This window comes from Conger conger, chromosome 5 (assembly GCF_963514075.1).
Source record: "Conger conger chromosome 5, fConCon1.1, whole genome shotgun sequence".
In the NCBI taxonomy this organism is placed as follows: Eukaryota; Metazoa; Chordata; class Actinopteri; order Anguilliformes; family Congridae; genus Conger; species Conger conger.
Window position 1 is genome coordinate 56,407,733 of NC_083764.1, and position 140,098 is coordinate 56,547,830.

The 140,098-nt window shown below is 49.5% G+C and overlaps 6 protein-coding genes, 1 long non-coding RNA gene and 6 other non-coding genes across 15 annotated transcripts; 4 read left to right on the forward strand and 9 right to left on the reverse strand.

The window, feature by feature from the left end:
- The first annotated feature begins 2,323 nt into the window (after window positions 1-2,323).
- On the forward strand, window positions 2,324-9,023 carry si:ch211-106k21.5 (leucine-rich repeat-containing protein 55). Its single transcript, XM_061243470.1, has 2 exons — window positions 2,324-2,539; window positions 5,857-9,023. Exons 1-2 carry the CDS (start codon window positions 2,434-2,436, stop codon window positions 7,104-7,106), a joined length of 1,356 nt encoding a protein of 451 aa, XP_061099454.1. The 5' UTR covers window positions 2,324-2,433; the 3' UTR covers window positions 7,107-9,023.
- A 4,285-nt stretch (window positions 9,024-13,308) lies between these two features.
- On the forward strand, window positions 13,309-17,659 carry best4 (bestrophin 4). Its single transcript, XM_061242730.1, has 9 exons — window positions 13,309-13,460; window positions 13,588-13,682; window positions 13,825-14,058; window positions 14,610-14,764; window positions 15,072-15,149; window positions 15,544-15,696; window positions 15,952-16,032; window positions 16,210-16,418; window positions 17,419-17,659. The coding sequence occupies exons 1-9, from the start codon at window positions 13,309-13,311 to the stop codon at window positions 17,657-17,659; spliced, it is 1,398 nt and encodes a 465-aa protein (XP_061098714.1).
- A 566-nt stretch (window positions 17,660-18,225) lies between these two features.
- On the reverse strand, window positions 18,226-18,353 carry LOC133129888 (small nucleolar RNA SNORA47). The gene has a single exon (XR_009708888.1). It is a non-coding gene; the product is annotated as a small nucleolar RNA SNORA47 (small nucleolar RNA).
- Window positions 18,354-18,821: 468 nt separating this feature from the next.
- Window positions 18,822-18,952, reverse strand: LOC133129883 (small nucleolar RNA SNORA35). The gene has a single exon (XR_009708884.1). It is a non-coding gene; the product is annotated as a small nucleolar RNA SNORA35 (small nucleolar RNA).
- Window positions 18,953-19,011: 59 nt separating this feature from the next.
- On the reverse strand, window positions 19,012-22,456 carry LOC133128166 (small ribosomal subunit protein eS8). Its single transcript, XM_061241494.1, has 6 exons — window positions 22,368-22,456; window positions 21,389-21,495; window positions 20,848-20,947; window positions 20,264-20,439; window positions 19,862-19,991; window positions 19,012-19,176 (listed from the first exon to the last, which is right to left on the reverse strand). The coding sequence occupies exons 1-6, from the start codon at window positions 22,369-22,371 to the stop codon at window positions 19,067-19,069; spliced, it is 627 nt and encodes a 208-aa protein (XP_061097478.1). The 5' UTR covers window positions 22,372-22,456; the 3' UTR covers window positions 19,012-19,066.
- LOC133129867 (small nucleolar RNA SNORD38) lies at window positions 19,523-19,595 on the reverse strand. The gene has a single exon (XR_009708868.1). It is a non-coding gene; the product is annotated as a small nucleolar RNA SNORD38 (small nucleolar RNA).
- Window positions 20,138-20,205, reverse strand: LOC133129866 (small nucleolar RNA SNORD38). The gene has a single exon (XR_009708867.1). It is a non-coding gene; the product is annotated as a small nucleolar RNA SNORD38 (small nucleolar RNA).
- On the reverse strand, window positions 20,641-20,710 carry LOC133129865 (small nucleolar RNA SNORD38). The gene has a single exon (XR_009708866.1). It is a non-coding gene; the product is annotated as a small nucleolar RNA SNORD38 (small nucleolar RNA).
- On the reverse strand, window positions 21,204-21,311 carry LOC133129868 (small nucleolar RNA SNORD46). Its single transcript, XR_009708869.1, has one exon. It is a non-coding gene; the product is annotated as a small nucleolar RNA SNORD46 (small nucleolar RNA).
- A 729-nt stretch (window positions 22,457-23,185) lies between the features above and the next one.
- LOC133128168 (uncharacterized) lies at window positions 23,186-26,153 on the forward strand. The gene is made up of 3 exons (XR_009708737.1): window positions 23,186-23,365; window positions 23,565-23,672; window positions 25,678-26,153. It is a non-coding gene; the product is annotated as an uncharacterized LOC133128168 (long non-coding RNA).
- hectd3 (HECT domain containing 3) lies at window positions 23,809-39,745 on the reverse strand. 3 transcript variants are annotated; one of them, XM_061241492.1, is made up of 21 exons: window positions 38,964-39,744; window positions 37,270-37,430; window positions 36,584-36,676; window positions 36,097-36,232; window positions 34,953-35,071; window positions 33,621-33,734; window positions 32,466-32,548; window positions 31,813-31,978; window positions 30,590-30,671; window positions 29,914-30,096; window positions 28,879-28,931; window positions 28,727-28,791; window positions 28,233-28,336; window positions 27,820-27,933; window positions 27,329-27,418; window positions 25,891-26,097; window positions 25,620-25,749; window positions 24,962-25,036; window positions 24,785-24,866; window positions 24,582-24,653; window positions 23,809-24,038 (listed from the first exon to the last, which is right to left on the reverse strand). In XM_061241492.1, exons 1-21 carry the CDS (start codon window positions 39,312-39,314, stop codon window positions 23,954-23,956), a joined length of 2,565 nt encoding a protein of 854 aa, XP_061097476.1. In that variant the 5' UTR covers window positions 39,315-39,744; the 3' UTR covers window positions 23,809-23,953. The 3 variants fall into 3 exon arrangements, with proteins under 3 accessions (XP_061097476.1, XP_061097475.1, XP_061097477.1); XM_061241491.1 differs by having other exon boundaries at window positions 34,953-35,074; window positions 38,964-39,742; XM_061241493.1 differs by lacking the exon at window positions 23,809-24,038 and having other exon boundaries at window positions 24,611-24,707; window positions 24,759-24,866; window positions 34,953-35,074; window positions 38,964-39,745.
- Window positions 39,746-40,867: 1,122 nt separating this feature from the next.
- Window positions 40,868-50,252, forward strand: urod (uroporphyrinogen decarboxylase). Its single transcript, XM_061241044.1, has 10 exons — window positions 40,868-41,067; window positions 41,741-41,853; window positions 42,304-42,383; window positions 42,484-42,546; window positions 42,758-42,955; window positions 43,381-43,542; window positions 44,932-45,069; window positions 47,321-47,421; window positions 47,756-47,822; window positions 49,648-50,252. Exons 1-10 carry the CDS (start codon window positions 41,051-41,053, stop codon window positions 49,804-49,806), a joined length of 1,098 nt encoding a protein of 365 aa, XP_061097028.1. The 5' UTR covers window positions 40,868-41,050; the 3' UTR covers window positions 49,807-50,252.
- Window positions 50,253-56,456: 6,204 nt separating this feature from the next.
- zswim5 (zinc finger, SWIM-type containing 5) lies at window positions 56,457-113,506 on the reverse strand. The gene is made up of 14 exons (XM_061243146.1): window positions 112,999-113,506; window positions 72,496-72,852; window positions 68,625-68,773; window positions 68,055-68,205; window positions 66,817-66,993; window positions 65,396-65,572; window positions 64,723-64,869; window positions 63,582-63,719; window positions 61,112-61,369; window positions 60,558-60,693; window positions 59,517-59,674; window positions 58,779-58,942; window positions 58,166-58,247; window positions 56,457-57,467 (listed from the first exon to the last, which is right to left on the reverse strand). The coding sequence occupies exons 1-14, from the start codon at window positions 113,495-113,497 to the stop codon at window positions 56,605-56,607; spliced, it is 3,456 nt and encodes a 1,151-aa protein (XP_061099130.1). The 5' UTR covers window positions 113,498-113,506; the 3' UTR covers window positions 56,457-56,604.
- Window positions 113,507-140,098: the final 26,592 nt, after the last annotated feature.

Sequence of the window (140,098 nt, forward strand, 5' to 3'; positions counted from 1 at the left end):
CAAATCCATTTTTACAAGAAAATATGTACTATTTCCTCAAAAAATGAGGACCACCAAATCGATCTGAAAAAAAAAAAAGATGTGAAGAAATCCACAGGTGTTTCTATCAATCCTTCCAATGTGAGAAGATACCTTGGTGCTAACCCTTTCCAAACACAGCCCGAATCTTGCCCTAACCCTAATCCTAATCCTAATCTAACCCTAATTCGAACGATAAACGCTGATTCTCGCCTTCGGAACGGTCTTAAATCGCTGGTTTTTCCATCAAAGTTGATGAAAAACAACTTATCAACTCAGTCCAATAAAAGAAAAACAAAGAAATGCGTTGACATCATTTATATGGGGAAATGTATTTCACAAAAGGGTACAATATTCATGAAACTGTAGACTAAAGACTAAAGACTAAACTTTGCCCTCACCCTTTCCCAAGATCATAATTTTATTTAATAATTCCATAAGCCTTTCCCTAACCCCGAGGAGTAGTGCAAGTTTGGGCCCTTGAGCAAGGCCCTTAACCCTGCATTGCTCCAGGGGGGACTGTCTCCCGCTTAGTCTAATCAGCTGTACGTCGCTCTGGATAAGAGCGTCTGCCAAATGCCACTAATGTAATGTAACTGCCATATAGGATTGTGGGGCTGGACTCTACATTAACATTTATTAACATCAAAATATTAACACTTTGTTACATGCACTATAGCACCACCAACTGGCCAGTGTGCTACATTACATTTTAACTGAAGCAAGAGGGAGTTAAGCCATTCCAACAAGTCCGCCAAATTCGGTAAGCCTCCAGTGTAATCCAGCTGAGCGATTTGAGGTCACATCCAAGACAAATATAATGAATATTAATTTCTGAAATTATTTAAATATCATATGCCTCAGTCACACAACAGCACAACCCTGGAAAGTTCAGTATGTGATGAATATATGCTGGGTTGGAGTTAATTTGAGGCTCTCCCTGTAGCACATTACATTGCATTACAATAACTTGGCAGACGGTTTTATCCAGAGCAGCGGATGGCTCTGCAGTAGTACAGAAGTGGAGAACATCAAATGTAACTCTCAGGAACACAGAACTGTAAAAAATCACCAAGAAGACGCAGAGGCCCATTCCTAATCAATGAGAGTGATGTCAGCTTAACAATAAACCATTTGTATTGTAAGAAAAGAAGGCACCACCTGACAGAAAACATATATCCTACAGCATATAGCACTGTCCATGTATGTATGCCAATAGCATTGTCCAGAAGGAAATCCAGACAACGCAAGAGAAAATGAAAGCACTTTGAAAGGGGTTAGGATGCAATATGAAGTGGCGAGTCTGGGGAAATGGGCAGGTTTGTGCTGTTCTGACTGCAGTGGGAAGCTCATTGCACAGAGCCCTGAAACAGACAGGCGACATAACCTGCACGTGAGCAGCCAGAGGTCTGGTGATCTCCTGAAGATATAACAGAGCTTTCCTCCTGGCTGCCCGACTGGCCAGCCCAAAGATTCTGAAGCTGCAGAATACGAAATATCCACTAGAGGGGGCTGTAATAAAACGTAAATTCCAGCCGGATTTCAGAGCCATAGAGTATATCGGCCGATTTCACCTTATGATTGACATTTTTATATGGATGAAGCGTGCATGGAGTGAAGGACCGTTACTATAAGGAAAAACTGGTATATAGCTACAGAAATAGCAATGGCTATGTTTGTCAATTGTCTATTGTCAATATTTCATTGCATAATTACATAAGCTATTTATTTATTAAATGAAATGTGACAAATATGAAATTATGATAAATACATTCACAATGCATTTATCAAATCATAATAATCATAACACTACAATTATTATTATTAATAATAATAATAATAATAATAATAATAATAATACATTTCTAAAACTCATTTCAAAGTTATGTCCAATAGACGAGTATAAGCAGGAAGCAGACAGGTGTATTTGTACATTGACATTGTAGCCTACATATGTATCTGGATATACCACTTCAAAATACTTTATTACACTTCACATATGAGAAGTGTGCTGCGAAAATATAATTTGAGAATAACTTTCGTAATATGGGTCATGTACATATAGCTATGTTTTAAATATATGTTTTCAATTCTCGATAATGTCCAGTTATTTTAATTTGATATAGCCCACGTGAAATATCTGTGTTTATTTTGACAACATCCAATTTTGTTTTTGACTGAGCATCTACCAACACTACGGTGTTTATTATAGTGATTTACCTATGATCCGCTCGTTTCCGGCTTATCATGTCTTTAATCCCTCTATAGGCCTAATTGCACACAGGTATTGTTTGAGGTGGGACGCTCGCGCCAACACAAACGCCGCAAACGAGGAAGTGGAAGGTCCACATTCCAAACGTTTGTAGCGGAGGGGAGACACGCCCATGGCGTGGGACTGTAGGGTAGTTTGACGTTATGGGGCTTGGGCTACTCGCCTCGCTGACAACGGTTCCAGCGAATCGGATCCCACACGGCTGCTGCCAGAGAAAGCGGCAACAGGTTACAGCCATGTTATCTGAAGGTAAGCCTATCAATAAATCATTTCACCCGTCTAATTTATAATGTTAGGTAGATAGACTATGCGCTTTACAACTTTGAGCATGAAAAAAGTTGTATTGTGAATGTACAAACTAGTAGCTATCTGGATTGTGTTACTTTTGCGCGTTATATTTTCTGTTTTGTCTCGGTCTTCCCATGTAAGATAACACAAGTGATTTGATTAATACGGTTGACAGCACTACAGTGTGCGTAAGAACACACCACGTTGTGAGATTTATTTCTACCTTGATTTACTAACGAAATACTGAGATTAAAAATAGAATATACAGAATTTTGGCTGTTTAAATCTATGCTTAAGTTAGTCAACCTGGTAGGCTACTTGTTTGGTGTATTTGACCGTTGTGAAGGTGAGGCCGTGCATGTGTACCAGCATCACAGGTGTGGAGTAGCCTACGTGTACCCTATCCTCGGAAAATGATTTTGAGCTCATGGATAAAGTTAACACTTCGGCTATCTCTGAGGGGAAAACAGACTCAGGATAGGGTGTATAACTGTTCACATTGTTCCATAATGAGATCATCCCTGTCTGCAGCTACTTGGAAAAGGTCGAGCAAATTCCACTGGCAAGGAGGTTCATTTTCGACCTCCAGACGGTGCCTTTGAGTGTTTTAGCTAAGCCTTTGCAAAATGTTACTAAAACGAATAAGTTGATTAATTCCGTAATTAGATGGCTCCGATGCGCGCTCCTTATACCTCTATGAAACTTCCATAATGACAGGTCAGGATGTTCAGGCAGTTGCGTTTCCTGAAACTGAAGTCACCCTCAAACTTTGACACTAGCGGGTAGGCGTGAAGGCTGTGAATACACAGTGAATCATATAAGCATTCGACTTCGTTTGTTGCCATAGGAGACTGCCCTAAGCTCTGATTTATAGTTCAATCAAAGCCCCGTAGTTAGCGGCTTATCTCTCGAAACCAAACACCGCATGTATTCCCTTTTTTATTTCACAAGCCGCTCGTTTATTTTAAGTATCGAGTCGTATTTTAAACCCACTAAAATCGTTATTTGCGGCCAAAGGACAAAGTTGCGCGCTTGACTCCATCAGCCCATTTTTAACAAAGTAGAAAACATCCTATTGTGTCAGCTCCTGAAATCCATCCCTAAAATATTCATATTTCACAAGCCTGAAAAATAATGTTTTGTCTGTTGCATAAAGGATTTTGCTGGAGTGAAGAGATGTATTTCTTCAAACATGTATTTATTGCTCAGAAGCCCCCACCCCCACCTCCCCACTGTCCATCCACCTAATCAGGCACCCTGTGTCAGCTGATCCTGATAAACCATCAAACAGAGAGTCAGCTTAAACGACAGGGAAGTATCTGTCCCGGCTCGTGTGTGTGTGTGTGTGTGTGTATGTGTGTGTGTGTTTCCTGTGGCTGGGCGATGCAGTTTGGGGGTATAAGCACATTCCATCCCCTCTGTTTACTCGTCGATCATTGTAATCGCGGAGGAAGGGAGACCATGGAGGAAAGGGAGTGTGTCGCTCCAGCCTGGCTTAAACAAAGACATTTTAATCGCAGGCTATTCTCAACCAACGCACTTTAAAGCTGATGGACAGCACTCTCTTTTATAAAAGCATCACTCTTCACTGGGAAGAAGTTATTCATGTACACGTTGAAGGGCCTCCTTTGTTGCCCATGGTTTTGCTCTTTGTCATGTCATGTCAAAGTCTGAGAAAATAGCCACGAATATGTCTTTGAGCTATGGATTTTGAGATTGCTAGAACAGGGTAGTTTTGTAACACACTCTCCATCGATCATGCAAACAACAGGGCTATGTGGAGATAACCAGAACCACTTTGACTTTCAGTCACCACACCGTATGTACAACGTACATGTTAAATGTGAGATCAACTCTTACCTATTGGACTCCTATGTACTCTGTTACAGATGACTTCACCCTGAACATTTAGCTGATGATATGCAGTTATATATGGCATTCATTACACTGTAGGGTGATACAACATAAGGCCAGTGGCTACATATGTGATCACTGTGAATTGGATAATCATCATTGCATGGACTTCCAACCACTTCCTCCAGAACAGGGGAAATTATGTGCTGTTGTCTGTGTGTGTTGATTAGGGGTGGGACCGTTTACAAGAGTAAACAAATATTCTCAGGCAGCTTCTTAAATCTAGCCTAGGGTGGAGAAAACACTCAGCTATTCTTGGACTGCTTCTATAAAACAGCCTTTAGAATTAAATTAAAAAGAGTGCTCGAGTTAATGCAAGGATGAATCGGCTTGTAATTGTTTGGAGGAGACCGTAAAATGTGTCGCTGTTGAGGTAAGACCTTGCTCAGTCTTGTCTGTAAGCCCTTGTGTTGAGTCGATGTGCGATTACTTCGATCTGAGCCACCCATGGCCACAAAGAAGCCATTTCTGCCACAGAGTCACAGGAAATTTCCCACCTGACACACCTGTCCTACGGGCACTGTTGCTGTTCGGCTGACGCTTCCCAGCTAGCCACCTACATTTCTGGGTGTAGTCAAGAACACAGGTGGTCTGCCTGCTCCTGTCCCCAGTCTCATGACGTTTCCATGGCGATGGGCTGGGCGAGGCACAACGGCACGGGGGCCTGCGAGCGGTTGCCAGGCAGCGGTGGCTTGTTTACACCTGCACTGGGACCGGTACGGTAATTACAGTTGCCCAGGGGCCAAGCCTGGGGAAGCTTTGTACGGTCTGAAGGAACAGCAGAACAGAGAGGGTCAACAGCCTCAGTAAACATCACTATCACAAGGCCATTTGTAAATGAAACCACAGTGCTAGTCTCTTCCACTTGGCTTTGTGAGTAGCATAAGTGGTCATTTTTATTGGCTTGGGAACTTTTTATAGCCAAAGCCTGATGTTCATTTTTTATTTGATTTTGATTCACTGTTTTCTATACTGTTTGTGACTTACCTGTTCGTCTGTCAGCTTGGGAAATCTTTTTTTTAAACATTCACCTGAAAACAGTGCCAGCATTGTGCTGCTTTTTTCTTTGAGCATGCCATGGTATTCACCCTGAAATTACTCTCTCAAGTGCTTTGTCAGTGCTGCATTGTGAAACACAATACATGTTATGCTAAGACTTAAAACCAGCATTTCAGTTGCTGTGCACTCAAATGGCCAAGACATTAATAACCGTTTGAAGGGTAGATTTTTCTGAAAGTGTTTTCCAGAACTCCATTGCTTTGAGTCACCAGTTGTGATTGTTACATCAGCATGAGAATGTTCAGCCAAGGGTTAATGATGAACAGTAATGGCTGAAGTTGTATCTCTCTTTCTCCACTGTTCAGGGCTTGTGCTTCTCTGGTGTTTGCTGCTGTGTGCGATGGATGGAGGAGTGAGAGGGTGTGAGTGCCCAAGGGCGACCATTTTGGCTCAGTTTCCCAGCAGGCTACCTGCGGAAGCCTGCTGCCTGAACTACTCTGGCTCGACCTTCGGCAGTGTGACGTGGGCCTTGTTCTCTGAGGTGAGGAACCTGGAAGTCCTCGACCTGTCGGACTGTAACGTCACACACATCCCGGATGCCGCCGGTCTGCCAGCCGGGCTGAGGGAGGCGTATCTGGGCCGCAACGCGCTGAGAACGCTTCCCGAGGGCTTCCTGGCGAACGCCACCCAGCTCAGAGTGCTGGACCTGGGGGGGAACTTCCTGGAGAGGCTCCCGGACGACTTCCTGCAGGGCTCCAGCCATCTCCGGGAGCTGCGGCTCGACTCCAACCAGCTGTCCGTCCTTCCGCCCGGCGTGTTCCTGCCCGGCCTGCAGCGGCTGGAACTTTCCGGAAACTCCTGGGACTGCTCCTGCTCCCTGGTGGAGGAGCTGCAGGGGGGTCGCCGGGGCAACGAGAGCAGCTGGCAGGGCGTGGTGGGGAACCTCACCTGCGCCTCCCCCAACAGGCTCTCCGGCCAGAGCGTGTGGTCGGTGCGGTCGTCCGACGTGTGCCACATCCCCAGCCTCACCCTGCTCTTCATCCTGGTGCCGCTCGCCCTCCTCCTCGCCCTGGGGCTGTGCTGGTGCTGCGGGCGGAAGAAGAAGAGGAAGGAGGCCACCTTCCGGCCGGCCAAGTGGACCCCCGAGCCCACCGCCGTCACGGTAACCGGCCCCGCCGCGCCGCACCGGAACGGCTCGGAACACGAGCGGCGCCGGGGGCGACCCAAGACCCCCGAGGGAGCGGGGAAGATCGGGAGGGACGTGCTCCTGAGGAACCAGCTCATGTTCCGGCCCTCCTCCGACCTGCTCAGCAGCAGCAGGGACCTCTACGAGGAGGTGGAGGTCAAGCTGGGCTCCGTCGACTCCCTGGACCCGCCCACCTCCGAGGACCTCCCCCCGGCCCCCAGCCTGGAGTCCCAGGAGCGGCCGGAGAGCCAGGCGGAGGGCGACAGGACCGACCCGGAGACGGTGAGCGTCACTGAGGTCATGAAGGACTCGGCGGACCGGGAGAAGGCCTACCTGGCCCAGTCCACGGAGTACTACAGCCTGGTCCCCGGCATGGACCTGGAGGACTCTGACCACTGCGAGTACGAGAGTGTGGACCTGTCCTCGTGACCGGCCCCGGGCAGGGGCTCCGCCCACAGCTCCTCTCGGACCTTTACCGGACCGCTCCGGCCTCACGGCCGCGCCTGAACAACGCGTCCGTCACTGCGAGCTGTCCGTATTCTTCCCGGATTACAGACCGGGGTGGGTTTTTTAACGTGAAGTCTGGTTACGTGACGCTGAGTACCCACGTAGCAACTGGGGAAATCCAGGACTGAAATGTATATTGTTTGTCAATAAACTATTATTTTTGTTTAACTAATTTGTGAATTTGCTTCTCAAAATGTTTGACAAGTTTTATAACATTTTAATAGAATGCAGTTTGCGTGATGTCCTCTTACTATTAATCTATAGTTATGCTTGTTGCTCAAAAGCTATAAATATTAGATTTTCCAACAGTGAGATTCCCATTCTTGTTTGACTTGTTTGATTCTTGTTACTATGACAATGTTCTGTTTGTTGTCCATGTATTTATTTTGAACGAACTCACTTGCGTTTAAATACAATTGAAGTCAATCAGACTTATAAACTAAAACATCTTTCCGTATGAGTGAATGACATCAACTTTATGAGAATGTTATTTATTAAATATAATTGAAGGGAAATTTTTATAATTTTTATTGATATAAGAAAGTACAAAAATACACCAATATGAGGAATTGTTTTCTGTACTTTCTGACAATGATGTTATATTTGAGTTGATGTTTTTGATAATTTTATATAAAAAAAGAACATTAATATACAGCAATATTGTTGTCCACTACCCAACAATGACATAATTATTTCCCAGAATAGAAATAATCCAGTGATGTAGTGTTTTTACTTTTATTTTGACACAAAACCCCCTGAAACCCCTACGCTGAAATCCCCTCATTCATTGAAACTGTCAGGGCGTACCCCCTGCAGATATCATCTCCCTCCCAGATCAGACTAGCTCAGCTGCAGGAGACCAATGGAGAATGCTAATGGAGACAAGCTGCCATCCGTGCAGAGATCTGGGAGTGCACGGATTTCTGCTTAACGGCATGAAGCAACAAACCCACCAGTATCTTTCTACACCTGTATTGCCCCCCAAACCATACCCACACACGCACACAACCGCAGTGACCTCCGGAAAGCCCATGGCTGACCACACTCTTGCTCTACATTCTTCCGTACAGTGCCTTTGGGTTGAGATTTACAGAGAACTGTAAGCAGTGTTCGGGCAAACTTGTTAGCTAATTTGACTCTGAGGAAGAGGTGTGGAAGTTCCTGTAATTTAAAAATAACCCGGCTGCATTGTTGCGCACAGGAGTCCATTGTGGTCATCATTCTTTGCTTTCCATAGACACTCTTGCTCTGAATGTTGCGTATTTGCATCTTGGCAGACTCCTGAATGAAAGTTTTAATATGAAGTAAAAGAAACTGTAAAATGATACTTTTAAAAATAAATTGTGGTGTGTAGACGCTGAAGAACTGTAGTGTACTGTAGACATGGCTGACCCATGTGTGACCCATATTTCCATATGGCTCCAAAGTCAAACCTCTCAGTTTATACATCAACACATATTCTGCAAACCTCATCTAAACCTCTCCTTAATAAAATAATATTCTCATTAACTGTGCCTTTCCACAGCAGTGTTATAACAAGATAAGGGTCAACATCGTCACCTGTCGCATTAAAAAGCTATTAAAGAAAAAGCTATTAAACTATTAAAATTCTGTTGTTGTTTGTCGCTAATGAGTGAAGGTTATTTGCACCAGGGATTATACAGAGTTTAAAGACTGTTGAAGTACATGACAAACTTATGTGACTGACTACTATTTGCTGAAGGAACTGAACATTTTTTTATTTTACAGAGATTTTTTCATGTTACATCTTTGGAATGAGCAGTTATATGTACAGGTTTGTAAAGATATAGGGCAATAAATAAATATCTGTTTACTGCATTTTGAGTTTGCTTTAATTAAACTGGGTTGTGAAGTGATTTCAATATGATTATTATTGATGTGAATAATAACAATCATCAGTCATATACTGTCAATGCCCGTCTGGTATTCAATGTTCCCAGGCATTCACATGTCACCCCCCTGCTCAGCAACCTCCTCTGGCTGCCTGTTATGGCTCGCATCGTTGTGGTATGCAACTTTGGAAGTTGATGTATTCTTCAAGGGTTCCGATTATATCTGTATGGTTACACTAGGACTCGGAACTGTACTGTCCTCTCAGGTCCTCTTCGCACTTGTACTTGTGTTTGATCTGCACTTTGTTGTACGTCACTCTGGATAAGAGCGTCTGCTAAATGCCATGTAATGTAATAATGTAATGATGATATACATATATTTCAATATGGTGAACAGGAGTTGTGGCTGTGAAACGGAGAAAAGACTATTCACAGAGAGTCTGCTTCAATAGCTGTCCTGTAGGCATGTTCCCTGTGAACAAGCTGTACAGGCCTTGAGAGGACGGGGAGGTAAAGGCTCTTATTTCACCCCGGGTGAAAGTTTATAATTATGGCATTGGTTTACCTTCACTGGAACTGGTTCTCTCAGCTTGCTGTGGAACTGTGGAAGCTGATATCGGTGAGGCTACAGAGACACTGAACTTGGACGCTGAAAGTGTACTCACAATGAAGTGGTTGACTTGTACTTATACATTTTTGGGGGTCAGATATTACTCACCACTTTCCCCCTTCGTCTCTGCGTACCCCACTTTGGGAACCTCTAAGTTAACCAGTTTGGGAAGCACTAGGTTAAGCGATTCAACACTGCCTGTTAAAACAACCACTTAATCAAGTCTGAAGGGCAGCAGCCAGCATACTCCACGTTATGGCCCCTGGACTCTGCATTGTTGTACAGTGAGAGGGGGAAGGGGACCTGCCAGCATTAGATCTGGATTATCTGACTGGAGCTGTGCCGTCGACCCTGGGCCCTGCCCTTTTTCAGCAGGTACCGGGCCCACTGGCACTGAGAACTCCCATGAAGACCTGCCATTGTTCCCCTGTAACCGTGATCTGGGGGCTCCGCAGCCTCTCGCTCTATGCCACCTCTGTGTTCTCATAAAGAGCCTCTATCAGAGCGCACTTTCCCATCGCTACGCACAGGCTAAGTCTGGCCACGAGCATCCACCCGCCGAAATGCCAAAGGGCGACCAGAGGACTTTACCTGGTCTGAGGCGCGACTTTCGAAGAGAAAGGAATTATGGGAGTTTGACAGTAGATAATGGAGGCAGCTGCAGTATGCCACTTCTGTGTATTATCCTGCAGGAGAAGGCTGTGAATCGGCCTGTGTTATCACATAATTCGTTTTAGTTTCGTGTTAGGATATATGTTAGGATGTTATTATGCTAGTTAGAAACATGACAGTTACTGCATAATATTACTGTATTGTTAATGGCACAACATTGCAGAGGCAGGAAAGCATTGTTCACTCAGTGTCACAATCTTCCACGCACAATTTCAAAATAAACAGCTGTTTGTGAAGCCTGCACTTAAGATTACACAAACAGATACAAGTACTTGAAAGCAATACATATGATAAAGGGCATTTTAATTTTGTCAACACTTGGGATAAAGGAGCACTTGTTTGCACTCTTGCGATTGGCAGCACTGCAGTCGAGCCCAGAGAAACAATGCTCCCATGTTGTAAGCGCGGTAGCAAAACATGACCAGGACCTGTCCCCGAAATGAGCGGAACTGGGCAGCGAGTCAAAGTTTCCTGTAAGTTTCTTATAAGGGGTTAGAGAGGACACCGAAAGCCAAGTTTGCGCTTTAGAGCCCCCTGGTGTTCATGGAGTGCAACAACACAGACGCAAATTAATTCCTGTTAAATAAGGGGAAGATAGGTTGTGATGGAGATAGCGCACGCCTGATTTACGTGTCTTCTAAAGTGAACTAGCATACAACTTCTATAATTTGTTCCATTTAGTGACTGTAAAAAGAGATGGTAAAGCTTCTCCATTCCTGCTGTTCCAGGACTCCGTTAATGGTTGAGATTGCTGTGAGTTACAACTATTTATTTTTATTTAAGAGACAATAAATACCTTTTTGAATTCCATGAAAAGTGACAGTTTGATAGATAGCAGCCGTAACAGTCTGGTACTTCCTCAAACCTAAAGTAGGCCTACAATCAACATCGCATAGTTTTCTGTCAGTTAATAGTTGTCAGATTTAAAAGAAAACCTGCCATGATGGAATCCAATATCTGACAATGAGTATACACCATTATGTAACATAAACCTAATGCACTATGCCTAAATATGAAACCAAAATAGCTGTTATCACTCAGAAATTTGATACTTTTGAATCAGTGAATATATGTATATTGCACGCATTGCAAAATATGTATCTCATCCTTCTCAAAATATGTTTTTTATCTCAAATTTCTGAAGTAGTAGTATCTTCAGCTGCTTAAAGTGCCATACTTCATTTACACGCTGAGCGACATGAAACACAAAGCCAGGTATGACATCGCACTATTGTGTGTTGTTGTCACTTTTTTGGGCTTCTTTTGTTAGATTTTTTTAAGATATACTGACTTTTTATCAACTCAAACAGTCAATCAAAATGTATTTTGCCTGAACTCTTGCTATTAATGGGGAAAACGAGTGACGCACAATCAAGCACTCTGCATCATCAGAAAATAGCTTAATCACGTGTGCGAACACGTGACAAATGCTGGCAGAGACATAATGGAGTCACAGCGCAGGGTTATACAACCCAGGATCAATACATCATGCCTTTAAGCAAAGCCAGAATTAGCCTGGGCCGGGTGAGAAAGCTGACAGGTACACACAGTAAACCTGGGCTCCAACAAAAGAGGAAGTGTTCCCACAGGAATTCAAACTTCACACAGTTACTGCAACAATAGCCCTATTCTCACTTACTCCCAGGTTTTCCAAGTTTGTGTTCCTGTATTTATTTACAGTGGCTTCAGAATGTATTCAGACTTTCTTTCACACTTTAAATGGATAGGATTTTTGCCCACCAATCTAAACTCAATAACCCATAATGACTCCAATCAAGTCCTAGACACAGCTCAAGGATAATTAAAGAAAACAGGATGCACCTGACCAAAATTTGGAGTGCTGCAGCAAAGGGTCTGAATACTAATGTTAATGAGAGATTCAAGTTTGGGATTTTTCATTAATTTGTAAAACAATTCTAAATATATTAATGGCATTTGGCAGATGTTCTTATCCAGAGCAATGTACAGTTGAATAGACTAAGCAGGAGACAATCCTCCCCTGGAGCAATGTGGGGTTAAGGGCCTTGCTCAAAGGCCCAACAGTTGTGCAGATCTTATAGTGGCTACACCAGGGATTGAACCACCGACCTTGTGGGTCCCAGTCATTTACCTTAACCACTATGCTACAGGCAGCCCCGAAATGCTTTCATTTTGTCATTATGGGTTTAGAAGTAGCTTTTCCAAATGGGAAGAAAAGGGCCAAATACAGGGATTATAGATATCTTATAATAAGAAAATAGTAAAAATAATTAATTAATTCATTAAAATTTAAAAAGATTTAAAAATATTTACATCTGTAATTAAGTATTCTTATTTTCTCAAGTCTTCTGTAAGTCGGCAATGTTCCAGAAAGATGATAGACTCCAACTTCTATGGCTGAAATTGTGATGCAAGCATTTTCAGCCAACACCAACATGCCCTTCACTGAGGTTTCACAAACCCACTAGATATTGACAGTGGAGGAACATTTTTTACAACACCTGAGGGTTCCAAGCCCATAAATTAGAGCGATTGAGGACAGAGGCTGCGAGAGAGAGGGAAATAAAAAGGGGAGAGATAAAAGGAGAAGTGAAGAAAGAGCTCCCTTTCTCAGGCCCGAGAAGCGGAGCGGACGCAGAGGTGGACGGCCGCCTGGCAGGTAAGAGAGATGACATCACAGGGGCTACATCTGGGAACCATCACGCCTCTCTCGCCCCAAATACGAGGTGTGGTATCCGTGGCGATCAGCCAGCCGCCACTCAAATAGGAGGAATAATGCTGTGCTGACGCTATCATGCTTTCATCTGAGAGCCAAAAGGCAGAGGTGCAAATTAAATGGATCGAGCACTTAATAGTCACGGCACCATCGACATGTCTTCTGTAATTTATAAAGACAACTGTACTCAATGAGCAGATTGTGTACATGGACTCTCAATAAGTTTTTTGTTTTTTTTCACTCTTATTGGCAGCCATTTTGTGCTCCTGTACACTGCACTTGCTGACGTGAGCCATGACCGTCTCCTACACTCTTGAGGTGGCGAATGCCAAGTTTGGGGGCTTCTCCAAGCTGCTGTTCAGGTGGAAGGGAAGCATCTACAAGCTGCTGTACAAGGAGTTCCTGCTCTTCAGTGGGCTGTACTGCATCTTCAGTGTTATGTACAGGTAAGATGGGGTTATATTACCTAACTGGATCCATGTGTGGTCCTGTGACATTATTTAATTTTATTCACAAAGAACAAGAAGATACATAAGAATTACTTTTTGTTTTTTTTTCCTGTGAATTCTGCAGATTCTTTCTGACCCCAAAGCAGCAGGAATTGTTTGAGCTGACAGCCATTTACTGCGACCAGGTCAATAATCTTATCCCCATGTCATTTGTATTAGGTAAGGCAAAGCTAAAACAATCCTTGATTGTTGATTGCTGCAACTATTATACTATAAGTATGCAACTATTCTGGAAAATGATTTTGCTGCATCTATCCACGTTATTATACAAGAGATAATAATACAATACAATGAATTTCAGGATTCTACGTGTCCCTGGCCTTTAACCGTTGGTGGGGTCAGTACACCAGCTTCCCGTTGCCGGACAACCTCATGATGGCGGTGTCGGGGAACGTCCACGGGACGGACGAACGGGGGCGCTTGCTGCGACGTACGCTGATGAGATACGCCAACCTGTCCTCGGTCCTCATCCTCCGCTCCATCAGCACGCGCGTGCGCAGACGCTTCCAGAGCCTGGACGACGTCGTGGAAGCGGGTGATAACACGTGGATTAGTTTGAAGAACGCCTTTTCATGAACGCAATAGAATATATGCAATGATGTTTATACGGAATTGCTAGGCAGGGTGAATTCGGTGGCGTGGTTAGGGAATTGGACCTTTGGCTTGACACGTTTCCTGAACTCTTTCTGCAAATATGCTATAATTGCTTTTTACATGGAAGATAGACTGTAGCCCTGGATAAAGGATTTGCTAAGCAAACAGATAACTAACCAACACATTCAAATAGGTATACAATATAGGCTAGTAGAATTGTTTTTTAAGCGGGCTGCACCTTAATAAACGAAAATAGGCTTACTACAAATTGTGTAATTAAAACGTCTGGCTAGTCTGTATTATTTATTTGTCCATATATTAATTCATATATCTAATTAAGTTAATAGCATATTGCACAGATTGTGCTCATTCCTTGCCTCAGGAGCCTACACAGAATTTAAGTGTACACTATAATCTGGTTCCTTTCTTGCTTGTGTAGATTTTGTAAGGCTGTTGCCAGGTTACTCACACCTACCATTCTTTGACACACAGGCTTTATGACGCGAGAAGAGAAGAAGAAACTGGATAACTTGTATTCTGACTTCAACAAGTACTGGATGCCGCTGACGTGGTTTTCCAACCTGGCAGCCCAGGCACGCAAGGAGAGGAGAGTGAGGGACGACATCGCCCTGAGACTGCTCATGGACGTACGTTAACCTTCTGTATTTACTGGCCATTTTGTGTGAGCACTACATTTGAAAAATCTGATTTATACCATTTCAAATAAATATAGGTACAGCAGAGGCACATTTCTGTTATCTAAGGGGAAAAAATGTACCCTCAAATAGTACCCTAATGTTCTAAGTATTGCTGGCAATAGGTACAATTCTATGTACCTTTAGGGTACCACTCCAGTGACAAGATTTTCTACCTGCGACATTCGAAAGGAAACATTCTTTGTGACTCCCATGTATTGAACTACAGTGCTGTGTCTCCTTCCTTCTTGTCCCTCAGGAACTGAATAACTACCGAGGCAAATGCAGTATGCTCTTCCATTACGACTGGATCAGCATCCCGCTCGTGTATACGCAGGTAACAGCAGGCCTTCCACTTACCTGAAATGGGGTGGAAGCTTCACTCTTTGAAAGCGTCTGGTAATATCCAGCTCACGCCTTGGGTTACTGCTTTTGAGTTACTTTAAAAGCATACTTTGTTTGACAAATTTTCAATTTGTTTGTTATAAAGGGATACTTCAAAGTAAAGTAAGTAGAAAATGTGTTGTCCTTAGATACAGAGCTGTCAAAGACAGTTTGAGAGGGTTTGTCCCATCATGGAAAAGTGGTTGGACAGGGCAAGTTGTGCCGTCATTGTTTTGTTGCACATGATTTATGAAGTGAAAATCGTACCACTTAACATGGTTTAATCTGAAATAAACACAACCGTATCCCCCTTCTGACTCATACCCAAGTGAACATGTTGACTGCAGGTGGTCACGCTGGCCGTGTACTCATTCTTCACCTCGTGCCTGATTGGACGGCAGTTCCTGAACCCCGCTAAAGGATACAAGGGTCACAGCCTGGACATGTACATCCCTGTGTTCACTCTGCTGCAGTTCTTCTTCTATTTCGGCTGGCTCAAGGTAGGACGCACGTTATTTCACAAAGCAGGGTTACGGAGTTAGTTGGAAAATTGTGCGGAGTAAAAACCCGGAACAGCTCTTTTAACTGCAATCCATGTTCCAGGTTTGGGAGGGTTCTGGGTTTTTTCAGTGCTGTTATCCGGCTAACTCAATGTTCCTGCATTGTGAAACGCCACTGGCCTCATTTTCAGCGGAAAGCTTGTTTTGGGGTTTAATTATTTAAACAGGGAGGGCTTTGTTCAATGTCTTTAATAGGTCGGAGAACTGATCATCAATCCTTTTGGAGAGGATGACGATGATTTTGAAACAAACCAGCTGATTGACCGAAACTTCCAGGTCAGTGGTGATAATATATGTGCTTGTAAAGATTGTACGTTGGTCTGGATAGGAACGTCTGCCAAATGACTGTAATGTAAATATTTTATCTCAAAGCCATAATTCTAATGGATTCTAAGTTGTGCTTCATTACAGTACAATATTTGGTTTTTTGGTTTTTTTTCCGGGGTGGGATAGGTGTCCATGCTGGCTGTTGATGACATGTACCAGAACCTTCCACCCAGTGAGAAGGACAAGTACTGGACGGAGGAAGGCTTCACAATCCCTTATAGCCTGGCCACAGCCACCGAGACCCTAAAGCCTTTCATGGGGTCCACCTACGACATGAGGTGCAGCCAATGCCTTTTGCCTCTTACACGCTTTCTCACATCAATCACGAGATACTCGTAAAAGCAAATTATGGGTGTCTCTGTGGCGCAGCCTGTAGAGCACTGACCGCATGCTCATCGCGAGCTGCGACATCGGCGGTTCGAATCCGACCATCTGACATTTGTTGCATGTCTTTCCCTCTCTCTCGCTCCCACTCTTCCTGTCTCTCTATACTATATACTGTCCAATAAAGCTGAAAAAGGCCTAAAAGAATTTTTAAAAAGCAAGTTATGTCTTCTTCAGTCTGAATAGCTGAATGTTTACAACAAGATGTCACAGTGAATTGGTCATACTTGGGTGCAAACCAAGAATCCTTTTAAAATAACTTTGGGTAGGAGTTCATCTTTTGATCTTGAGAATGGGAATGGGTGTGTTACTAATACATGCCATTTATTCTTTAAATTACAAATATTTACGAGCCATTAGCCTTTCTGCACACTCAAGGTTTTACTTTGTTTGGGAAGTAAAATTGTGTTTACACATTGCCTGTTTCTAATATTGAAAGTCACACAAAATTGAGAATGTACATTCTGAAACTGCATAAATGAGTGTTAATGGATGCGGGGATAACGATCGTTTCTTAGAGAGCTTTTTCATGATTGACTCATTAGCAAACTCATTCCTAGTCATGGGTGAAATCCAGACCAGCATTTTAAACACCTACCAATTGATAATTGGGGAGGAGTGTTTATATTTGTTCATTAAAGCAGCAATTTGTTCACTCGAGCATTTAATGACTTTGGAAAGAGTCGTGGAGTAGCATTAATCCACTCGAGAAGCACAGCGTGCAGACATAATTAAGGGAAGAAAAAAGGAACAGTGACATTCCAGTGCCATATTGGCCACGTTGTCTCAGGAGGTAAGAGCAGTCGTTTCAAGAACAGGGTGGTGCAGCCTGGGTCTATGAAGGGCACCTACTCGATTTGCCGCCTTCCAGAACATAAAAATGCAAAGACATTTCACTTGAAAGAATCTGGTGTTCAGGTTCAGGGCTAACATGCTGTGCTGCTCAAACAGGGGGAGTGAGGTCTCCTTGCAGCTACGGACCATAGAGACACCCGTGACCCCAGTGACCCCGACGCCAAAGGACCAAACAGAGCTCCACTTCCCCGTCCCCACCTTCCCAGCAACCGGGCACCAGAACAACATCCCAGGAAGCCAGGGGCTACAGCTGCTGCGGCTCCGCGCAGAGAGCAGCACTCCCGAACGGGAAAAGTCAGAATCTATAAACGAGGAAGACGCGAAGATGTTAAGCTGAAAGAAGAAACCGGCCATCTCTGTAGAACCCAGAAAACTAAAGGCCTTGGGGTACTGCCATCTTTCTGCTGAAACCAGAGTGAAGCCTGAAGTGATCATTTATATGGGCAAATAATGTTTAATGTAACTTTCAGGTTGACAAGACTACTGTAGTAGGAACTACTGGTCTAATATATATTGATCGAAACACATGGGGCAAAACATCCAGAGGAAGTCATAGAATTTATTTAAAACAATTTTATTAATTTTAGAATTCCCCCATTTTATTTTAAATCAAAGTTAATCCAGAACTTGTAAATTACCCACATCCAAGTCAAGCATGAACTTTCAAAGGCTGTAACTCCTAGCATAGGATCTAGCAGTAAAATAGACCAAAAAACAATTGAGAATACTGTTGCAACTATCCAAAAAACAGTCACTATGATTAATTTCAAGTTTGATGTAAAGTGTTGAAAGAATTGCCATGATTAAGTGTGCTCACACTAGCATAGAAAACAAACCTATAACCTAAGTTCAAGTGTAAAGCCTCCAGCTTGGCAATGAGTTACTGTGTGGAAGACATGTACACAGATACAGCACTCAGCCCACCTGGAAGGTGGTTTGGGTTGAGCTGCTGTATCTGAGCTTTGATCTAGGAGGCTGTAACCAGTTGAGGTAGCACTGCTGACCAGCTGCCCAACCTTCTCAACCCTCCACATTTCATGTACAAATTGCCAATAAACTTGAACAATGTAAATAAAACTCGACTTTGTGCTGTACTTGGTTGGAAATTCAACAGAAGCCACATTCTAAGCATAACATACCCCAACAGTGTAAACGCAACATTTCACAGAGCAGTGGTCCTTGGGAGACTGGGTCTGCTGGCTTTTGTTACAAGAATGAATAGATGAGTCACCTCACCCGAGTCTCAATCGGGAGATTTTAAAATGAACAAAAACCAGCAGACAGTAGCTCTCCAGGACCAGGGTTGGAGACTAGTTAGAGGTTGCGATTCCTGCAACTCGACAGGTTTCCACCAGCCAACAGAACACACAAGACAAAAATTGAGATTAAAACGCTTTATTAATCCAATAGTTTGCACTACATTAAAATACTTACATTTCTTCAATCGGTCCCCGTCAACACCAACATTAGCAATGGATTCTAATACTCAATCAAGTTTAAGGTGTTCTCAGCCTTCGAAAGGGAGGAGCCAGTTGTCTAACGCAGCCCTTCTGCAAACTGAGGTTGATCTAGCACCGGAATGAGACTGATAAGCCCATGGAGAGGGCCAACCGGTCACTTAGCAGTGCGGAGCTGTTCAGCTCCGGGGTCCACAGAACCCATAACAAAAAGGAGACGGGACGCATGGAATGGGGGAGCATTTTTGTAGATTTTATTGGCGTGGTATCAAACTTCTCTATACACTTTATTTGCCTTTCTTGGCCTTGATCTTCCTCAGGTAGAACTCCAGCTCCTTGCCTTCCAGGATGTAGCCGTCAGCTCTGCCACACTGTCCGGGCCTGGAGGCGATGCAGCCTGGGGGAGGGAGACACCACGGGCGTTAATTAACCAGTCCGTCTTCACTCTTCATTTAGCAGTCACTGCAGGCCGCTCCTGAGGGCTACCTCAATGGGGGGACAGCCCCTAATACAGGGGTGCCCAACCCGGTTTCTGGAGGTCTACCATCGCGTAGGTGCACTCCAGCCCTAACAAGCACCTCATTCAGCAGTTAGATCTCGTTTATCTGTGCGTTTAGTAGAATTAAGTGCAGAAAATGTAAGGTTAAAATGAAAACCTAAAAGATAAGATTTCCAGGAACAGGGTTGAGCAGCCCTCCCCAAAACCTTCAGCGCTGGGAAACTCAACTAGGGTAAAGGTCCGTCTTCATCAGAAACATAAAAGGCTCATCGCAGAGGATTCAGTAGCAGAACTGGATAGAATTTCATCACTTGAAGATTTGGAGTTCCCAGACAAATATGCTTTTGATTTTAAGGTGACTGCTTGGATGATTCAGATGTGTTTGGGCTCAGAGAACTATGCATTTCCGACATTGAAGTTGAAGTTTTAAACATGAGACCTGTGCATTTTTAAGCAGTATTTATAATGTACTGATTACATTTTGGCTGGAATGTTTATGTACTTTGCATGAACATTCAGGACAAATTTCAGTATTTAAGGCACAAGGACTGGACAGATCTCTCGGGAGGGAGCAGGCACTCACCGAGCAGCTTTCCTTGCTGGAACTGCTCTTCCAGAAGAGTGCTGATCTTGCAGGTCTTCTTGCGCTCGTCAAATTTCTTCTGGATCTTCTTCGACCTTTTCTTATTCAGGACCTCCTCCTCTTCAGGAGTCTGAAATGAGCCACATTCAGTCAGGCCTGGGCATGATGGACATGCGTATCAGCCAACAGAATTACACTGGGACAATATCCTAGAAAAGAAATGCTAGCCATTTTATTACACACATCTTTAACACCAGGTAAATCTTAATCTTAGTCTTTCTCAGAGTCTTAATCTCATCGCTTAGATTCAGTAGCAGAACTGGACAAAGTTATCCTCACAGAAAGACTCAAGATCACTTCAATCGCTCTAAAAAGGTGAAAAACTAAAGCCTCGGGACGTACCAGCTTGGCTCCCTTCTTGCGGCCGAGAGGGGTAGCATAGTGGGCCTCATACCACTGCCTGTAGGGGGTGCTGTCGACAAGGACGATGCAGTTCTTCACCAGCGTCTTCGTTCGTACCAGCTCATTGTTGGAGGCATTGTACACCACGTCAATGACCCTGGTCTTACGAGTGCAGCCTGCAAACAAATAATCACACTTAAGTAACATATCCTGTTAATACACACACCAACCTGGCAAATGATCCTTAGCGCAACATTCCGGTACAAGGTAGCATACATAATGCATGTACTTACTACACCAAACAATATGCACACACAAAAGTAGGCCTAAAGCCACCCTTTTGCTCTGAATATTGCCATTATTCAATCTCCATTAGTCTTCCTCAGAGTCTCAAATCACATCACTTGCATTCAGTAGCAGAACTGGACAAAGTTATCGTCACAGAAAGACCAGCTGTAGAGATTTCCCCAAAAGCAAGTAGCCCTGTAGCACATGCAAGCCAAACAGGCTCGTTTTAACACCAGCAGCCAAATGGGAGGCCATGTGTCACGTAACCAAACTCACTAGCTGATGGACTCACTCACATTCTGAACCCCATGAGAAGTTGCCGACGTCGAGCCTCAGAGCACGGTATTTCTTGTTTCCACCACGGACTCTCACTGTATGGATACGGCGAGGACCAATCTGAGGAAAACGCAGACAATTAGCGTAACATGCGTTTCAGAAAAACAAGCTAAATCGGTTTGATTTAGCAGCTCTTATCCACAAGTCAACACTACTCTAGACAACTAGAAATTTAAAAGTCCTATTCCTTAACAGTTATACTGCAGAGCATATAATTCTAAATATAAAAATTGTATTGGCCAAAAACATGCTTGAGCACATTTACACCAATAACGATAACAAATTTCCAAACACAGGAGGCTTAGTACATCACGGCAATGTGTCAGTGTAACTATGACAAATCCTAGCATTGGTAGGCCAAACGCATTGACCAAAACGGTCAAAACAAAAACCTACCTAAGGTAACGTTCTCATCATCCACATTGCACGTGATAGAACACAATTAAACGCTGATCCTAGATGTAGCGTGCAAAACACGTGGTGTTACCGTCCCAACTTTACCTTGGTGTTCGCGGGAGGGCGTCCCAGTTCATACTTTCTTTTCTTATGGTAGGGCTTCCTTTTCCCACCGGTCTTGCGGCGCTTATGCCAGTTGTCCCTGGAGATACCTGGCAGAGAGTTAAACAGAATAAGTCAAACAACCGCACAACAGGGCATCCAACGCGATCTCGTCGTACGGTGTTCAGAGTGTTCAGTTCTCCAAGGTGTTTATCCGCATATTAACATCGGATTCAGCAAAAAGAGATTCATCATTTACACTCAGCTCACCATTATACAGTCACCAATTCCCTTGTTAGCTAGAGAAGCATCACCGTTTAGCCAAGTGCTGCTCCGCACGAGATGCTACATTTAACGTAAGGCTGATCTATCCCAAGTCAACATTTCAAGCTAGCTAGCTGAACCGTCATTACGATTTGTCTGACTTTTTTACTGGCAATTTGCAGTAAAACTTCGGCTCCACATCTAAGCATGGTAGTACGCAAACCCCTGCATAATTAGTTAATATTTTCCTATCTATTCAAACAATTGTTAGTTAGCCATCTCCCATTTAATTCAAGCATGGCAAACCTGCGGCCCTGACGACTAGCAGCAGTATGACTGAAATAACATAAGCTCGCGGCAGTTTCGCAAAACAAACGACAAATAAACCGGTTGGTTATACGGTTTCCATTAAACACAGAAATGTGGCTACTGATCCGTATTTACACCAAAAAGTAACCTTATCCAAATAATGTATTAAATAAATATTTTATCGCCACAGAAAACTCATGCGAGCAGCCATCTTGAGACGTAGGTAGCCCTCAAAGATTTTAGAACATCAAAACAAAATAACAATTAATAATGAAAACCCTGCAATACTGAAATAAACACGTTCATTATATTTCTATTAAACCTTTGTCCCATTTTAAATACCATATTCCCACTGTTAAGATGAAGATGAGCACAGATTGTCACACCGACGACTCCAAAAAGAACGTACCCATTCTCAGGCGCTGGCTAGAAAGAGGAAGCGCAAAGGCTCACGGGCAGGTTTCAAGCGACCGTACATCGCGAGTAATAACGAGAAGTCACTGCGTGGCAAAAATAGGACGGAAATTAGTGACAATGCGTGGCGGAAATTAAATGTGTTTGCGTGTTAAATTGAAGTACATTTATCGGACTGGATGTTGTTTTCTTTTTAGTTTTCAAACCAAGGAAACCGATACAAATTCATTCATCACATTATTCAATACAATGCATTATAGTTTTAGAATTCCATTATTCTATCGTGGTATTTTACTGAAGCGCAATGATATACAGGTGCAAAATGGCTTTGATCATCCGTTTTTGGAGTTGCGTCCACTGATAATCTAGCAAGGGACATGGAGAAAATTAAGGTGTCTGGAATTAGAATTTAGATTTCGACTGTGCTGGAGTTGCCAGCCTAATTTCATAATCCCAGTCTGATTTATACATTAAATTACTAACTATTGCATAGCCCAGCAATGCCTTCAACAATGTTTCTCAAGATCATAAATAAATGGATAGCACAGCCAAAGAATACATTTTCAACTGCCTTCTCACCACACTAGAACTAAATGGTGCTGCATATATAACATCTATAGCAGTGGTCACCAACCCTGTTTCTGGAGATTTACGATTCTATAGGTTTTAACTCCAACCCTAGGAACAGGCACCTCACTCAACAGCTTCAGATCTCATTGAGCTGCTAATTAGTAGAATCAGGTGTGCCAAATTAGGCTTGAAGTGAAAACCTTAAGGACGGTAGAGCGTAGTGGTTAAGGTAAATGACTGGGACACGCAAAGTCGGTGGTTCTAATCCTGGTGTAGCCACAATAAGATCCGCACAGCTGTTAGGCCCTTGAGCAAGGCCCTTGAGCAAGGCCCTTAACCCTACATTGGTCCAGGGGAGGATTGTCTCTCTGGATAAGAGCGTCTGCCAAATGCCAATAATGTAATGTAATCTCCAGGAACAGGGTTAGTGACCACTGGGCAACATGGCATTTGTGGAGTTACCTTGCCAGATAAAATTACTTACTACTTTCATGCTGTCACTTACACAACCAACTAAAGTTCTCAAGATGCGCGCCTGCTTATTGCGTGCTTGCTGATATTCATGTAAATCTCTGTATTTTCATTATACATCTTTTCTCAAGTTTTGTAAATTTACCGACAGATACCAGTTTGACAACTTGCAGTCTTTTCTGCAACCATGTTTGTTACTCACCATGATAACAGAAGTTGGACAATCTTAGCAACATTGAAAAGGAACGGGATGAACAAGGTAATTATCAATTGATCAAATTCAAATGGACATTTGTTGGAACCGTTCACAAATCTGCTTTCATTGGATTTAAGTCAATACTTCACATAATCATTTACCTCACTGCTGAGAGAAGACAAAGACAACCAAAACACAATTTTTCACAATTTTCTGTTTATTATGTACAGCTGTGAATGGCATTTGGGTAGATATGGTGATATGAACAGTGTTAGCAACAGCTAGTGTATATAAAATCAAGGTGAGCAGGACTGTTGCAGGGTGGAGGGAGGGTATGCGCTGTATCACTCTTCCCAGGGACTCATGTCTGTGTCGATCGCCACGCAGTTATATGCAGCATACCGCAGCTTCTCCTCACACACTTTCGCACTGCAGACACAGACACAGACACAGACACAGACAGTGGATGAGTTAGGGAGGTAGACTGTGTCTTATGCACTGCGCAGTTTACTTATTTAAATCTACAGCAGTCTACATCACTAAATACAAAATACAAAATCATTACTGCTTGTATGTTAAATACACAGCACACATAGGCTTTATTAGTCATACACTTGATGTAAAATCAACTCTGACAGCGTGCTTTTGAACTGATATAGTACATTTCATCCAGTGACTCTTCAAGTTGATTTAACCCTTTCAGTCCCAAGCCCAATGTGAAGTGGCTCCCCCAAAATCCCAAGGGGCTTTGGCTTTGGTGGAGAAAATTGAGAATATAGCTGGGTTTTAATAGGCAAAAAGTATAAACGCACTCCAGTCCCTTAGAGTATAAACCAAATGTCTCTGTGAACAGCAACATCCACTGCATGTCGACACTCTGTTGCTTGACTATAAACTTGGCCTTAAACCTAGTGAAAACCTGAAAAAGCACATTAGGATAATGTGCAACGCATGCTGGCATACTCCACTCACCTGGGATAGTTTGGTAGATAGAGGGTGCTCGAGCAGGTGGACGATTGTGGAAGTGCATCTGTTGTCTCAGATCTGGAAAGGACAAGCGCCATCAGGTTAGAGTGTGGTCTAATTCCGCACAAAATGGACAAACTCCCTGGAGAGATCCTTACCCTTGTTCTAATACCACACCAAATAGACAAACTCCCTGGAGAGATCCTTACCCTTGTTTATCTGGAAAAATATAGATGGGTGCAGGAAGACGGCTTCTCCCAGTCACAAATCTCAGGAATCTGCTGCGGTCCTCTGGTTGAGAAAGGAAATAGCCGTCAGACTGCAGTCACGTATCCAGAGGATGGAAGCTGCTACAGTATTCTGGTGCAATGCAGACGCTTACTGACCGTTAGTGAAGTTGGTCAAGGCTTCCCACAAGTATTGCACTCGAGTGTCTGTCTGCTCCAAGTCCTCATACCGCGCTGAGAAGGGAAATTCAAGCAGAATGAAGGAAAGGGAAATACAAATATGTCCATGGCAGTAAATTGTTCCAATATTTTATTTAAAAAAATAAAATAAAATAAAAACTCTAAAACAATTCCCTGACCTGCTCCCTACCATCTCCTTGCACTTTAGGCTCAGACTCTCATGGGCACCTGAGGGCAATGTTAGTATTTAGTGCAGTGTGGGAATTGTAGGCCGTACTAGTACTTCAGCATTGTGGGAGTAGTAGGCAGTGCCAGTGTTTGAGCAGTTATGAGATGCAGGCAGTATTTGCCTTTGAACTGTACTGTGCTTTATTAAAAGAAGGATCGGCTATCCCCGTGTCCGATCCAGACACCACATAATGACAACTGAAGTTCCTGAATCAGTAAACCCACATTTTCCACTACAATTTGTGTTATAGCAGTCTGGGAGTTGTAGGCAGTGTTAGTGTTAGAGCAGTCTAGGAGTTGTAGGCAGCATTAGTGATAAAGCAGTCTGGGAGTTGGAGGCAGCATTAGTGATAAAGCAGTCTGGAAGGCAGTGTTGGGCTTCACGTAGTGAGGAAGGTGTGGGACTCACTGAGGCGTTTAAGGGCTTCTACAGTGATCTCTGGGTCACCGCACACTTTCTTCTCCAGCTCCTGCCAGGTCAGGAGATCCAGGACAGCTTGAGGCACCACCTTCACCAGACCGGCCTGCATGGCTACAATCTGGAACATGGACAGAAGCCAGTTCATGCACAAGACAATGGAAGCTGGACAGCACCATCAATCCACTAGGCATTCCGTGACTACAAATAACACAAACACAGTAGTCAGAACACATGCATGAACACAAGCGCACACACACACCTGCTCCCGGCTCTCCTCCAGCCTGGCCTTCCGCACCAGTCGGAGGAACTCCTTGCGGTCCTCGTATTTGACCACGGTGCTGCCGCCGCCTGGGACCAGCTCCACCAGCTGACCGTCGCTCAGCAGGGTGGTGTAGGTCAGCTCCTGGCCAAACTTAAACTCAAATGTCTCCTCGTCCATGTTCTCCATGGCCTCCAGCAGCTTCACCTGAGGAGGAATGGCCACAGCTCCCATCAGCCCAAACACACACTATAGACTGGAATCTACACAGCCCAAACACACACTTTACACTGGAGTCTCACACAGCCCAAACATGCACTTTACACTGGAGTCTCACACAGCCCACACACACACTTTACACTGGAGTCTCACACAGCCCAAACATGCACTTTACACTGGAGTCTCACACAGCCCACACACACACTTTACACTGGAGTCCCACACAGCCCAAACACACACTTTACACTGGAGTCTCACACAGCCCAAACACACACTTTACACTGGAGTCTACACAGCCCAAACACACACTTTACACTGGAGTCTCACACAGCCCAAACACACACTTTACACTAGAGTCTCACACAGCCCAAACACACACTTTACACTGGAGTCTCACACAGCCCAAACACACACTTTACACTGGAGTCTCACACAGCCCACACACACTTTACACTGGAGTCTCACACAGCCCACACACACACTTTACACTGGAGTCTCACACAGCCCAAACACACACTTTACACTGGAGTCTCACACAGACCAAACACACACTTTACACTGGAGTCTCACACAGCCCAAACACACACTTTACACTGGAGTCTCACACAGCCCACACACAATTCCTTTAACATTGATTTGAAACACTGAGAGGTCTACCCTAGCAGGGATCAAAGGTGAAGTGATAACAGCAATTCACAGTAAGAATGCAATGTCTTGAAAACTGGCCAAACATGTTTGCACTTTGAGTGGAGGCTTGGACCTTTACAAGATTACTTTCATTAGACATTTAACAAAAATAAAAACTTCTGCAGGGCTACAGCTACAGAAGCTGTATCTGAACAATATAACTCAACAGAACTGTAAAACATTTCCACCTTAGAAACAGTGTGGGTGAAGAAAATAAATAATTCTGACAGCTCTAGATACACCTTGTGCCTGTACTTTTCCCACTGAGAACCTGATGTCCCAAACTGGAATATTCTTACATTCATATTCAAGGCACCAGCAATAAAATCCAAAATAAAATGAGAAACAGCAGAAGCTCCATCTTTCAGAAGCTCTGCATTACATAACCAAGAGCAGACACCGTGGACTGGTTGGACAACCGAACCCTATGCACAGCGAGAGTCAAGATGAGTTGATAATGGAGGGTTGAGCTCTGTTGACTCAGCGAATTTAAGGCCGATCACTGCTTCTCTGGGAGCGAAGGGAAACTCACCAGCACAGAGTCCACGGCCGGGAAGTCTTTGCTCCAGCTGAAGGCCTCTCCCGTGAGCTGCTTCCACACGATCCCAGGAAGAGCCAGGACCTGCCAGGGGAACACCAAACTTCTCAGACCAAACATCACGGGAAGCCTATCCCAATTCAGCCTTTTAACTCAATTTCACATCAAATTATTTCAAAGTTATACATTTCACCAGGTAAAAAGAACCTCCCACTGGAAAATGCACTGCATTAAAGAGTTCTTTCATCCAAAGCACTTTTAAATTGATGCTCATTCACCCATTTAAACACACACTCACACAGCAACAGTGACTGGCTGCCATGCAAGGCAGTAGCCAGCTCGTCAGGAGCAATTGGGGGTTAGGCGTCTTCCTCAGGGACACTTCAACACACCCAGGGCAGCCCTCTGACTGCTCATACCTCCTGAGCTAATGTCACATTGACACTGATAAATCAAATCTACAAGAAGGAAGTGATGTCACGTACCAGGAAGTCCTTTCCACGGAGCGCGGCACCCATGAGCTGGCCGATCCACTCAAATTTGTGGAACTCCCTGCAGGAGGGGTTAGGCACATAGCAATCCCTGGCCTCACCTGTACCCTGAGAGAAGCAACATACAACGCATAACTTCTCACATGTACACACGTATGTAATAACTAGTGGGATAAGACGTTGAGGAGAGGACTGGTTGGAGGTGTGGGTGAAGAACACTAAAGGTGTGGAATAACTAGTGGTATAAGAGGTTTGTGAAGACCGGTACCTGGTTGGAGGTGCTAAGGGTGTAGAATAACTGGGATAAGATGTTGAGGAGAGGGAGTGGTACCTGGTTGAAGGTGTGGGTGAAGAATGCTAAAGGTGGGGAATAACTGGAGATATAAGAGGTTTGTGAAGACCGGTACCTGGTTGGAGGTGCGGGTGAAGAACGGTAAAGGCACTGGACACTCGGCCGAGCTGGGGCAGAGCTCCTCAGACATGTCAGCAAGGCTGTCCCGAAACCCGCCCCCTGGAGGAGGAGCAGAGGGAGGAGCTTACGGTGAGGAACCCCAAATAGGGTGAGAGGTCCCACTCAATATTTAATAACAGCAATAATAATATTTTTAAATTTTTTTATTTGTTTTACATTTCAGGCATTGAGCAGACCCTGCAGAGCAACCAACCCAGCTGAGTCTTTGTACATATTGATTTATACAGCTGTGTATTTATAGTACATCTTGCAAGCCCAGCTCCCGAACCATTATCCTCCACTTCCACCCTATAATATACAGATACAGTACAGCAGAAAGTAGTGATACACTTTTTAATTGTCATTCTAAAAAGCTTAATCATGAAACAAAGTGCTTAAGAAAACAGCACAAAATAACAGGGGGCATTCTAGACCGTTCTTTGGAGTTACCTTGGTCAATGATTCCCTCTGCTATGAATTTACACTCCCACCACTGGTCATAGCGCGCTGGCCATCTATTGGACAAACAAACCATGGTAAGTATGTCAAGCCCCCCATCTCTGAGGAATGCAAGAGACAATTTTCACATTGAGTGGCCTTACCTGTAATCCAATGTTTTCTCAAATTTATCGGATGGCTTTAGACCTTCATACACCTTAGAAACAACAGGACAGAACACATTAGCATGCGACGCCAACATCCAATAAAAGCACCATCGCTGGGCAAGGCTTTCTCACCATCTAATATTTATGCAAGCCTGCTAGCTGAGTAATTCTGTTGAATATTATATGTCTGGGTATGACACTGGAAAAAAAAAAACTACATTATCCCTGAATATAGTTCAGAAAAGCAAATGGTTGCACATCCAATATTAAACAAATCAGACGGGATACTAATTATAGACTACTATTGATTTATATTGGTCAGCGCCTAAAAGAACGCTGACGCGTTTCGGTTAAAACTAGCAGTCATCAGAGCAAGTAAGCAATGAAGCACAGTCAGATTATATGTATAGGTTTTGCACTGCTACATAGCTGCAAACAATTACATGAATCAATCAATCAATGAACATTAGTCAATGAATCCATTCAATACACGGAAAGTATATGAATATTAACAAGCAACATTACATACAAATGATCAGAAGCATCAATCACCATTATATAACTCCGGCCAGCTATAGGTTTATCGCTGCATCTGCTGGCAACAGCTAACATAAAGCTTTGGACTTAAGTCTTAACACCAAACCTCCAAGTATCACACAAAATACAGCACTGTATACATGCAAAATACAGTACACTGTATGCAATATCTGAAAATGCGAAGGGAATTTCACACTTGTGAATGAAGTAAAATCCATCACATTCGATACAAATCCAACACGATTTGTGAATTGACTATAGGCTAAAGGTGCCTAGAACCCTTTTTATACACACGTACTCTGACTATTGTTCCAAAACCTATTAATGAAGAGTTATGGGTATGCCTTCCCAATGCACAGGCTATTCTGCCAGATAAAAACTAATAAATAAATACTGAACTAAGATAGGTGTGAGCTGTCAGGATGTGAATAAATCTAGCAGCCCTACGCCCAGGTTATATAAGGCCCTGAGCACACTGGACCACACTAGCCGCACCTGGGAGAAGACGGCGGTCTTGGAGGTGGGGTCCAGCGAGGGATTGTCTCGGTGCTCCATGGCCAGGCGGCGGTTGATGTAGAGCCGGGGCATGAGGTTGGGTTTGCTGGTCTCGGAGTCCTTCAGGCACTGGGTGATGAGGGCGGAGCGGCGCTTGGACAGCAGCAGGAACTGCTTCATGTGCTGGCGGGGAGAGCGGACAACAGGAACTACTTTTTTTTACATCCATTACATTACATCAATCTGGCACAGGCAGGGTATCTTACAAAACTGAGAACATACATACGTTCAGTAGGTTAATAACAGCATGAGTACACAGAAAAGGACTTATTAATTAAGAACAGCAAGCTTAGCAACTTCCTACACTGTCACTAAGCTAGGAACGGTGGACTAACTTATTAGTAAAGAACACCCAGCAATTTAGCAACTTGTTACACTGCCACTAAGCTAGGAACAATGGACGAACTTATAAGCGAAGAACACCAAGCAATTTAGCTAAGCAACAATGTAACAAGTACTAAATTGAGCTCTACTGAAGAGCTTAGATAGTACATTCGATAAAATGATAGAACAGATAAAGATAATTAACGCTCAGAGCCAACAATAGTTTCGTTGATCGGGAGGACCCAGCAGTGGACCTGTGTCCCAGGCAGCCAGCATCCCACCACAGACTTACTTTGATCTGGCTGAAGGTGCCCAGGCTGAAGTCCCAGGCTGGCACCAGGTGAGGCAGCAGGCTGTCCAACAGTGAGATGAACCTGCGGAGGAAGCAGAGTTAGCACAGTAGCGTTAGCGCTGGAGGCCTGGGCCCTTTGTAGGAGAACAGCACAGTGTGCTGAACCTGGCAGCAGATCTCTGCCTGGATGGCCTAAAGGCCATTAGCATCAGGCTCTCCCGCTGCCAAGAACAGGATGCAGTATGAAGTACAAATCACACGGCTAGAGTGCAGCTAAGGGTGCGATGTGGTGCAGTTCATTATCACTGTGAGAATGCAGCAAACGCACTGCAATACGAAGCACTGGCTGGTCTACAGAACAGTGTGGGTCCTGTAGGGCAGTCTTAGGAGTGTCAGTGGTGTGGAATGTGAACCTTCTGTTGGAACAGGTTGGACCCTGACTTACTGTAGTCTGATTTTTACTGCATCATGAAATACACTGCAGAAACATTACCTAAAAATAAAAATAAAACGTCAAAGATTCTCAGATTCCTTTTTGAATAAGTGATCTGAACCCACAACTGATGAATCCTCTGGTAAGTAGGGTCCCTAACTGACCTTACTGTGTCTTTTTGAAGCCATTTTATTGTTATAAAAATTTTTTTTTTTTTTTTTTTTTTTTTTTTTGCATAGCAGCTACCCAGGGTGAATTAGCTTCAATTTGCATCTGCAAATTTGCATCTATCTACTTACACTGTTGGGCATCTGCTCAATCGGTTCCAGTTAAATACGTTGCTAAGGGAACGATAACCAACTTGCCAGAACCGCAACAGAAGAGGTGTCGCCCGTAGAAGTTGGAGAAGACACATTACACAGTTGTTTTACTTACTGATTTAACAAAGCAGTTTAACGGATTTAACTAGATAACCGTAAGAGAAAACCCAGAACTCTCCCAAATCTGGAACATGGACCCATGTAAAAGAGCTGTCCCGGGTTTTACTCAATTATCCAATTGAATTATCCAGCTATCTCAGTAATCCTGCTTTGTGCAATACGCCCTGGGGTTGAGTACTATGCGAAAGGGTCTCCAGCACAGGAAAGACAGCTTCCTGCCCTGGCTCCAGCCCAGCCTGTGAGGGCTCTGTTCTGGGCACAGCGGTGTGTAGGCGCCCCTCAGCGTGTGTGTGCGTGTGTGTGTGTGTGTGTGTGTGTGCGGAGCGACTAGACGGGACGGCGGTCCACACCTCTGGATGACGAGCGCCCGGCGGTACAGCACGTCGGGCTGGGTGCCCTCCAGCCGGGGGTAGCGCACCAGGTTGGGCGACTGGAACATGTCAGCGTTCAGGCCCAGGTCCCGCTCGCAGGACGACTTGATCTTCAGCCCCCGGATCCGCACGTCGATCCCCTCGTCTGGGCAACAAGAGAGGGGGGCGGCACGTTTTTAACACGGCGTCCATTTTATAACACGGAGCGGAGGGCCGCGGTGTCCGCTGGGCTTCACCGCGTCTCGCCACCGGTGATTAACTTCAGTCACTGAAGTTGACACACACTGTGTTCTCAAGGCCTTCATTGGCTGGAAGGAGACCACAAGTGCCTGCAGACACCGCAGCCCTCCGAGACTGGAGTCAGACACCCCTGATTTATACAGCCGGATAAATCAGGTTAAGTGCCGCGCTCATGGATATAGAGGTACTTCCCTCAGCTCAGATGTAAACCAGATACCTTTGAGCAACAAGGCTAGGCCCTTACCCACTGTAATACGCTGTCCTTCACAGAGAACTAATCACGACAAGCACTCCGCAAATAATCTGGCATAATCACTGCCTGCACTCTAATGGCACTTTCAGCTCCGGCTCTGCTACAATGCGTCACCTGATATCCGCGATTGTGCTCTTACCTCGACACTCCTCTATCCGGACCTCGATGATCGGCAAGTGCGATGTCATGTCCTCCAGGACACATATCTCCCCAATCAGATTCCTGGGGTGATATGGAAAAAAACGACATCATGCTACACGGAAGAGTTCTGATACTCCATTGCAGCAGTTCGTAACTTCCATCAAGGACAGAAAACTGTTGTTGTAATAAGGATAAGGATATTAAAAGTAAAGGTCGGGGGCCAAGCAAGTTTTATCAGCATTCTTCTGCATTATGTCACAGAGCATAACCAATCACCTTCAGAATCACGCCACCATTCATTAAACTGGATAAACTGTTTTCCACAAACGCCGTTTTGGTAATCACCCAAGAGGCTTTTGAACTCATCAGCACACTTCAAACTGCACTCGTAACGGACTATCGGAATCAATAAAAGTATATCTTGCATAACATGTTTTCATGCCAACTGGAAGTGTTTACACGAAATTTGTCGTGCGTTACAAGCACGGGGGATGTTACTTGGAATGATATGCAAATTGTGCTTTGTGCTGTTTAATTGCTTGAGCATGCCAACCTGATAACAGGGGTTTCAAAAATAGGCTTGAAATACATTAAATCACTCAAAACCGTTAAATCCATCCGTCCATCCATTTTCTAAACCGCTTAATCACAGACAGGGTCAGAGTGGGGGCTGGAGCCTATCCCAGCATGCACTGGGTGAGAGGCAGTACACCTGGAAAAGTCACCAATCCATCGCTGGGCACGCGGCAATTTCAGTTCTCCAACGAACCTAACCTACATACGCTTAGACTGTGTGAGGGAACTGGAGAACCCGTGGAAAACCCGTGTGGACCCAGGGAGTACATGTGAACTCATTGCAAATGTCGCGATTCGAACTCAGTACCTTCTTCCTGTGCAATCCATTGAGCCACAGTGCTGGCCCCATTAAGGATGTCAACATACATGACTTTAGTGTCAATTATCATAAAGTGACCTTTCCACTTCAGGTCAACCCGTAATAGATAAAAATAGGAAACAACATTTGCGTCCCATGACCCATGGCTTGTCTACAGGACCAAGCAGTGCCAGTGTTTAGCCCATGGCTTGAGCAGCACTGGTCTTCATGTGTGGCTGTGTGTACACTAAACCTGCCTAAACAGGAGGAAGAACATACTCATCTATGTTGACATCACTGAGTTTCTTGAGGTTGTCTCCTTCTCCCCCGAACACCGTCACTCTTTTGGGCATGTAGTTATCGTCTGTAGAGTCCACCGTCAAAATCAGCTTCCTGGAGGGGGTGAACAAGAGCACAAACCGACAGTTCAAAGTGACATCCGTGCCCATGCATTTGAAGTGACTCTGGCTTCCCTCTATCCTGATGCCCTGTGAAAGTGTACTGTTGGGCCAGCACAGTGCAGTACAAAGCCTGAAGCCCTTACAGAGTGACCCTGGTTTTCCCCTTTCCTAACTTAGTCCCTGTGAAAGCATACTGTCGGCCAACACAGTGCTGTGTTCCCAGTCGTGTTTCCCTCTTTCCTGACTCATTCCGTGGGAAAGCGTGCTGTTGGCCAACACAGCGTCAAATAAAGCCTCAATGGAGTTACGCTGGTTTCCCTCTTCTCTGACTCATTCCCTGTGAAAGATTGTTACTGGCCAGCATGGTGCTGTATAAGGCCTGAAGGGCTGCCCTCACACAGTGAACCTGGTGTCCCTCTTTCCTGACCCTGTGAAAGCATGCTGTTGGCCAGCGCAGTGCTGTGAGCCCAGTCGTGTTTCTCACTTTCCTGACTCAGACCCTGTGAAAGCATTCTGTTGGCCAGCACAGTGCTGGATGCCCAGCTGTTTTTTCCCTTTGTTCTGACTCAGTCGCAGTGAAAGCTTACTGTTGGCCAGCGCAGCGCTGTGTGCCCAGTCGTGTTTCCCTCTTTCCTGACCCAGTCCCTGTGAAAGCATGCTGTTGGCCAGCGCAGCGCTGTGTGCCCAGTCGTGTTTTCCCTCTTTCCTGACCCAGTCCCTGTGAAAGCATGCTGTTGGCCAGCGCAGCGCTGTGTGCCCAGTCGTGTTTCCCTCTTTCCTGACCCAGTCCCTATGAAAGCTTGCTGTTGGCCAGCGCAGCGCTGTGTGCCCAGTCGTGTTTCCCTCTTTCCTGACCCAGTCCCTGTGAAAGCATGCTGTTGGCCAGCGCAGCGCTGTGTGCCCAGTCGTGTTTCCCTCTTTCCTAACCCAGTCCCTGTGAAAGCATGCTGTTGGCCAGCGCAGCGCTGTGTGCCCAGTCGTGTTTCCCTCTTTCCTGACCCAGTCCCTGTGAAAGCATGCTGTTGGCCAGCGCAGCGCTGTGTGCCCAGTCGTGTTTCCCTCTTTCCTGACCCAGTCCCTGTGAAAGCATGCTGTTGGCCAGCGCAGTGCTGTGTGCCCAGTCGTGTTTCCCCCTTTCCTGACCCAGTCCCTGTGAAAGCATGCTGTTGGCCAGCGCAGCGCTGTGTGAGGCCTGAGGCCCTGTGCTTACTTGACCACGGTGCCCTTCTTCATGTGCAGACGGATCCAGTGCTGGCCCTGCATGCCGTCGCTCTCCCAGTACGTGTCCGTGTCCCCGTCCGTCAGACAGTTGGCGCCGCTGCTGGGGTCCTCCTGCGGCCACACGCCACAGCGTATACACACTTACATGTGCAGGTATGTGCACACACACACACACATGTACGCTTACAGCACCAATCACGTAGCAGATTTATTCAGAAGTATACAAACACGCTTTTTTTGTGGAATCCTGAGCAGACACGCGTACAGGCACATGCATACACACAAGAAATAAACACTGACATTCATGTATGTACAAGCGCACAGACACTCATCCATCCATCCATCCATTATCGCAGGGGGGCTGGAGCCTATCCCAGCATACATTGGGCGAAAGGCAGGAATACACCCTGGACAGGTCGCCAGTCCATCGCAGGGCACACACACCATTCACTCACACGCTCATACCTACGGGCAATTTAGACTCTCCGATCAGCCTAACCTGCATGTCTTTGGACTGTGGGAGGAAACCGGAGTACCCGGAGGAAACCCACGCAAACACGGGGACAACATGCAAACTCCGCACAGAGAGGCCCCGGCCGACGGGGATTCGAACCCAGGACCTCCTTGCTGTGAGGTGGCAGTGCTACCCACTGCACCATCCGTGCCGCCCGCACAGACACTCAGACAGGACAAAAGAAATGTTTATGAAAGCTTCATTATCAGAGACGGAAATGGCCAAAATGGAAGTAAACCAAAGACAGTCATACGGGCAGCAAAGCTGCACAAATGAAAACACAAAATCTCATGACAGAGGACGTAACAAACACACACACACACACACACACACACACACACGTACACACGACAACCAGACTGACCAGAAATGGCGCACACACCCACTAGCCATTCCGACTCACCGAGCATCTCTCTTCAAAACCGAACCCTATGACGCACTCTGTGAGAAAAGAACAGCCTACGTCTCGCCGCGACGCGATGCTGATTCATTCCTCCAGAAGCTGAGCGCGTCTGTAACGTGCCCTCTTGAGGGGCGCTAATGGAAAGGCCTGCCATTTGAAAAAAACAACAGCCGCTGCCTGCCTTCAGAGGTCACGGGTAAAAATGCGGTCACTCACCGACCAGGACGAAACGTCGATGCTCATCACGCACTGCTTGACGCTGCCCAGGTTCTCGTCCTCCTTCCCGATGTGGTCGTAGAAGTAATGGACCAGGTCCTCGTCACACTCGAACGTCCACGTGGGGGGAACATACCTACAGGAAGCGCCAGCAATCACGTAATCCATTATCTACTGCTGAGAGGACCCAATTACATCTGCGCTCTGCTGCTGCGAAAACTCCATTACTGAATCTATTATGCACTTAAGACTTCAGAATTGTACACTTTTAGACCAATTAGACAAGCTCAGAATTTACATCGTGTACTCTTCTAGACCAATTAGACAAGTTCAACATTGTACATCTTGTACACTTTTAGACCAACAGGACTTTTAGTGGACTTGCTTAAAGTGACGTGTCGCTTGAACTTGAGAAGCAGAAGCACGATCCAATGAGCCGTCAAGCCTTAAGCCCGCCCCCGTGCTGCTGTCCACCCCATTGGCTCACCGGAGTTTCTGGACGGCAGCCTCGTCTGACAGGGCGATCTTGGGCCGGGAGCCCAGCCGGAGGGCGTACACCGCGTCCACCACCTGTTCCCACCTGAGGACAGAGCCGCGCAACGTGAGGGTCTGACGCCAAGCGCCCTGGGGCTCACACACTCCTCAAGCAGGGCCACAATGTACACGACAGCTTACCCACTAATAACATTGGCCGCGTTTCCCGAACGCGTTAAGAACTTTCTTAAGCTAAGAAAGTTCTTAAGGACCGTCAATTAGAAGGTCCTTAAGAACTTTCTTAGCTTAAGAACGTTCTTAACGCGTTCGGGAAACGCGGCCATTATCATTATTTTATTTTATATCATTTTTATTTACAGAGATGCAGCACTTTGAGCTGCCTCTCTGTATGAAAGGTACTATACAAATAACGTTGATTATCATTATTATTAGAGCACTCCCCTAATCGCAAGCGGTTTTTAAAAAGAGTAAGATACAACGCAACCATCAATTTATAAGTCAGCTTTGTGCAGGCCTGGTATGTGAGGCCCACCGATAAGAACCACGGTGGAGATGCGGAAAATGTCTGACGCACTGCAAGACCTGCTACGCATGGGCACTTAAGACTGGTAGTACTCTCCGCTGCTGGTTTAAGGGCTGTGAGTCAGCGTGCGGGTGTTTTAGGACGGACAGACGGACCTGGTGCAGGGCTTGTGGTCGTAGCCGAAGAGCTGCTGCTGCCTGCTCACGGTTTCGGGGGACTCGACGGGCACCAGGCGGTCGCCCCCCTCCGTGTGCTTGCAGACCAGGATCCAGGCCTCCTCAACCTCCAGCCCGCTCCTGTGCTCCTCCAGCTGCTCCTGCCCAGGGAAGGACCAACACGGGATCAGCGCAATTCTGCCATTTTACCTCCAACACTCCTAAAAAACCCATCTATCGCAAGAACCAGGTCTGCAGTGCCAGGTCCTTATCACCACTGCCCAACTGACCCGTTATACCTCTTACATGTTCCTCACACCAGGGACATTATAACTTCACTTGCTGATGGTTTACGTTTAGTTTATGTTTAGTTTAGGATTCGTTTATTTGTCATATGCACAGACATACACAGGGCACACAGTACAATGCAATGAGTTGATCCACAGTAATCATTTCATTGTTCCAAACTAAAACTAAACATAATGCCCAGTATGCAGATAAGGTGAATGACCTTTGACCTGTCCATTGGTATCTTGGTCTGACATGTGAAGGAAGGTTAGCTACCACTCAATGCAATCAGAATGCTCTGAGGAATTAAGAAATATTGGTTGGTTTAATCTGCCTCAGTATTCCCCGATGTTGACTTGAACTGATATAGACTTGCTGGAGATTGATGAATGGGGGGGTCCTACCAGAACCAAAATGGAGGCAAACAAATACAGATGACAATAGCCACTTGGTTAATGTAATCAGCCGGTGTATGCATGAGTGCTACCGGAGATGTAGAAGAACAAAGGGGGGTGTCAAAGTTAACCGTAGTCTATCAGAAGGGAGGTAGCAATGATCAAGTGGCTACCGGCCATCTCATTGATTCATTCTGTTCTGGGAAAGGGGTATAAACCTGGTGCTTGAACAACACTAATGTGTTTCATACTGTAAATAAATTGTTATTGACCTAAACTTTGGAACTACAAGTTTTACTTTACAAAGCGTGAATAGAAGTTAATCTGATAGACAAGCAATGCAAGTCAAAGGCAAATTATACATATTGATTTCAGAATAGGCCGACCATTTCCTAGAGCCCCCCACCAAAAGGAGACAAGTGATGTCTCATGAGCACAATTACTTCAAACAACGTTCCCACTTCCTGGTTTATTTTAAGATGAAACCTCAAAAACAGCTTTCAGTTTATGTAACTGGCTGCAATTGCTGCTGATGACTCATTGGGGAGAAGTAGCCCTGGATGACAGTATCAATTAGGAAAATAAATAGATATGGAAAAATATATATTTCTAACTGCAAGTAAAATTCTCATTTCAATTATGGGCAAAGAGGGAGGCTAACATGTCTCTCAATGTCTGAGAAGTTTCTTTGAACTTAAGGGGCCTGATCAACCCATGTGGAACTCATTACAGACCAATAAAATCGTTCCACAATGTTTGTGCAACTGACAGACTCATCTGTAGAGGAAAGAATTTAAAATCTGCCACTATTAAAGGAATAATTACTTGGGTCCGCCCAACAATACGTTAATTAATGTAATCATATTAGCCTACCTATGGGCATGGTATAAAAAAGGAATTATTTTGTAATTCCTGAGAGAAGACATCGATGTCTGATGACATTCTATAAATCAAGTAACATGACGTCACCTACCAGGAAGTAAAGTATTTTCGATTCACTTTGGAACTTACCTTATTTATTTTGACCCAAAGGCCATAACTGTTGCAATATTCTTCCCCTGTAGTCCGGATACATGTCCCCTTCTTTGGTTCGATGTTAAATTTGCATAGTTTCTTACTCTGCTGTGCTTGAGAGGGGCTCTCCCAAACCGAAATCAGAGTCTTCCCAACTGATGAGTTACCAGATGACGAAGATGAGACATTCGAGTTGGACGACGAGTCTTTGCAGATTTTGTAGCATACTTCCCTCGGAACGAAGCAAAGCGACTCGGGGAGGGGTTCGCTGTTCCTGAAGCTGTCAATGCACTCGTTCAGAAACCGAATCCTCCCCAGTAGAACGTGAGGATTGTCGCCTGCTGACATCTCTCAAAGTGACTAGTTTAGCAGTGTATGGATCCGAGTCGAGCCACCGTCACCTGACATTAGACTTTGGGCTTTGTTTCCCTTTGTTTTTCCTTGCCAGTAAGCTCCTTTTCACTATTTAACAAACAAGAAAAAAACACCTATCGATAGCTAGCAAAACGTTTCAAGCTAGAACATTCTCCTGTGTTTGTAACCACGGCACAAGGCAGCTCGTTACCACAGTTTCACTACGTATGGTAGATCCGCCTCTGTGTACCTTCTGCTGATGTGTTTTCCTTTTTAGGTTTCCGACCGTGTTGCTTGGCATTGCTACACTCAACGGGTAGTTGAGCTTCCGCCCCACTGAGCAAAGGTTGCTAGCTAGTAAGCTAGCTAGCATTAGCTGTGCTAATGCACTGCACTCCTCAAGATGATTGCCGTAGTTACAGTAATCTTTTCACACTTTCACAGTCTCAAATGCACATGTTTCCAAGCTAACTTTATGATTTTATAGTCCAAATTCCTATTTAAGCAAACTCACTACTTTGCTGCCCACCAGCAAGTTTTTACCTTAGTAATTAGTATTATTATCCGTTTTTACGAGTCATTATAAATCGTCCATGTATATGCATTTTCCTGTATAATGGTTATGTACTATTGACATAATATGTTTTTGTTCTCGGACTACAGTATTTACGGTATCCCATACGTTACAAGACGGAAAACCTTCAATACGTCACTACGCACGCTTCCGGTTTCTATATACATTGCTGATCTGTGACTTCCAGCAATATAATCGTATTATGTCTTCAGATAGGCGACGATGTTGACAATTCATCCTTAGATATAATATTTTTCCTAGCCACGTATCTGCTAGTGTCTTTCAGGCAGCTAAAAGACATCTCGGAGGGCCTAATGGCTGTCATATGACATGACAAAATTGGAAAACGTGAAGGACACAACAGATAAAACCACGTGGGCATCCTCGAAATATAAAGATTCGTGAATGAAGAATAAAATGCGATAGATGTTACCGAGGAGATATAATTATGGTGATCTAGCTCAATATTATAAGATTTTATATTAGATTTTTAATTTGTCAAATTTCTGCTGTTGATTTCATACAACACGTTCCACGTGGTGAATCAATATTAGAGCAGACGGTGTTGAATGAAAGGTTACATAAACAAAATTGATTAAATGTAGATATGCAGTGACTGCGTTAAAACATGTATCCTGAAATGAGTCTGGCTATGCTTTTGCACAAGCTTCATTTCAGTTACAGATATGTTGCTGGTGACAAACTGAGCGCTTAGGTTTGCTTAGAATCATTCCTCCATATGCTGCTTCAGTGGATGATTTAGCCTGTTGTGGTTTCAGAAGTTATGTATTTTATTGAGAAGCGGGTTTTTTTCTTTATTTTCGGGGAGTTGAGATTAAAATGGGGGGAATACGGTTCTCATAAGATTATTGCAAGAGTAATTGATTTCGGAAAGGGCAAGCTATATGCGTGCCTTAAATTACGTGATATAAGAACAAACCACGCCCTCTTCTCTTACCACGTGGTGTCACCGGGGTTGTCCTCCAGTCTCAGGGAAAATGTCAGCGCTCTGAAGACACTACAGTTCGGTGGTGGATGTATATCTATGGGCGTGACCGTGGAATGACTCCGATCAAGTTCGCTGGTTAGCAGACGTCTGCTCCTGGCAGTCCATGTGACCAAGTTACATTGTACATACAGTTGGCTCTTTGCCATCATGGATAACATAATTTGGTAAGAATATAGTCTACATTTCAAGTAACTATGTGCTAGTAAGGTCGCAGACCATGCATTGCACTGTCAATGACTGGGAACATTAGTGTCAAAAACTTGGCTATCTTATGTAACTTGGGACTTTTTGTCTCCCTGCCATCAAACGTTGCATATGAGGAAGCAATGGCAAATTGAGACGTTATGAAAGATAATGGTAACTAGCTAGCTAGCTAGTAGACGACAAGGCTAGTTGGCTAACATTACGAGTATGTTCGAATTTAGCTTGCTAGCTGACTACCGTTAGTGTGTGTGTATGCATCTGACTCTAGCGTGCAACAACACAGTTTGAATGAATGAGCGGTTATTTTGCTGGTTTAGTGGAGGCTTATCTTTTGTAAACGCCTTCTTCTTTCTTTGTATTCTCTGGGTTTGTATTTGGAGATAGCAGCACGGAAGGGATGGGCAGTTTGATAACAGAACGACATGAATTGTTGTGATAGTTCACGTAGGACTGGTAACAACTAGCCTATATCACTGGACCAACCTCCCTTCATTTGTCAGTAGCCAATTATTTGTGCATATTGAGAGCACAATTGTAATACAGTTGTCTGTATCTGGCTAGTTAGCCACCCGTATCGTTTTCGTATCAGTTTAAGCAGAAGACCTGACTGTATTTGGACATTATGGTTTTCAGTCCAAAGGATTTCCCAGAGCTGAAAAATGATACTTTCCTGCGAGCAGCCCGTGGCGAGGAAACGCAGCAAGTACCGGTGTGGTGTATGAGACAGGCCGGCCGCTACTTGCCAGGTGAACCCCATTTTTAACCGCGCAGTAACACCTTTTATTTGGTCATACACTCAGTTGCAGTTACACCAAAAACAGGACCTTACAGAGTGGGACATTATCATTAAGACCGGAATAACCTGGTGTAAAACCAGCTATGATTATCTTGAAATGACCAGCTACGAGCTGTTACTTGAGGTGTGTTTTAACAGGGTATATTATCATTGTTAATTCGGCTTGGTCTGTAACTCGGTCCAGTTGCTTATTTAGCGGGATATTTCCAACCAAAATGCTGTAACTTGCATATTTAATTAAATGCACTTTGGAGTTCCAACAATTAATCAAGTAATATTAAGATATTTATGCCCCACTATCAATATTATAAGTTGTGAATGTTGTGTAAATATGACGTGCTCTGCTGTAACTGGCTTTGGCTGTTTTCGGCCTCTGAATTGAAGCGCTTCGCGTTTACAGAGTTCCGTGAGCTCAGAGCTGGGAAGGATTTCTTTGACACGTGCCGGTCTCCGGAGGCCTGTTGCGAGCTCACTCTGCAGGTGAGTCCAGCGCAGACCATTGTTCCTCTCCGTGCGGTAGATTTCGTCCCAGGGTAAAAGGAGCGAATGCTTATGCAGGTGTTTTATTTATTTATTTCAGCCTTTGAGGCGGTTCCCCTTTGATGCTGCCATCATCTTCTGCGACATCCTGGTGGTTCCACAGGTGAGAGTCCAACAGACCGCCCGAGGCTCATTTCCCCCCCCTTCACCCCTTGAGCAGTTGAGTGGAGAAAGAGGACCTTCATACACGCTGTGAGGTCAGACCTCTGTAGAGAGATGCCTGTGTTGAGGAGATGGCTGAGGGCTTATGAAGAAGACAGAGGCTCCATGGCTGTAATGTGGACTGATGATGAAAATGCTGTCTGTGTCTCCAGGCCCTGGGTATGGACGTCCAGATGGTTCCAGGAAAGGGCCCCTCGTTCCCCGAGCCCCTGAAAGGGCCGGAGGACCTGCAGAGGCTGCGTACCAAAGTGGACGTGCCGGCTGAGCTGGGCTACGTCTTCAGCGCCATCACCCTCACCCGTCACAAGCTGGAGGGCAAGGTCCCGCTCATCGGCTTCACCGGGGCCCCGGTGAGACGTCTAACCGCAGGGCGACCTGTGTTTGAAGGGCATGGGGTCAAATATGTTTCACTTTGTTCCTGGAGATCTATCGTCCTGTAGGTTCTCATTTCAACCCAAATTTTCTGCGCCCGTTTCGGCTGATTAGCAGCTCTGAGCTCTCTAGTGCCATTCCCGAATCTGTGCACTTGCCTACTATCGAGTATATAGGTTGTATACTTGTATAATGAATAGCAGGCAAGTGTGCTGATTCGACATGGCCTAGCTGTTGAATGAGATGTGCTTTGTTAGGGTTGGAGTGAACCTACAGGAACAGGGTTGGGAACCACTGTTCTAGGCTCTTAAAGATACATGTTTTTTGGGGTTTTTTTTTTTTTAATCCAGTGGTTAAGATGTTGTCTGAGGTCTGTGGTGGTTTGCCCCGTTTCTTTCCACAGTGGACTCTTATGGCTTACATGATTGAGGGGGGTGGCTCCACCACCTACTCCAAGGCCAAGCGCTGGCTCTACACCCACCCTGAGGCCAGCCACCAGCTGTTGGGCCAGCTCACCAGCGTCATCGTGGACTACCTGCTGGGGCAGGTGGCAGCAGGGGCCCAGGTGAACCAGGTTCAGGGGGGCAGTTGTAACACTTGATTTGTTTTAACTAAAACGTGCATGTATCACGCCTGTATGACAATAGATACAACGGTGGTTGCACAATATAGGGACAGTATTTTGGAAGGTCCACTTTGATTGAACCTTGTCATGAGAAAGTTTGTTTTGGGAGCATCAGTGGTATGCGACATGGGCGACATGGCTCAGGCAGTAAGAGCAGTCGTCTGGCAGTCGGAGGGTTGCCGGTTCGATCCCCCGCCCGGAGCTGTGTCGAAGTGTCCCTGAGCAAGACACCTAACCCCCAAATGCTCCTGACGAGCTGGTCGGTGCCTTGCATGGCAGCCAATCGCCGTTGGGGTGTGTGTGTGTGTGTGTGTGTGTGTGTGTGTGTGTGTGTGTGTGAATGGGTGAATGGGTGAATGAGAAGCATCAATTGTACAGCGCTTTGGATAAAGGCGCTATATAAATTCCAACCATTTACCATTTACCATGCATGCTATTCTCTACATTTAACCATTTGTTTTTGGTGGGTTTGTTTGCTTTCTGGAGACAAATTGATTTATTTGATGAAAATTATGGTGCGAGCTGTCTACCTCCCTGTGATCAGTTTTGTAACAGCTTTATAATTGTACTTTGGGCAAACTCTCCAGCAGGCTATGGAGTTCTTATAGACTAAGCATGTAGTACTTCTGTCTCATCTGTTATTACAAAGCGGAATATGCATTACACTATATGACAAAGTAGAATATGCTGTCTACTCTGACTGTAGCAAGTAGAAGATCCTCTGTACTCTTGACTGGAGGGAAGTAGAATATGCTCTCTACTCTGACTGTGACACACTGTATTCTCCTCTGTACTCTGTGAGTGTATTCTCCTCTGTACTCTGTGACACACTGTATTCTCCTCTGTACTCTGACAGTGTATTCTCCTCTGTACTCTGTGACACACTGTATTCTCTGTACTCTGTGACACACTGTATTCTCCTCTGTACTCTGTTACAGTGTATTCTCCTCTGTACTCTGTGACACAGTGTGTTCTCCTCTGTACTCTGCGACAGTGTGTTCTCCTCTGTACTCTGTGACACAGTGTGTTCTCCTCTGTACTCTGCGACAGTGTGTTCTCCTCTGTACTCTGTGACACAGTGTGTTCTCCTCTGTACTCTGCGACAGTGTGTTCTCCTCTGTACTCTGTGACACAGTGTGTTCTCCTCTGTACTCTGCGACAGTGTGTTCTCCTCTGTACTCTGTGACACAGTGTGTTCTCCTCTGTACTCTGCGACAGTGTGTTCTCCTCTGTACTCTGTGACACAGTGTGTTCTCCTCTGTACTCTGTGACACAGTGTATTCTCCTCTGTACTCTGTGACAGTGTGTTCTCCTCTCCTGGCGCTGCAGGCCCTGCAGGTGTTTGAGTCCCACGCTGGGGTCTTGGGTCCCGTGGAGTTTAAGGAGTTCTGCTTGCCGTACCTGCGGGACATTGCGCGACGGGTCAAAGAGCAGCTGAAGGAGTCGGGCCAGGACAGTGTGCCTATGGTGAGTCCCTCAGTCCCATTACAAACCTCCACTCCTGCCTGGAGTAACTCTGTCCCGCTACATACCTTCTTTTTTTTTACATTACGTGGCATTTAGCAGATGCTCTTATCCAGAGCGACGTACAACAAAGTGCAAATCAATCACAAGAACAAGTGCAAAAGTAGACCTGAGAGGACAGTACAGTTCCGAGTCCTAGTGTAAACATATTCAGAACCCTTGAAGAGTACAATCAACATTCACACTAGCATACCACTGTTGGCAGCTAGAATACAACAACAGCCAATAAAAACAACAATACCTATACAAGTAACGATATCTATACATAAGTGCCATTACGGTCTAAGGCTAATCACAGTGATTGTGAGTTGGGGAGGGAAAACCTCCAGTCCTTCACAGAGCAGCTCAGTCCCACTCCAAACCTCCACTCCTGCCCGGAGTAACTCAGTCCCACTCCAAACCTCCACTCCTGCCCGGAGTAACTCAGTCCCACTACAAACATCCACTCCTGCCCTGAGTAGCTCAGTCCCACTCCAAAACTCTACATTTTCCGAAGAGCAACTCAACTTTAAAAGTAGCACTGCCCAGAGTAGCTGTCACATTCCAAACCTCCACTCCTTCCCAAGAGTGAAACTGTCCCATTCCAACCGCCCACTCCACAGTTATGTTCCTAATACAGCAAACACACAGGAACCTGTAATATCAGTAGAGCTTAGTCCCCACAGGCATTGTGTAATTTCTGACCTTGTAAAAATGGGTGCCTTGTTCTGCACTGTTTATTGGTGACAGTGCCGTATTAGGACGTTTGTCTTCTAAATGTGGACGTGTCTTCCCAAAAAAATTAATAAAAACATCTTCAGCAGAGGGATGTTAAAAGATGTATGCACAATAAACCAACTTAGTCTGCCGATGCTTTAATTTCATTAGTAAGTAAAGCACACCAAATCCAAAGAAATTTAGATTTCATGACAGAGCAACAGCAACCGTAGATGTTGCAGTTTCGCTTTTCACCACTAGATGGCCAGAGATTTTTTGCAACTGGAGTTAAAAGTAGAATCTCCTCTCACTTGTTATCAGGGAATATGTTTCAGTGGAGAGTGCCCATGAATTAATGACCGGGTAAAAATAAGGATGACTACATTTTAAATGGTCTTTATAGTGCTTTTGAAGTATCTTGAATACTTTATGGTGGAGGAGAGTTGGGGTACTCACCTTTTGCTGATGTTTTGTGCCCTGTGATTTTAGTCGGTTGATGCCTAGCAGCCATTTTGCTCCATAATACTCCCAGCGCATTAATTTTAGCGAGGCAGCAAGGACATCCTGGGCCAATTAAACAGAGGCACGATTCAGTGACCAGATGGGAGTCAGATTGGGAATTTGGCTTCAGCTCAGTGGACCTGAGGGAACGTGCCCCAAAACTTTGTGATAATTGCTGTGGGATCTTTAATGACCACAGTGTGTCAGGACCTGAGAAGTAGGACTTTTCTAAAGGGAATATCGCCCTCTGCTGGGTGCAGGCAGGTTTTCCCTAGAGGCTGCACTTAGAACTTCCTGCTAAACCTGGGAGGAGAGCTCTGGTCCTGGGGTGGCAGTAATCTTTCTGTTTTTTTTTTTTTCTGTCTTGAGTTTTACCGCAAGAGTTTGATGGATTATCGAGAAGAGCCTGACTGGGGAAAACAGCTAAACCTCCAGCACGTTACCTACTGTACTTTCTTTAAGCCTAATACTTAATCTGATTATGTAGTTAGAGGTTCAGATGAAGCAAAAAAACAAGAACATCTGTGGCACTTTAGAACCTGGGTCACCTACCCCTGAACTAAACTCCCACGATCCATCTGTTACATTAAACTCCATTTACACTGCAAAAACCAGCAAATAAGTATTTTAGTCTTATATTGAGATTGTCTTATTTGTTTTACTTTTTTGCTAAATAAGAGGAAAAAAATTGCCAATGAGTTAAGAGTAGACCTTTTGCCAATGAAATTAGAAAAGTTCACTCATCAAGCAAACAATAACTTAAAACAAGCTAATATTTTCTTTAAAAAATAAAAAAAGATCTTAAGTCTTATTACAAGACTTGTTACATCACTTGTTATGACAGCCACTTTTTGCAGTGTAGGCTCTTGTCCAAAGAGACTTATGCATCCATTAAGGTTTAGGCCAGGAGTAGGGATAATAAGTCTTCAGCATCGTGTCTGATAGTATTAGTTGTGCTGTTAGTGGTGAATGTGTTTGGTCTTCCTGTCTGTCCCAGATTGTGTTTGCCAAGGACGGCCACTATGCCCTGGAGGACCTCGCTCAGTCACACTATGAAGTCGTTGGCTTGGATTGGACCATCGACCCACGATCTGCACGGTGAGTGCCCCCCTGTTCCCCTCTCCCCAGCCCTGCCCCATCCTGGCCCCAGCCCTGCCCCATCCTGGCCCCAGCCCTGCCCCATCCTGGCCCCAGCCCTGCCCCATCCTGGCCCCAGCCTTGCCCCATCCTGGCCCCATCCTGGCCCATTCCTGCCCCCATCCTGCCCCTCTCCCCCGCCAGGCACCATCCTGTTGTGAATTGTCTTAATTGGCAAATCCAGGTGGTTGGAACAAAATACTGGGGTGGACTTTTACCTTCTGAACCTGGATTTTCCACCTCCTGGATGAGCTGTAGAAAGCAGTGGTTTGAGTCCCGTGTTGACCTCTTTCAGGGTGAGGACGGGAGGGAAGGTGGCCCTGCAGGGGAACATGGACCCCTGCGCCCTGTACGCTCCCAAGGTGAGACCCCACCCTCAGCCCACACCACACCTCTATCACACCACCCTCAGCCCACACCACACCTCTATCACACCACCCTCAGCCCACACCACACCTCTATCACACCACCCCTCAGCCCACACCACACCTCTATCACACCACCCCCCAGCCCACTCCACACCTCTATCACACCACCCCTCAGCCCACACCTCTATCACACCACCCCTCAGCCCACTCCACACCTCTATCACACCACCCCTCAGCCCACACCACCCCTCAGCCCACACCACCCCTCAGCCCACACCACACCTCTATCACACCACCCCTCAGCCCACACCACACCTCTATCACACCACCCCTCAGCCCACACCACACCTCTATCACACCACCCCTCAGCCCACACCTCTATCACACCACCCCTCAGCCCACACCACACCTCTATCACACCACCCCTCAGCCCATACCTCTATCACACCACCCCTCAGCCCACACCTCTATCACACCACCCCTCAGCCCACACCTCAGCCCACACCACACCTCTATCACACCACCCCTCAGCCCATACCTCTATCACACCACCCCTCAGCCCACACCTCTATCACACCACCCCTCAGCCCACACCACACCTCTATCACACCACCCCTCAGCCCATACCTCTATCACACCACCCCTCAGCCCACACCTCTATCACACATCCCTCAGCCCACACCACACGTCTATAACACCACCCCTCAGCCCACACCACACCTCTATCACACCACCCCTCAGCCCACACCACACCTCTATCACACCACTTTTATTGGAGATTTAAACTATTTATTAATCACAGTAAAATTAAAATTAAAATTACAATTTGATTATAATAAAATATGAATCTGCCAGTGACCTGAGCTATGACGTCCGTTTCATAGTGTCCTATAGGCAATGCCCTGCTTCAACCTTGTTTGTGTATGTTTATGTGTTGTCCTTGCATATGCTGCACCCAGAAGAATAGTCCAAGTGTTTTTTAAATGGTTTCTAAATGCAGAAATGAGGAGGCAAATTGTGTTTTGAAGTGGAGAGTAAATCCTTTCAATTTGTCCAAACAAGTTGGTGACTGACAGCTCATTGTAGCTCCTCCAATTATGGGGTTTGTGAAACCTCACTCCGACTTCAGCGGGATTCACACACGCTGCACTGGTGAAGCGCTTTCACTGGAGATAGTCAGAGAAACCTCTCCACCGTACTGCACCCTGCTGCTGGTTTCACTCCATATAAACCACAGCAGCCTCTAGAGCTGGGCGATATATATATCATGATATTGTACATACTACAGTCATGTACAAACAAGTACAGTCACCTTTTCATACTGTCGTGTGGTGTTAGGTGACTATTTGGTTTAAAAACACACACATACAATTAGTGAACTGAAATATACTGCAACTGTCAAAAATTATGTTGTGTGTAAGGTTGCATCGCGTGGAATTTTGCAAGTTTCATTCAAAATTGACAATTGGCCTTTAAGTTCATTTCCCAACTTCTTTGTCATCCTATTGCAGTTTATAATTTGCTACATTTATTGGATGAAAAAGAATTAAATTCTATTGCATAAATTCACACCAGTATGCCAATAAATAAGGTATACTGCCCAGCCCTAGTGACTTTTGTGGCTGGGGTACTTGGAGGGTAGGGATGTGTGGGTTTTATTAAATAATGTGAAATATTTTTAGAGAGGATAAAGTTTGAGTACCTTTATATTGCAATTTTAGGTCTTTTGGCAGTTGGTTTCTGTTCAAAATTAATTCATTCTTCCAGACGAATAATTTTTACTGCGTAGTAAAGAGCAGGATTTTGTGGAATGTTGCAGGAGACGATAGCGGAGATCGTTAAGAAGATGCTGGACGGCTTCGGCCCCAGGGGGTACATCGCTAATCTGGGGCACGGACTGTACCCCGACATGGACCCGGAGCACGTGGGAGCCTTCGTGGAGGCGGTCCACTCCCACTCCCGACAGCTCCTAAAATAACCGCCCCATTCCACCAGAGAGAAGGACACATACGGGGGACGGGACCACGGCTGTGACTGCGCTACACTGTTCACTCGGGACAACTGATCGCTGTGTTATTAGCCAGGCTAATGCTAGGCCGTAAAAGCGCCATTTATGTTATTTCAGTGCTAGTACCATCTTAACCCGCCCATTCCTCCTGAGGTTGCCTGTGGGTAGCTGGAAACGAGTTTTCCAAAACGGCCATTTCCGTGTCGGTAAATCTGCGGAAGTGGGGCCCTACTTTTTGCCATGATCTAGTCCATTTAGTTAATCATGTTTGCGCCAGTAAAATAAATCCAAGTTCTGAATGGTGGTTTGAATGTACCAAGTGAATAGTCCTGTTCATTTGTAATATTGTAAGCTATCCCGAAGTAAGGAGTGGACTTCATGAAAATTTTGATGAATAAAAAGTATTTTGGACTCGGCTTGAGTGTTGTTCTCCAAACAACAGGGGCATTCAGAAGAGATGGAATTGTCCTGCGTAAGACATTACAAAAAGAACAATTAGATATGTTATTTTTTTGAGCCATATTAATTTCTATTTATACTGATTCTTTTGTTTTGGTTTTTGTCTGATGACATTGTGGAAACACTTGGGCAAAACAATTTCGATGCAATAGAAGAGGCTGTTTTTCCTTCGGCTTAGAGTGAAAGCGCTGGTGTGATTATTTATCATTATCGCCATCTCCTTCCCAAATCAAAACAAGTTAATCCCAAGTGGGCGTTTTTTTTAATACAAGCACTGGAGATAAGCAGATGCGCTCGTGATGCAAAGCCAGCCGTTGTTGTTGTTTTTGTTGAAATGCTGGGACCCCAAGTAAGTCCACAAAAACAACCAATATGGTGTGAGGATCACGCTTATCTGGATCGCCTAGAAATGCATTTGTGTACATCTACGCAATTATTCTCCACCTCCAAAGCCAATGGTACATAAATGTCTATATTGCACACGTTCATTACAATCACACCGCATTCAGTGTTACGATTCTCATAAATGACTGATTCAAACAAGTCAGGCATCTAGAGCCAATTCCTTTCCCCCTTGATTTCTATAAACAGTGAATACTGAATCGTTTTTTTGTTTTTAAACTAGCACTGAATTGTTTGAGTGGAAGGAGAGCGCACGCTGTTTGAGAGTACCCAGACCCACCGCGGTCCGTCGCTCGACAAACCTGAGAAAAGACGCCGCTTCCGTCTGAATATCCAATCAAAGGCGCTAGTCGGAGCACAATGGAGGCTCCCAGCTCGTTTGTGTCTGGACTATAAACAGCTGCCACCTCCCGTCATTTTGGCCGCGGACGGCGTGCGGTTGTCAAAGCGTGGGATCAAGCGGGCCTTGATTGAAGCGCGAGGTGCCGTAAGCCTTCGGGGAGAAAAACAAGCTCGAATCAATTTGCTGATTAGGGCCGGGGGATTTTTTAAGCCCCCGGTCGGCATGTGTGTTGGCTCAGAACAAAGCGCAGGGTTTTCGTTTATACATTTTTTGTGTGTGTTTGCGCCAGGCGCTCCCCCCTCTCCTCTCCTCCCCTCCCTTCCTTTCCTTTCCTCTCTCAGTCAAGCTTGCGAGGAACTCCTCAAGGGGGGGGTTTGGGCATTATTTTTAATTGCAAAAAATGAATCTACACTTTAAAAAGCCAATGTCCCCAAGGCCTCCTTAAAAAGGGGAGGAGGGGGGTGGAAACATGGCCAGGGGGTGGTGGTGGGGGAGGGAGAAATAAGCAGGGGGGGGAGGGAGGGGTCAGGCACAATCTTTCAGCAAATCAGCAAGCCTGAAAATCCAATCTGCTCTTGGAGACAGTCGACTGTACATCATTTGTCAGGGCCCGGCGTTATCAGCTCTGTATCAGATGGGAGGTCTCGGGCGGTGATTGATTTTAGATATTAGCAGCAGCAGCAGCAGTGGAGAATGGCTGGGCCAGCCGTGGCTAATGCAGATTTGGACAAAGTTTTCCGCAGGAGCGGGCCGGTGGGTCCTTACCCACCAGTAACGACCTAAACGAACGGACAACCGCTTATTATTCAGGACCTACGACTGCTGGTTGGGCCCTAATATTTATATTATAGTCAGCAGCATGTTGTTATTTTTTATTGGTGAAATCAATGACAGTATTTGGGAAATACAAATTCAAACAGACGCACATTGTACCCTGGAGTAACTCCAGCTGAGTTGAGTAGCTCAGGTCGGTGTTGTTCCTAAATTGAAGTTGAAAGGGTTTTGTAGACGGAGAGCGGTTTCCAGCGTGCTGGAGGAGTCGGTAGCCTGTGGAACATCCTGGTTTCCATCGCTGCCCGGCCTCATCCCACGTTCGCGCAGCCGTTCTCTCGGTGCATTGTGGGGGCCCGGGTTGAGCTCCGAGGAGGTGCGGGAGTGAAAGGAGCTCCGCCCTCTCCTCGCTCGGCACCAGACACCCCAATTACTCAAGAATGCTGGGGGAGAAGGAGGGGAAAGAAGGGAATCTGGCCGCCAGAACAAAGCTCTCCAAATCAGGTCCCAGTAGAGAGGGGATGTCTGATCGCGATGACAGCAGGACTGCCCCGTTCCAGGTGCCGATAGCGAGGGGGGGGGGGGGGGCGCTACCTGTCACCCCCCCCACCACGCCCAGCCTCACAAAGACCCTCGTCAAGCTCTGACAGAGACGGACGGCCGGCCGTCGGGGAGGCGATTATCGCTATGGCAACCCGCGAAGAGTGCCAACACCTCCGACGCTTAGCGGAGGCTCCGAGGCTTCACCGCCGTTGGGGGGGGGGGGGGGATGAAACGAGCAGTTTTGCACGGGCCGGGGAGGGTTGCCAACGGCGTGCAGAACAGAGGAGGCAGGTAGGGAGGCCAATTACCGGCCGTCTCTCCCACCTCCACGCCACGTCACGCCGGCCAGGCTAACAGCGCATCGTCCAGCGCCCCCCACCTCTGCTCCCCGCTCCGGACCAGCCGTCCGTGAAGGACTGGGCTAATGGGGAGAGGAGGCAGCGCTCCGCTGTCTGTACCTGCCAAAACAAGCGCCGGCGGTCAGCGCGCGGTCTCAGAGGGTCGATCGTTAGCGCGCCGCGGCGGGGCTCGGGAGGGCCCTTTCCTCTCCAGCGATAGCGCGTCCAGCGTTCCGGGCCCACCCGCCCGGCGTTACTCGCCGTGCTCCCCCCGCGCATCCCACGATGCATTTCGGCTCTCGCCCTCACCCCGCCGAGCAGGCAGACCGAACGGACGGAGAGGTTCCAGCGATACGCCGAGCCCATTACCAGATTGTTCCGGGGGGGGGGGGGGGGGGGGGGGAGCTGCCTGCTGCTGCTGGGATAATTAATAGGCTCATTTAGAGGAGCGATCAATCTGGCCGCTCCGCCACGTAGGGAGGGAGGGGACGGGTGCGTGGCACGCCATGCTGATGGGCTCCTCGGGCCCCCTCTCCCAGCCCCGCCGTCCAGGCGTCTGGTCAGGGACAGACGGGCCCCCGCTATTTACACAGCCAGGCAAGCGCAGTAAAACGCAAACATTTCGCCTCCCCGGCTCAGCGCGCCCCTACACTGGAGGACTCACTGTTTGTGTGCTGCTCTTCAGCCACCGTCGGAGTACTCACCTCACCAGGGACCGCACTGGCGTTTCTGCGGTGGGGAATGCTGGGGCCAGGTGAGACCAGAGGCAAGGGCCTCAAAAAACCAAGGCCACGCCAAGTCTGTGTTTCACACTTTATTCATAGAAAAGCACTGAGATTCCAACACAAATCATATAAAATGGTAGTAGCATTACATAAATAGTAATAAACTTTTTGTTTCATAGACATTAGCTCAAGAGGTTGCACAAACAAAAAGTGTTGATGAACGATACTTCTGTGGCAACAAATACTGGATACCTTCCTTTTTTTAATTCAGTAGCACAAAGAGGCGACACACACTTTCTCTTAAATTAAAATCTAAAACAGTAGATAAACTAGTGAACAACCTCTACCAGCGCTTATTTTTTCCTTCTAAATTCTAGGGACAGGTCAAAACACTGGTACACATATAGACACTTAGGGTGTGGGAGAGAAAAAAACTAAACCAAAAGAAAACAAAATGGTGTCCTTTTTTTGCGATGCTATTGGACCAGCTAGGTTAACTATAGAACAGGAAGCAGAGAGGAACCATTGCTCAGTTCGACGTGTATGTAACAGGCAGTTCTAAAATGTACTGCAGCACATTTTGCAAAAAGCAAGTTTTTTTTTTTTTTCCTCAAAAGAAAAAGACGTTCCTTTTTTTTCCCCCTCCCACTCGTCGCTAGTGGCTCTCCCATTCTAATGGCAGCTGTTCCAATTGTGTTTGCACATGGCCGATAACACTAGTCTAGGGCCAGGTCCCGAAACGCCAGAGGTCGGGGAAGAAGAGACGGCAACAGCACTCGATCTGAGGAGGACTGCTGGGAAGGAGGAAACGATATTCAGTAAATGACCCTCCGATAAAAAACACAACCTGGGGACCAAAACGACGGCCACTTGGGAATCTCATCCCCAACTTGTACGTCTCCTATGAATTTATCAGTATCGGGAAAATATTTGACTCAGTGTGGGGGTGGGGGGGGGATTGAGAAACTATGAGGAAGGCTTTAAGCAGTCGACACCCACGGAACAGTGTTGCAATGGGGCGGGGCCTGCAAACACAAAGAGTGCAATGGGCAGCAAAACGTCGAAAGACATGCCTTTTCTCTTTAAAAACCAACTGCCAGACACTTAGACGCTACAGCTAAAGTCCAAAAAGAACACAATACAACTCTCCTTCCAAGCCAATGTCCAACCCGATTGGCTGTATGGACTATCATTGACGTATGAATAAACACATATGTGCTGCCTTGATATTAGTTTGGTACAGGGTGTTGGCTCACGCCCCCTTGAACCTTGACCCCAGCAGATCCCCCTGTCAGAGGAGGGAAAGGGAGGGGAAAATGACTAAGTAGTTCTGCATAGTCTGGTGCTTTCCGTTTGTGTTTATTTTTCTTCTCCTTTTTAAATCTCTATGTTACATGCTTCCTCTTGCACAACATATTGCGAAAATAAAAACAAAATAAAGATACAAAATAAATGAGAAAAACACAGGAGCACCTGAGAAATGTCTTGAAGTCTTTCCTCTTAATGTCGTAATCACATTCCCAGCCCACAACAAATTCAAGTATCCGAAAAAAAAAAAGACATACAATTATCATAAATAATTATAACTTTACAATTTTTTGAATTGACACTTTCATATTTACAATATCATAAATGCTTTTGCTACCATTTTTTTGTTTCGTTTCTTTAAGTGATTCCCTGAGAACGGAGTTTAGCATTTAGCATCTTTTTCGTTCTTTACCGTATTACCTCAAATAGAAACCAAAGCAAAAGAGTGTGAAGGTTTCGAACCAGCTGGGGGCACTCCCAGTTAAAGGAGTTAAAGGAGGAAAGACACTTCCACACAGATGTCTAAAACCAGGACTATTTTCCTCCGTTTGATAATGAAATTACGTTTGAACTTCACGCTATTACAATTATACGCCTGTACGCTTTCATACCGTTGCACGTTCCCTCGGGTAACACATGAAAATGAACTGCAAGCTTCGCAAACGTCAACATTAAGCACTTGTCCAACGCCGATATACCACTTATACCGTTTTCCTGCCGTACATTTGGCCGCTCACCACTGCATATATTAAACATTCACAATCTCCGCAAAAGGGAACGTGAAATTATTACATATCATTTGAGCAATTCACCAAGTATAAACAACAACAGGCCTGGATTTAGGAAGTAGCCTATGGCCCACTCCTGGTCCTCCTCCCTCTTCCGCAAGCAATACCTTCAGAAGCACTCGACAGTGGCGTTCTGTTTCAGGGCTGGGGGAAAAAATGCGGTTTTCAGCCGTGAAATTTAAGCGGTGCCGCAGAAACATACCCCAGTCGAGACCCGTTGTATAACGACATTTACACAACCCTGGCCATGAGCCCTGCTAGTTGTCAACACGACGACGTTTGGCCGTAAAACGTGTGGGGGTTATTAATTTGGAGTAATACGGTATTTCTTTCATTTCCTGCTGAAAAGTACCTTCATTGAAAGTGAAAAAGGCTAGAAAAACAAACTAGAATAAATAAAAGGGAGGAGGAGGAGGAGGAGGATTCACACTTGAAGCGGCTTGGTGGAGCCTGGAAAGTGGTCGGACTGAGGGGCGGTGCAGACCGGCGTTTTGGTGCTACGCGCTAACTGCGCAGGTTCCTTCCCAAACCTGCTGTCAGGTCCACGTTCCAGACTCTTCCTGGGGCCTTAAAGCTGATCCTTGGAATACAATAGAGGTACGATGATCTCACTCTGCCCTGCCAGCGTTTTGGTATGTCTCTTTCGATGTTTTCAAGAAACTCCTTAAAAAAAACAAAAAAAAAAAAACACAAAAAAACAACCCAGCGCGCGCCACGAGGGGGAGCGTTATCTGGCTCCTCATCCCACAGGTCATTTGGTTTCCCCCCCCTCTTTATGTGCCACTCCTGTTTTTATTTTTGTACAATTTATTTTTTTTGTTTATTTTTTTCCCTCTTTTTCTAAATGAAAACGTAGAAAAAACACTTCAGTTGTTTACACCTGTAGAAGTTTTTTCCCCCTCCCCCCTCCCTCCCCCCATAACTTTTCTACCTGGTAGAATGACGTTGTGAACGGTGGTTTTACTCGAAGAAAATCACAAAGAAAAACAAAAACGAAAAAAAGTCAGGATAATAATAATAATAATCCCCTGGAGGCCGTCCCCGCCCACAACCCCCCCTTGCCAAGCGACGGGCGTGGGGGGGGGAGGGTGTCAGCCGAAGCGCTCGCGCACCAACATCATCAGTTTCTTCTTGCCCTTGTAAATCTGTTTGAGGTTGTCGATGAACTGGGCGAACTGTATGTGTCCGTCTTGCGCCAGCAGGAAGGTCTCGCGCGCCTTGCTGAGGAACTCGATGAACTCGCCGTAGTGCCGCGGGCTGATGTGGGTGAGCCGCGAGTGGGTGGTGTTGATGTAGGCGCTGATGGTGGCGTCCAGGAGCTGCCGGAGCGGCGCCTTGTCCGTGGACATGAGCTTGCCCGAGTTCCGCCGGCCGGGGATGCCGGCCAGGCCGGGCGCCGTCATGGTGCAGCGGCGCAAGATGTCCGACAGCACCGTGGCGCAGTGCACGCTCTTCACCACCAGGGGGATGATGGCGGCCAGCTCGTTCTTGCCCAGCGAGTGGCTGAGCGCGCAGGCCCACAGCACGTCGTTGATGGCCGGGTGCGTGTCCTGGTTGTAGGCCAGGTTGAGGTGCGTCATGGCCAGCGAGGCCAGCTTGAAGGCGCGCAGCGGGTAGCCGCGGTGCTCCATGTAGCGGGCGATGGTGAACAGCTGCGAGTACGTCATGCCGGTGGACGCCGCGTCGATGACGATCTGGTAGGCCGTCTCGAAGGCGATGTGGTCCTTCTCGCAGAGGGTGAGCGCCGACAGGGCGCAGTTCTGAGGGTCCTTCATGGCGCACTGCAGGGCCAGCGTCCGCGCGCAGCTGGCCAGCTCCTCCCGCTGCGGGTAGTCCAGGCTCAGCCGCAGGATGGTGTTGTGGGACATGACCGTGGCCGCCACGATGCTGGTGGCCTCGGTGGGGGTGAAGAGGGTGTACCAGCCCTGGAGGATGCTCACCAGAGCTCGCAGGCCTGAGGGGGGGGGAAAGAGGACGGCCAATGAGAACATTACATTCACATTAAAGGCAGAGCGACGTACAACAAAAGTCCATACCCATTACCAGGTACAAGTGTGCTAAAAGGTGTCCTTGTTCCTAGAAAGCAACTGGGTCTGCTGGTTTTTGTTTTTCTGCTTAATTAATGAACTGCTCTAAATGATTAATTAAGTGCTGGGTAACAACACACACCAGCAGACCCTGTAGCTCTCCAGGACCAGGGTTGGAGACCCAGTATTGAGAAAAAAATGTATCCTCCTTTCCTCCACTCGTCTTCTCCCTCCCATCCCCCAGTAAGTAGGGGAAAAAAAGGAGGATACATTTTTTTCCTGAAAGGATTTTCATCCGTTTTTACACTACAGTTACAATCTGTGGCTGTTATCCGTTCGTAGCCACCGACGGATTACTCGGCCTGAGGGACAAAGCCGTCCGATCAAAAACAAGTTTGATTTGATGGAACAGCACTTCTAATACGGAGATAAACAAGTGAACGATTTTCAGCTGGTTCTTCAGTGTGCCCTAAGATTTATAACAAAGCCCTTTCCCTCTTTGAGCTGGCCATTAACTGGGCTCTCTAATTGGCCTATTTGTACCTATTGAGCCGTGTGTATGCGCATGTAAGTGCGTGTATGCGTGCGTGCGTGCGTGTGTGAGAGAGGGGGGGGGAATACTCACCGACTTCGGTGGCGCAGGTGACCAGCCAGCGCACCATCTCCCTGCGTCTCCAGTTGAGAGTGGAGAGAGTCATGCGCATCACCTGTGGACAGACATCAGCACACATCAGCCTCACTGTGACACAGCACGGCAAGGGCCACTGCACTTCAGCTCCAATTACACTGTGCAGGCTTATCCACACACACACAGACACACACACACACACACACACACACACACACACACACACACACACACACACACACACACACACACACAGACACAGACACAGACACAGACACAGACACAGACACAGACACAGACACAGACACAGACAGACACACAGACACACACAGACACACACAGACACACACAGACACAGACACACACAGACACACACACACAGACACACACAGACACACACACACAGACACACACACACAGACACACACAGACACACACAGACACACACAGACACACACAGACACACACACAGACACACACACAAACATAAAACGCATGCACGCACACATACAAAATACACAACTAACACACAGACACAGACACCGAGAGCAACTGGCATCACACAGACTAGCACAGCCCGGTCGATCGCAGGGGAGGGCGGGCGTCTGACCTGCAGGCCCAGCTCCAGAGCCACGTTGAGCAGCGTGATGTCGGGCGGACTGTCGGCAGGCGTGGCGATCTTGAAGGCGTCCTGGGCCAGCTTGAAGATGAGCGAGGAGGAGTGGATGTTCTTCTGGATGGCCTCCAGGACCGTCCTCAGTCTCAACATGTCACCTGAGGGACAGAGGATGGAACCCTTAGCCACGACCACGCCAAACTCACACCATGGACCTCATTTACGAGGACCTATGCGGCCTAGTCTAAGCCTAGTCCGAGACTAAATTCAATTCTCAATGGTGATTCTCCATACAATTTTAATCCAGGACTAAGCTAAATCTGTGTCCGTGAAACAGTTTTTCACATGCCAAAGGTCTTCATCAACACCCCATAAGTTTAGTGCAATCATCACTGCACTAAACTCCGACTAATATCACCTCTATAAACATCTGGTGGTGGAAGGAAGGAAGAAAAAAAAAGAAAAAAAGAAAAAAAAAAAAACACCTGTGAAATGACTCATAACATTCATGCGAGGCTGAGGAAGTGGCTAGCACTCTTTAGCGCATCACAGAAATAATACGGTCTCACAGCCTGCGTGTTGTTTACCCCAAGTCAGCTTTCATTAAGCTGGGGGTGCAGAGAAATGACATGGCCTTTACAGGAGATCTGCGAGGCTTGCCGTGAGACTGACTCTGCCGTGTGTGGGAAGGAGTGTGTGCGTGTGTGTGCGCGCGCGGAGAAGGTTCCTCACCTTTAGCGGCGGTGAGCATGGTGGAGGCCAGCTCACACTGCTGGGACTCCAGGTGGCCCAGAGTGAACCAGCGGGGGTAGCGGCTGGGGACCATGGAGATGCCGTGGTGGGGGTGGCCCACGTCGCCCGAAGGGGCCGTGGACTCCAGCACGGGTAGCCTGTGTGACAAACACACACACACACACAGCTGTAAGTTTCAGTTCGCGTGCCACGGCTCTCAGAATGCCTCACTTTCGTTTCGGATGCCCGCTGCAGCAGGTAAGAGAGAAGGCGTCCGCACCAGCCGCAGCCTGCGCTAGGTTTCGGTCAGCAGCTCGTAACACACAGGCGTATAAAAACGCACACACACAGCGGCAGGCCGGTCCCCACTACATAAAACGTCCCCGCAAGTATGCGAGATCTCTCACGTAGCCATCACACAGCGAGCGAAGCCCCCGTGACGTGAGAATCGTTCTCTCAGAGGCAGGGCTGCCATTATTAGAGCTGGGCCCAAAATGGAGGACCGGGGCGGGTGTCTGGCGCCCGGGGGGAGACCGAGCCGACCCCACCGCGCTCACGCGGGGCCCCTAAGCTCCGCTATTGATTTTGCATTAGCAGACCCCCGAGGGGCCCAGCAAGGATAATGACAGCCCAGCCTAGATGAGGATTACCCACCAATAACGAATAACGCTGCACATGGAAAGTGTGATGGAGGCTTATTGTGTGTAGATACCGAGGTTTCAGGGAGGCCGAGTTGTGCGATGGCAGTTAGCTACTGTCCTTTGCATCCTTTTTGTTCGAAATTAAATGGGTATTCACGATGTTACACAACACGTAGTAAAATAATTTCCTTCACCGGACAGCTTTCCCTTCGACCGTTTATGCTGAAATATGCGATCCACATTCTTAAGCTTATCTGATGAATGGAATATAATTTGTTTCTAAAAAAACCATTAGGGTTCTTTGAGGATAAGCCCTGAAATGGGAAGGAAGGAAACCTCGGTGCCAGAGGCCGCGCCGTTAGCACACGCGTGTGCGTGTGCGTTTGAGGGGGACACTCACCGCATAGCTCGCAGGGCCAGCTTGTAGGCCAGGTCGGTGTCGTGGGGCAACAGGGCGGAGAACAGGTACTTGGCAAAGGTGTGCATGGGGACGCTCTCTCTGTGAATGATCTCACCCAGCCCGCTGAATGGACCTCCTGCGCACACACACACACACACAAACGCGATTAAAGCTCTCGTCCTGCGGGCCCACAGTAGAAGCTTTCATGTTTTTTATAGTGCAAATGAATGCAGATGAGTGCACTGAGGGGCAGGCTGGAGGGGAGGGGAATGTGCTGCTCTGCTCAGCCACAGAAACAGGCTCTCGTCATCGGGAGCGCACGCCTCCCTGCGGCCTCAAGGGGGCGCTGAAGGACACTCAGGAAACTGAAGTCAAAGGCGCAACCTCAAGGGATTCAACAAGAAAAAATAGGGGGTGGGGCCTTGACAGAGTGGGTGGGGGTGGGGCTTTGGCTGAGAGGGCGGGGCTTCGGCATAGGGGGTGGGATCAGATGTGGAGTAAAGGATGAGATTGGGAGGGGGAGATAGACGGACAGACGGGACAGCGCCGCCTACCTTCCAGCAGCAGGATGGCCTGTTTGCGCAGCGCCTGAACCAGCAGGTCGTCCAGCTCCATCTCCTGCAGCCGGGCGATGATCTGCTCCTCGTTCCGGCACACCTTGTCCTGGGCGTACAGGCCCTCGGGCATCACCCGCTGCTGCCCCATGCCCATGAGCGCCACCTCCAGCGCCAGCGCCAGGTAGGACTCCCCGCCGTCGGGGCTGCCCCACACCGGCACGTGGTGGTACACCGGCGGCTTGGGCTCCCCGGAATCTGCCGGAAACACGGACACGAGGAGAACGGTCAACCCTTTTTTTTTTTTTATCTTTTTTTTTTTCTCTCCGTCAGTGTTCTAGAACTCCAGTAGCATCATTACATCAGCATTAGAATGTTCGGTCGAGAACATTCTAATCGCATTATTTGTGATCTTAAACGGTTAAACGGTGAAACGGTGAAACGCGTTCATCGCAAGCACAGGCCTCGGTATTCACTTGGTCTTGACTGGAGATGGTGCTCGATACTCCAAGTTGAGGTAGATACTGGATTACTCTCGTTCGATACTTGAGAACAGGCCATTCATCCCATGTTGACCCACTAATTACACCTGCCAAAAAGTACAATCTACAGCAGGGGTGTCCTTGTCTGAAAGGGGTGGGAGTGGGTGCAGGTTTTTGTTTCAGCCCAGCACTGGGACTCTTGATTCTACTCATCGAGGGCTCGACTGAAGACCATGGTAAGATAATTGTGCTGGGCTAAGACAAAAAGCGGCACCCACCACTGGCTCTTTTTTGGATAAGATTGGACACCCCTGCGCTAGATTGTACTAATTAGCGGGCGTAATTACCGAGCCTGGATGGGCAGCACGGCCTGTTCTTGTGTATTCATACGCTCTTATTTTCTCACGAACAACGAGATGACAACCAGCGCGGAGAGCGGTGGCGAAACACTCCCGACGCCTCCTTTGAGTCGAATCCAAGCCTGCCGACTTACCATTCTAATCCCGCCAAATACGAGCGAAAGAGCGCTTTAATTACTCCTGTATTCATGCGCTGAGAATCATTGTAGTAGTGCTTATTTTTAGCAGCAGTCATTGTCGTAAGGGTGGGAGAATAAAGCTAGTCATATAAAGGGCTACATGCTAACCCACAATAACGGTGCGATAGGGGGCCTCTGGTTTGTTAGTAATCGCTTCTCAGCCCCACAAAGATGTAGACATACATACGTACACATACACGTACACGTACACGTACGCACAGGACGCTATTCGTAGCCCAGCGGCAGGCGATGAAGATGAGCGAGGATGGGGAGGAAGGACCGTTCGTGGTCAGCGTGAAAAACACAAACATCTGCTGCCGTGGATCCTCACTCTGAGCTTAAATCCCTCTGGAAAATGATCCACTGGCACAATCCTGTTTACGAGGAGCAGGGTCAGGCCCCGGCTTTATCGCCATGGAAAATACAGAAAAAACCTTTTCAAAACAGGATGCGTGTGCGTGTGTGTGTGTGTGTGTGTGTGTGTGTGTGTGTGTGCGTGTGTGTGTGTGTGTGTGTGTGTGTGCGCACGTGCGTATGTGTGTGCGCCAGGGACTGCAATCACTGAAATAAAAGCGGATTCAAGGCCATGCGCTCGGCTTGTTTTGAACGGTGTATTGACCCATACGAGATGCAGTGCCGTGTTTAGACTGTGTTGATTGGACTAAGGGATGTGGTGTTGCGAGTATAGACTGTGTTGATTGGTCTAAGGGATGTGGTATTGCGAGTTTAGGCTGCGCTGATTGGTATATGGATCGCCTGTCGCCCACGGAGGGAGGAGGGAGCAATTTCACTCATGACCCATATTTTAAAAGAGGCCACATTAATCCAGCCCAGCCCAGCCCAGCCCAGCCCAGCCCAGCCCAGCCCAGCCCAGCCCAGCCCAGCCCAGCCCAGCCCAGCCCAGCCCAGCCCAGCCCAGCCCAGCCCAGCCCAGCCCAGCCCAGCCCAGCCGCTCCGCAGTAGAAGCAGGCCCCACCCCAGTGGCAGATGTCCCCGGCTGTGCGGTGAGGTCACACAGCGGGCCCTCCGGGCGGAGGGCCAGGGCTTTGTGTGGGGGTCCGTCCGTCCGCGTGCCATCGCTCCGGTGTCTGTACCACGCGCCCGCATTGTCCCGCAGCACAATGCCTCCCCTGTGCGCTCCCAACAAAAGGAGCGCCAGATCCCGGCTCTCCGGACAGCGCGGGCGGAGCGTGGGCGGAATTTCAACCGCGACCGCTTCGTTACGTCAAAGGCTCTGGGACGGCTGAACGGCGCTGACATTGTGTCACTGACGTAAAAGACCGTGACCGGGCGGCGATAGAGCAGGGGAGGGGGTCCTGTTCTGGTTTTTACAGCCGCGAGGACTGCAACCACGCAGCAGAACGAGGGTGAACTTTCCTGCATGTTGCCCTTGGCAACCGCAAGGGTCACGACCTTGACCTCCAATGGGGAGGGGTGAAGAGACGCATACCTCCGGTGTCCATGGCGTTGTCGTCGTCCACGCGACAGGTCTCGGTCAGGGTGCCGAACAGGCAGCCAATGGGGTCCAGGGGATGGCCCACCCAGCCCTCCAGATTGGTGGTCGTAGTCACGCCCCTCTGCAACAGCTCTGTAACAGCGGACAGCCAACCGTTTAGACTAACGTGCACGCTAACATATAAACTTACAAACACACACACAACCGCACTCCCAATGGAGCCAGGCAGCCTCTAAATGTCCAACACACAGCAGAGTTACACATACAATTAGACAGAGCAAATAAATATGCTTGCAGCAATAAGTACTAGCCTACTTTCCCCAAATTAATTATCCACGCAATGCTGCTTCATGTGACCAAATTTCATATGTTCGGTTGTTTTCTATATCCCATAATCGTAATAATCGTGCAAAATGAGTAAAGACGATCAGGGATCAAAGCCTGAAATTGTCCCCAAAGCACAAATAGCAGAATGTCAGATAAGAAAGCAAATGTCAGGATATTTTGCCGTTTTAATGTCAATGACACTGCCGTGGCGACCCGTCCTCGGGGGTAACCTGGGAAAAGGTTAAACGACGGCACCGCGGCAGGGAGAGGGGCCGGGGGGAATCGCTTCACGCCTCCGTCTCTCCCGACTCCTCGCACGAACCCCCCGCCCCTCATTACAATCCCCCGACCGCGCGCACTCTTCAAAACACGCAGGAACGTAACGGCCGCGAAAGAGCCTTCCGTCCAAAGCCAGAGAGCTCTTTGGTTTTAAGGGAGACCACGTCCACGTAGCGCGCACAGCTGGGATTTCATGTTAATGCTGTTATGTGGTGCCCACACAAGGAATGGGGGGGGGGGGGGGAAGAGATTTAATTTCATGATTTCATTCACACTTTACAAAAGCTGTAGAATCATAAAAGAGAAATTGAATCACATTTACAGTTGACCACAGCAGCCTAAATACCATTGAAATTAATTGTGTAGTTTAGGGAACTACAGCAAAAAATATAATGTGCAGATATAATGTATACTTTATGCTTGATTCTCATTAGTTTACATACACACACACACAGACAGACTGTCACTGTAGCAGTCCATATGTAATTTAACCCCAGGCAGACAGGGGGCGCTGTAGCGGGGTCCTCACCTTTCTTCTGGTGCTTGTAGATGTCCAGCTGGCGCTGCTGCTGCAGCCGCAGGGTGTTGATGATGGCGACGGCCAGGCGCAGCGCCTCGCGGGGGTAACCGTGGGAACGCAGGGCGTCCACCCGCGCGCACGCGGTCGGTACGTGGTCTGAAACGCAGGTCACATGACGCATGACCCAGGATTCTACAGGCGCAAGCTCCAACTGACTCAAACGCATCTGCGTCTAATGCTCTGTGTAAACGAGACGGCGTGTGTGTGTGCGTGCGTGCGTGAGTGAGTGTGTGAGAGAATGAGCCTGTGTGCGTGGAGTATGTTTGTGTGCATGCGTCCATATTGTGTGTATGTGTGTGAGAGTGTGTGTGTGTGTGTGTGTGTGTGTGTGTGCATGTGTCCATATTGTGTGTTTGTGTGTGTGTGGTGTGTGGGTGTGTGTGTGTGGTGTGGTGTGTGGGTGTGTGTGTGTGGTGTGCGTGTGGGTGGTGTGCGTGTGGGTGGTGTGCGTGTGGGTGGTGTGCGTGGTGTGCGTGTGTGGTGTGCGTGTGTGGTGTGCGTGTGTGGTGTGCGTGTGTGGTGTGCGTGTGTGGTGTGCGTGTGTGGTGTGCGTGTGTGTGTGTGTGTGTGTGTGTGTGTGTGTGTGTGCGTGGCGCGTGTCTGAGTGAGTGCAGTTCCTCACCCAGCCACAGTGGCAGCCCCTGGGGGTTGAACAGCAGGCTCTCCCCCTCCCTCTGGTAGGACGGGGACATGTAGAAGTCGCTGCTGATGATCCTCTGCAGGTGGCTGTCCTGCCAGTGCAGGTCGCAGGCCTCCATGGCCCGCGTGAACACCGTCCTCCGGGGCCGCGCCAGAGAGTCTGGGGAGGGAGAGGAGGAGTCAGCAACGCCACGCCAAGCCAAGTCACGCCAAGTCATCCTTTCATAACTCCCATCCTAATATCACAACAACCGAAGACAAGGCGCCTACAACACGGTCAGGGAAAGAGCGCTAAAATGAGGCAATGAGAAAAATACCCCAGAAAACACTGCCTGCCTCAACATTCAACAACAACATTCCCTCCAGTCCGCACAATCGCAGAAGATCTCATCAACGGGAGAGCTCCCCCCCCCACCTCCCCTGCACCCACTCAATTTGGGGGGCGTCATCTGCCGCGTTTTGCGCCCCTCTCGCTCCCCCCCGCCCCGGCCCGTGTGGGAGCGGGGGCACCTTCACACATGCGGCTAATTGCCCCCAGAAGAGCGAGCTGATGAGCCCCCCCTCCCCTCGGGCGGCCCGCCGTAGCCACCGCAGGCCAATTAGAGCGCGGCAGATGGAGGCCGAGCGGCCGACCGTTCGCCGAGGGTCCTCACACACCAGCCTGTTCCGCCGGACTGCCTGTTCCGCCCGCAACACCCGTCCCGCACCCCCGGACTTCCTCCCGCTACACCCGCCCCGTACCCCTGGACTTCCTCCCGCTACACCCGCCCCGTACCCCTGGACTTCCTCCCGCAACACCCGCCCCGTACCCCTGGACTTCCACCCCCTACACCCGCCCCGTAACCCTGGACTTCCTACTGCTACACCCGCCCCGTACCGACAAACCCGGCACTTACTGCCTATTACAGCAAAGCCTCCCACTTAAGACAAGCAAGCCGGTTAGGGAATAGGGTTATGGCATGTGAGGGATAAGGTAATGATTCGAGGCGAGCAGGCGAGATGAGGTTTCTTGCTGCAGAGGAGAGCTGATTACGTATGACGGGGATCCGCGTGGATATGATTGTTCCAAGTGTCTTGATTATATGGTGGCTAATCTTAGGGCTTGCTCTGGGGCAGGGCGTTGGTGATGTTGGGTTAGTTGGTGATGTTGGGCGTTGGTGATGTTGGGTTAGTGTAAGAGAGGGAGAGACTGACCCTGGTTGAGGTTGCTCTGGGGCAGGGCGTTGGTGATGTTGGGTTAATGTAATAGAGAGAGACTGACCCTGGTTGAGGTTGCTCTGGGGCAGGGCGTTGGTGATGTTGGGTTAGTTGGTGATGTTGGGCGTTGGTGATGTTGGGTTAGTGTAAGAGAGAGAGAGAGAGAGAGAGAGAGAGAGAGAGAGAGAGAGAGAGAGAGAGACTGACCCTGGTTGAGGTTGCTCTGGGGCAGGGCGTTGGTGATGTTGGGCAGCTCGCTCCCGTAGTTCCCGTCCTCCAGGGGGCACACGTCCATGTCGCTCCACTTCTTGAGCTGCCGCAGCCAGCCGCTCTTCTCCTCGCTCTTGCAGTGCGGGTTCAGCACGATGCACACCCACAATGCACCTGGAGAGACCGCGAACCACACACGCAGGTCAGCAAGCCGAAGGCCACTCAATCCACACACACCGTACCATCAACCTACACGATGAATACCTCAAACTGGTATGTTAAAATGGTATTATAACGTGGGAGCGCTAAATGGCAGTTTTCCGTGAGGTCTGCGGTACATGACGGAGCAGCACGGCAGCACTGAAATAACGTTTCTCAGAGGTCGGCAGTGGATGAACGGGGGGGAGCGCAGTGGAATCCGGTAGGCTGGCGCGTCGGTGCCGGAGGGAGCCGGCCAATAGCGGCGGTCTCTCCAGGTAACAGATGGCGTGGCAGCGGGCGATCCTCCGCGCCGGCGTTTAAAATGCGGTTTAGCGGCGGTCGGGTTCGGAGCAGCGACGGCAGCTCTGGCGGTTACGGCTCCTCCGAGCGGCCCCGCCCCTCCCCGACGCCCCCCGCCCGTTTTCCGGTCTCCACAGGGGGAGGAAGCCTTCCATCCGCCCACGTCACACGCCACAGGTACCTTTCCCTTCACCGGGCCGGTTAAAGTTAGAACCGGCTGGGGCGGAAACTAAATGCCCCACTTTTCCCTCTTCAGAAATCCCAGATGCAGGGGACAGCTTAGCCTTAGCTGCAGTTTTATCTGGAGCTATTACACAGAGTGAGTCTGTGACGGCAAATCTGCCATTTCTACAGTGAGAGTGCAGGTAGAGAGCATCTTATTCAGTTCCTAGACCTCTTAGCACTTCCCGCTGACACAAAACTCCTCAGACTGTTTCTACCATGTCACGGCACCGTTATAACATCGACAAAAACATTCCAGTCACGTTGCGAGAACATCCTGTGTCAGCCGGCCTGTTAGTTCCTGCGACTCTGCTAATGAACCTTGAAGGCAATCGCTCGTAAATATTCAGCAGCAGTGAGACCTTTGTATCGGTACGGTTCCAATAATAATCTATATGTGGAAAAAATACAGCCAACGAGCATTCAAATCTAAATCAGCCCATGAATACGTAGAGAAGTTAGGCGGGCGGACCTAGCGGGCGCTCGGCCTCGTGGGAAATGTAGTCCCTTACCCAGCTCGTCCCACAGCTGCCTGCACTTGTCGGTCATGCCCGTGCCCTGCTGCCTCCACAGGGAGAGGCGCGGGTCGGCCATGAACTGCTCCGTGATGAGGGTCAGCATCCGCGCGCCGTTTGAATCGCGCATGCGCAGCATCTCCCGCACCTGCAGGGAAGAGAGGGTCACCGTGACGACACACGCACAGGACACGGTAACTCTCTTTACCCATGTGACTCATCTATACACTTCACTAATGAAGCGAAGGGACAGAAACTGAGACACTTACAATTTTAGATTTAGCACTGGGACCATGGCAAATTTGAATGTGTTTATTTGTTTCCTTCCTATAGTTCCTGTTGTCAACTACAAGATGTTACCATAAACATTTAATTGAGTGCATTCTTTTTAGATCAATGTGCTTTTCACTTCTTTGCAAAAACTATGCATTTTATCAAGAAATTAAATATAATTCTCCCCAAATAAAAGGCAATCCCCTTAAACACAACTGGATCACAGTCTTGGAGGTCAACATGGTTTGATATTCGTTTGATATAAACATGCCAGGGTTAGCATGGGCAGCTCACCTTGGCGAACATGGAGTTGAGCTGCTTCCCGGAGCCATAGTACCCGCCCTGGGACAGGAACTGCTTCACCTGCTCCCTGACCTGCTCCTCATCCAGGTGCCAGCAGTTATCGTCGTCGATACTGGCCCCTGCCGTGGGGTCCGGGGCCCCTGGGAGCCGAAAGCAAAGATGCGACGTCAGCACAAACACAAGCAATATCATCGCATATATCCCAGATAATCTTACAGACACGAGCAAACGAGCACAATGAAATAAACCATTTCAAAAAGGACATTCCCGTTCAAGAGCTTTCAAAATACATTTCCAAAACATTTGAATGAAGCAGGACTGATCATAAATCACTACAGTACAGGGGGCTGTTGCTGACCGGCTGACAAGTACAGTACAGTGGTCTTTATATAGGTTTATGATGATAATCTAGATTTATCTTCCATAATGCATTTCGTACACTCCACTTTCAAAAATACAAAAACAGAAAACACCATCATGCTTTTGAAAAGCCCATCAATAGGCTTCGACGGGGATAATTCAGTCATTTTGTTGCGGCCGTTTGAAAAAGGAGGTTTTGAAATGCATTAGGTGGAATCACTTTGGGGAGGAAAGGTCTTACAATAGTGCTGATATGAAAAGCCTCTTTAAGTTCTCCCCCTTAAGAGAACGCTGGCCATCAGCACATTTTTCAAAAGCAGAGCCCTGTTCTAAGATCAGGTGCAGACAAATACGATTCACGGTGAATTTCAACAAAGGCTCAAAACAATAACCTTTAGAAGAGCTTTATTATGACCTCGCATATTCCAGGGGAGATGAGCTGCATTAATTCACCGCAGTCAATCACAACAGTGCACTGTCCTTGGAAGCTGTTGTTTGTCTGTGTCTGTGTCTCTGTGTGTGTGTGTGTGTGTGTGTCTGTGTGTGTGTGTGTGTCTGTGTGTGTGTGTGTGTGTCTGTGTGTGTGTGTGTGTCTGTGTGTGTGTGTGTGTGTGTGTGTGTGTGTGTGTGTGTGTGTGTGTGTGTGTGTGTGTGTCTGTGTGTGTGTGTGTGTGTCTGTGTGTGTGTGTGTGTGTGTGTGTGTGTGTGTGTGTGTGTCTGTGTGTGTGTCTGTGTGTGTGTCTGTGTGTGTGTCTGTGTGTGTGTGTGTGTGTGTGTCTGTGTGTGTGTGTGTGTGTGTCTGTGTGTGTGTGTGTGTGTGTCTGTGTGTGTGTGTGTGTCTGTGTGTGTGTGTGTGTGTGTGTGTGTGTGTGTGTGTGTGTGTGTGTGTGTGTGTGTGTGTGTGTGTCTGTGTGTGTGTGTGTGTGTCTGTGTGTGTGTGTGTGTGTGTGTGTGTGTGTGTGTGTGTGTCTGTGTGTGTGTCTGTGTGTGTGTCTGTGTGTGTGTCTGTGTGTGTGTGTGTGTGTGTGTCTGTGTGTGTGTGTGTGTGTGTCTGTGTGTGTGTGTGTGTGTGTCTGTGTGTGTGTGTGTGTCTGTGTGTGTGTGTGTGTGTGTGTGTGTGTGTGTGTGTGTGTGTGTGTGTGTGTGTGTGTGTGAACGAGAGATAGTCGGGCCCTCGTCTCCCAATGAAGATAATATCTTAATAGGCTTGGATAGGCTTAGAGGGGCAATAATACGTTATAACATCACGAGATTACCATCGGCACATAGCACGCGAACGTGCGCAGGGCTGATTATGAAACGACGCCCTGCGATCTGAAGAAAACACGCTAAGTGTTCTGCGAATGTAATCCATTAGCGTGCGGAGCTGACGCTTCAGAGGAAAGTGGATATGATTGTTTCACGCAGAATGGGAGGACTGCAGCTGGCCTGCTAGCACTGCAGTCTACGGCTCCGCTGTCCTGTCCTCTGTCCTGCAGAGCCGCACTGATAAACCAGCAGTTTCAGAGCTACAGCAATAGCAGCTACAGGTAAGGTTTCCAATAGCATGTTCCAATTGCAGTTACAGGTAAGGATTCCAATTGCAATTACAGGTAAGGATTCCAATTGCAGTTACAGGTAAGGATTCCAATTGCAGTTGCAGGTAAGGCTTCCAATAGCAGTTGCAGGTAAGGCTTCCAATAGCAGTTACAGGTAAGACGTCCAATGGCGTGTTCCAAATGTGGTTACAGTTAAGGCTTCCCATAGTGATTACAGGTAAGACTTCCCAATAGCGGTCTTTCAACAGGGTTCTTCTGGTCCTTCAGCATCAGGTCTTACTGGACGTTGTTGTTGAAGATAACATTACAAACAGCTGTAACACACTCAGCTCGCTCGATCCAGAGAGAGTCCCCCATTCTACACGTTTAATGCTTCAGCTCACGGGGCTCTGAAAGCCGTGGGCTCAGAGGTGAAGCTGACGGGGGAGAGGCAGCCGGACTGCAGCAGCACATCCCTGTCATTCCCGGGACCGGGGGCGCTCTTAAAGAGGCAGCTCTGGGAACGTCGGCACGGCTCCCGGCTCCCTCTCCTTCCCGACCTTCAGAAATGCAAAGCGTGCCGGAGCCTGGGAGACCCGGCTATCAGACGCAGTGTTTGAAGCCTCCCTCCTCTCCGGAAAGACAATCAGCGCTCCGCCACGGAGCAGCACACCTCAGAGGTACTCCTGCCTGCAGAGGGGTGTGTGTGTGTGTGCGGGGGGGTGTGCGTGCACAGGGGCGTGTGTGTGTAGGTGTGCGTGTGCGCGTGTGTGTGCGCGTGTAGGTGTGTGTGAGAATGTGTGTGTGTGTGTGCGTGTGCGTGTAGGTGTGTGAGAGCATGTGTGTGTGTGTGTGCGTGTAGGTGTGTGTGTGCGTGTGTGTGCGTGTAGGTGTGTGTGAGAATGTGTGTGTGTGTGTGTGTAGGTGTGTGTGAGAATGTGTGTGTGTGTGTGTGTGTGTGTGCGTGTAGGTGTGTGAGAGCGTGTGTGTGTGTGTGTGTGTGTGTGTGTGTGTGTACAGGGGCGTGTGTGTGTGTGTGTGTGTGCGTGTAGGTGTGTGTGAGCATGTGTGTGTGTGTGTGCGTGCGTGCGTGTAGGTGTGTGAGAGCGTGTGTGTGCGTGTGACAGCGTCTCATAGCACCATGTTCACAGTGTCTGCTGGAGGTTGGCAGGTGATAAAATGGTGAGCTCGTCTCTGGTGACCTTTAGCGCCTCAGAGACAGTGAGGACTGAGACTTACATCCACTTACATCATGCTTAGTGCACCAAACAGCCTGCGTATGGCATTTTATGCTTTCACATAGCGGGGTGGGCTCCACTAAACACCAGCTCACCTCCCAGGCTCCAGTTCAGGATAGACTTAAAGGTCAAATTTACCCCCGGGGTCTCAAGCCAGCCTCCCCCCAGGGGGCTGGCCACAAAAAACTGTCACCCCAAAAACATTACGCTTCATTCCACTCCCATTGGCATACGATCACTGCATTGAAAACACATCGTACAAAATGGAGGCCTACTATGGATCCACAATATGACCTTATTACCATCCCTCCATGTACCCTGTAAATGGCAGGCATTTATATAGCGCCTTTATCCAAAGCGCTGTACAATTGATGCTTCTCCATCCACCCATTCACACACTGACGGCGATTGGCTGCCATGCAAGGCCCCGACCAGCTCATCAGGAGCATTTGGGGGTTAGGTGTCTTGCTCAGGGACACTTCGACACAGCCCGGGCGGGGGATCGAACCGACAACCCTCCGACTGCCAGACGACTGCTCTTACTGCCTGAGCCATGTACATGCAAAGTCAACACTCTAGTCCAGGCTGAAGGGGGCGTCAGACACCCATTATATTGAGGCGAGGGTCCTTGAGCAGAAGGGTCACAGATCGGGGGGGGGGCATTTGATGGATAAAACAGTAAAACCCCACCCTCCCAACACGCGGGCAGTGACCGTGGAAACCCCCCCCACCCCCCCACACACTGACCGTGGACCTGGTTGATCTCGGAGTTGGAGGACAGGATCTCGTCGGCCAGTTTCTGGGCGGTGGGCAGCACCTCGGTGTGGTGGGCGGTGATGAGGTACTGCACGAACTTCTGCAGCTGGTCGCGGTTCATCTGGAAGAGCGTCTCGGAGATGGGCAGCCGCAGCTTGACCTGCTCGGGCTTGCGGATGCGGTAGAGCGACAGCGCCACCACGTGGGCGCAGTAGAAGATGTCGCGGTTCCCGCAGCCGCACGTCACCGACGTGATCTTGCAGCGGTCGAAGCTGATGGCCACCTTGTGCGTGACCTCGGGCTCCGGCTGGGAGGCCGGCTCCGTCACCGTGCCGCTCAGGTGGAAGCCTGCGGAGGGAGGGAGGGAGGGAGGGAGGGAGAAAGGGAGAGAGGGAGGGAGAAAGAGGGGAGAAAGAGGGGAGAAGAGGGGAGAAAGAGGGGAGAAGAGGGGAGAAGAGGGGAGAAGAGGGGAGAAGAGGGGAGAAAGGGAGAGGGAGAGGGAGAAAGAGGAGAGGGAGGAAGAAAGAGGAGGGAAGAGGGGAGAGAGGGAGGAAGAGGGAGAAAGAGAGAGCGAGAGGGAGAGAGAGAGAGAGAGAGAGAGAGAGCGAGAGGGGAGAGAGGGAGGGAGAAAGAGAAAGGGAGGGAGAGGGGAGAGAGGGAGGGAGAAAGAGAGAGGGAGGGAGAGAGAGAGACGGAGAGAGAGGGAGGGAGAGAGTCAATACTCCATTTACTCAGATGCAGAAATATATTGCAATGCTCTGGGTCAAACACTGCCACATATTTATTAATACACACCGCAGCATGAAACAGAGAGCAACTAAATTCATGCGGAGAAAACACATTCCAGCAAAAGCTTTCTATTTATGAAACGGATTTATGAAATGCGCACGATAAAATAAGGGACAAAAGCGGTTGGGAGACAGACGCTGGGTAAACGGACACGGCGAGGAAGATCAGCGATACCCAGGACAGAACCCCCCCTGTGACGAGCCTCTCCCTGCGAGATACCAGGAGGTCCATCGTAGGACGGCAGGGAATGACAGCCGTCTCGAGAATCATTTAAACCCCCCGCGGTCAGGCCATGATGCCACATCAGCCATAAACAACCTTTACTGCCTTTTTAATAGACACCTTAAGGGCCTTCCCTTTTATTCCTTAAAACCGCAATGTGGCGGCTCTGAACCTAGAGGGCGCTGTAGAATAGAGTTTCCTGCGTGCAGACGTGGGGCGCTCCCCCTCTCTCCCTGCAGCCCATGGCTCAAATAAAAGGCTGCGGGTGACAGTTTATCGGCCGCAGCCCTGCATTCGCGCCGCAGTACCACTCCCGGACACAGAGGGCGCTGCTCCGGCGTCGGAACGGGGGGGCAGGAGCGAGGCGACGGGCGATAAGGCGAACGGGCCGAACGTCGGCGCGCCGCGCGGATAAAAACGCGCTCTGTCAAAACACGAGGAGCAGAGAGCGGGAAAAATGCGCTAATTGCGCGAGGGAAGGGGAGGAGGGGGGGGAAAAAAAGTCAATTATTTCACGGTCGTGCTCGAGTGGCTCGGTGTGTAATTAAAGGAGAATTTTCCAGCTAATTTCATAAATATTTAAGACTTTAATGCAGAAGGAGTTGTGAAGGAAGACGAAGTGGACTGTGGAGAGGGGAGAGTCTGATGGAGGGGCTCGGCTGCCGGCTGGAGCTCTGAATTATTAACGGTGGGGGCCCTTTTCCTGCGGGTATGGGTGGGGTAGGTGCCTCAGTGTGGCACGGTTAACTGCCATGACGGGTGTCCAGTAGAGGTGTGAGCATTTAACACGGCCCTCATCTCAACCCTGCACTTCATACATCTGTGCGTGTGTGTGTGTGTGTGTGTGTGTGTGTGTTGGCGTGCCAGAGCAAGACTGTGGACACGTGCGTGTGTGTGTGTGTGTGTGTGTGTGTGTGTGTGTGTGTGTGTGTGTGTGTGTGTGTGTGGGCGAGCCAGTGCAAGACTGTGCGTACACGTGCGTGTGTGTGTGTGTGTGTGTGTGTGTGTGTGTGTGTGTGTGTGTGTGTGCGCATAAGAGAGAGAGAGAGAGCAAGAGACAAGAGGGGGGTTGTGGTTGTAACAAGGCACTAATAGTCAGGGGTGTGTTCCCTGACCTTAAACCCATAAACCCACTTCACATCTACACCCTGTGACCCACTGCCAGAAACCACATTACCCACAATGCTCCGCTGCACATCTCTTCAGGCGAGCAAATGCTAAAAGGTCGCTGCATTCATGGGTGGGGGAGGGGGAGGGTGAGGGGGTCCAGGCCCACAGGACCATGGGACTCTGGGTCTGGGGCACTGGAAGGAGGGGGGGGAAACGGTTGAAGCATCCTTTTTTAATAGGGTGCCAGGGTGGCCCGTCACAGCCACCGAAATGCAGTCAAAACGGGGCTGGTGAAAACCCCATGTCCAGCCCTGTACGCGCTGTCACTACAGCGAACCAACTGGAACCGCAATGTCCTGTAATGGTGTACATACACACACACACACACACACACACACACACACACACACACACACACACACACGCACGCACGTTTCCACAGTCTTGCTCTGGCGCACACACACACACACACACACACACACACACACTCTATGATTTCGGGAGGGTCAGAGGACTGAGACAGGGTGCCTAATAAGCATGTGCAAAGCTCACTGTCCCTTTGCCAAATCCCACAAAAGCCTTTTCCAGACGAACACCCTCCTCCCCCTCCTTCACCCCCCCTCCCCAAAACCTCACGCATTTTTTTTTTTTAAGGAACCCTACTTCCAATTTACTGCCAGTCCCTTTCAGGTCTGGCCAAAAGCACAGGCCCATCTGATTAAGGGGAGTGTACAGTGATGTCTGTTTTCATTTTGATAAAAGAAAAGAAAGGGAGAGGGTCTACCCCGGCGTGTTGTGAATTAGTCAGGCCACAATGCACACTTCAAAGCCAATATGGTGAAAAAAAGGCTCTGGGCTTCTTTTATGTGCGTGTGCGAGGAGGGAGGGAGAGGGAGAGACAAGGAGATTTGCTCCTTTCATTCTTTGCGGAGGACGGCGGATTTGCGCTGGGAAGGACTAAATCCGGCCGGCTGAAACTTTCCCTTACAAGACGGCTGTTTGAAATCTGCTGCAGTGGCGCGGCAGCCAGTTTCCTACCTGCTCTGCGCATATTGCAGGGCATACGCTACGACCGCCATTTTGGCTCGTCGCTGTGTTGACGCAGCGAGTGGGGAAAAACCCTGTGGTCTGAAACGGCTGTTTATTGGATGGCATCTGGATTGACCTGTCAGTTTACTGGCTAAACTTGCCCCGTGTGACGTCTACTCAGACCCAGATGATTTTATTACAACCCCTGTGGCTGGCTTGGACTCAGTTTGTTTGCTGTTCCAGACATTTGCTATAAACTTGGGGTCAAGTGAAAATTCCCAGAAACTTCTCAGGTAAGCCAAAAACTGCTTTCCCCCATCGACTAACATAGCATTATGGCGCAGCCACATGGTGTTTTGAACCAACGTTTCTCGTAGTCGAGTTATGAAACAATTACAGTCCAGAATTACAACTTTCGGTGAGTACAAAAACCCAAAATTACACCAAAAAAAATACAAACCAAGGTTTTATTTTGATGACAGCAACAATATTATTTTATTCGAACTGAATAAACAAAACATCAGCTGCTTTTCTACAGCGTAAAAATGGCTTCCAATTTGCCAAGCAGGCCAGCGCAGCTAGTCATAAAAGTCCTCCGGACAAAAAAAAGCAAATGCTACACTGCAGGCTGCAGAGCCCAGAGCTGCATTCAAGTAGGGGTTAAAAGTGTAAAAGACATGGGTATACCCATAATCCTCTCCTCACACTGCCGCCACTTCTCAGGGGATCTGACCTATTAAAGCATACTTTCCTGAGGAGGTCCACTCCACCAAGTCGCCCAGGAATTCTGGGATAAGGGAGGGAGGGAGATTCCTGAAACAGACCGGCTTCTCCAAACATGACCCCGGCAACAAGAGCTTGGTTACCCATTGGCTTTTGACTACTGTCTTATGCCCATTGGCTGGCCGGGGCACACTCAGTTACCATGTGTGTTTGGGCAGCCAGTCACACTTGGACATTCTTAAAACCACAATGGAGTAAAGTGAAAAGACACGGGCGCCCTTTGCGAGCCCCCCCTAATCCCCCTGCTGTTTCACACCTCAAACAGCACTGTCGCGTTAAACAAAGCCACGCAGGTAGCACCCAGGCAGGCCTGACTCTTCTCCCCCCCAACACCCGACGCCACCTCCCATTGGACCGGCGGGTGCGATGGGGAGCCAATCACACGGCAGAGAGGAAATACGTGTAACAGTAGCCCCGTTCCGCTCCGAGAGGGAAGGCGCACCAGAACGCGGCTGACGGGAGCAGCGGCACAGAGCAGCCGAACGGTGGAGCCCCCCCGCCGCGATACCTTAACACTCGCGCTGAACACCGCGGCACGCCCAACCCGACACGGCAAACGCAGAGCTCTTCAGAGGCCGGCTCCTGAACACACACACACAGGGCCGGGAGCGGGTAACACAGCACGAGGCCGGACTGAGATTCACCGCAGCCAGCGAATCCACCCGTGCAGAGAGAGGACTCTGGATGAAGCACAATGTGTTCTGACAGGGGGAAAAAAAGAGCCTTTTATGTAAAGAATAAAACGGATACAAATAGTTTAAAACGCACGCAGCTGTGCCGTCTTCACACAACGGGGTAGCGGCAGCGGGAGCGATCACAGGGAAGGCTGGGAGAAGAGCAGGACACACAGCGTTCAACTCGCTCACGCTGCGGAGAACCAGAACCAGAACCAGAACCAGAACCGGAACCGGAGTCCTGCCACTACCGGGACCGCCCGCTGCAGTGCAGCCAGGGCCAGCCTGCCGGGAACTCCTAACCCCTGCGCCAGCTGCAAGACCGCACCGGACAGCCCTGCGCGCCAAACCCGAAGCAGTCCTAAAAGAGGCCTGAACCTGGAAGAACTGTAAGTGGAACCAGAGTCCTTCCACTACCAGGGTGACTCGGTGAACCTACACAGGGCAGGTCTGGCCATTCACAATCAGGCAGAGAGTGTAAACGGACTGCCGCACACGGCACACCCAAAGCGGTTTTACAGATCCCCTGCCCTGGTCACTCGAGAGAAGCCATAGCAAAGAGGGCTTCTATATCAGAGTGACCAGGAGAGCTGGATGAGGGTGGGTCCTTTACAATCAGGCAGAGGGGGGGTAAATCGACGGTCGTGCTCCGGTACACCCACGGAGAGCCTTAGAGAGCCCCGGGCCTGGCTCTCAGGAGAAGGGCGGCCAGCCAAAGGGCCAAAAGCAGGCTGAAACTGACAGAGTGGCCCCCGAGGATGCGGGGGAGGGAGGGAGGGGGGCGCTCAGCTCATTTGCACATGACAATGCTCCAATGGAGAGGGGGCATCTGCCACTGAAGGACGTGAAGGGCTCTCCTCTCGGCTCTCCTTTCAGGCCCGGGGCCCCCACCGCCCCCCGTTCCGGGGCCCGGCCCTTTTGTTGCGGCGGCTAAAAGAAGGGGGGAGCTTCCTCCGGTGAGCTTTTCATCCGGGCCCCCGCCGCGAGACGCACGGGGACGGGGGTCAGGGGCCCTCAAAAAAAAAAAAAACAACAAAACCCCAACACAAAAAACTAAAAAAACGACTGCTTTACCTGGGCCCGAACCGTTCTCAAAAGGAGGAGAGAAAACCCGAGAATATAAAGAGAGAAAGAATGAGAGAGAGAGACGAACTGGAGTAAATAGAGATCGTGAGTGTTTGGTGGCGGTGCAGAGGGAGAATGAAAGGAGATCAAAAGAGAGAGGAAGAGGGAGGGAGAGAAAAGAAAGATGTAGAGAGAGAGAAAGAGACAGACTCGGAGAGCGGGGCAGGTCTGTGGGCGGGGCCTGGGGGGGGGGTCAGCAGGCAGATGGGAGCGTGTGACTCGCGGCTGTGCTGTGATTGGGGGAGGTGTAATGCCGCTTCAGTTAATGTGGGTCACTCCTGCCAGGGCCCTGGAGGGGCCACAGGACCAACGAGCCGCAACAGACACAAAGGCCAAAGCCAGAAACACTGTTTCACCCACATCGCCCCCTACTGTAAAGGAGGGACAGGTTCTGGACCCAGACCCAGCTCTAGTGTATACACAGGGGCAGCGGTAGGCCAGAGCATCGCCACATGGCCCAGCAGGCTAACAGCACACTAACAGCTATTACAGACCTCCTTATCTGCACAGATCTCTCACCACGTTAGGAAAACGTCACCACACTGATGAGTTTACACCACATACAGACCATGCTTACATAAAGAAAAAGTCAGCAAAAGGAGCATCTGCACATCTGAGAGCACTTTAGCCCAGGTGAAACAAATATGAAGGAAAGGAACTTCGGCACACAGGGATTTATTGCGGTTCTCTCAAACAGGTGAGCGTTTGGACGTGAAATCCATCTGCTTACAAAAGCCCTTTGAAGAGTAGAGTAGGTTTTCTAGAATGTTTTCTCAAGATTCTAAATCAGTGTTCCGGAACTCCGTTCGACCCAATTACCAGCGGTGATTGTGACATCAGCATTAGAATGTTCGTTTAAGAACATTCTAAAATCACACATTTGTGATGTCACACCTTAAAGGGTTAAAGAGCCGCGCAGTATATCCATGTGCCGAAAGTTCCTCCGCTTCACTTAAAATGGTAAATAAGCGAGGGAGGAACGGGTGACTTGGCGCAAGTGACTGATGTCCGGGGAGCCATTAAGACCCGAGGAGGAAGGAAGAGCGAGTCTCTCGGGGGCCCCCCTGGAGAGGAAGGGGGGGGAGCAGCCCTGCTGACTGGAGCTGTCAGCCTCCCCCTGCCTGGACTGCTCTTTCCCGGGGTGGGTGAGGGGCATCGTATGCTCCGACGGCAGCACAATCGCTCCATTCGAGCGCAGACACAGGAGCACGCTCCGCAGCGGAGCCACACAAAGGGCCGCCGCAGACAGGGGTCTCTGAGTTCATCCTCCATTTTGGGGAGAGAGCGGCTCGACTGTCCGCCCCCCCCCCGTGAAATACGACCGGCGGGACGATTCCTCTGACCCAGGGGCTGCTTCGCCCCCCTCTCCCCGTCCCGACTGCACACCAGCGCACCTTCCCGCCCCCCCCCCCCCCCCCCCCCCCCCCCCCTCCTCGTTCCGAACGGCCCAAACGAAGCTGCAGGAGAGGCGAGCTCAGCGCTAATCCGCGCTCATCCAGGCCGGCTTTTAAAGAGTCGTTTGGGCGGCCAGGCCCCGGCGGCCATCTGTTTCTAACAAGCCCTGATTACAGGGCCTTTTCCCACAGCTGGCTTATTAAGGGAACGAGGGGACGCACACACGCACACACACACACACACACACAGACCAGGCATTTCCACGCAGAACACCAAGCGGGGCGCGTCTCTGGGCTGGGGTCCTCGCGTTGGCCTTAATCGGCAGCCGAACAGGCAGCGGAGAGGACACCTAAACTCTCTCGGCCTCCCTCTCTCCATCGGCACCATCTGGCCCCCGCGCCGCGACACCCACCCAGGGGCCCCCCGCCGGCCAATCAGGACGCGGCCCCTCCCAGCTCCGAGCCATTAACCTCCAATCAGCCGTGGAGGCTGGGCGGGGCCTCCCCCATCCTCCATCTGTTCCGGCAGTAACACGGTTAATGCTGCATTGTGGGAAGGGCCCCTCTGCTCCCTCGGCCCTCCCACCCACCCGAGCCCACACCCACGCACCCAGCTCTGTCCCCCAGGCTCGGGTGTGAGGCAGGCGGGGACCACGGTTCTGACACCGGGGCCATTGATCACTGCCGTTGCCTGACAGGAGCCTCCGTACTCCAACGCTCCCAACGCCATAAAATGGATTCCTGCAAAAATCTAATGATCCTCCACGCCGGGAGGCCGGATTGGCTAATGCACCGGTCTCATTTTTAGATCTTTTCATTAATCGTTCTTTTATAGGCCCATCCCCCCCCCAACCCTGCTCTGGGGGGGGTAAGGTTACAGTTTCCAGTAATGGGGGAGGGAGGGGTGGGGGCTCTTTGTACAGGGAGAATCAGAACCATGTTGAAGGGGGGCACGGGGGGGGTAGCTTTATTCAAACTAAAGGCTGGAGATCTGAGGCGCTTAACTGGAGCGCTTTTACTGGGCTACAATAACTCATCCGCCCGGGCTGGAGGACGGGCCTGTGGCAGAGAGGAGTGAGCCCTCTCTCACAGTCTCCCGCTCGCTCTAGCTCTCTCCGCCGGCCGTAAGCACATACAGATGTCCCGCTCCAGATAAAAGGGGCGAAAAAACGCTCCGGCTGGGAACGTTCCGGAAAAGGGGGGAGGAAGACGATATAAAATAAAATCACCTCCACCTCACCCCGCCCAGCCAATCGCCTTCTGTTTCCAAGGCCTCCGTCGAGCCCCGTCTGAAACCCGCCCGATTATTTATGTGCGTCTGCTCTGCCAAATTCAGACCAGAGAGGCTGGGAGCGGACCCAGGGCCTGCTGGAGAGGTGGATGGGGTGTTGCGTCAGCGTTATAGCATCGTGACTACACCGCAGCAACATTGTGAGAATGTTCTGTGTCAGCCGGCCAACACCTCTATCCTCCCAGCTCAGGTCCTTCCCGCACCACCACCGGACAGGCCCAACAACGACTCCCCCAGCCCTGGCTCCTGAACACGGTTTTCAAACTGAACCGAAGACAGGCCTGCTTAAAATGAGGTACGGGGGCTGTGACCGAGGTGTGTGGATTCAGTGCGTAACTCGGACCGGAGCGTACCGTCCGGACCTCTCCGTTGCCGTGTCAATCACCGGCGTTTCCGCGCCGACCGGTGATCGCCATGCTGGTCCCTCCCCACCCCCACAGCACAGCGACGGTTTAAAGGTCTCAGAGCTCAGAGGAAGCTCTGAGAAAGCGCTTCAGATGTGTGCCTCTCGTTTAGGGGCCTGCTGGCTACGGGCCCTTTCAGCAAACGATAGGCCCAAAGGCTGATGGGTAGACTCACTTTACTGCTCGAATTACCCACAGGTAAACCGCCGGCCTTTCAACCACCTTCCCATCAGCCCCGGCGTCCCGCCCCTTCCCCCCCCCCCCACGGCTGCCCTTTGCCCGCCGGCGATACAGGCCATAAACCCGTCCGGCCTGGTGGGTGAAACTACACAGACCGGGGGGCGTATTTCAGCGCGTTTACTCCTACACCGAAACACGATAAGTCTCCGGCCCGAACTCCCACATCAAACAAACCCGCTGCCCAGTTTAGCGGCCGCAGAGGCGGCGGGAAGGGGCGCGGGAAGGGGCGCGGGTAGCCGCGTGAGAACGGCGGTATCGGCCGCCCTGCGGCTTGAAAACGCCGCCGCGCTTCAAGAGAGAAAAAGATTTAAAAAGCCGACAAGCCTGCGAATTCTCAGGAGTGCGTTCTGTGTATAACTACAAGGTCACGCACAGTGTCAATATGTACTTAGCGCTGGCCCCAGTAGCACGTGCGCTAACGCTTCCTGCCGTATCTCGCCCGAACTCTCGCCCCTGCGTTTAACTGCAGACACAAACACGCACCTATTCTTAGTCTCGGTCCTGGGTCCATTTATAGGTGCTAGCCAGCGCGGCCCGATTTAAATTTAACTCACATCACGGCTACAGCCCACAAACTCAAACTAAGATAGACAAATCATTACATTTATACGGCTTTTCTAGACACTCAAACCGCTTGCAGTGATGAGGGGAAACTCGCCTAAACTCCCACCCTCCTGGGTGATGCACGGCAGCCATTTTGCGCCAGAACGCACGCCACACAGCAGCTGAGGTGGAGAGGGAGAGAGTACGATGTTTTTTGCCAACTGAAACGGGGGATGATTAGGTGGCAGGCTGGAAGAGCCAGGGCCCTGGGCCATGGGCTCTTTAACGGCCGCGGCGAGTCAGGAGCGCTAAACGCTAACAGGAAAAGGGGAGCGCGGAATGTGACGTGCCGTGACCATGCCAGAACCCCAAGGTTCGTTCGGCGTCAGTCTGAGTTTGTGACGCTCGCCTCCCCCCCCTCCTCCCCTAAACTCCTCCATCGCCTCCCCTCCCCCAGTCCTCCCTGGCATGCCCCGTTGGCTCCCCTGCTTACCCCTAATCTGGCTGTGACCTGCTTTACCCCCCGCTGGGCCCCATTCACAGCCCCCCCTTTGTCGGGGGGCGGCCCGGCTAGGCCTCGGGCAGGGGTCTGGCCTGCCATTGTTGCCCACAAAGAGCGAACAGCGGTTAGCAGGCGTCAGCTTGGTAGCGGGGCCCTGGGCCTACTGCAGCCTCCACTGTACAGAGCAGGAGAGAGAGGGAGTGGGGCCCTGGGCCTACAGCAGCCTCCACTGTACAGAGCAGGAGAGGGAGCAGGGCCCTGGGTCTACTGCAGCCTCCACTGTACAGAGCAGGAGAGAGAGGGAGTGGGGCCCTGGGCCTACTGCAGCCTCCACTGTACAGAGCAGGAGAGGGAGCAGGGCCCTGGGTCTACTGCAGCCTCCACTGTACAGAGCAGGAGAGAGAGGGAGGGAGCAAGGCCCTGGCCCTACTGCAGCCTCCACTGTACAGAGCAGGAAAGAGAGGGAGGGAGCAGGGCCCTGGGCCTACTGCAGCCTCCACTGTACAGAGCAGGAGAGAGAGTGGGGCCCTGACCCTACTGCAGCCTCCACTGTATAGAGCAGGAAAGACAGTGTGTGAGGGAGAGAGAGAAGGAGGGAGAGGGAGCCGGGAAGGGAGAGAGGGGGAGAGAAATAGAGGACAATGGAGCAGTGTAAAATGAATCTGGCGATGGGATTTGCAGTCCCTAGTTACACAGAGCTGGAGTGTGTGTGTGTGCGTGCGCGCAAGTGTGTACTGTAAATATGGATAACCAGCACAGACAGAACTGAAATCGCTGCTGCCTTAAGACTGATCGTTTTGTTTGCGCGAACCGTGCACCGTAAAATATTTCAGAAAAACAAATCAACTTTGCCAGAAATGTAATAAACACCGCGCCGCATCTATAACAATAACTACAGTTTCCCCCGCTGCAGCCATTGTGCCGGGCCGCATTGTGAACAGGCCGCAGTGAAGGCTGAGGAGCGTGAATGCGTCGGTACTGACAGCAGCGTCTGCACAGGACACATGTGCGTGCGCTCCTGTGTTTGCTCACGGAGAAAAGGGCAGCGCCGCCACACAATGGCGCACAAAGCCAGCCGCCAGAGAAAAGGGCCAAGGCCGCCATTCAGCGGGCTGAAAAGAGCAGCTCCGCTACGGCGCGCGGAGAGGGACACGCAGAGCGGGCGCGACCTGCGCCGCCAGACCGGCACCTCGTGAGCTAGCCGGGACGATTTTAAACGACCGGCCAACAATGTGACCGGTCTGCGGCCCCACCCCACAATGAGGGTAGGCAGGATTTCGGGTTTCATCCTGTTTTATCTGGATTCTGATTGGCCGTTGCCAGGTAGGGAAGCAGAGATGGGTCGCAGTGGAGAGGAAAAAACGGAGGTCAGAGTCGTATGTGGCAGACGTAGGCTGTGTTCGAAACCGCATAGTTAGCATGCTAGTCATCCTACATTTTAATGCAAAACAGGCTGAAATTTAGTCTGAGTAGTACGCCTGTATGCGGTTCAGAACACAGCCATACTGTCCCCTGCATTAATCCTTTAAGGGGCAAGATCACAAACATGTGATTGGAATGTTCGTAACTGAACATTCTAATGCTGATGTCACAATCACTCCCGGTAACTGAAAGCAATTCGAGTTCTAGAACACAGGCCGAGTATTCCGAAACACACATTCCAAAGACGACAGACTCTTCAAAGCGGATAGAAGCAGAGAGATTTAGATTTAGCGGAGGCGCAGACAGAGGCTGAGCACTCCGGTGAGCAGCGGAAGGGAGATAGAGTTACTGCCGCCATCAAAACCCCGTCTGGGCTGCGGAGGGGTCTCTCCTCCAGCGTAAAGGAGAGAATGAAAGCACCGCGGCACGTTATGCCCACCCTTTTCCAGGGCGCTTCACAAAGCGTGCTTTACAGTCGTCACGCGCCCTGCAGGCCCCGATAAGGCAGGCCGGGGGGGGGGGGGGGGTTCCACGCCAGTCGCCCGTGCAGGCTTAAGCCTAAACGCAGCATCGGGTTCGAGCTCCAGACAAAAGGGCCAGGATTTACACCCCCCTTGTAATCGGGGCGTGTGGAGAACTGAAACTCAAATCCCGGCTTGGCATCGCGGGCGGGGTAGGAGGGGGGGGGGGGGGCGTCCCCAGGGTGGGGCTGGTTAGCACTTGGGAGAGAGGAGGAAGGGGGAGTGGAAGAGATGAGGATTAGATTTACATCTCATTTTATTCTGGAGGCCAGATCCCCCATGTTCTAAAGAGCGCTTACTGAACGTGTTTGATCGTACAAAGTCAGGACTACAGTACCTAGAGTACAATTTCCTTCAAATCCCAGAATACTGTGCGGGTACACATTGTGCCTGAACCGCTCCCTCCCAACAGCATTAGACTGATGACATCAGCATGAGGGCCAGGATCGGGCTCAGAGACAGTCATAACCAAACAGCTATAGTGTTCAGCACCAGTTATAGTGCCCTGCCCACATCCCTCTCTCTCGCACCTCCCTTACTCTTAATCCACTTCACTGGCCTTCCCAGTGAATGGCGTCATGGTCGGGGAAATGTGGGTAGAATCGCGGAGGGTACACGGTCATACACGTTCGCAGACTCTCATTGTTTCCGTCTATATCGCTATGACTGCAGTGTACGCCACCCAAAAACCCACATCCCCTTGCGTGCCACTTACAGACCGCTATCCCAGAATGCACCGCTTTGTTAACAAGCTGCATTCCGAGCTCGCTCTGTTTGAGTAAACTGAAGGAGCGAGGACCCCACAGCGGCCGAGCCAAAGCAGGAGTGCAGGAGTTCACACGCCGCATAAAAGAGGGATCCGGCACGCATGAATCACATAAAACAGCGCAAAGGTAAGAGTTTAAAACACTTCAGGGGGAGCGAACAGACTGCTAAAAGCCTCCGCTTCTCCGTAATTAAAGCAGGAGCCCCTGCCGTTCTCTGGGACTCTTAATAACACAAACCACCTCGCTCCTTCCTGGCCTCCGAAGGCCGGCAAACGACACCGGGGCCCTTCCAAAACAGGGCCTCGGGGCCGGGCTTAAGCAGCTATTGGACTCTCCTGGTTCCTCCCGGCGAAGGAGCCTGATTAATAAGCCAAGACCCCGCTTTGTCAGCGTGCGGGAACGGAGAGGGGCCCCGTCCGAGGGCCACTTAAACACAGATGATGCCTGGGTGAGGGTCGCGTCGGTCGTCCTGGGCGACCGCGTGAATATTCGTGAACCCCGCGATGGGGCAAGGGGTACACGGGCGAGGACTGGGAATTCTGGGATAGGAGGGCGGAGGAAATGGGCAGAGGCAACCACACAAACAAACCTGCATCATCAGCGGAGCGATAGACCTAGCGTTCAACACCCAGTAGCGTCTCTCCCCATTCATTCCTCTCTTTCTCCAACTGTCTCTCTCACTCCCTCTACTTCACAATGCCTCGCTCGCTCTGTCTGTGTCTCTCTCCCTCCCTGCCTATCCCTCTCCCTCGCTCAGTTTACCAAAAAGAAGAAAAAGAAGAATAAAAGCCCAGTAACCAGAGCGTGGTAGTGGTGAGAGCTGGCAGGGTTCGGGATGCCAGTTTACAGGTTGGCGATGGTTATCGTGCGTGATGCGCTCTTGGTGTGAGTGCGGTGCCAGGTTATTGGGGCCCCCCGCCACGCATCAATGTCGGCGCTATCGCTGAACACCACAAGGACACAAACATCGAGCTATCGCAGAACAACACAAGGACAAAAACATCGAGCTATCGCTGAACAACACAAGGGCACAAACATCGAGCAATCGCAGAACAACACAAGGACAAAAACATCGAGCTATCGCAGAACAACACAAGGGCACAAACATCGAGCTATCGCAGAACAACACAAGGGCACAAACATCGAGCTATCGCAGAACAACACAAGGGCACAAACATCGAGCTATCGCAGAACAACACAAGGGCACAAACATCGAGCTATCGCAGAACAACACAAGGGCACAAACATCGAGCTATCGCAGAACAACACAAGGGCACAAACATCGAGCTATCGCAGAACAACACAAGGGCACAAACATCGAGCTATCGCAGAACAACACAAGGGCACAAACATCGAGCTATCGCAGAACAACACAAGGGCACAAACATCGAGCTATCGCAGAACAACACAAGGGCACAAACATCGAGCTATCGCAGAACAACACAAGGACACAAACATCGAGCTATCGCAGAACAACACAAGGACACAAACATCGAGCTATCGCCGAACAACACAAGGACACAAACATCGAGCTATCGCCGAACAACACAAGGACACAAACATCGAGCTATCGCAGAACAACACAAGGACACAAACATCGAGCTATCGCCGAACAACACAAGGACACAAACATCGAGCTATCGCCGAACAACACAAGGACACAAACATCGAGCTATCGCCGAACAACACAAGGACACAAACATCGAGCTATCGCCGAACACGAGGACACAAACATCGAGCTATCGCCGAACAACACAAGGACACAAACGTCGAGCTATCGCCGAACACGAGGACACAAACATCGAGCTATCGCCGAACACGAGGGCACAAACATCGAGCTATCGCAGAACAACACAAGGACACAAACATCGAGCTATCGCAGAACAACACAAGGACACAAACATCGAGCTATCGCAGAACAACACAAGGACACAAACATCGAGCTATCGCAGAACACAAGGACACAAACATCGAGCTATCGCAGAACACAAGGACACAAACATCGAGCTATCGCAGAACACAAGGACACAAACATCGAGCTATCGCCGAACAACACAAGGACACAAACATCGAGCTATCGCAGAACAACAAGAGGGCACAAACATCGAGCTATCACCAAACAAGAGGGCACAAACATCGAGCTATCGCCGAACAAGAGGGCACAAACATCGAGCTATCGCAGAACAACATCAGGACAAACATCGAGCTATCGCCGAACACGAGGGCACAAACATCGAGCTATCGCCGAACACGAGGGCACAAACATCGAGCTATCGCCGAACACGTAGTGAACACCTCCAACAGAGGGACCTGCTCAAAACTGGTTTATTGGCTGCCCTTTCATCGGAGTGGGGTAAAAACAGGGTGGACAACGCAGCAGTTCTGCTTGAAACACCCTCTTATTAAAAACATGGTTTCTATGGTTTAGCTCTTGCATTCCATGGTAGGGGTTTGGACGACCTGCGCGCCACACTAGCTCAAACAAACAGAGCGAGCGGAGCTACCAGCGAACACTGGTCCACCAACGCCTAGTGGAAAGAGGATGCATCTCTTGTGACCCACGTGCACTATGCAGATGTGTATAAGCCGTGTAGGGGGACACGCACAGTCCTGTGTAAGCCCGTGACAGGAAAAGGCAGTCTCCTAACACTGTGGGTGAGGAAAGTGGGGTGCAGTATGGCTCAACCTGCATCATCTCTCACACCCCTCTCACAGAGCACAGCTCTGCTAACGTCTGTGAGCTAAACTCTGCTCACAACCGCTCCAGTGAGAAACCTGCTCAGCACCCCAGGCCTGACCAGGCCAGGCCGGGCCGGGAAGCCTGCATGGACGCGCTGCAGGGAGAGGTGGGGCATGGAAAAGACTTGAATTTCACTCTTTCCTAAAATAGCAAGGAAAGGGTGTGGAGGAGCGGGAGCTCCGATGGGCCCTCCCTGCCCCAGCCCCCCCGCCATGAAACGCAGGCGGGCGTGTTCCCCCGTAATTTACCGCCGCACTGGGACCCCCCCCGCCCAGCGAGAGCAGTCTGCCAGAGCGGGCGGGAGTCAGGCTGGGGGCGCCCCCCCCCCGTTCACCCCCCTCCCGAACCCCCCCTCTCTGGCCACGTGCCGAAACACAATGACCCAACAGAGCCGGCCAAAACCATTTGGAGGAATGCAGACCCGCATTCCCTGGCCACGGCAACGAGAGAGAGAGGGAGGGAGGGAGGGAGGGATGGAGAAAGGGAGGGGAAGGCAGAGGGAGGGAAAGAGCAAGAGAGGGACGGAGAGAGAGAGAGACATCAATGGCAAGAAGCTGGGCACACAGCCAAACTGCTGAATTACAATACCAAATAAAAAATAAAAAAAAGAGAGGGAGGGGGGGAGGGAGGGAATGAGGGCGAGAGAGCGAGAAGGGAGGAGAGGGAGAGGAGAGAGGGAAACGAGAATGAAGGAGGGGTGGAGAAACGGCTAAACTCTCATCTTTCCAAGGGTGACGGCAATTCAATTACCGCGGAGCAGTTTCACAGAGGGCCAGGGATCAGGGCAGAGAGAGAGAGGGAGGGAGGGAGGGAGGGAGGGAGAGGGCAAGAGAGAAAAGGTGAGAGAGCAAGAGAGAGAGAGGGAGAGCAAGAGAGAGAGGGAAAGAGACTGCAGGAGAGAGGCAGATAGAGCGAGAGAGATATATAAAGAGAGATGGGCAGAGACGGAGAGAGAGAGAGAGAGAAAGAGAAAGCCGGAAACAGCCCTTTGTCTGTAGAGCACGTTTCCCTCACACAGTCCAGCTTTCCCGCACACCATTCCTCACAGCTCTGAAAACCCCTGCCGGGATGGAGGCGGAGGACGGAGGGAAAACCGATCCCCCTCCGCCCGCTCCACCCTCCTCACACCACACACATCCCACCCACGACCCCATCACCAACCAAAACAACGCCCGGGGCACGGGAGCCCACAGCACCATGGACCGCTCTGTGAAGCTCTTCACCGTGACAACAAGCAGAGGGGAGTCCGTTACCCCACGCTGACTCACGAAACTGCACGCATGCCTGCCAGAACCCCCGGGCACAGCAGAGAGAGGGTCTTATTCCCAAACCTGGCGTTCGGGATAGAGAGCAGAGAGGGGGGGTCTTATTCCCAAACCTGGCCCCGGACAGGAGCAGTCCTTTTGGGCAGAGAACAGCTGAGTGAGAGGCAGGTGGATATGAGGCGGGCAGGGTGGGGGGGGGGGGGCTGTATCTTTCCGTGAATCCAAAACTCTGGGGTGCAGTGGTCAGTAAAGTTTCACCTTCAGTCTTCACAAATGGGAGCAGATACAGGCACCGTGCTGGATGCCCTAAAGCTTAGGACTACAATTTAAACTCCTGACACAAGCCGGAGCAGAGATACAGGCACTGCACCGGATGCCTAAGTTAGGACTAGGTTAGAAAACCCGGTATCAACGACTGTTAATGTACACGAAAGCTTCTTCAAAACATTACAATTATAAAATGACATGTGTACATTGAACGCTAATTATTCCGCAAAAAACAAAAGCTAGAACACCCCTCTTATTTCCTGTATTAAACTGATGAATACATAGTAAGAACTGTACACAAACAGTAATATTTCAGAATTCAATATCGGTGAGACTGTTCAGCTGAATACTGAAGTACGTAGATGGACATGTCCCACATACACACAAACCCAGCAGCAATGCTGAGGAGCGACAATGAGCGAGAAAGAAAGAGAGAGGGGGAGAGAGAGCGAGAGAGAGAGAGGGAGAGAGAGGCTGATACTGATACTCTCAGCTCTAGTGCTGCTTGCTCCTGCGTTTTAGGGTAATGGGCTCTGGGGTGGGGTGGGTGGGGGGGGGGGGGGGGGTGGAGGTTACGGCTCAGTAACACAGAGCCCCCCCCCCCCCCCCCACAAACTCACTGAACAGGAGGAGCAGGAAGGAGGAGGAGGGGGAGCTCTTCTCACTGTCAGCACACAGATCCCATCTGGCTAACAGACCCAAGAGATACCTCACTCTGCACCCAGAGCTAGTGCCTCAATACCCTCATTCACGGGGTGAGTGTGTGTGTGTGTGTGCGCGTGTGTGCGGTGGCAGTATCACCGAGTACCATCTCACAAACGCTGAATAGAATAATCCTTTTATATCTCCTCAAAATAAACGAATAACAAAAAACCGCCCAGGCAATCCCTGGAGGGAGCCGTGGCTTAGGGGAACCATCGGCGATGCGGGGGGGGGGGAACGGGAACAGGGGGTGTCATTTCAGCAGCGCACCTCATGATATACGGGTCTAATTTGTGCAGTTTTTCCTTTAAAGTTGCCCCGGGGAGCGGGGAAGATTTTAATCAGCGCGAGGAAGCGGAGCCATCAGATATGCTAATCAGAGATCTTACCTGAACAAATACCCTCAAGAGCGGACTCATCCGTCTTAATTGGGCGAGGCCTCGTTAATAATGCAGCTCGGGAGTCTCTGGCTGGGGGTATAAATAGCGGGATCAGATGCGAGGGGGCCTCTTTTTCGGCACGTCAGCACAAGTGGGGGTGGGGGGGGGGACGTTTCCAGTTATAACGCTGGGCCGAGCCGATCGAGAGGCCCCGACGTTATAAAGGACCCCCGACAATGTCAGCTGTCAAAAGGTGTGCGGAAAGCGCAAATGTAATTGCTTTAACCCTTCATAGAGTAGGTTTCTTCCAAAATTCTCAGTCAGTGTCCTAGAACATTGCTTTCCGATTACCACTGGTGGTTGTTGCAGCAGCAGAAGAATGTTCAATGATGAGCATTCTATTCACATTTGTGATCTCACAAGTCTTTTAGGAATGTTTAGTCAAGATTCTAAGTCGCTGTTCTGGAACTCCATTGCTTTAGTAGTGGTTGTTACGTCAGCATTAGAAAGTTCAGCTACGAACATTCTAAATGAATTGTGATCTGACACCTCAAAGGGTTAAAGGGTTGAAATGGATAACATTAGGCTGTATGCAAAACAGGCAAAGAACCTACAATTCACCTCTGAGCCAAGATGGCGGTTGAGCTGCCTCAGCTGATCCGTCCGGAGCTCTGTTTTTCAGACGGAAAATCTCCTGTGCTGTCAGGCTCCGAGCCCCGTCAGACAAAGAGGAAGCATTTCACATGAAAGGCAGCAATTTTCACAAGATGGGCAGCTTTTAACACGGAGGTGTCAGAGCAGGTATTGCGTGGCCTTTCCGGTGAATAAAACGCCCTTATAAGCCCGTTATCACAGAGCCACCGGTAAAATACAGCCCCTGAATAGCCTCATTAGCATTTATCAATGCAACCCAACTCCACCATTTAAAACATTCATATTTGAAGGTCAGAGGAGGAGGGGGGGGGGGGGGGGGAAGTTGAATATAAAAGCGACGCATAACCTTATGTGACAGCACAAATCTCTATTCTCTATACGCTAGCCGCTAACCCTCACATCCACGTTAGCCGCTACCGCAGATAGATGCTAGCTGCTAACCCTCAGATGCGTGCCAGCCGCTAACCCTCACATCCATGCTAGCAGCTAAACTTCAGATCCATGCTAGTCGCTAACCCCCCATTCCATGCTAGTCGCTAACCCCCCGTTCCGAGCTAGGCACTAACCCCCCGTTCCGAGCTAGGCACTAACCCACAGATGCGCACCAGCCGCTAACCGTCAGCTCCATGCTAGCTGCTAACTACCACATCCACGCTAGCCGCTAACCCGCAGACCTGAGAGAGGCCCAGACAGCGATGGCCAAGGGAAAACCGCCAGGCAGGATTAGCGGGTCAGTACCCACTTCAGCTCTGGCCACTCCTCCACTGTGGCCCTGTCTATGCTGAGGGAATGGAATGTGCATTTACACACTATTCAATGGAGAGGCCATGTACTCAGACTTTCTTTAATTGGCTCAGAGCAAGGTAACAAATAAGGAAGAATACAGCCTGCTACAGCTTACCAGCCCTGACATGGGTTAAAGAAATCTACCACACACACCACACACACACCACACACACACACCACACACACACACCACACACACACACCACACACACACACCACACACACCACACACACACCACACACACACCACACACACACCACCTCTCAGCTTGATTATGGTTTGGTACACATTTAAACCGGACAATCATTAGAATCCCTTCGTACGAGCAGCAGGGAGAATAAATTTGCAACACTAGTGTGTGACGAACTGCGGACAAACGAAATGACAGAAAAAACAGCTCCAAGGTCCTTATTATTCTAGGAATACAATGCTGGGCGTTTGATAGCAGCAACACAGTAACTCGCAGTGAAATTTTGTGTTTCCCAACCATCAAAAAATATGAATGTACGTTACATCATGAAGGCTTCTCGGATTTCAAATGGGGAAATTGCACAGGGGGCATCCGCATTGGTGAATAACGACTTCAAAGTCGGAGCAGAGAGGGGGCGTTGAGCAGAGCACACAGGGGCTCGGCTCTGTGTGGCTGTGTGGTTTTATCAGAATAATCGCGGAGAGAAGAACTGCGTGGGGCTTCGGTTTTATCAGAATAATCACAGGGAGAAGAACTGCGCGGGGCTCTTGTACATCAGGGCAGATTGGTGGCAATGAAGGCCTGATCTAGAGTGCTGCAGCACGTCACAGTGATCCTCACAGACGGGCACATGCTCACAGACGGGCACATGCTCACAGACGGGCACGCTCACAGACGGGCACATGATCACAGACGGGCACGTGATCACAGACGGGCACATGATCACAGACGGGCACATGATCACAGACGGGCACGTGATCACAGACGGGCACATGATCACAGACGGGCACGTGATCACAGACGGGCACATGATCACAGACGGGCACATGATCACAGACGGGCACATGATCACAGACGGGCACATGATCACAGACTGGCACATGATCACAGACGGGCACATGATCACAGACGGGCACATGATCACAGACGGGCACGTGATCACAGACGGGCACGCGCTCACAGACGGGCGCATGATCACAGACGGGCGCATGATCACAGACGGGCACGCGCTCACAGGTGCAACTCATCGGACTCCGCTCGACGGAGGCAAATGGTTTGGGCCGATTGGAAACAGGGGAGCCGACTTTCCCTTGAAGTTCCCTCCTCCGGCGGAATTCCCGGAGGGGCAGGACTCGGAGGGGAACGCCGGGAACCCTCCCCGCAGCGGCAGGTGCTGGACCCCGCACGTGCTCAGTTACGACGCTAACGACTGACGCTAATGCGCCCGCGGGTTCTGAACCCGGAGCCCTCCCGTGTCTAACAACCAGATGTGCCACCTGTCCTTGAAGTCAGCAGAAAAACGCAATTAACGGCTCTTTGGATCTTTTGTCTCCCCACCCGCCTCCCCCCTTTCCTGACAGACAGAGTTCGGCTGTTAGCTCAGCCTTTTCCCGCCGGGCCCGGGGAGGGGACGTTCCCCTCTGGGGCGTTTCCACCCGCGCCCCAACCCGCAACGCCACCACATCTGGCGGAGAAAAGGCTCCCTCACTTCAAACGCGGGAGACGGGGGCTCTCCGTGCCTCCGCGAGGAGGAGGAGGGGGGGGGGGGGGGGGGGTCGAGCCGAGAGCGCTGCGGATTAGCGCCCGCGCCACAGATTTCCACGGCAACAAAAGGCCGTGATTGCGCCCGCCCCTGACGGGGGACGATTTTTGGCAGAGCCGCGTCTTCTCGGAAAAAAAAACCCCACCGTCAACAAAAGGGAACGCGCGGGGAGAGGGGAGCGGAGAAACAATCGGCCGCTAAAAGGAGATGTTTGAGGCGGAAACGGGGGGGGAAACGTAAACACGGCAGCCTTCCAGCGCGTTTACGTGTGTCAGCGTTCTGCTCCCGTTCGCCGCTCCCCGGCTAAAAATAAACCGCATTTTACACTGGACCGCTCTTCCTCAGAACCCGCAGCCCTGCTTTCCTGGAAGGTGAGGCCTGGTAGCGGATCGGAAAATCCCTCCGAGCTCCCAGGAACCCGCGGGATACGAGGCCCGCCCCTCGATTGGTCACACGGGCTTCAAAACGATCTGACCTCGTCTCTGAGCCGGTTAGCGGGGGTGACCTTGAATGCCCGGTTCTTACCGTTTTTTTCTCCCTCGTATCAAGGCTGAACTACTCGTATAAGATGGCCGGAGGCTTTCTGGGTTTAATTCCACTCGAGACCTTAATTGCCTAATTGATTCAATTAGCCGTTTAACTGGATAAATTTCAGTCCTTTCCTTGCTCTTGAGGAGCTGGAGAATTAAAAGGACTTAAATAACCTGCGAGTTCATGTTCCTGGGGGAGCAGTATGCTACTGCCGTCCTCAGCACATGCATGCGAGTATTAATCATCCCTCTCACTCCCAGCACAGCCCATTCCTATCAGACAACCTTTAACCTTCCAACAGAAGGTGTTCTGGAATGTTTATTTCAGAATTCTAAGTCAGTGTTCTAGAACGCCAGTAGGGATTGTTACTTCACCATTGGAACGTTCGACTAAGAACATTCTAAATCATACATTTGCGATCTCACACCTCAGAGGGTCAAGGAACTTTAACACCTTTGACATTTTAACGTCACCAAATATGTAAACCGTAGCAACTGCACCCTACCTTCTTCACCGCCTAACATCCATTTTTCGATCATAACAATCAAACCTCCTGCTCCTCAGGCAACAACCAGGGACTAGAGCAGTGGAACCGTGTCTGGAAGACCACTCTTTTTGGAAGGTGAGAAGAACTACGGGAAAGAGAGGGGGAAAGGAGCGGCAGCGCTTGGCTCCGTGCGGGATTGGGAGCGGGGCGCTGGCTCGGAGCCGCGGGCCTTGGGGGACTCTCTGGGATGCTAATGCAATTTCACCATGCCTCGTCTGCTTGTTCCTTCACCCCTCTGATGTCAAAGGCACAATCACAGCTTTCTTATCCAGAGAGAGAGAGGGGGGGAGAGAGAGAGAGAGGGAGAGGGAGAGATGTAGGAGTGGTGGATGGACGGCCAGGCTCTGGGGCCCTTTCTCGCCCCCCCTCCCTAACCCTTTATACCCCATAACCCAGCTTGGGATGATAATGAGGGAGTGAGAATCCAATCAAACAGAATTATCCAGGATGGGCCTCTTCAATCACCCCCTGATTCACCCACTGACGTCTTCGGCAGGGCCTCGAATCAAGGCACAGGGAGGGGGGGGGGGGGGGGGGGGGGTCCATGAAAGATGATGGTCATGAATATTCTTTTAAATTACTTTCCAAATTAAAGCTCTGCTGGCAGAGGTGCTCCAGGCTGCCTAATCTTGAATACTCGCTATAAACCTACAGTGACTGCCATTCACCTACAGTGACTGCTAGACACCTACAGTGACTACCATTCACCCACAGTGACTGCTAGACACCTACAGTGACTTCCATTCACCCACAGTGACTTCCATTCACCCACAGTGACTGCCATTCACCCACAGTGACTGCTATTCACCCTTCACCCACTATTCACCTTCAGTCACCATTTTCACCCACAATTTGCCATATTCACCTACTATTCACCCGCCTTCAGTCCACCTTCAGTCACCACTATTGGACACAGGCCCAGGGGCTCAAACAAGAAGAGAAGAATACCCGACGAGAACAGGCCGCTCTGTCCATCAGCAGTTTGTCATTTACAGCGGTCCGACACGGCAGCGTCAGCCGGAGTAGAAATGACCCGCAATCAATTATTAGATTTTTCAAAAGGACAAACACCGAGGACAAAAATTGTCACGTACATTAAAGACGGCGCACCGGATCACAATGCGCTCCGCGGGCGGAATATAAACAAGTAGACGCGCGCGGAAAAAACCGTGCATCCCGAGCAAGAGACACTTCCCCACAGCCGCGCGGGGGCGGGCGGGGTCCCATCGCGCGTGGGCGGGCCCCTCCTGTCAGGGAAGTTGCCAAACTGCATTAGCGGCCGGGACTGCAGAGGGGGCCGGGGCGGCGGGAAATCAAACGCGCGGCGTAATGCGCCGCGGCCGGAGATTCGGATCAGACGGGCCTAATTGCGGCTCCCGACGATTGGGCTTTAATCCCATTGTTGCCGGCGGTTTTGGCCGCGCCGATAAGAGACGCTCCCGTTTTTTTGCTGCAGCTGCACAAAAAGTGCTTAGAACTCCCGTCTGCCCGCCCGCCCGCCCGCCCGCCCGCCTCCCCGCCCAGCCGGAATTAAAGCAGGAGGGGGGAAAAAAAAACGGAATTTACAATCGCCGCCGCGGGACGACGAGAAGTGGGGAGAGGGCGCTCCAGGTCGACTCGTTCCGGGTGAAACCGCGAGAAGGAGGGGGAGGGGGGGGGGGGGGGGGGGTCTTTACCTGCAGTGAGACGGGACAAAGGCACGCGGGTCCAGGATGTGGGTGAGGAATGCGGACAGTGAGGGAATTATTCAGGAAGCCATTACCGCTAATGCGTTTCGCCGCGTTTCGCCGTGTGCCAGACGGCATTCACGAAACACAGACCCTGCCTTTCCCTAAATGTCCGCCCCACTCTGACAGCGCTGGTGAACGTCTCGCTTGTGTGGATGGTGTCGCTGCATCAGGATGGAAGCTCATACTGACAGTGACCCGCACTGAAGCCCTGAAGACCTGAAGACCTGAAGCCCTGAAGCCCTGAAGACCTGAAGCCAGCCCTGCTATTGGCCGCCAGTCGGCAGGTGATGAATGGTTTATTGGTGGGGGCAGAGCTAGGCTCTGGTCCAGCTGCCACTAAAGATCAGCTCTGGCGCAAGGGGTGAAGCTGAAAAGGCTCATGGCCGTTATTGATGGTGGAGTCCTGACCCTCCTGGCTGTGCGCCCTTCTCCCTACGAGACTGACCCACAGACACCAGGCCAGTCCACCCCCATCTCTCACTCAAGCTGCTCCCCATTTTTAAATTTGTGCTATTTTAAATTTGTGCTGTGTCATTCCTGTGATGAGACCGCCCCGGCTTAGCCCTTCCGCCAATCACGTGACCCCAAAGCTTCTCCAGCGATGTGGGGAGAGCCAATGAGACGACAGAGAAAGGCCAGTGCACATGCATGAGTACATGCGTCAAACGCAGGGGCTGTGTGCAACATCCCCTTCTGGTGATGGAAGACGGCAGCGCTCATACGCAGGCATGAGTGGTCAATCATTTATCGAGCCATTATGGCGGCTCTGACAAAGAGCTGTGGGGAAAATAACAGCCGTTTCAGGAAACTGGCTCTCCTTCGTCTGCAGGAGGAAGCAGAGCGAGACCGCGGACAGGTACGGGGCGTCCTTCACCCCCCGACGGACGGGGAGCAGAGCTTTCCCACAGACACAGGCTTGGCCGGAGACCAGCAGCAGGGGTCCGGAGCTCAGGGCAAGGACAGTCTGTCCGTAACCCGTCCCCGTCGGGGCCCAGCTGAGCGGAACAGAAGCCCCTGAGGGACGCTTCAGAGGGGGACAGAGTCAGAGATGACGGCTTGGATCCCGTGTAAGCTCGGCCCAAAGTAGGGGGAGACGGGGTGGCCCGAAAAATCCACCAAGCAGCCTAGCAGGTCCTCTGTGTGTGTGCGTGTGTGTGTGTGCGTGTGTGTGTGTGTATATGTGTGTGTGGGGGGTTTGTGGCCTTCCTTATCACTCCACTGCTATGTGTGTTAGGGGGGCTTGTGATAAACACAGAAGGGCCCCCTGACTCCCGCCCAGTGACAGCCCCTAACATTAATCATGTGGAGGGCTGCAGGGCGGGGCCCGCGTGTGTGTGTGAGAGTGTGTGAGAGAGTTAGTGTTTGTGTGAGTGTGTGTGAGCGTGTGGGGTATGTGTGTGTGAGCGTGCGCTGTGTGTGTGTGTGTGTGTGTGTGTGTGTGAGCGAGCGTGTGATGTGTGTGTGATGTGTGTGTGTGTGTGTGTGATGTGTGTGTGTGTGAGCGTGTGGTGTGTGTGTGTGAGCGTGTGGTGTGTGTGTGTGAGCGTGTGGTGTGTGTGTGTGAGCGTGTGGTGTGTGTGTGTGCGTGAGCATGTGCTGTGTGTGTGTGTGAGCGTGTGATGTGTGTGTGTGTGTGTGTGTGTGTGTGAGCGTGTGGTGTGTGTGTGAGCATGCACAGCCCTGACTCTCTGACTGGCAGGGAGGGCTGCAGACTAATGAAGTGTCTCCCACGCCTGGGCTGTGGCTCCTCGTGTCGCCGGTGGAAGTGACGGCTGCTTTGCATTTTCAGTACGCGTCATTTTCGCTCACCTCCCTCCTCCCCCCTCCCCCTCTTCCCCTCTCTCTCTCTCTCTCCCTCCCTCCCTCACTCACTCACTCCTCTCCCCTCCCCTCCCCTCCAACCTCCAATTTCCTTTCTTTCAGCCTCCCACCCCTTTCCCTTCAGTCATCTGTTTATTCAGCTGCCTGAAAGAACCAAATGGGTGGCGGTGCCTAATGAGCCATTATCAGCGTGGCTACTGTGGAGAAACAGGGCCCTGTCATTACTCCACCATACTGAAGCGGGAGAGCCAGCAGGCACGGCCAGGACCGGCTATTGATATTTATATTGTGTGTGCTTATTAGGGAGAGCGACTGAAAGGAAGTCTTCCGCACAATAATGTATCTCCCCCCCACCCCTCCCGCCTCAGGAATGCAAACCGCCAGCAAAGGGCAATTAATATTTTGTAAGGGATGTCATTTTTCACCGTTAAAACGGCACGGGTCTGCGTGCGCTGGTGTAGATTAGCGCGCTAACGTCGCCGCGGATTTAGCGCGTGGTTTGCTGCGCTCGCTCTAGATTAATGAGGTTTGGGAGGCCTGGAAAGCCGGGACTGGGACCAGGGTTGGGGAGGGGGGGCGGAGAGAGAGTCTGCTTTGGCTCGCGAAGACGGTAGCCAGCTTTGGGTTTCGGCTCTGTCTCAGAAAGCTTTTTTTCCGTCGTGAAGCCAGCGGTAAAGTTCCAGGGTCTCTAATGGACGACCGATGGGCCTAATCCCTGAGACTGCAGCAGGCGAGACGAGTCGAACTCCGATCGCATCGCCAGCTTAAGTGGTCTGCGCATACCAGCTAAACTGGGGAATTCCCCCAAACTGGGGCCGGTAAGGAGAGCCAGGGAGCCCTCCGTCGAGTGGAACACGAACCTCCCCGGGGAAGAATATTTATTTATACTTCCATATTTCATTTTTTTTAAAACCTTCAGTTAAAATAAATCTTTACACATTCATGGTAGCAGTTGTTATTATTAAATATTTATAGCACACAAAATAGCTACACATCTAATTTAGACCCGGCATATAAAGATGTCAGGATTTAGAAAGGCTTACACAGCCTCCCGTGGTAAATAATCGCCGCGCTGCGCTGCCTGCAGTACGTGTTGCGTAAAGCCAGACATCAAAACGGGTCCGTTTCGCTGAGACGGGGGGTTCACAGACAGAGGGGCGGACATTTTGGGGGGGTTGCAGATAAACCGCACTCGGGAAACCGGCCGCGATCCGCAGTGAGTCACCGGCGAGAGGCAGCACCTGAGAAAGCCGACCGCACGAGGACCAGATGCGGTAATTACAGAGGGCTGCTGCAGCGCCGAACCGCGTTTCTGAAATAACAAAACAGCCGGCTTTCTCTGCAGCCCTTTCATGTGGGCCCGTTGTTGGTGGGGTTTCCTGCCAGCAGAACGACGGCGCGGCGCGGCTCCCACGTCCGTGCCCGCGCGCGGAGAGGGGGTGAAGCCGGCGGCGAGCCGCGGACAGAGGGACGTGTCGCCAGGCTCCAAGATAACGTTCGCACATTGGCCTCGGAGGACCGAGGCCTCTTCCCCCCGGCTCGTAAACCGAAGTTAGAAATTAAACGGGGCGGCCCTTTCTCCTTTGAAACGGTCTTTGTTGACGCCGCCGTTGCGGGAGAGGTTCAAACGGACGCCGTGTCACACGCCGGAGGGCTAAGGAGATGAAATGAGGACGAGGAACATTCCGGATTTTCGAGCGACGGCGAAACGTTTATAGAACCTCAGCACGGGTGCGTTTTAAAGGGTCACGGCTCCAGAGACCCCGCCCGCGGCAGTGACTCACACACACAAACCCCGCCCACAGCCGCAGACGGGCCGAACGTTTACGGCACATTCATCCCAGCCGCGGCGCTCCGAGAGAGGGCCGAGAGGCAGCGCGTCACGAGCGACTCTCTGTGCCGACACCCCCGTGCCGCGGGGTCCACAGCGACCCTCCTGAGAGGAGACATCACGAGAGCCGCTTCCCCTCCCGCCATTCATGCTCCGCCTTCAACTTTCAACCCGCAGCGCTGAGTTTCAGCCTCCTCTACAGAGGGGGATTATGGGGCAGCTGCATCCCGGCTTAAACAGAGGCTCTGGCACCGAGCAGGGAACAGGAGCGTTCACACGCTCTCACAAGCGGCATGAAACGCGCCTATTCGTCTCCAACAGCAAGAAAGACCGACAAAACTTGAGCCTGAAAGTGGTGCATCAGACTGTGGGTGATATGTAACGGAAGAATGGGGGCGAAGTGTGAATTTCAGGTTGAAAAGCAGAGAGGGCCTTCTGACCGCAGCCCCTGAACCAGAGCAGGTGGATGCCAGCGCAGACACCCCCCCTCCTCCGAACGTGGCCGAAAGTGGGTCAGGGGAGACGAGGTTCCTGAGGCACACGTGCTAACCGCGGCGTCCTGTTAGCATCGAGCCAGTGCTCGGTCAGCAAGGAGCGGGCAGACAAGCCGATACGGTCCTACAGAAACTGCCTGGCGACGCACGTACACGCACACCAGTGCAATAGACTACAGTCGCAACACATCCTCCTCCCTGCCACAACAAAAGACCCCCTTGTGAGAAGCCGTTACACGTACGGCTCAGTCTTCAGGGGCTACCGTCCCGACGCTGGGCCTCTCGCGAGCCGATTGGCCGCCTGTTGCAACGACAGGCTGAAGCGATCGGCGTATTCAATGCGGGGAAGCTTAAATCATTGTATTACACCCACCCCGACGCAAGTCATAGTCTTAACCGAATAATCTCTCAGTGAACAGCAGTCGCATTCTCTGCCACACCGTATCGATTCATCCATTCATTCGTAAGGCCTTGAGGTCTGGGGACCTCCGCCAATCGAGAGCCAGCTGCAGAAACCCAACAATGAACGGACAACAAACGCTGCTTACCCTTTCAAACCCGTCACTACAAAGACATATTTGTGTCCCGTTTACGCCGGACAAAACGCATATCATTTTACATGAGAAGAAAATAGCCGTTTCCTATCCTGTTTCTGTTGTCTGGGGAGAAGTTAAATAGAGGTCAAATTACCACTTTCTGGCCGTCTTTTTAAAGCGGAATTCTCAACGATAATACGCGAGGAAATCCCCCACGAGCCGCCTCCTCTTTCCAGTTAACCAGAGAGATGGGTCGACATCGAGAGAAGAATGAAGAGGAAACCAAACTCCTGACAGTCATCTCACCCTACAGTGCGTTTGAAAGCCTTTTTTCGTTCTGAAAAAGAAGTTAAAAAAAAAATAATAAAAAAATAAAAAAAGGATTCGACTCCGAGAAGACACGTGACGCCCACATCCTGACGGTGTTTGTGCCGCGGAGAGCAGCACAGTTCAGACGCTGCGACGGGCCTTTTCATCGGAGGAGCGGGGTGCAGACGACGCGTGTGTGCGTGTGTGTGTGTGTGTGGAGCGGTGGGGGGAAATCTCGTCAGCAGCAGTGTTCCAAAATTAATTAACAGCCTTTTTTAATGGAATCAGATGAAGTATTTGGACCCCGAGCCCCGATGTGGCACAGTGGGCACGAGGCTAATTGAACGCTGCTTGCGCCTGCTTAAATATTCATAAAGCCACCGCGCCATCTGGGGGCCCGCGCGTCGGCGGGGACGGGGCCCGCGCTGCTAAACGGGCCGCGCGGCGTTCCCTACAGCCCCCTCCTAAATACCGAGCACCGTTAGCACTGGTCACCGTTAGCCGCCGCTAACCGCTAATCGAAGTCTGAGCGCCGTTAGCACTGGTCGCCGTTAGCCGCCGCTAACCGCTAATCGAAGCCTGAGCGCCGTTAGCACGGTTCAAGCCCAGCCGCCGCTAACCGCTAATCGAAGTCTCCACTCTAATCCGTGGGCCGTTTCAAACTTCTGAATGAGGTTTATAAATTTATAAATAAATAAAAAAAATATATATATATATTCCATTTTGCTGCCACTTGAAACGAAGAACAATTAGTGGCACACTTCACGGATTTTACTTAAAAGGAGAGGGACAACTCCACGCACACGGCGACTAGCACTTATTTGCGGCGCTATTTATAACGCAGAGACACTTAATTAAATCTGCGTCCCCAGGGCGCGTTTCCTAAACAATAGCAATATATGTCGCAAAGATAAGAGCGCCGGTCGATTATCCCGATGCTTTCCGAAGGTGATCCCAGAGCCTGCCGAAAGCTCGGATCGCCCCTCTCTCTCGTTCTCCCTCCCTCTCCCTCTCTCCCTCTCTCTCGCACATGATCGGCAGCTGTTCCCCGCTGCTTTTTTTTCCCCGTTTTGTTTTGTTTGCGATGAACAGATTTAATTGTATAATTTCAGCTCCCGGGCTGAATCGTGCTAGCGCTACGTCATGCCCCGCTGCCTGTTTGAGCCGTTTGAGTGGGGGCGGCGGATTCTGCGGCCTGATCGCGGCCTCTCCCCCCCCCCCCCCGACCAGAGCTCCCATTTGGCAGGCAGGCACATGGGCCCCTATCCTACACTTTAACCTGAAACCCAGACCAGAAATACACCAAACGCTGCATTACTGTGGCATTTCACCACTCCCTGTCAATGAGGGGCAAAAATAGCTTGATAAAAAAAGGGTTTTAGAGACTAGCCTCGTCTGCGAGCGACATTAGCTTAACAGCGGTTAAGGCAGAAATAAGCTGGGGGAGTTTTTCGGTCCTAGCTTGCGAACCAATGCGGTATTATATTTAGAGAGGCCTGGAGCTGGGTTTAATTATTTAGCATCAATAATCATAGAGGGGCGGGGGATGGCCCCATTCAATCCCTTAATGAACTAATGGGGTAAAGCTGGTCTGGGGGTGAAATCAGGCGGAATCTCCAAAAGCATGACGCCGAGGCAAGAGGGGTCCAGCTGGCCCTAATGGGGGCCGAGGAGGGGGGGTCATGTGAACGGTAAAACAAAGGGAAGCGGGGAAATGGAGAGACAGGGGCTGGTAAATGAGTAGCCTGGGCAGTGTGTCCTCTGGGCATGGCGGAGTTTGCTCTAGGTTTTCACTCTGGCTGCTTTTGTCCTGAGCTTACAACGCCCCCCCCCCCCACCCCCTACCCTCCTTCTGGCGGTACATCCGACACCCCTCCCAAAACCCCGCACATCCCCCTGCCCCTCTGGGGTCCGCACTGAACCCACACGGGGGTAAAAAAAACTCATTTTTTGGTGGAGAGAGAGGGGGGGTGGGGGGGTTGTGGTCCTTTCCTAGTGCCGCAGTTCGGCGTTACTGCCCCAGATGTAGGTCCCCTCCGCGCAGCAGACAATACGCATCCAGTTTAAAAAGGCAGCGCATGTATTCCCAAAAAAAACTCCCACTCGGCTGGCGTAATGAGATTTCAACTCCCTGCTGTCCCTTCAATCCCACCTTCAGCCCACTTTTTCCCTGCCATCCCATTGGCCGTCGCCCCCCCTCCGTTTCCTCTGCCATTCTTTCGCATTTGTTAAGCAATTACACCGAATGAGGCCCTATTACGCCTCTCTCGGGGCCTCTGCTTTCAGGCTGAGTGACGGCGTTTCCGCCAATGGGGGAGCGGCCCCTGCGCACCACCAGCAAATGGCTTTATCCGCTGAGCGCCTAGCTCCCGCCCCCCTACCGAAAGGAGCCAGAATGGCGTCCGGATTAGTCGGCCTTCACTTATGTGCACAGCATTGATCGTATTCCAGTCGCGGACAAAGTTAACATACAGGTTCAGGGCCCTTTCCCTTAGCGGGGCCTTTCCTTAGCGGGGCCTACGCATGTTTTCAAGACGCACAATCGCATTGTGCCTAGAGATTGGTCTGAACTTTGGAATTGGCTGTGAAATGAAGAACCCGCCCCACCTCGCAAAGGGCAAAAAAACAACCATCTTATGTTCTGTTTACGGTTCCTTTCAGCCGCCGGCCAGCTAGCAAACAGCCAGGCTGTTCCCACAGGGAGGGGGGGGGGAAGAAATAACCGCTTACAGCTAACAGCTAACACGGCTTTGCTGAGCAGGGAGCGAGTGTGTTAGCGGGAGAGAAACTCCAAAGTGTCCGAAACAGGGAGAACGTGAACAACGTGCAGTGCTGACCATTTCACAGCAACTCCCCTGTGCCCTTTAGTGAGGGCTCGAGGTGTGTGTGTGTGTGTGTGTGTGTGTGTGTGTGTGTGTGTGTGCGCGTGTGTTATCACCAACGGGCAGTAGGCAGAGGGCCCCTTGGAGTACACACAGCCTGTGGAGGGCCGCTACTGCCCCCTGGCTGCCCGGGGGAGCAGTCGACACAGAGAGGGTGGGTGACAGTTAAATGAACCCATTACTCCAACCCCCCCCCCTCCCTCCTGGCCCCCACCCTCCCCCTGAATGCACTCTGCTGCTCTCTCGGTGCTTCTCCCCCAAGACACCGGGGCCTGCAATATTAACTGCATTACTGATGAACTCAATCACAGGGTATCGGGCTGCAATGCACCAAAACAGGGATAGAGGAGGAGATGGGGGGGGGGCTGCTATTGATTTTCAGCCTTTGGGAGCGCGCCAACGCCGTGACGACGCTTCCGACCAGGGCGCACACAGCCTTCCGCATAAATCAGCCGCTCCTCCAATCACAGCCGGGCACAGCGAGAGGGGGGAGGAGCAGACAGCCGGACTCAAGCGCCTCTCAACACAGCCGCTCCTCAGAGTAACCTGCGTTTCCCCCCCCAAAGGAGTACCGCTTTTAAAAGTACGGTGTGGGCACAAGGAGCTAGCACGTAATGTAGCCGGAACAGGGGCAGGACAAGGGCCGGAGAAAGCAGACTGGCAGGACTGCAGGGTTGGCCTCTCCTTGACGTCTGTAGCATCTACGCAAAGGCTGACCTATATGCCCACTCTAAGGTTAGAAAACGTATACATAACCCTGAAACAACGCTGTGGGCATGGAGCAGGCTCACCTGCCGCCCCCTCTCTGGCCACAGGGCTGGTACCCAGCGCACACCAGGTGTGTAGCGCGTATTTTTAGGCAGCCGGGCTTGGTTTTCCGGTCCAGGAGACCGGGCCTCAGAAACGGAAGGTTTTTAATGCGGGCGTCCTTCAGAACGCCGGGGGCGTCAGCGAGCGGGAAAGGTTTCGCCGATCCGGCCCGAGACGGGCGGGGAATTAATTACCCTGATTAAGCGCCGTCCGTCCGGAGCGACGGAAGATTGAGAGGAATTAGCGTTTCCCGCGTGGAACTTTCTCCCCGACGCCGGCGGAGACGCCGTGTTCCAATTCCGCGCGCCGCCGAGCTATTCTTAGGGCCTCGGGAGGGGGGGGAGGGGGGGGGGGGTGGTTGCCGTGGCGAGGGCGCGGGCGGGCATGTGCGGCCGGTCACGTGACCTACGCCACACTGCGGTGCGAGCAGGAAGTGAGAGAGGTGACCCACGAGTGCCCTGCCGCCACTTCCCGAGGTGGGAAAAACCCGGAGGCCGGCATTTGCAAAGCGTCTACAGGGCGGGAGCGGGTCGATTTGCCTCCATAAGAGGCCACAGAGCAGGAAGAGGGCCCCCCCCCCTTCCCGCCTAAAGCAGCCCGAGTGTGTTCTGCTGGAACCACGACAGGTGCCATCCACCACCCTTCACCACAGCCCCCTTTCATATCACTAAAACAATGAGGGGGGTAAAGAGCCGGGGAGGAGGGTTACATGAGTCTGTTGTCTTCTTGCAGGACAGTGGGCTGAGGGTACAGTGGGAGCCACAGAATAGCCTACAGGCACTCCTCTGATTCACTGCTGGTGCAGACAATAGGCCCCTGTATCCTCCCATTCGCAGTCAGCCGTTTACCTTATATCATTTGGGTTATAAAATACACCAATAAACCTATGAAATATAGATAATGATATTACGGTAGGTGTCCACCCACGAGTGTGTGAAACGTTATCAAAGCCCCGCATACAAATGTAGTTGGGTATTAATCTTTCGTATCGCTGCCATTGGTCTCAGCACATTGTTCCCAGCATGCATTGGGTCAGGTGTGCGTCTACCGGACATGCAGGAAGTATTAAAGAGCCCCCAAAGACAGCCATTCTTTCTAAACACACACACACACACACACACGCACGCCGTTTAGACAAATGTTTTCAATCTACATATACCTCTCGGTCATACTGACACACACTCAAAGCAAACACAAAGCACTGCAGGAAAAACAAACCCACACGATCTGCTCTGGCGCACACCTACCGATCAGCACAGAATTATGCGCGCACTAAAGACACAGTTCACCCTACGCATAGAAGGCAAAAGCACAAAAACAGCCAACCACACACAACCCTTACACTGCAGGAGAAACACTCCTGGCCTTTAAAACGGAGAAAATAAACCAAAATATTCATCAACTCCCTCTAGCTCCCCCGTGTCCGGGTTCACAATGTAATTAAGTGGAACTTTCTTCAGAATACAAGGGCTTTCATCTCCGTCGACATGTAATCCGATCTGACAGCCAAAAAATATCTGATTACAAACTTGAAAATCTAATTAGGAACATTGTTTTCCCAAATTAAAAAAAGCTTTCCGCGCGGTGAATGGAAGGAGACGCTGTTCATTTCCTAAATTTGCCTGTGTGAAATCTGCACTTTGAATGAAAGGGAGAAGGCAAATGGCTTATGCAAAAACGCAGCGGACGTAAATGATTTCCATTCGAGTGAGGTCGAGTTTTACGCCGAAGACAAAAACCACTTCATTTTTTTTTTTGAGAAAGGGGTTGAACACAACCTGAGCCAAGAAAAACAGACCCGCCTCGACAGCCTTGCGTCCATTAGAGTATAAAAAAAGGGCGGAGGGAGTATCCGACGGGTAGGTTCGACTCCTTTTCGACGTGCCCCGGCGCTCCACGGACCGCGAAACGCCCGACGCCTTTCCCGAAAATCGCACGCGAGAGAAATATTTCGGTCGGTCGGCGGAGGGCCGAACGGGAGCGCGGAGAACTGAAAGTCAGCGGCAGGAGCGTGGTGTGTAGCGGGCGGGGGGGGGGGGGGGCGGGGGGCGGGGGGCGGGAGAGGGGAGCGCGGGGTGAGTCGAGGAGTCACTTCCGCTCAGATCACAACGAGACAACAGGGGCCAGGCCTGCCGTTTGGGCTGGGGAGAGAGGGGAGAGGGGAGAGGGGGGGGGGGGGGTTTGCGGGTAATTCAATTGGGGCGGGGGTGGGGGTCTGGAGATCCGCATGTGCGCTAAACTGCGCCTTAGAGAGGGGCTGCCCGGGCTAAGTCCCGCAGGAATTTGCCTCTTCTCCACTTTGGGAGTTATTGAGACTTCACAAAGGGGGCCCGCGCCCCGCGGCTTTCTGTGTGAATGTGGAGGGGGCCGCCGGCCTCTCCCCCCCCCCCCCTCCCGGAGAACAACAGTGCGCAGTCCAGCTGGCCAACAAAGCATGACCCAGTAATCCCCCAAGCCCGCTTCAAACCCGCCCTGTCCCCTCTGAGGACTTAATAAGACCGCGGTACGGCGGGAGAGGAGGGGGGGGGGGGGGAGAACACCCCGGGGGGGGTTAGGGTTCGCGTGTTTAAAGCCCGGTTTGTAAAGCCGACTTTGTGCGAAATCCTAATCGAGGCCAGTGCGGAATGTCCCCCGCCCTTCGATTGCCTCTTGTCCTCGAAAAATCGTCCGGGGCAATTTAAGGGCGTTCGTAGGCCGGAGACGGTCAGCGGTCACATTCCACGTCAAACAATGAGAGAGAGAGAAGAGCGGTCGGACCGTGGGCAGGACTAAATAAGTTCACCCTCCAAGAGCGGTCTCGCGCTCGACCGTTCTAGGTGTCGGTTGCCGAGCATTGCTCCCGTAGCGGCCTGGGAATTAAGGCAGCCCCACCGCGGGTGCCTTTTACCTCAGGAGAACACTGAAGACCCCAACGAGGCTTTGGGCCTCTGTGTTCAGCGACCTATTTCAGTGACTTCCGCTTTGGCTGAGGAGTGGGAGGTAACGCGGAAGACGCGAAGCGAAGCGTCTTTTCGAGAGAAAAGGTCGAGTCGCATGCCTACGCTCCCAACACTTTATGACATATTTCTGAAGTTCGAGACCTGGGCGGAGCAAAACTGCAGCACCATATATAGAACCGTACGTTTTGGGGTCCTTCAGGACGGTCACTCCTTGAACCGCGCCAAAGTCCGTTGCTCATTTATGACTCAGGGAGGAAACCAACAGATGAAGAACGAGGGGCCCCACAGAGACCCCCCCCCCCCCCACTCCACGCCGATGCCTCGGATGACGTTACGAAAGCTTCCTGTTCTTTCCCGGCTTATCTGACTGTGACAACATCACACAAAACGGCCCGCCCGACCTCGCATTGCAACCCCAACCCGCGACACGCCCGGCATGTCTGAGGGGAGACTGTGGACTTTCCGAACGCTCCGCAGCAGGAGGAGGAGAGGAGCAGACTCACCCCTCCTTCACGTCACCTCCCTGAATCTGTCCTCTTTCCGCCGGCCTTAGCGTCGCAAAAACAGGCCGCGTTCTCGGAGCGTTTAAGCCCCCGCAAAGCTTCAGAACCTTTCTGTTTCTCACACTCTCACACACACACACACACACACACACACACCAGACTCATTCAAGTAAAACAAAGGCAGGCACAGAACAACCAGACAAAGAGAACAAAGGCTAATTTAATCCAAAATTAAAAGGTGCTGAAACAAAACGGAGCCTCCAGCCCGCTCCGCTGGCAGAGTTCGCCCCTGCGTTCCGGTGACGCGTGCCCGTCACCAATCACAACGGGGGGACAGCTAGGGGGCGAGGGAGACGTGCATTTTCCTGTCTGTTTTTTGTTTTCCGTAGGAAATCCGAACAGCTCAGTCAAGGACACTGCGAGCGTGGAATGCGAGAGAGTAAAACATTTACACGGCTCGTCATCCACACCGCAGACGATTATCACCTTTCCCAGAAAAGCGCACACAGTCTCTCGCTCTCCCTCCGCCTCTCCCCCAGCTCTCTCCCTCCCTCCCTCCCTCCATCCATCCATCCATCTCCCTCCCCTCCGTCTCTCTCTCCGATACCCAAGGAGAGGACGACGCAAGTGCCGGGAAACGTCTGTCACTTTCCATAAATACGTTTCATAAGGCCCTTTGTTCGCCGTTTCCAGTATCTCCGCGAGTTTAACGCCAGACGGCGCAGACGCAACTTAGCGAGAAGCACATCCCTCGCCTCTTAACTTCAGACTTCCTGAGAGGGGGCCCGCGGGAAATCTCAGAACACGGCCAAAAAAACCCGCCCGTGCAGGATGGCCGCCCGCGCGAGAAGCTATTCCCCAGACTGCGCGCCGCGAACGTTTTCGACCGACGCAGACGAGCCGTCCGCCCAGTTACAGTCAACGCCATTCGAAACCGCGAGTACGCCAAGTACCGCTGACACAAGGCGGCACGCGGAGAGCTACGAATCCCGTTGAAACGAGGCCGTGGCGGTGTCGCGTTCCTGTCCGCGGTACCGGAAGTGATTCGGCCACGCGGGCAATTTAACATTTATTAGACCCTGGAGATCGACCTTGGAACCCAAAGTCCCCGCTGTAAACATTCGCAAGACACGGGCTGGGCCCATCCTGTGTACATTCACCAGCCCCCGGGTCCAGCGACCGGCTCCAGGTTTGACCACATTCCAGCTCACGCTCTGGTAAACACGGCTCCCATCTGCATGCAATATTTATGAAAATAAACTGAACCTGTACTCCGCATCACCCTCCAGGCAGTATTTTTAAAACTGACCCAGTTGGGCACTCATGGAAAGAAAATGGCAAGTTCTAGAAAAACGACTTCTTCGCCGTTGTTTGGGGAAAGGTCCAAAGTAACATCAAATGCGCCGCCGTTTTCAAGCCGAATGGAGAAACCTGAACAAAACCAAAACCAAAAACAAAACGCACACAAAAAAGCCTCGGTTGATAATGAAACCGAGAAGTTGAGCTTCAAAGCGATCGCTGAGCACGACGGCAGACAGGAACTCGCAGCGCTTTTCCACCGGTGGTGACAAACACAGCCAGAAACGAGCGGAGAACGGGGCTGAGTGTGGGCAGAACGGCAACCCCCCCCCTCCTTCCTCACACTACCCCCGCGGCTCTCTGGACAGCCTGAGAAAAGTGTGCGAAACGGCGGGAGGAAGAGAGGAGAGGAAGCACCGAGACGCTCCACCCAACTCCGACACTCCCCCGGGAGCGTGCGTGCACACCTCGGCCGCCGCCATCTGCGGCTCGTCTTTACACCTCTAGCAGAGCTCTGTCGAAGAGCAGGCCGCGTCGGGGTCCCCCCCCCCCCTCGCCCCCCCGAAGGCTCGTGCCCCTCCGCTGTCCGCCCTGAGTTTGGGGGGAGAACGCTCCCGGGCGAAAAACAAACGCTAAACGTCTATGGCAGTGAGCAAGGAGTGCTGTAGCTACCTGAAACACCCAGGATGCATGTACAGGACAAACCTGCTTTTCTGCCTGCTTAATACAACTTCAGCTTTTTAATGCCATAGCTGGCCTATTAAAGGACATTCATATTTCTGTCCATACTCGCTTTTCTGACTGGGTGAAGGCAAATTAAAAAAAAACACCCAAGTCCTCTCTCCCATTTCAGAGATGTGAGAAGACTACGGTCTGAATTATATTGTGCCACATGAAGATTTCAACTACCTTTACAAAACTACCCTTTTGCCTACTGGGATCAAACCATGGGGGGGGGGGCGTCTTATTTTAGACGGAGGGCAAAATCTGATTACTCTACCAACAAGTTTTCAGTTAAGAAAATAAGCTTTTAGTATTCCTTTTTAAAACTAGCGTGGAGAGTGGCTCCTTTCATGAAACGATCCTTTCAAGGTCTCTAAGTGTGTGACCACGTTACTTCTTTACAGGCAAGTTATCAAATTTCCAGAAATGCAGCCTATTTCAAGCAACACAGAAGATCTTTGTGTGTATAAAATGAATCAGGGGTTGGTTATTAGAGTAAAGGTATGTGTAGCCTGTTCTCTTAATTCATAACACCTCTGGCGATTGGGGACCGGGATTTTCCTAGAACACCCATCTTAGGGTTGAGAACTACCAATATTCTATAATATAAATGCTATTCAGTGAATGGGGAATGAACCAAAGTACACAAAACACTTGGAAAGAGGATAAAAATGCATTTTAGCTACAAGTACACTGCAACTTATTGTATGCCATCACCATATTGCAAGGTTAATTTCAAGTAACGTGGCTGTTAACATATCCAGCCTACAAAACAATTGTTAAATTGTTTTGATAATGTACAACGGCAAAATGTATATAATAAACATTGTTTAGGTTGAAGTTATGCGTATTTTAAAGACTAAAACTACATGCACTCAAAATAACTGAATGGAACGCAAATCATTTGATGGAGTCCAGGGGGCACACACACTGTATACCGTAACGTCCTTGTCTTTGCAGGTTTCATCTACATAATTCACAAAATTATTTCTTAAATAGGCTAATTCCCTCATCTACAATGCCCAATTAGGCTATGTAGCCTACATCTGAAGGCGATGGGTGCTCTAAACCTCAACCAAGATCATTTGCCTGCCTTTGTAACATTTTGTACAATAATAAAATGGTAGATTTCTAAAAAAAAATATATTAAACATACGCGCAAATAGAGATCAGAAGAGCAAATGAGTCACGCGATCAAAAAACCTTGCTTGCTTTTCTGCAGCGATAGCTTTGGCTTTAACGAGACGGGTATCGATCATTTATCATAACTAGCAAGCTATTGTGTAGCGTACCCGGTACTACCTAAAGACTAGGCTACTACATGAAGAAATTCGTTTTAATCGTAAAACCAAACGTAAGCAAGTCATTCTGTAACTAAACAACTTGCTTTTGCGTGCTTGTGTCGGGTGAAAACATTTGCAGAATTAAATCGGATAAGAATCCTTTGTCTTGCCCCAACAAGCGCAAATAAACAAAAGACGGGTACGAAAAAAAGATCAAAGCGGATTACACTGGCTAAATTTTAATACGATATTCAATTGTCGCCGTTGTGCGACTCTCTCCTCCTCCAAACACCCAAAAACATTCTTGAAATGAATACATTGCGTTTTAAAAACACAGAATAAAAACGCTTATCAATAGTCAATACTGCTCCATTGTGACAGCGTCTGCATTTTTTCCATCGAGCAAGGAAAGAATGTAACCCTTATCGGAAAAACCTCTAGAAATGTGGCCAACACGGTGCTACAGCGATTCGCAGAGGGGAAAACAGAAAACTAAGCATCTAACGCTTTCCATTATAAAATGATAATCATATTAGTAATTCACATTAACAATTCGTTTTGGTTCCAGAACAAGAAACCGCCTATTCAATCGGCAAAAAGGCAGCCCTTTAAATTTTAAAAAGCTGACACAGATCCGCGTCGCTTTTCCGTTGACCAACACATACACAGGTAGAATTGTTGCAAACAAAAGTACATTTAACCCGAATTGAAATCGTGTAGCACTAGTTTTTGATAGAAAATCCACAGATAATTAACTTTTTATACAATGTTATAAACTTCCATCCGTTTCGAAACAAAGCCTATAGCAGCGTATTCCTCTTTCGTGAAGTTTGTGCGAGTCTGGTACAGAGATTCAAAAAGGGGGGACTGAACCCCGAAACGCTTGTTAAGTGCGGTGTTCGATTCACTTACCGACTTGCAATACATTTTCCACACAACCGCTCTCCAAAAGCCGGATTCCCCTGCGGAAAGGCAGTCCATCTCCGGTGCCCCCTGCCCCTGAATTTCCTACAGCGTTGGATACTCCACCGGGGACAGCCCCAGATCCAACGGGAGCTCCTGAGCCCATCACGGGACCCTCCTCGCCCGCTCCACGGCACTGAAATGATGAATACATGCAGATTTCCCTTTCGTTCCTCGGGAAGGACCAGTACACGATGCGGCGCTGCACTGGCTCCGGGATCCGCTCGAAGCGCTCCTCCACCCTCTCGAAGGCCCATTTCTCCGCTACGGCCTTAGCGGCACAGTCCAAAAGGGATTCCGGGCAGTGCAACCGAGAGTTCGAAAAACCCGGCCCAGGCCCCGGACCCGGGCCTCGGGGAGCAGGGCGCAAGCACGGTCGCTTGCTAGCCGGGGGTAAAGATAGATGAAGTGGCGGCTGAGGCGGTAGCTCTCCACGTCCCTCCGCCATGACGACCAGACAAACACTGAAAGCAGAAGACCAGTTTGGGAATCGCAGAGACAGCAGCTATGCACGAGGGGAGGGGGCGGGGGGTCGTACGTCACCGCCAATAACAATTGCTGCATCCCACAAAACCGAAGAACTTTACAAATGACACGGAGAATAAGTTTTCAAAATCTGGCTGTTCTTCATTGCAGCTACTGAAGTGAAACCATCATTGTTTCTTATATTGAATATTCATTAAATATGCTAGCTATATGCTAGTCGATTGTAGACTAGCACATAGCTCTAGGTGATAGCTATAATGCCATAAGAATGATAATACCACGGATAATAATAATTATAGGCTTAATAATAATAATAATAATAATAATAATAATAATAATACACAGGTGATACCAATAACACGACTATCACTAGCGTTTTTTTTTTTTTTTTACAAACACAATAATAAACGGAAGAACAGTAGGCTTATTGTTGATACTAGCGCACAGCTAACTGACAGTAGGACTCATTGCTGTAATAAACGAGGGAAATATGTTCATATGTATACCACGAAGTAAAATACATTTGATTTCTCTCTTTCAAAATATTTAAATTTCTTAACGTCCAGGCTACCTTTTTACTGTAAATATGTAAATGTTGCTCATTGGCGTGGGACAGAATTACAAAGCCATTGACTTGTAAATTTAATTAACAACATTTGGCCTTAAATACCTGTCAGTGTCTACAAAAGTCCCAATACACATCCTGGGAATACCCAAGTTACATTGACTCGCTCCTTTCGAAGGTGTCAGGCTGCATTGAATGTGTTATGCACGAAAAGCGAGAAAACGGTAAAACATTCAAAATTCAAATTCGACAAGAGTCAACCAGATTAATTTGTGATCAATTTTGTTTTCACTTAGCATAGGCTAACAACCCCATTCATACATGTGCAGACGCAGTAATTTGACATTATTTTCCAAACACCCATACAAATCCCCTTTTAATATAGAATAATATATAATTAAAAGTAATACAAATACATTTTCTTGCAAGGCCGTATCATTTGTCATCATTTGGTTTGTATGTTTAAGCATCCCAGGGTTCTCTGGATGCGGAAACTTAGTAGACAGTTTGGGGCTAATTCTACCTCACGTCAGAAAAAAAGTTTAAATTTAACTTTTAATTTGATCCCAACTGTGTTAGAATTCTGAATATGTTACAAGTAGTAGTGGTCCAGCATTATTATGGTAGAAGTCTTCTTAAAATTTTAATTTAACTGATCGTGACCTTGGAATTATAAGGTTCTGTCTGTGTTCTGAGTGGTTTAGAAATATTGAGCTTCAAAGATACAGAAGTGAAAGGACTCCCAGCAGAGACAATCTTTTAAATGTAGCTTTTTTTCATGCTTTTAAACCATACTATTGTGTAAAACTTCACACAGATACATTCAGTGGCTTATAAACAACACATCTTTGACGCTCGTTTGGTAAAAAAAAAAAAAAAAAATGTCAGTGCAAACCTCATAATTCTCAGGTCTGTTGATGCTTATTGAAACACGTGAAGGTGGTGAGGGCTGGTCATGTATTTTCTCTTTCTGAAATGCTTTGATAATGTTGTCCTGTCATGGTAATGACGTTTGATAGATTCCTTGAATTTAGATTTTGCATCCTTGGGTGAGTTGGGTTTGGTTAACTCTTGACTGACTTCCTCTCTTCTCACTTTCTCTCTCTCTCCTTCTTTTCCTCCCATTATGCCTCTCTCACGCCTCATGCCTGACATTGTTTTGGACTCGGGTGTAAGGCCACTCCCTCCGGTTGACATCAGAAGACTGGTGAGAGACGCATTTGAACTGGTGTGAACAGTGCAGCAAAAACGCCGGGCACAGATCAAATGCAGGCAACTTCCCCGTTCTGTCCTCCGATTCAGCGTGACTTTGCGTTCAAAAGTGCAAGTGGGCCGATGTCTCCCCTGCTCTGTAAATTAGATTGAAGTACTTGGCAGAGCACTTAAGCAGTTCTGCTCAGTCCATGCCTTCACCCTGGGAAGTTGGGGGAGGGGGGGGGGGGGGGGGGGTGGACTTGGCTGCCTGTTTTTTTGGACTTTTGAATAGGAGTTATTCAGGTCCCTCCATCCCTCAATCCCTCCTCCATCCCTGGCTAGCCAGTACCCTAATGACCCTCTGAAGCTTACCAGACGGGGCGGATTTGCCTAGTTACTTGGCCACGGTTCTGTGGTGCGGCTAATGGCAGACGACTTGTAAACAACTGGAGATTACCGAGTGCGGCTCATCAAAGGTTCTGGGAAACGTGGGAGGGTGATACCGTGGTGTGGCGTTCCACGGTCAGCTGAATAAATTGCGCATTATGTCATAAGTTCGGCAAGGGCGGCGTTGTCCAAGAAACAATCGTTCACCGATCGAGGGAGGCCTCGGGGGCTATGGAGGCCTTCCCGGAACAGTGAGGCCTGGCAGGACAGTGAATCCATAAATCTCGCTGCAGCAGTAGAGGAGAAAACACACACATTTTCAGCAGTGAGTCACCCGCTCTTAAAATGACTGGATCTGCTTTAGCCCGAGCTCCACCTTCTGCTGTCAATATAGCCTTTCCTAAAGGGCACCCCTGCCCAGTGACTCAGGTTCAGTTAACCTGATACAGAGGCAAGCTGTTGGGGTTTTGTGCGAGGAGCTGAAACTGATCCAGAGTCAGGGGGGCTCTGGGGACCGTGTTTGTTCTACGGAGACCTCAGACGTTCTCATGTTTCTCATAATCCCGTGCATATTGGGTGTCACATGACGCAGCGCGCTGACCAATAAAAGCCGAGCACCACGTCTGCTGCCAGGGTAGAAGCGTGGTGAATATGTAACACATGTGCAATTCTCATTGATAGCCGCGGAGAAAGAAAAAAATAGAAACATCCCAAGCCCAATTACTCACTGGCCTCCACACTTTGGGCGGGTTTTTTTGTTTGCACTAATTAACATTTACATGAATAATTAATACCGGGAAGACATTTCAGAAGCTTACCGCAGCACCGGTGTAGGCACGAGGAAGGGTTCTGGAGAAGAGAGCTTGGCCTTCATAGCGCTACCTTTCTGAGCTTACCCGCGGAAACACAATAGCTTACGACTGACGGTCTGGGTCTGGAACGTGTACCTAGATGAGGTCAGACAGTTTCCCCTCAGAGGGCTCTTCTCATATCACAGTGCTCTCCCTACTGGCGGAGACAGGGAACTGCAGGTGCACAAGACTTGAAGTGCGTCGAAAAGCTATCTTCGGCCTGAATTGGTCGTCAAGTCAGAAATAGAAGTGTGTGTGTGTGTATGTGTGTGTTAATTTGTTTCTTTTTTTTCCCCTTCACAAACACAGCAGGGCATGTTTAGTAATCAGCACAATTTTGCTTACTGCCAAGCAACTTATGTATCTCAAGGGTTTATATTACCTGCCCTATTTGTCTACAGAAGCACACAATTCACACAGCTTGAAGCAGCAGGCGTTTATTTTTGCATCATATCATTTTAACTAGGATCAATCTGCAGGCGTATATCGAACGGAGACGGGATATTAAGCTTTATTGATGGCGTAAAAAGCAAAGCCAGATGAAAAATAAACGTTTGCGAGCCAGGCTGGTGGGAACAGGACAGGCGAAGAAAAATCCAACTGCATTGATGAATAAAAATACGAGACCTGGAAAGCGATCTTCATTTTTCTGAATCACGGTTCGCATTGAAAAACAGCCACTGCAATCTAAAAGCTCTCATAATGGTTTGTTCACTGTATACAGACAAGCCAGACAACAGCTCTGCACTCAAAGTGTGCATTGATCTAATTATGCTCCTTTTGTATAAATTGGGTGTGACAGAAGCACTGGTGCCAGAGCTTGCAAATGCTTTCCTCTCAGATTCCTTCCTTTGATATTCCCAGTTATACTCTTTGTAATATTCATCAATAATTATAAGTAATTAATAATATACAATATTCCAATGACCCAGTGAGTTCAGTTCTCGCATATCCTTGGGGAAAATCTCTTTTTATTTAAAACATTTTAAAATTTAAATTTTGACCATTAGCAGTGAAAGTAAAAAAATCCCATTAGGCTGTTCGAAGCAATCTTTACTGACTTTAATTCACAGTCTTTCTGTCAGGGTTAACTGTACATCAGGACATTTAAGCAGAATGTGGTAGATTCCTATATCTTTATTCAAATCTAATCAAACGCATGTTTCATTTTAACAGGATATCAGTTACGGGTAACTTTTAATGGCTGTTTTTAAGTTCCAGTGGGTGAACTGGCTACCCAGTTGGGGGAGGTGGTTACCGGTATTTCAGAAAGTCAGAATTACTCACCGTCTGAACCTCCCCCACACCCCGCCCCCAGGGGGCAGTCAAATCAAAAGACTTTCCTTCTGTAATTTGTCACGCTGACTAATACACTCTAGTGCGTATGGATTATAAACCTAACGCAGCCCACATCGGACCATGTCGAGTCCTGCGTTGCTTTTCTGCCGTTTCGACACTTTTTGACTCGATGCGGTTTACTGCGATTGCGTGCCCCGGTGTCGACCGGCTGCCTCTCCTGCTGTGCTCCCAATCTACAAAATGCTGAACTCTCCTACAACAAAATGGCTCCCCGGCCTCCTCCTATACATTACACCATTACTTACAATGGCTATAAGCAGTGCTCTTATTGTCTTTGTATGGCCCTTTCAGGTCAGGACAATAGCTACTTTGTACCTCGGACTCAATACTGTCCCTAGGCTCTTCAGAGAATGGCGTTTGTCACCCCTTAACGGTCAGTGGAACTAGTGCCAGATGGACAGCTAAACCAAATACGTCAGAAATAAACCATGGAATATGGCACGCAAACATAGTAAAAATTCTCGCAGTGAAGAACATCAAAGTGGGATGCACTCTCAGAAGAAAAAGGGTTCTTTGGCTGGTCTCCATAGGGGAACCTTTTTTTAGTTCTTTATGGAACTCTGTATCATAGTGTGAAGTGTGAAAGCCCCCAGACAAAGAACTGATTTGCCTGATAAAGAACCCTTGAACTAGATAGGGTTCTTCTATGGAATCACAGGGTTCCTTTTGCAACCTTTTTTTTTTCAAGTGTGTGGCAAATAGTTCAATCTGGGTTAGAAAGTTTTAAACAATCTGGGAGTGGCAGAGTTTGGGCCGAGACGCCAAAGTTTTTGGCACGTACGCTTCCCCCCCCCCCCCCCCCAAAATGTTAATCAAGTGAAATGGTCACTTCTGAATATTAGCAGAATATTTTTCCGCCTTTTCCCCATAAATTTCCAGTGCTGAATATTTCAGGCGGGCCCGTGAAAGCAGGGGTGTAATTAATCAGGCTGGTAATGAAGAGATGTGAATGCAGACGTTCCTGGGGTCCTTTTTCAGGCTGCCCGCACGAACGCCTTAAATAATGAAAGGACTTATCAGAGGGGTGGATCAGACCGGCTGCTGCGGAGGAGTGGGGTTTTAAATGACCAAAAATGAGATGGCATTAAGAATCTTAGTTTCCAGTTAAGGTCTAGAGATCAGTCTGGAACCCCCCCACCCCCTCACCCCCAGCCCCCGCCAGTCCACCACACAGAGCTGCAGCTCTGGAAACACCAGAGCAGCTTGGCTTTCACAGGGTGGATCAGAGGGTGTTTCTCTGTCTCTCTCTCTCTCTCTCTCTCTCTCTGTCTCTCTCTATCACGCACAGACAAATACACACATGCACATAAACACATCCATATGGCCTTGCCGCAATTGGCTTCATCGGCATGAACAAAAATGATTTTGTTTGACCACCACATATCGTACCTAGTTCAGAAGAAAGGCATCGTAGAAATTTCACAAAGAAGAATAAAAGCCATGAAGAATATGTATGTGTGTGAGTGTGTGTGTGTGTGTGTGTGAATGCGTGTGTTCTCATGTGAGTGATGTATCACTGTTCTCCAAGCTACAAATGGGCAGGCCTTGTGTATTCTGTTGCCAGTACAGCTGAAGGCCTCTGTTTTCAGTGCTCTGTGGGAAGCTGTCTGTACGTATATGTCTGTTTGCTTATTCATTTATTTCTCCCATTCTGTGGCGGAGTGCAGCACCCTCTTGGTCTCCTGAGTCTCGCCCTCAGCGCCTCGCCGGTAGGAGAGAGGCTCCAGCACCTTGGCAGAGTCACGGCCCGGTTCTCTATGGGGTGAATTTAGCTGAGGAGGTCAGAGCGGTTGTCTGGCAGTCAGGGGGTTTGCCGGTTCAATGGAAGTGACCCAATTGCTCCCGGCGAGCTGATGGCTGTGCATCGGTGTGCACACCTTGCCTTGGTGTGTGAGCGCGTGTGTGAATAGGTGAAAGAGAGGCATTCATCGTAAAGCGCGATATAAATGCAGTCCATTTGCTGTTTACTCATGAGAAGATCCTGATTCAGGGGGGACCTGATTGCACCCGCACACAGCTCAGAGTTCATCCCTGAAGCTCTGCCATAATGAGGTTTCAGCTTTTCACAGCCTACAATGTTTTGGTCAATGTACGTATTTATGTCAAATACATACACATCTATAAAGAAAAGGGATATGAGACAGAGAATATTAATAAAAAAGGATAGACAGGTGGAATAAATTACGTGAAAGCACGGGCATGTCATGACAAAAAGCAGTGTACACCTCCATGTCTGCTGTGATCTCTCCCTAAAGACAGGGGTTACCACGTTCACACCTACACGGAGCGTGGGTAAAGTGTACTGGGAGGCTGAGGAAGCGTGTTGGGAGAGAGCGTCTGAACGGGTGTCGAGGACAGTGCGTGGAGTACGCTGGCACACACTCCTCACACACATCTGCTCATGAGAGAGAACGAGGAAGGCGCTCAGATCCGGCGCGGAGAACTGAATTTCTGTTCAAGAAAGGATTATGGGACCTTTAATGAATAAATTGGCTGCAGCAATAGAGAGGGGAAAAAAACCGTACCAGGCAGAAGACTCTGACATTTCATTTCCCCTGTGAGTTTTACTGTTGGTTAAAAAGAAAGAGCTTAATTAACAGTGTCAGCTTGACTAGTAATGCACTGTGAACAAAGGCCACGGTGATCACACGGCCCTATCCACCAAAGAAGATTGAGTGACCTCATTTTATTGCCCACATTAAATGCAACTGGATCTACCCATATTTCTCTTGGCTTGCGGTGTTTCTGGCAAATCACTTTCCTGTCAACCGGAGAAGGCCACCAGTGGCTTTTGCTATAGTGTGTGTGATAGTAGTAAACTAGACCCTGCAAAAAAAACGGCTCAAGCTAGGTTTTGAAACAGATGGTAGCTGGTTGACCAGCTCAGACCAGCTCCATACTCAACATGGGCTGACCAGCCCAAGCTATGTTTTGAAACAGCCGGTAGCTGGTCATTTCGAGCGGGTCATACAGTAGATAGATTTTGCACCCGGAGAAACATATCGTCTTGTAAAGGCACAGCAAAAAAGAGTGTGCTTCTTCACTTGCTCTCAGAAACATTGGGGACCAAGGTAAAGTAATGACACTGAAATGAATGCTGCAATGTTCCTCAGAAATGCCATACCCTTCAAAGAGGAGACATTTCGAAAATAAAAACCCTGGAATGCGGCGGAGGAACGGCACCGGTCAGATTGTCGGTTGATGAACGCGGCTAACTCTTTGTGTCTGCCGGTTCTGTCGGCCTGGTGCTTTTTTTTCTCTCCCTCCTCTCCCTCCGCAGACGTTCTGGAAACCCCACTATTAAAGACAACACGGCTAGTTAACTATCTATTCAAGAGCACGGTCTCCTCGCCGCTGAAGAGGCGCTCTCCTTGCCAAGGAGAAAGGGATAAAAATGAACGGGGGGGACAAGGCAACAATCTTTCAGCTCTAATGGCACTTGATTTCCTATTCACCAAGGAAACAGGCTCGGCTCGCGAGCCTCCGACGATTCCCCTGGCTTTCTGCCCCGGCTCCTGATTGGCAGGGAGCCTCTCCGCGGGGATCTGATTGTCCATTCAGCCGAGGGGCCGGACCCCACAATGCAATCTCCCACCGCGCAACAGGGGCGTCGCCCCTCTTTGTGCGCCACAGGTTACGGCCGCGCCCACAAAGGGGGGCGCCCCGCGCCTGGCACTCGACCGCACGCGCGTGCGGAGCCGGGGGACGCAAACACAGAGGGCTCAGTGTTCGGGCGAGGCGGTGTTTGGGTGCGCGTGGGAGGGAGGTACGGTTGGGCGGCGGGAGCTACGCGGGCTCCTGGAGGCGGAGGGGGGAAGCGGTCGAATCTGCGCCGGCTCCGTCCGGACCATCAGCCGGGGCGACGGAGGTACTCCAGGCAGGCACAACAAAATCAGCCGTTACCCCCCTCTTCAGCGCCTACTACAATCAGCCGCGTCTCGCTCCCGTCGAGCCGGAGCGGCCTCCCCGCCGCCGGTGCCCATTTACATGTGCGCCAGTCAGCGCAGGTGAAACAATCCACGGCGGCTCGACGGTTTCCCAACACTGCAGGGGAAAACAAGCGCTCAGCCGCCGGGTTTCCAAGATGGCTTCCGCCAGCCAGTCAAATGTCGGCGGAGCCATCTGCCAGCGAATCGGCTGCCAAAGATGCTTTTAGCCACCCACTTCGCTGACAGAAAAGGTGTTTGGTATCAAAGATGGCGTCTGCCAGCCGGTGCCATGTCAGCGGTGCCTTCGACGACGCTGTCCGCTGTCGAAGATGACCTTCAGCCTGCCAATCCTCTGTCAAAGATGCCTTCAGCTAGCCAATCCTCTGTCAAAGATGCCTTCAGCTAGCCAATCCTCTGTCAAAGATGCCTTCAGCCAGCCAAACCGGGGTCAAATATGTCACCGGCCACCGATCCGCAGGCAAAGACGCCTGCAGACACTGAATCCGATGACTCTCCTTCAGCCCTGCATGCCGTCTGCGAAACGGAGCCCGGCCGAATTGTCCCCTCACAACCTGCAGAGGAAATGGTCGGACGCTACGGCAATAATTACAATGGATTTGCAGAGAGGGGAGGGGGGGTAGAGACGCAGGTAATTGGAAAAAGATTGATGGGGGGACAGACAGTGAGGGGGAGCGGGGCTGGTCTCGTTGGGAATTACCCATAATGGGTCGTGCTCTCGCCACACGACGGATGGGCTGTCCTGTGCCCGGCTCAGATAAAGCCCCCGTCTCATCTCTGCAGTGTGCAGGGCCCATGCCCTCAGTGTGTGGCCCTCAGTGTGTGGCCCTCAGTGTGGGCTTGGAAGTGTGGTAGGGTGTGTGTGTGCATGTGTGTATGAATGTACATATGTGTGTGTGTGTGCATGTGTGTATGAATGTACATATGTGTGTGTGTGTATGTGTGTGTATGTCTGCTTGTGTGTGTGTATGTGGTATGTGCGTGCTTGTGTGTGTATGTGTATGTGTGCGTATGAATGCACACATGTACGTGTTTGCGCGTGTGTATGCACACGTGTGTGAGTGCGTGTGCATGTGTATGCGTGTATATGTGTGTTTCCATTATTCAATATTAGCCATGTATCTGCTCAAGAAGAAGTAGCTTGTGTCTTTCTCCCAGCAGAATGCTTCAGTTGTAGCTGCCTCTCAGTTAATGGCTCACATCGGCATTGTTAATATCCGAGCGTAAAACACAAAATTTCACTTAGAAAATGATCAACAAACACTGTTCAGCGCTACATGCCAGTCCAGTGTGCCGGTCATTCCACCTGCCCGCTTTCCATGGTGTAAAAATGTTTCAAAGTTTCCAGAATGAATGTCTTAATGCATTCCGCAGCTCCTCATTCATACGCCCCGAGTTCTTACAAGAGTGACTGTGACAGAGCCTCTCGCTGGAGGGCAGAACAGATGGTCCCCACAGCCCCTGGTGTGTGAGCCCCTTGTTGTAGCTGCAGCCCGGCACTGCTGCTGACAAAGACAATGTCCCCCTGTCACAGCGTTAACCCCCCACCCCTGACCCGCGGTCCCGGAACTTTCCGCCCCGCCCGTGACGTCGTGCTTCCCGACGCGGCTCTGAGGTTTTCCACTCATCCGCCGGGATCAATGGGAGACTCTTTTTTTCCCGGTTCTTTCTCTCCGGGGCAGGATCGACGGGGGGCGGGTGAGGGGAAGATGTGGAGGGGCTCCTGAGGGCAGCGGTGCGCCCCCTCCCTTCCCCCCACACCCGGCCCCCGTATCTCCCCAAATCCCGTGACATCAGGGAGGGCTGTGGTTTGGATGCCGTTGCAATGGGGAACAATGGCGGCATTGAAAGAGCACCCAGCTCTACCTGTAGGGCCTGATTCTTATCAAGACTGCCGAAAGAGCTCCGCTAACCACTCCCCTCCACCCCCCTGTCTGTCCCCCATTACACCTCCAACCTCTGACACCCTACACCCCCCCCCCCCCCCCCCCTCCCCAGGGCTGCAGGCAGCCAATAGAAACGAGCCTTTGCGCCAGCCAGCGCTGGAGTGAGTCACACTTTTTAACAGGAAGACGGAGCGACTCTCCCGTGTTTAAAAGAGAGGCGTAATCTCCGCGGCTTTTGAGTCAGCGGCTCGTAACGGTCGGCTGAGCGCTCCGAGGGCCCACGTTCTCTTTCATTAGCGCCGCGAGTTTTTCCGCACAGCGAACAGGTCTGTGCGCATCCACACCTCCGACGGGCGAAGCGGGGAGGGCGGGCGCAGACATACGGCGAGTGCTTTATTCGGATAGTTAGCCGGCTAAAGTCTCAGTTCTTTGTGCCGGACGGCTGAAGGTTGGACTTGATTGATGTTGTTTATCTACTCGGCCGTCGGCTTTTGTCGCTTAGCAACGGCCCGGCCGGTTTGAGGAGGAGATGCGCGCGAAGCTCCACTCCAGACGCAAACGAACGCCAGGTGTCCTTTTCCGCGTGAAAACTCCGGTCAGATTTGGGGGCCGAAAATCAAGGGAAATTATACTCTGCAGTTCTGGCAAACAAATGCTAAACAAAACAAAAACGCGCGACGGCAACAATGGGGAAATCAAGCCGTCCTGATTAAGGTTATCCGCTATAACCTCGGAGAGTAAAAATAAATCTGGCGGCAGCTGCTTAACATGGCAACCCTACTCTTCCCTCACTCCACCCACCCCCACCCTCCAGATTCCCTGAGAAAATTAACAGTTTAAAAACTGCAATATCGCCCCATATCATCACATGGCTCTGCGCTGCCAGCTGGTAAGCTCAGACCCCCACTGGTCGTCAGGCTCAGAGAATGACTCATATCATCACACATGGGGGAAATCTGGCAACCTGGCACACAGACACCTGCCACAGACTGTAGCACAGTTCATAGCCAAACAAATAAATGTTTTATTTTCATTTATAGATACATTTTTTATATTCATAGTACCATTTTACACCAAAATATTTATCTGGAGTACCCCATCTGCACAATTATTTATAATTTTCTTAATTTAACCCATTGAAGTGTAGATTTTTTTATTTCATTGCAGTGTTCTAGAATTGCTTTTAATTGTCAGTAGTGATTGTTAGATCAGCATTAGAATGTTCACTTAAGAACATTGTAACTTATTTGTGATGTCACACTATAAAAGGCTTAAATAGAACCTTCTCTCTGTCTCTGAAGTCATTCCCGTTGTGATTCCGGCATGGCCCCTGTCTCATTGTGGTGTGTGTGTGTGTCAGGCCGGTACGCGCGGAGGGGCTGAGCTGAACTGAGTGGAGCAGACAGGGGAAGGCCTCTCCCAGGCCCAGGGACAGCGCATTTGTCATCCGAGACATGGCCGCCCTGGTGACATGACGGGGGCTCTGACCTGCACTGTCCCCGTCCAGCCCCACCCCAAGGGCTACAGACAGGGGGGTGACCGTGGGTGCCAGGGGCAGCTGTCCTCCTCGAACCCCCTCCTCCCCTCACTCCCCCAAACAGAAAAATATACACACGCACTCACTCACACACACACATACTCACACACATACACACTCACGCACATACACACACTCACACACACACATACTCACACACATACACATACACTCACATACACACACACTCACGCACATACACACACTCACACACACACATACTCACACACATACACATACACTCACGCACAAAACGCACACTCGCACATACACAAAACACACACATGCACATACACACACACTCACACACACAAAACGCACACGCACATACACAAAACACATACACACACATGCACATACACAAAACACACACAAACACAAAACATGCACACGCACATACACAAAACACACAAACGTGATTTCACACAACCCCTATGCCCTTAAATTCATGCTTGAAATCAGCACATTTACTGATTCGCCCATCTTACGTCTATATTTGGTATGCGGTGTATTATATTTACAGCAATCAGCTTGATGTGTATTTGCCCAGGGCTTGTTCAAAAGGAGGAACATTCTGTTACATTTTGATCTTTCTGTCTGTTGAACAGAAAGTTAACTCAAAACTACAATTTTATGAACACTCTTCTGGAGATGTTTCGGGGACTTGCAGTGGGGGGGAAATGGTGGAGGGGTTAGGGTTTTAAGGGCATAAGGTGAGAGAATGCTAGCTCTATGGGGTTGGTGGTGGGGTTAGGGTTAGCGTTTTGGGGAGAGAATGCTAGCTCTTTTGGGTTGGTGGTGGAGTTAGGGTTAGGGTTTTGGGGAGGGGATACTAGCTCTGTTGGGTTGGTGGTGGGGTTGGGGTTGGGGTTAGGGTTTTAAGGGCCTAAGGTGAGAGAATGCTAGCTCTGTTGGGTTGGTGGTGGGGTTGGGGTTAGGGTTTTGGGGAGGGGATACTAGCTCTGTTGGGTTGGTGGTGGGGTTGGGGTTGGGGTTAGGGTTTTAAGGGCCTAAGGTGAGAGAATGCTAGCTCTGTTGGGTTGGTGGTGGGGTTGGGGTTAGGGTTTTAAGGGCTTAAGGTGAGGAAATGCTAGCTCTGTGGGGTTAGGATTGGGGTTTTAGGGGCCTAGGGTGAGGGACGGATTGCCTCTGCTGTTTTGGTGTTGGGTAGCATATTGCAATGAGTCAATGTTGATTATTGGCCACAGTAAAGCCCTCCCTGCCTCAGTCACCGGAGCTGAAATGTTCTGATGCAGTTTACGCTCCATCTCTGTTCTGAAATTATTTCATTACTTGCTGGTGCTCTTAAACATGACCTCAGCTCCTCGTCCTGCAGTGAGGCGGGCGATGAGTTCAGTCTCCACCCCAAGCAATCCTACTGTACATTATGAGTCAGGATATTAGGGTATTTTTATGTTTTTTTGGTTGCTATGGTTTGTTCTGGATGTTATCTGCACGCATTCATGATTGGTGTTCCGTGATGTTTTGCTTATGGTCGCTGGTCTGGGAATATTATTAGACTGTCTGCCACTGTTGCCCTTATACTGTATCTCAGGTATGCACTGATATTCTCTGGCTTTGTAATGGCATGAGATGGAGGTGTTTGTGTATTGGGTGGAGGGTGGAGGGGGTATATATATAAGTGGAGAGGTCATGGACTAATTAGTTTAGGAGCTAATGGGCCTCTCACAACACCACTTCCTGTTCAGGAATGGTTGGCCCCTCCCCTCTCCCATCAAGGGCTGATGGGAAATTCATTTCCCCAAAGCCGTCCTGTTTCCGATCCGTTCACACCTGGGGTGATGGGAGCTGTTGCCATCTCTCCCTCTCTCTTTGTCTTTCCCTCTATTCTTCCACGAGTGTCCACGTCTTTTTCTCCTGTCTTCTATCCTGTATTACCTCTCTTTCCTTTTCTCTCTTACCCATTCTGTTTCACTCACGTCCCTCTCCTCCATCCCTCCCTTCCCTTCGTCTTCACACGCACGATTCTGAATGACTGAAATTCACAGACATTTCGGCTCCTGCCCCGTGCTCAGACATCATCCGATCGCACTCCGGCTCAGTCACTCTGCCGAAGATAAAATATCAAAGATGCTTGTCATAGTGGGGCTTTTTTTTTTTTTTTAAACCCGCAATGAGGGTGTTCCAAGACAATGGCTGAAATATGCAAGATGGACGCACTAGACACCGGAAACCGGAGTTGAGTGCGAGGTTACATGAATGCAAGTTATGCGGGTGGAGTTTCTAAGTACCGTGTACACCAACTCCTTATTATTTCTCTCCGTTCCTGCGATACCCATCCTCCACCATCTTCCTCGTTCCCCGGGAGCCTGGAGGTTTTTCTTCTGCTCGCGTGAGGCGGAGGGAGGGGGAGGCTATCTCTGGAGGAGACAGAATGTAAACGGCGGTGTCGGAGAGTGAACTGCGCTGATTGATGGGTGTTAAAGGGCTCTGTTCATATTTGTTGTCTTAATGCAACACTTCGCTCTGAGGCTCTGACACACACCAGGGCCCAGGAAAGGTGCTCGCGTTCAACTCCGGATCGTACCATCATAGCGGGGGGAGAACTGAATCCGTGGAGACGCATAAATGATAAAATCACATTTTATTTATAGTGGAAATAAAAGGCATGTGTTATTATTTATACGTTTCATTTATAGCTAAACGCAAAAAAAGAGAAACAGTCTTTAATGACCAGTACGCTGTGTTTTGGGTTTAATAAGAAAACCCCGTTCCCCCTCCTCCTGGCCTGCTTGCCTTGAAGCCCTGGCAGCGGGTGTGAGTTGTGAGGGAGGGCCGGGTGTCGATCGGCTGGGTGTGAGGACTCAGGCGAGGCCTAGGCCCACTTCAGGCTTGGTGAAATCAAAAGCGTCTCGCCAAAGGATATCAAAAACAGTGTAAATTAGAGGTGTCAAACGCAGCTCCCCGAGGGCCGGTTTTTATGCGTATCATTTCCCGCGGTTTAATTGGCTTGGTTAGTCAATTATCCGCGCAGGCTGCAGCCGCGTATACCGCGAGCGCGACGCTAACGTGCTACATTCTGCTGGGGGACCTTCATTTGCGGGAATTAGAAAGTCTCAAACTGTGCGTTTCGTTTTTTCTGCACGAGAATAGCGACCGCAAACAAAGCCAGCGAATCCACGGAATGTAGACTAACGTCCAAAATATTTCAAGGGTATTATTAATACCGCGGATTACCGGTGCCAACTATCTTATACGCGAGAGATATGACCATAGAGTTTGAAATAAAAGCTGCCACATGTTCATCTTTTCCTTTTGCTTTCTCGGTCTTCCTGAGAGCCTCAGGCCCGCACCATTACGGCTCTCCAGGGCTCCAGTTGCCCTAGCCGCCACCCAGCTAACACAGAGCAGAAGCGTGGTGCTGCTGCAGAAGTGCTGTGTGTACACTGCGCATTAGATGGCGAACCATGCCGGTTGAGAGAGGGTCCTGCTTTTAAAGATTCAGAGGCCGCGGCAGATGGCTCTTATGTGTTTAACATTTCATTCCGCCCGGCCCCAGTTTCCGCCATAAAAGCATGTGCCGCTTTAATTCAATGAGTAGCCGAACTACAGCGGCCCAGCTCTTTAAACCTAATTTGCTCTTTGTTGCGAAAACCTTCTAACACTGCAAACATGGACGGGACACCCGGTGAATGGGCACCCTGTGAAACTCCCCCCGCACTCGGAGAGAGAGGGACCCCCACCCCCCCCTGTGACAGGCTCACACCCCACGCCCCCCCCCCCCCCCCCCCCTCCCTAAAGTTCTGCCTGCCCTGGCGGTGTGAAAAGTAACAAAAGCAGAAGGAAACAGGCGCTGGTATGAAAGAGATCAAACCGCCGGCCCTTCGCGGGAGCTGGCAGGCCGGGGAGAAGTAGGCAGTGCTCATGACATAAGCAAATGAGTAAACAAAGAGACAGGAGGGGGACGGGGGGGGGCGGGGGGGGGACGGGCTGCCATCAGCCAGGCCTCTCGCACACTCAATAGGGAACGCAGCTTTGTGTGTGGAGAGCACCGGCTCTCCATGCAAATCCGGCCATTTTGGCTCTCGCCACGGCTGTTGCCTTTATTTCCATACCATTTCCAGGCCGTTTGGTGTGTTCCAGCGCTCCAGTCTACGCTCAGCTCTGACCGGGGCGTGGAGGGGCGGCCAGGGCTTCCCTCTCGCTCCGCCTGCAGTCCGTCCTCGCCCGGGCGCTCGACCCCCCGCGTTTCTCCCCGATTCGCCGGCCTGCCTCCCCGACGCTCGACATTCCAGAGTTCCATCACCGCATTGCTGAACCTACAGCTGGTTATGAATATTCATGAGCGGAGAGGCTGCTACTCGTTTGTTCCTGATCCTAATCACCGTTAATATGTGTAGAATGTCTCATAATACCTCCTGGGCCTGCTGGTACTAAAATATCTGTGAATGCAGGCTCTCACTGGAACCCCCTTATATACGCCGGAACAGAGAGCGCTGCCTCGGTTTTAAGTGAACAGGGTCTTTGGTGGAACTCAGGATTGAGTTTAGTCAAACTCATTTGCAGTCACAGTCATGCACAGTTAAAGTCATACACAGTCACATGCAGTCACAGACACACAGTCACAGGCATGCATAGTCAGGGCGGGCCTGTAGCGTAGTGGTTAAGGTAAATGACTGGGACATGCAAGGTCGGTGGTTCTAATCCCGGTGTAGCCACAATAAGATCTGCACAGCCATTGGGCCCTTGAGCAAGGCCCTTAACCACGCATTGCTCCTGGGGAGAATTGTCTCCTGCTTAGTCTAATCAACTGTACGTCGCTCTGGATAAGAGCGTCTGCCAAATGCCAATAATGTAATGTAATGTAGTTAAACTCATGCACAGTCACAGCTATGCACAGTCACTGTCCATTCAACAGGAACTAGATCTGTAACTTTCTCCAGTACTGCGCAATACTTTCCAGGTTTTTTTTTTGCTTGAACATATTTATGTTTTGCCACGCCATATGGATGTGTATGCTGCAGAAGACCTCTATATGTGTAAGGTGCCAGTATATCAAGCCAACTAGTAGATAGCTACTTTACAGACTGCTTGTTTATCAGGACAAATTAGCATTTAGTATCATTCAGGAGATAATTTACATCTTCCCACACAATTCCAATGGGCCCTCTGAATCTATGTAAGAAAAACACAATTAACGCTCCCACAACATATGGATTGGGTTTTTAAAGGTTATTCTTTCATTTTTAAATCGTAGACAAAAGTAATTAACATTCATTATCTCCAGCAAAACTTTTGACTTTTATTTGTTTTTCAATAACTTTATAATGATTTATTTTGCACAACATGGGTTTTTACCCCAATCAGGTCCCACTCCTCTCTCCTATCATTAGTTTTAACATTTGGCTTTTCGTGAAAACCGAAATCAGACGGAGGACTTGATGAAGCAAATGAACTTTGTGCCTTCAGCTTCTCTTTGATTCACTACGCTGAAATTGGTACATTACGTTACATCCATTTAGCAAACGCTCTTATCCGCAGGGACATACAATATAAGCCAAGACAAGTGTATCCACATGAGTTTTTATTAGCATCAGGGCTAGTCCTGGCTAACGACACTACATCAGTGAGCGTTTTAACGCTAAAGTGCTATATCGCGAAAGCGCTAAAGCTAAATTCAAGTTATTAAAGTGTTTTACCCTGGAACCAAAATGCAATTTGCTAATTCATGCAGATGACATCCATAGCAAGCCAAGTTTCATTGCTGTGAATATTAATGGAACGATATTTATGGCTTCTGTGAGGTAAAGAATGTATTCTGTTTTAGAAGTTCTTGAGTGTACAGTTTCAAATGATTTCATGCGATCTGAAGGACAGTGGATACTGTGAACGATACTGTCATATGGGTTATAATCTCTCTCTCTCTCCCTCTCTCTCTCTCTCACACACACACACCACACATACACGCACCGCACACACACACACACTCACAGTTTAGTGTTACATTAGGTTTCCCCATAATCCTGCTTTGCAGAGCATCTCGACAATGGATTAGTGACCACATACAGAGTCCGGTCACTTCAACATTGCAATCTAGAAGGCAACCAGCCCAGAGCAAGTACATTAAGCATAAACGCTTGTGTGTGTGTGTGTATGCGCATGCGTGTGTCTGTGTGTGCGCATGCATGTGCGGTCCACAGGAACGCATCACTCCGCATTTAACGGAATAAAAAACACACAGCTTGTATCCGGTTCAAGACACAGTTTTAATGACTCCCCCTGCAAACAAAAACACAACAAACCTGGAGGATCCAGCGCTGTGAAATTGCTCTTAATTGCCTCCTCCACCCCGCCAGCGCGCGTGCCCAGTGGGCGAAATTAAGCCTGACAGGCCGGGTATCCCACGGTGCACTGCGGCGTGCGGGGACGTCGATGAGGCGTCCGGGGTGGAGGGGTGGACAGACGGGACGAGGGAAATCCCCCCCCCCCCAAAACCCAGAAAGCGTGAACTCACACTCGCGCTCTCCTAATGCGCCTGATGTAGAGAACGCGGGAGTAAATCAATTATCATTAACGGCGGCAGACTTGCGCGGGTGTAGCTACATGTGACTGTGCGGCCCCCTCCCTTAATGGAATCCAGAGGAGTAACTGCGCCCTGTCTTCTTCTCTGGTGGGTAATGATCCCTGTCCCGTTTCGGAGGGGGGGGGGGGGGTTGGGGGGGGGGGGTCGCGTGAGTTACATCCCCCAGTCCTCTCCATTAGCCGGATTTTCGGGGCGGACCCCAAGGCTGTCCGTCACCCAGAAGCCGTCCTATAGGCCGCCGGCAGGTTCCGGCTGCTTTACGAACGGCGCAGAAACACCGCAAAATGGAGGCCGTGTACAGACGACAGTCTCACGCGACGCAGGCCTCGGTGTCATAGCAAACAGCGCTCTGATTCCTACACAGGCTCCTGGGCTGATTTCATCACACGTGCAGCTCTGCCAGCCACTCTTACTCCGCTCTCTCTCTTCCCTCCCCCCCCTTCTTCTTCTCTCCGTCCTTCTCTTCCATTCCCGAGCTGTTCTTCTTCACACGTTCCCCCTTCCCTCTCTTTTCTCCCTTCTTCCTGTCCAACACGATCATTCCCTTGTTCTGACTCACCCCCCCCCCCCATCCTGAGTGCATTTTGCCCTAATTCCACTCACCGCCTGTTCCTAGACCCCCCCTCCTCTCTCCTCTCTCCCGCCACATCAATTTATTCCCTTTTTCTTCTTCTCTCTCACTCCCCTCTATATCTCCTTTCTCCTGTTCACTCCCTCCCTCCCTTTCTCCCACTCCTGTTTAATTTAGATTGGGTGTGACAAGACAAAGGGCAGGCGGTTGATCACTGGAGCGGTGTGTCCGTGGAGAGATCAGTGAGTGCACAGGGCTAAGAGCGGGGAGAGTGCAGAGATCACACACAGCTCACAGAGACAAACAAATCACACACAGCTCACAGAGACAAACAAATCACACACAGCTCACAGAGACAAACAAATCACACACAGCTCACAGAGACAAACAAATCACACACAGCTCACAGAGACAGCACATCACAGACCAACAAATCACACACAGCTCATAGAGACAAACAAATCACACACAGCACAAAAACAGTCAGCATCACACACAGCACACAGAGACAGCACATCACAGACCAACAAATCACACACAGCTCACAGAGACAAACAAATCACACACAGCTCACAGAGACAAACAAATCACACACAGCACAAAAACAGTCAGCATCACACACAGCACACCGAGACAGCACATCACAGACCAACAAATCACACACCACACACAGAGACAAAAAAAATCACACAGAGACCACACATCACAAACAAACAAATCACACACCACACAAAAATAGTCAACATCACACACAGGTAGCAACTCACTGACAACACAATTATACTACAAATCATCCACAGAACAAAGCTAGCCAACATCACACACCACACAAAGATAGCCAACATAACACACAGCACAAAGATAGCCAACATAACACACAGCACAAAGATAGTCAATATCACAGACAGCACACAGATACAGCAAATCACTGACAATATTAATACAGACTACAGACACCACAGACAACAATAACAGATGCAGAGAGTGCTAAATGAGCTAAAAGTACCAGAATGTTCCACCTGATTTTAGTTTGACCTGTCATACTTGCTTCATTTCCCTGAAGAGTTTGAAAGTCATCTGAGACCGTACTTGGGCTTGTCATCTTAACTCATGTAAAGTGTCAGATTACTGATGACTCGTGAGGACAATCACTCCGACAGGCAAATTCCCAGCATTTACCAAACAGTTTTACATGCTGCTGTTTCGAAGCGGCAACTCCTTCTCACCTACGGTGGTTCGACAACAATTCTGGAAACCACCCACCTTCCACATTTCAGTCATTGTGTGAAAATATAAAACACTAAAGAGGCAAACCGTGGCCTAGTGGCTAAGGTACATGACCAGGAACCCGGAAGGTTGGCCCTTGAGCAAGGCCCTGATCCCTGCATTACTCCAGGGGGGATTGTCCCCTGCTTAGTCTAATCAACTGTAAGTCTCTTTGGATAAAAGCATCAGCTAGATACTACATTACATTACATTATTGGCATTTGGTAGACGCTCTTATCCAGAGCGACGTACAGTTGATTAGACTATGCAGGGTTAAGGGCCTTGCTCAAGGGCCCAACGGCTGTGTGGATCTTATCGTGGCTACACCGGGAATAGAACCACCAACCTTGCGTGTCCCAGTCATTCACCTTAACCACTACGCTACAGGCCACCCTAGATAAAAAATTATTATGATAAAAGCCTGTTATGTGCCCCTCCCTTTCTAGCTCTTCTGTCCTGCCTCGCCCCTCCCGCCGTTTGCCCGTGAGCCGCCTGCCCCGTTCACTTCTCCCTCCGTCGCACCCTGGCATGCATTGCCTCCTGAACTCTGACCTTTGACCCCCCCCCCCCGAGTCCAGTCACCAGGCTCCTCCAGGGCTGTGCGGGACCCTAATCACTGATTAGCCTACGTGTATCTACTGTAGAACCACAGCAGAGCCGGCAGCATTAACTCCCCCCTCCTCCGTGCGTTCCCAGTGGCTCATGGGAACTGGGGTCAAGAGCTGGCTGACCCCACTTAATTACCCCAGCAAGGGGATGTCAGTAATCCATAGATGACATTTACCTCGCTCCGCCAAGCCCCTCTCAAGTGACGCAACTTTAAGAGGTGCAGCCCCCGGGGGGGAGGAAGAGGCTATTGATTGGGCTCTTCAGAGGGCCGGTAAGGGCCGGAATCCTGTCTAGGATGTGTGTGCGTATGTGTGTGTATGTGTGTGTGTGTGTGCGTATGTGTGTGTGTGTGTGTGTGTGTGTGTGTGTGTGTGTGTGTGTGTGAGAGAGAGAGTGTGTGTGTGTGTGTATGTGTGTGTGTGTGAGAGAGAGAGAGAGAGGTTGGGGGTATAGGTGCAGGACCTCAAGAGCCACTCAGGGCCAGACTAATTAGCACAAACAAGGCTGTTTGATACATCAGCAGTGTGATTGGACAAACAATCTATGAAGAACCGACCCCCCCCCCCCCCCCTCCCTCTCTCCACCCAACCCCACCCCACCCCTAACTCCATGTCCCACTGACTAAAGGCTGACTGCAGTTTCCCTGAATGAAGCAGGGGTGTACCACATCACAGCTATGCCCGTGTAATGCCCCTCTCCCCTCTGATCGTTGAGTAGAAGTGGGCAGTAGCAACACTCTGACAAGGCCCTGGACTGCTAGACCATATACATCCTCCACAAAGGAGGTGTGAATGAGCAAGCTTCACACATTTAAAGTCACACTTCCAGGAAATACATCCGATTTATTGACTACACGCCGCAGGAACACTCAGCCATTCCGAGTGTTATACACCAGCGTTTCAGATATAGCCTGTGAGCTCACACCTCACACAGGTATTACTGAGCATGCGTGTAACGTCATTAAAATAATGTTTTGCAAAACGGCGACAGCCCGCCCCACCCTTCACCCACGGACCAGATAAAATTCATTATTTTATTATTTAATTCCACATCACGACCATGACAAGATTGTCGTTGAGAGCAGTCAATCAAAAGTGACATCTCACAACAAAAACTGACAAGCCTGTCTCGAGTTAACAGCATCAGTACTTCTGTAGGAGAAAAAATTAAAACTATTTCGCCCAACATTCCCATGAAGTAAAACCTGATTGTCCAGAACAAGTCAGCGGTGTCTAATTCACCTGCATGAAAAGCTCTAGGATCCAGCTTCGTGTCTGGACATGTGAACTTTTAGATACTGGGTATTACAGTCCTGCTAACTCAGGGCTATGGCCCCCACCATTAACCTGATGGTGCTCAATTCTCCGGCCCAATGTCAAAGAAATCCCACTCATTATCATAAGACAGAGGAACAATGCAGCACAGGGTATTGTGCACCAGGGCACTTTACCAACTGTAGATTTGTGTGTTTTGAATACGAAAAAGGGCGATGGGTTGAGAGCGGGGGATTGCGTGGGAGGGTTTAAGGCCGGGTCGAACCTCAGGGCGCTCCTCGGCAACAAAAGAAAGGCCCTGAAATAATAAGGAGGTAGGGGGACAGAGGGGAGGGCCTCGAAGTCACACATCTGCTCCACCGCACACAAGACCTGCCCTCCTCCTCCTCCTCCTCCTCCTCCTCCTCCTCCTCCGCTCCCTGTGTACACAAACTGCCAGGCTGACGAATGAGGCAGCGGCTCCAACAACAAACATGGCCGCCCCGGCCGGGGGGGAACCCGAACTCCCAGACGTGAGACGAGAAATGTCGGGGAGAGAGACCCCTCGTGGCCGGCTGAGCCAATCGGGCGGGGGGTCAGGGGGTCAGGATCAGGCCTCGTCAGAGATAAGGAAGCTGGGGAAGGTTAGGGGCAGGGTGGGGTCACGCTACAGGACAGGAAAGAGTGGGAGGGCGCCCCCCAGGACCGAAAAGAGAGTTCTTTCAGGTTATACCACAGTAAATTTCCCCCTTTTTCCTGATGCAATAACATAACTCAGGCAATCAGGAGTCTATTTACAAAAGTTAGGCCCTGCTGTGGAGATGTTTATTCATTGATTATTTTTTTTTAATGCAGGATATTTCACAGCTAAAAGGCCAAGCATAACCAGTGGATTGTCTAGGCCTAAATGATGAAGGAACTTTAATCACAGTCTGACGTCCTGACTCCCTGAAAACACTCGAATTGAGAGGTGGTGGTAGACGAGATGATCACACACTTCTCATTAAAACGAGCTCTCCTCTCACCTCCAAAGAGGGAACCAGAGCTTTTCCGCTGGCTGGCTCCAAATCCCACAAATCTCCCAGGGCTATATTTATTCATGTGGAAAGTTGTCTCACATTTCTACCTTTAATACAACTGGCATTAACACAAATGTGAAATAAGTGTCTATTAGGCATATTTTTTTCCCTGCTATTTTGTTGCCAAGGGCCATAGAACCTTTGCCCCTTGTGAACTGCCAACCTGAATAAACACTCAAGCAACAGATATGTTTCAGAGGGGCTCATCAACACCTATAGATCAAACGTCTGCAACCCAAGTCTGCGTTCCTAACACCAGCTCTGAGCTCATACATATTAAATATTTAAAACGTATTTATATGGATAAAAAAAAAACGATTCAGATGTGCCGTCACTGTGGAATTGAGAAGAAGAGGAACGCTGGCAGGGCGCTGCTGCCGAAAAAGATGTCAATTTTTGCGGCTGCACCTCTCTGCTTTCTCGGTGCATGCATTAGGAGCCCAGTCAAGTGGAATGCACAGTAATGACACCACAGAGAGCGCGAGCGCAGGGATGATTAGCTAACTGGAGCGCTGGTGACACCCGGCTCACGGAGCGCTATCTGCTACAAAACGCACGGCTGCGTATGTGCGCACGCAGGCTAGATAAGCATGTGCCTGTCTGTACACGCGCACACAAACATGCAACACACACATGTATTAGCGCACATGAGACCCACAGTTTGTAGAATATGTGCATATGTGTGTTTAACACACATATATGCACAAACACGCACCGCACACACACACACACTAACGCGCGCACACACGCACACGCCCATAAAAACCACACAAAGGCCTTAACTAAGGAATGATGATGTCACAGACCCCACTTATACCCACTTCTCCTCTCACATTCCCCCTGATTATCCTCCTCCCATTTCACCCTCTCCGCCGAGACCCGGAGGAGAATAGCGAGTCCGCCGCACCGCACAAAATTAACAAAAAAAGTTATTGAGCAATTTATTCAGCAATACTTGAAAAGAGGTAATTATTTCCGCAGTTGTCAATGAGACTTACACACAAAGCGGCCTCTCTCTCCCCCTCTCCTTTACAGAATGAGTCACATCCTCTCCTCTCTAGGCCCACGGCATTGACAGCGCCGTTAAATACGCGGCTCCTCTGTCAGCAGAAGCCGATGAAAAGGGGCTCGCGTTAAAGACGGCTGCCTCCGGGCGTGCGCGCCGTGCTCTCCAAAAAATTTGAAAGAGATTTCTGTTTTTCCGGCCGTGTCGCCACAGACGGAACGCTTGGACTACCGATTCAGGAAATGAGTTACGTTTGAAATATTTGAGCAACACAAAAATCTGGCGTCACAGTGCAGCATCCAGCACAGGTAACACACGTCCTTAAATTCCAGCCATTCGTGTCATAATAATGACGAAAAAGGCACCGTCACATGGCACATGTCACGACACTTTTACACGCTTGTATCCAAAAAGATTGTTTTTCCCAAAGCGGGCTAATCATTTCGGTGGCAACAGACTCCAACCTGAAGAACCACTGTGTAATACAGTGATACGCTCTTTTTTGAGTTTATTCAAGGACTGCTTTCAAACAAGCATACCACTTTCGTATACCGCTGGCATACTTCATGGCTATGATTGCGACATCGAAAGGATGCTCAGTACTTGCACTTCTAAATAGGGTTTTGAACAGCAGATTCGCTAGTAGCCTACACGGAAATGGAGCTCGGTGAAATTATATAAAAGGAGAGAGAATCCATGGCGCTCATTGTTCTTAGCTCTTGAGCTACTCCAAAACATGCTCAAAGAGAGAACTCTAGTAGACTGAAGGGCCATTCTGTCTTCCATTGGTTTCAATATTTTTTAATGGGCGATCCATGAAACAAGGTACCTCATCAGTGGATGAATAATGTCATTCGCTCACACTAAAGACAGGCCTGGGCATAGCACCAGCTTGGCCAGGATCTATGGGGTCACTCACTTAATATCTGCTGGGTCTACACCCTTGCACTGTAATGAATCGGTGCTACGGTAAGAGTTCACATTGGATGGGCTCAAAGAGATGGCTACGACGAACACTCAATTAAACGGTGGATTCAACATAAAAAGGAATTAAAAAGCACGGCACGAGAGCAGAAAAATGTTTTCCTTGTTCTTTTACATTGCCACGTAACTCCAAGCTTTTTCAACTCTCTACCCTTTTAACAAAGGAGAGTGAACTTTTTGAGAATTAACGAGGCAAAAGATCAAGGAAAACATTTTTCTGCTCTTTGACGCATGATCATATTTTTCAATAGCTTTTTATGTTTTCCTCGTTTGGCCATGATTTTCAGTCTGGGCTCCGTTATTAGAATTTTCCATTCATAAGTTTGATTAATTCTTTCCTTGCTTCTTTTAAGCACATATATATGAGTTTATTTATATATATATATATATATATATATATATATATATATATATATATATATATATATATATATATAAACTCCTTTACATTACTCTCTAACAAAGCTTGGGCTAGCCAGATTGAAGTACTGGGGTGATTTTTCTTTCATAAGCAGTCAAACGACTCATAATATTTATGAGAGCTATTGATCGCAGAGTGTAATGTGGCGGGTATGGTTTTGTTATTCGTGTAAGTTAGCTATTGATTAGCCATTAACCTCATTATTTAAAGCTTCAGTATTTGTTTGCAAGTTGATGTGTTTCAAAGGCCAAACTAAAAAGAATATTCATGCATTTTGGTAACCTATTCTCTTTAAGTTTCCGGCTTATTGTAAGCAAGGAACACGTTTTGAGAAGGCTTGAAAATCTGAATGCGTTCATTGTCAATGACAAAAAAAAGGTGGCAAACTATTGCAAAATGGCTCTTGCCATTCTTGAGTCAAACTATACCCTGAGATGATGTCGTAGTGACCCTGCTAGGTGGTGAGTTTGTTCTTCTGACACATCCTGCTTCCTGTTCTGAGTGAAGTGAAGGACGTTACATTGCCAGCCTCAAAGAGTGTGACAATGAAGCCTTTGATCACCCACCCTCCACCTACATTGCCTGTAGCCCATATCCTCCGGGCTGAATGCATCCATGCCCTGCTGAAAAAAACTGCTCAAGCTATGTTTTGACAGTTGGTAGCTGGTTGACCAGATCAGACCGGCACTCAGCTCGACGTGGTTCAGAGCAGCTCCCAGCTTGACATGGTTTGACCAGCTCAAGCTATGTTTTGAAACAGCTGGTAGCTGGTTGACCAGCTCATACCCAGCTAGACCAGCTAGACCAGGCCGATATGTTCTGTAACCTCTCCACTTCTTGAGGTGGGAAATCCAGCTTCCAAAAGTAAAAGTCCTCCCCAGTATTTTGCTCCAATCACCTGGATTTCCTCATTTGCACAATTCTTCAGCCAGGAGGTATAACTAATGAGAGATAACTGCTGGCTGAGTTCATGGGTGGGAGAAACACCTGGCAGAACTTTTACTTTCTGACTGCTAGTTTTTCCACCTCTCTCCCCTTCTTCTCTCCTCCCCTCTACTCTCCTCTCTCTGAGGACAGTGTTCATCCCATCTTGTCTCCTCACGT

Excerpts from the sequence above, each read along its gene's own strand:
- hectd3 (XM_061241491.1), bottom strand. The coding sequence starts at position 39,314 with ATGTCAGCAGGCGACAATCCTCACGTTCTACTGGGGAGGATTCGGTTT. Across the intron at positions 30,672-31,812 it reads CGGGCGCTCGTCATCCAGAG|GTTCATCTCACTGTTGGACA; the intron begins GTGTGGACCGCC and ends CTTCCTCCGCAG. Across the intron at positions 28,337-28,726 it reads AGAGGGAATCATTGACCAAG|GGGGCGGGTTTCGGGACAGC; the intron begins GTAACTCCAAAG and ends CTCCTCCTCCAG.
- best4 (XM_061242730.1), top strand. The coding sequence starts at position 13,309 with ATGACCGTCTCCTACACTCTTGAGGTGGCGAATGCCAAGTTTGGGGGC. Across the intron at positions 13,461-13,587 it reads ATCTTCAGTGTTATGTACAG|ATTCTTTCTGACCCCAAAGC; the intron begins GTAAGATGGGGT and ends TGAATTCTGCAG. Across the intron at positions 14,765-15,071 it reads CCCTGAGACTGCTCATGGAC|GAACTGAATAACTACCGAGG; the intron begins GTACGTTAACCT and ends CTTGTCCCTCAG.
- zswim5 (XM_061243146.1), bottom strand. The coding sequence starts at position 113,497 with ATGGCGGAGGGACGTGGAGAGCTACCGCCTCAGCCGCCACTTCATCTA. Across the intron at positions 72,853-112,998 it reads GGAAAATGTATTGCAAGTCG|GCTTCCACCTGAGCGGCACG; the intron begins GTAAGTGAATCG and ends CTCCCTCCGCAG. Across the intron at positions 63,720-64,722 it reads CTACAAGCACCAGAAGAAAG|AGCTGTTGCAGAGGGGCGTG; the intron begins GTGAGGACCCCG and ends CCGCTGTTACAG.
- urod (XM_061241044.1), top strand. Across the intron at positions 42,547-42,757 it reads ACATCCTGGTGGTTCCACAG|GCCCTGGGTATGGACGTCCA; the intron begins GTGAGAGTCCAA and ends CTGTGTCTCCAG. Across the intron at positions 43,543-44,931 it reads AGGTGGCAGCAGGGGCCCAG|GCCCTGCAGGTGTTTGAGTC; the intron begins GTGAACCAGGTT and ends CTGGCGCTGCAG.
- si:ch211-106k21.5 (XM_061243470.1), top strand. The coding sequence starts at position 2,434 with ATGGGGCTTGGGCTACTCGCCTCGCTGACAACGGTTCCAGCGAATCGG. Across the intron at positions 2,540-5,856 it reads TACAGCCATGTTATCTGAAG|GGCTTGTGCTTCTCTGGTGT; the intron begins GTAAGCCTATCA and ends TCCACTGTTCAG.
- LOC133128166 (XM_061241494.1), bottom strand. Across the intron at positions 20,948-21,388 it reads GCCCTCCCGCGAACACCAAG|ATTGGTCCTCGCCGTATCCA; the intron begins GTAAAGTTGGGA and ends CGTTTTCCTCAG. Across the intron at positions 20,440-20,847 it reads CTTCTCATGGGGTTCAGAAT|GCTGCACTCGTAAGACCAGG; the intron begins GTGAGTGAGTCC and ends ATTTGTTTGCAG.